Source organism: Triticum urartu, chromosome 4A (assembly GCF_056163025.1).
Source record: "Triticum urartu cultivar PI428250 chromosome 4A, HENAU_Tu73, whole genome shotgun sequence".
NCBI classification, from domain to species: Eukaryota; Viridiplantae; Streptophyta; class Magnoliopsida; order Poales; family Poaceae; genus Triticum; species Triticum urartu.
Window position 1 is genome coordinate 479,376,237 of NC_141876.1, and position 144,179 is coordinate 479,520,415.

The window sequence follows — 144,179 nt, forward strand, 5'->3', positions numbered from 1 at the left end:
CGGCCCGCCCAGGACGAAAAGCCCATTTTCAGTCATGATTTTTGTCATAGAAGTAGGAGCCCACCACATCTATGATGATACCGGGTTTTGTCACAATTATCATCATAGATGTGTCATATGTATGACAGAAAAAAAATTCGTTCGGCCCAAAATGTCACGGATGTGTCTTTTTTTGTAGTGTTGCGAAGTCACCGGGGAACTTGTATCGTTCGTGCAGCTTCGTGAAGAGGAGGTTGCGCAAATTCCCTCGGTCACGATGCCTTAGGTTCTCGGTGTTGATCGAGACGGTGCTCCGGAGAATGCACCCGAGTTGTCCCACGTACCCACTAACTAATTCTTTGGGTGCCGTTGGATGCCCACTGGAGGACACTTTAGTAAATTCCTCCTTGGCGGTGCCGAGCACATTCGAGCACCAGTCCTTCCGTTGCCTCTTTGGTTGGCTGCCATCTGTGCGTGCGCTGCCATCATTAGTGGTGGCATCCTCGACGACACCATCAGTGGTATCATCCCCGACGCCACTAGGGGTTGTGTAGTCGGGATCGATGTCTTTCGCAGTGTCCTCATAGCGGTGAGGTTCTTCCTCCATCTCCTGGGACAGCTCCCAGAATGCCTTGCCTGAGCCGCCGGCCTCATCGTTGTTGGCCATGCTCGCTCTAAATAGGAAAAAAGGCTACTAGAGTTATTTCTTAAATGCAGTCTAGGAAAATAAATCCACAAGTCAATATACCAGGACCCATCACATCTTTATAGACTCGACGGGGCTTCAAATGCCCTTCCTCATCTACAACTAGTTGTCTGCATCAATTGATGGGTTTTCTCACATTTTTCTGATTCAAACTAGATTTCGATGGCTAGCATTGGGAAGTTCCAGTCTACTAGTAGAGGGGAAAACATGAGGAGCAGCTTGTAGGTTTGCTTGCTCCGGTGGGACGGGATGGAGGATATAGCGGTAGCAACTCAAAGCAGTAGTAGTAGCACCCCTATATCGTACATATATTTATTTTTTGCCCTGCCGCTCTTACTAGTTTTAGCTTATCAAAGTGGATGTATGTATCACATGTTTCTGAAACTAGATTTGTATTGCTGGTAGGTTATTTTGTGTATGCGATCTAAAATAAATACAAAAATTATTTTTTGCCCTGCTGCTCTTACTAGTTTTAGCTTATCAAAGTGGATGTATGTATCATATTCTTATGGTGCATGAGAGAGTGAGGGGTAAACCACAAGCTAGACAAGTGAAGGTGGTGGAGTGGTGCTGCATCGCCATCCATCCATCTATCCATCCATCTGCATCATCTCTTTTGACTTGACCACATTGGCTCATAGCTAATTGTCACACCCTCGATGCGACTATATCTCCGACGTGTCGAAGCACGACTTAGAGGCATAACTGCATTGAAAGCAATGTCGCAAGTAAGGTAATCTTCACACAACCCATGTAATACATAAGGGAAAGAGATACATAGTTGGCTTACAATCGCCACTTCACACAATTACATGAATAAAGCATTACATCAACCAGATACAATCAAGGTCCGACTACGGAACCCAAAATAAAGGAAGACTACCCCAAAAGCGACACGGTCCCCGATCGACCCCAACTGGGCTCCACTACTGACCAACTAGAACAAAACAACACGAAGGACAAGATCTTCATCGAGCTCCTCCTTGAGCTTGGTTGCGTCACCTGCACGGTTATCGTCGGGACCCGAAACTGGTTTTGGAAGTATCTGTGAGTCACGGGGACTCAACAATCTCACACCCTCGCGATCAAGACTATTTAAGCTTATAGGTAGGGTAAAAGGTATGAGGTGGAGCTGCGGCAAGCGACTAGCATATATGGTGGCTAACATACACAAATGAGAGCGAGAAGAGAAGGCAAAAGCACGGTCGAACAACTATGATCAAGAAGTGATCCTAGAACAACCTACGTCAAACATAACTCCAACACCGTGTTCACTTCCCGGACCCGCCGAGAAGAGACCATCACGGTTACACACGCGGTTGATGTATTTTAATTAAGGTCAACTTCAGGTTTTCTACAACCCGACATTAACAAATTCCCATCTGCCCATAACCGCGGGCACAACTTTCGAAAGTTCAAATCCCTGCAGGGGTGTCCCAACTTAGCCCATCACAAGCTCTCACGGTCAACGAAGGATATTCCTTCTCCCAAGACAATCCGATCAGGCTCGGCATCCAGGTTACAAGACATCCTCGATAATGGTAAAACAAGTCCAGCAACACCGCCCGAATGTGCCGACAAATCCCGATAGGAGCTGCACATATCTCATTCTCAGGGCACACTCAGATGAGACTAGCTACGAGTAAAACCAACCCTCAAGTTTCCCTGAGGTGGCCCCGCAGGCAGCTCGGTTCGGACCAACACTTAGAGAAGCACTGGCCCGGGGGGGGGGGGGTTAAAATAAGGATGACCCTTGAGTCTGCAGAACCCAAGGGAAGGTGGTAGGTTGTTAGTGCAAATGGTAAAACCAAGGTTGGGCATTGCCGGAGGAGTTTTATTCAAGGCGAACTGTCAAGGGGTTCCCATTATAACCCAACCGCGTAAGGAACGCAAAATCCGGGAACATAACACCGATATGACGGAAACTAGGGCGGCAAGAGTGGAACAAAACACCAGGCATAAGGCCGAGCCTTCCACCCTTTACCAAGTATATAGATGCATTAATTAAATAAGAGATATTGTGATATCCCAACAAAATATCCATGTTCCAACATGGAACAAGCTCCAATCTTCACCTACAACTAACAACGCTATAAGAGGGGTTGAGCAAAGCAGTAACATAGCCAAACAACGGTTTTCTAGGACAAGGTGGGTTAGAGGCTTGGCTTAACAATATGGGAGACATGATAAGAAAGTGGTAGGTATCGCAACATAGGCATAGCAAAAGAGCGAGAAACTAAGCAAACAAAGATAGAAGTGATTTCGAGGGTATGGTCATCTTGCCTGAAATCCCGCAGGGAAGAAGAACGAGTCCATGAAGAAGACAAATGGACGTAGTCGAACGGGTCCTCACAAACGCGATGTAATCAGAACCAACCCGAAGAAGCAACACCGGAAAGAAGCACACAACATAGTAAACAAACCACACATGAACATGGCGTGATATGCGGGATGCGATATGTGATGCATATGCAAGATTTGGGAAGGAATGATTGAACTTGGCCTCAACTTGGAAATCCAAGAGTGCCACTGGAAAGGTGAGGTGATTTAGGTTGAAATCGATATAAAGATCACCGGAATCGGATGCACGGTTTGGAAATGGCAAGCAAAACAAATATGGCACCGGTCTGCGATTAACAGCAAGTAGCCTCCTAAATGCATGAAGAACAACATGCTACAACACTCAAACATAACAACAAAATACATGGTAGGGATCCACTCATGATGCTTAACAAAATATGAACACTGAGCTACGGCTTATTCACTAATTAACAGGTTCAAACAAGCATGGCAAAAGTGCAAATGATAACAAGTTTTAGACTTAGTGAAATTAACACAAGTCTGGAATTTATCATCAACAAGCACAAAGCATGAAAACTACATGCTACAGAAACATATCATGGAAAAGCAAGGCATGTCATGAAGCTACTCAAAGCACTTAACAAAAGTCCCTTAGTGACCTTGAGCCAAAAGGGACCAGAAAATACAATTGCAAGCATGTGAACATGGCAAAAACATAAACAGATTGCAAGCATGTGACCTTGAGCATGTGAAAATACAATTGCAAGCATGTGACCTTGAGCATGTTTACGAGCTCGATGCACCCACTACAGAGCATGGCATGACAAACTAAGCATACACCAATACATGGCATAGAAGCTAGACATGGCAATAACAACATCATAGCATGCACGGATCAATAGCAACATCCTCGGCAAAATCGCTAAACAAGTCAACAATCTGCCAGGATTATCTTATAGCCAAAAGTAGAGCTCGATTGGCTCAAGCTAGGTTGCTCCATAAATGCACATAAAGACATGGGTGGATAGAGCACCACAATGTTAACAAAACATCCTTACTGATCATCCTCAAAAGAGGCACAGATGACTAGGAAACAACATGAACATATGGCATAACGACAAAATCAGGACAAGGACTTAGTGAAATTCTAAGTCCCTGAAAACAGCATTACCGATTACGCTACTTTGCAAGCTTGTGCTAGTCACCACAAGTATCACAAAAATATGTGGCAAGCACCTCTGTAAAGATGGCATGGCATATAACAAAACACATGTAGAGCTCAGGGTCATAGCATGCACACATTAATCATGGCAAAATGACAAAATGCCATTTGCTGAAACAGATCTGACAAATTGCTCACATAGCCCTCTTCCAACAGCATTTCGGGCATCAAGATGAGCTCAAATGAAAATGATGTACTCGTCGAGACGAACATTTTGATATGCTACATGCACGAATCAGAGCAACAGTGATGCAGTTATGATGCGATGAATATGGGCATATGATAAGATGGAAAAAGGACTTAGACAAAAAAATATACCCTCCGGATTCCTAGATCTAGGTGTCTCCGAGGTCAACGACGTTGCCGGTGGCTTCTCCGGTGATGTGGCGCCGAGACGGCGCTGGAGGGTGGCCGGGGAGCTCGGGGACGGCGCTGGAGGCGGCGGTGGCACGCGCTCCGGCGAGCAGAGGCACCAGCGGAGGTCGTCGCCAGCGGCGGCGAGGTGGCGGCGATCGGGCGGCAGCGGCCGGTGGCGAGGAGCGGCGGGGCAGAGCTGCAATGGCGCAGCGGCGGAGGGGCGCGCGGGCGAGAGGCGAGGCGGCAGGGCGGCGGACACGCGTGCGGGCGGCGGCAGCGACGACCGGGCCCGCGCGGTGGTGGTAGGAGAGAGAGGGTGAGGTGGCGCGACCCGATTGGCTGTGGCCGGCGGCGGAGGTGACGTGGCACGCTGCCATTGGTCGGAGTGAGGTGGCCGGGCGGGGTGGACATTGGTCGGAGGAGGAGGTTAGGGTTTCGTCTGCGCAAAAAATCTGAGATGCATACATATTTATAGGTAGAGGGAGCTAGGAGTGTCCAAATGAGGTGCAGTTTTTGGCCACGCGGTCGTGATCGAACGCTCTAGATGATAGAAGGGGTTTAGGTGGGCTTTGGGCCAGTTTGGAAGGGTGTTGGGCTGCAACACACACCAGGCCTTTTCGGTCCCTCGGTTAACCGTTGGAGTATCAACCAAAGTCCAAATGGCACAAAACTTGACAGGCGGTCTACCGGTAGTAAACCAAGGCCACATGACAAGTCTCGGTCCAATCCGAAAATGTTTAACACCCGCACATGAAAATAGGTAGAAAGGGACACCGGAGGACACAGGAGTGCCGGATTGCAAAACGGACAACGAGGAAAATGCTCGGTTGCATGAGACGAACATGTATGCAAATGAAATGCGCATGATGATACGATATGGCATGGATGACACGCAAGCAAAGATAAGGCAACAACAACGAATAACTAGAGGACACCTGGCACATCGGTCTCGGGGCATTACAACACTCCACCACTACGAGAGGATCTCGTCCCGAGATCTAGAATGGCACCGGAGGGAAAAACGGAGGAGAAAGAGAAGAGATAAAACTAAGTTGCTTCTTTGACCAATGAGTGAAACCAAAGAACCTTGAAAAGGTTAAGCCAACTCGAGAAAAGAATACAATGGAGATAAATGAAGTTGAAAACACTCCATTAGAAAATATGAACAAGGGAGAACAAATTCGGACAGCACTCTGGTTGACAAGAAAAGGAATTGAATAAGAACTTGGTAAGATGAGAAGATACTTGATGAAATCACAACATACTGCCTCCGGAACTATTGAATGAATGGAACAAGGGGTAAGAAAGATTTCAGGCGGCACTCCGGTTGAGAAGGGAGGCAAAACTTGATAAGATGAGAGAACTTGATAAGATGGCACGACACTCCGGTTAAATGGATAAGCACGAAAAGAACATGATTTTTGGCAAAACGAGATGATAGGACAAAGAGAGCAACATCACCATGCCTCTGGAACAAATGAATGAAAAACTAGATGGTTGGAAAGAAAAGAAAAACGGAGACGAATGACAACTCTCACAAATAAAATTGAAAGAGCATGCTTACGAAGAAAAGGTTGAACGGAGTTGTTGGATTATCATCAACGAAAGCATAAGCTTGATGTAGGCTAATGGAAGACATCTCAAAACGGAGTTGAAATTCTGCCACTGACGGAAACGATAGATTGGATTGATATCCACAAGGAGACGAGAAACTTATTTCACCGGGAGGAAAGATGAAGAACTTGGGTCATTTATGAGCACCATAAATAGCAACAATCCTTAGAGAAGGCTTTAGGTGAACTATAACCCAAGAAAACTCCAATGACGAGATTGATGGGTTTAAAATATCTCATTCTTAACAACATGTGAATCATGGAACATGAACTCAAATTATCAAGCATGACATAATACCACCTCCGATGATACAGAAGAAAGAATAGCACTCTGGATTACAATATGAAGAAAGCTTGAGCTTCTTAGAAAAGAATCTCGATGAATAAAACTTGGAGAAGGAATTAAATCTTTGATGAACCATTATGTAGAACCTCCATGAAGAACTCCGTTAAACAAAAGAATGATCAAACGAAAGGAAAGGGAAGTTGAAAACACAAGGTGAATCCTCGCAATGATTTAAATGAATCTCCGTGGTGACATAATTGAAAAAGGTTGGAACTCCGGGAAAAGATAAGATGAACAACTGACAACGAGAATTAGTTATTGTGAACAAACTCCGGAGGAACGAATCCATCACTTGGATGAAGCAAGAATAAGAATTATGTTATGCGTATACTTCATCAATTTAGGTTGATGACAAGCAACGGATTGCAAACAACTTATTCCCGTTGGAAGGATTTAGAGAGATATGGCGCAAACTTGAGAAAGTCTTCAACGATCCACCGATAGAATTTGAAAAAGAACGATTAAAACATGAAGAAACACCGGAAGAATTAACAAATGAACGAACATACACGAGAGACTTTAGATGCAAGTAAACGAAGAGATCGTGAATTTATTAGAGAAAACTTGAACGAAGCACCGGTAAGATTTTTGAAGAACGAGAGCTGATAGCTGAAATGGATAATCCCGAAATGATGGCCTTCGGATAAACAAACTAAAAAAACTCTTGAAATGCTCCGGATAGGTGAAAAGAATTCTCACAATCGAAGATGATTATGAGAGGATGGCAAAAGGCTAGAACCATGAATCTTGAGAGAACGGATATGATTTGGAGGGAAAATCTTCTTCTGTCTTCAAAATCTGAGAATTGCGATGGGAAACACCGCCAAGAATTGTTTAGACACTCCGGAATGAAGAATAGCAAAGGTTGATCCAATGATGAAAAGAATTTGAAAGATCTTGAAGAAATACATATGACTGATGACAAATCATACTTACGTCAAACTTTAAGATGCATTTGAGGGTAGCTCCGGGAAATAAGAAGAGTCAGGTAAGATCCTGGAAAAAGACCTGTGGGTTAGGGCCCACTCAAAAGAAACACCGTTGAACGATTTTGAAGAGAGATTGCACCGGTTGATTTAAAAGGCTTGAATGAGATAACATCCTCGAAAGAGTTGGAACAAAAGCAGAGTGGAAACACGAATCTTCGAGATATCTTGAGAACTCCGGAACAAATGGATAGCGAGAGGTGAATAATTAAGAAGTGCACCGGCAAGAGAAAACATTTGGAACAAGGAAAAGATATGATCAACAAAGCTTGACTTGAATCCACCGGAGAAGAAAGAGAACGGAGAATGATGAACTAGAAGCTCTGTTAGTATCTTCATGAGGATCACCGGGTAAGAACATGAAGGAAAAGAATGGAGAGACTTCACATGAATAAAAGGATACTTGATTAAGAAAACTGAGTCCTTGAAGAAGAACGGTGGGTGGGCGGGAAAACAAAAGCAACTTGGAGACGGATTAACAAACATCGTTGAGAAGAACTGATAATTGATCTTCTGGATGTTGAAATGATCGGACCCACTTGAAGAGAAGCACACCGGTGAAAAGGATTGACATGACAATCTCGATTATCATGAAGGATCAGTACTCCCGTAGGAATATGAGAACACCACTTATAAAAGGTATGGAATCAACATTTGACTTCGAAGCAACTCGAATACCACAACTCAAAACAAAACAAAGAATTGGCTTGCAGAATAAGCCGGAACAAACATACGATAGAGATTTCGTCCGAAGTTTTCGTGGTGGGGCCTACACGGGCTCGATCATACAGCACCATCATGTACAAGGCAGTGCACATGACATACGAAGCATCCCCGAGTCGGCATAGCCAAGGACTCTTTAAGACACAACGAGACCACTGTAAAACCGACCGTGAATAGGCGGACCACTAGATGTCGAACCCCAAGTTCATATCATACATCTTTCGGAAAGATATCCTAAGAGCTACTTGAATTCTCACTTATAAACTCCCGAAATTTTCCGGTTATGCAATCAGGTGTTGGGGATACAGGGGAAGCATAATATCTTACCCAAAACTAGCAAATCCTACATCCAGCTGTATCCATCCTTCAACACATAACCAAGAAACCTTCGGAAATCGTTTACCTCAACCTTCAAAAAGCATCCGTTATAAGAGTTATGGCAATACTCCCGAACTCCCGCCCCAGTACTGGGTGGCGTCGAGGTTATCTCACCAACAACTGCATGAAAGAGATTTTCGATGTCGGCAAAACTAAACTCAGGTATTCCAGAACCGCAACGATAAAATTGTGACGACAACACCTCGGAGCTCAACTCCTCGGGACACTGCCACAACCCCTAAATGACAGGAGGCACCAAGAACAATGTTCTCGTCACAAAACCATCGGAACGATTCAAAGATACCCGCGTGATCCTAAATTTTTTTAGTGAAATTTGAGAAGAGAAGAGTCAAAACTCTATGCCAGGATGCCTCACCAGAGCGACGAAGGGACTTGGGAGTAAAAAGAAGTCCTAACTCTCTGATATATATAATTCCTAAATGACTCAAAACATTTTTCTAGACTCAACAACGCCAATGATTTGATCAAGCAGGGGCTCCTAAGGTCGGGGAAGGCTCTGATACCAACTTGTCATGCCCTCGATGCGGCTATATCTCCTACGTGTCGAAGCACGACTTAGAGGCATAACCACATTGAAAGCAATGTCGCAAGTAAGGTAATCTTCACACAACCCATGTAATACATAAGGGAAAGAGATACATAGTTGGCTTACAATCGCCACTTCACATAATTACATGAATAAAGCATTACATCAACCAGATACAATTAAGGTCCGACTACGGAACCCAAAAAAAGAAGACTACCCCAAAAGCGACACGGTCCCCGATCGACCCCAACTGGGCTCCACTACTGACCAACTAGAACGAAACAACACAAAGGACAAGATCTTCATCGAGCTCCTCCTTGAGCTTGGTTGCGTCACCTGCACGGTTATCGTCGGGACCTGAAACTGGTTTTGGAAGTATCTGTGAGTCACGGGGACTCAGCAATCTCATACCCTCGCGATCAAGACTATTTAAGCTTATAGGTAGGGTAAAATGTATGAGGTGGAGATGCGGCAAGCGACTAGCATATATGGTGGCTAACATACGCAAATGAGAGCGAGAAGAGAAGACAAAAGCACGGTCGAACAACTATGATCAAGAAGTGATCCTAGAACAACCTACGTCAAACATAACTCCAACACCGTGTTCACTTCCCGGACCCGCCGAGAAGAGACCATCACGGTTACACACGCAGTTGATGTATTTTAATTAAGGTCAACTTCAGGTTTTCTACAACCGGACATTAACAAATTCCCATCTGCCCATAACCGCGGGCACGACTTTCGAAAGTTCAAATCCCTGCAGGGGTGTCCCAACTTAGCCAATCACAAGCTCTCATGGTCAAAAAGGATATTCCTTCTCCCAAGACAATCCGATCAGGCTCGACATCCAGGTTACAAGACATCCTCGACAATGGTAAAACAAGTCCAGCAACACCGCCCGAATGTGCCGACAAATCCCGATAGGAGCTGCACATATCGCGTTCTCAGGGCACACTCAGATGAGACTAGCTACGAGTAAAACCAACCCTCAAGTTTCCCCGAGGTGGCCCCACCGGCAGCTCGGTTCGGACCAACACTTAGAGAAGCACTGGCCCGGAGGGGGGGGGTTAAAATAAGGATGACCCTTGAGTCTGCAGAACCCAAGGGAAGGTGGTAGGTTGTTAGTGCAAATGGTAAAACCAAGGTTGGGCATTGCTGTAGGAGTTTTATTCAAGGTGAACTATCAAGGGGTTCCCATTATAACCCAACCGCATAAGGAACGCAAAATCCGGGAATATAACACCAATATGACGGAAACTAGGGCGGCAAGAGTGGAACAAAACACCAGGCATAAGGCCAAGCCTTCCACCCTTTACCAAGTATATAGATGCATTAATTAAATAAGAGATATTGTGATATCCCAACAAAATATCCATGTTCCAACATGGAAAAGGCTCCAATCTTCACCTGCAACTAACAACGCTATAAGAGGGCTGAGCAAAGCAGTAACATAGCCAATCAACGGTTTGCTAGGACAAGATGGGTTAGAGGCTTGGCTTAAACATATGGGAGGCATGATAAGCAAGTGGTAGGTATCGCAGCTTAGGCATAGCAAAAGAGCGAGGAACTAAGAAAGCAAAGATAGAAGTGATTTCGAGGGTATGGTCATCTTGCCTGAAATCCCGCAAGGAAGAAGAACGAGTCCATGAAGAAGACAAACGGACGTAGTCGAACGGGTCCTCACAAACGCGACGTAATCGGAACCAACCCGAAGAAGAAACACCGGAAAGAAGCACACAACATAGTAAACAAACCACACATGAACATGGCATGATATGCGGGATGCGATATGTGATGCATATGCAAGATTTGGAAAGGAATGATTCAACCTGGCCTCAACTTCGTAATCCAAGAGTGCCACTAGAAAGGTGAGGTGATTTAGGTTGAAATCGATATAAAGATTACCGGAATCGGATGCACGGTTTGGAAATGGCAAGCAAAACAAATATGGCACCGGTCTGCGATTAACAGCAAGTAGCCTCCTAAATGCATCAAGAACAACATGCTACAGCACTCAAACATAACAACAAAATACATGGTAGGGATCCACTCATGATGCTTAACAAAAGATGAACACTGAGCTACGGCTAATTCACTCATTAACAGGTTCAAACAAGCATGGCAAAAGTTCAAATGATAACATGTTTCAGACTTAGTGAAATTAACACAGTCTGGAATTTATGATCAGGAAGCACACTTTAGAGCATGAAAACTACATGCTATAGGAACATATCATGGCAAAGCAAGGCATGGCATGAAGCTACTCAAAGCACTTAACAAAAGTCCCTTAGTGACCGTGAGCCAAAAGGGATCAGAAAATACAATTGCAAGCATGTGAACATGGCAAAAACATAAACAGATTCGGACTTTGTGAAAAACTGGAGCATGCAAATCAGTTAACGAGTAGGCATGTTTATGAGCTCGATGCACCCACTACAGAGCATGCCATGACACACTAAGCATACACGCATCAAGAATACATGGCATATAAGCTAGAAATGGCAAGAACAGCACCATATCATGCACAGATCAATAGCAACATCCTCGGCAAAATCGCTAAACAAGTCAACAATATGCCAGGATTATCTTATAGCCAAAAGTAGAGCTCGATTGACTCAAGTTAGGTTGCTCCATAAATGCAAAAAAATACATGGATGGATAGATCACCACAATTTTAACAAAACATCCTTACTGATCATCCTCAAAAGAGGCACGGATCACTAGGAAACAACATGAACATATGGCATAACGACAAAATCAGGACAAGGACTTAGTGAAATTCTAAGTCCCTGAAAACAACATTGCCGATTACGCTACTTTGCAAGCTTGTGCTAGTCACCACAAGTATCACAAAAATACATGGCAAGCACCTCTGTAAAGATGGCATGGCATATAACAAAACACATGTAGAGCTCAGGGTCATAGCATGCACACATTAATCATGGCAAAAATGACAAAATGCCATTTGCTGAAACAGATCTGACAAATTCCTCACATAGCCCTCTTCTAACAGCATTTCGGGCATCAAGATGAGCTCAAATGAAAATGATGCAATGAGATCAAATGATTTACTCGTCGATACGAACATTTTGATATGCTACACGCATGAGTCGGAGCAACGGTGATGCAGTTATGATGCGATGAATATGGGCATATGATAAGATGGAAAAAGGACTTGGACGAAAAAAAATATACCCTCCGGATTCCTGGATCTAGGTGTCTCCGAGGTCTTGCCGGTGGCTTCTCCGGTGATGTGGCGGCGGGATGGCGCCGGAGGGTGGCCGGGGAGCTCGGGGACGGCCGGATCCAGTCCGGCAAGGCGGCGGTGGCGCGCGCTCCGGCGAGCAGAGGCGCCAGCGGAGGTCGTCGCCAGCGGCGGCGAGGTGGCGGCGACCGGGCGGCAGCGGCCGGTGGCGAGGAGCGGCGGGGCAGAGCTGCAATGGTGCGGCGGCGGAGGGGCGCGCCGGCGAGAGGCCAGGCGGCAGGGCGGCGGACACGCCTGCGGGCGGCGGCGGTGACGACCGGGCCCGCGCGGGCCGGATCTGGGCCCCGCGGGCCGCACGGTGGTGGGAGGAGAGAGAGGGTGAGGTGGCGCGACCCGATTGGCTGTGGCCGGCGGCGGAGGTGACGTGGCATGCTGCCATTGGTCGGAGTGAGGTGGCCGGGCGGGGTGGACATTGTCCGGCGCGGGACGAAATGTCCGGCGGCGCGCGGAGGAGGTTAGGGTTTCGTCTGCGCGAAAAATCCGAGAGGCATACATATTTATAGGTAGAGGGAGCTAGGAGTGTCCAAATGAGGTGCTGTTTTCGGCCACGCGATCATGATTGAACGCTCTAGATGATAGAAGGGGTTTAGGTGGGCTTTGGGCCAGTTTGGAAGGGTGTTGGGCTGCAACACACACGAGGCCTTTACGGTCCCTCGGTTAACCATTGGAGTATCAAACGAAGTCCAAATGGCACAAAACTTGACAGGCGGTCTACCGGTAGTAAACCAAGGCCGCATGACAAGTCTCGATCCAATCCGAAAACGTTTAACACCCGCACACGAAAAGAGGTAGAAAGGGACACCGGAGGACATAGGAGCGCCGGATTGCAAAACGGACAACGGGGAAAATGCTCGGATGCATGAGACGAACATGTATGCAAATGAAATGCGCATGATGATATGATATGACATGCATGACACGCAAGCAAAGATAAGGCAACAACAGCGAATAACTGGAGGACACCTGGCACATCGGTCTCGGGGCGTTACACTAATCTAGCCAAGGTACCTAGATCTACCTGCTTGCTTGTTGCACATTGTGTGGAGGGAGCATATCTCACCACTGCTTAAGTTTAAAGCTAGATAGTGTGTGTGTGTGAGAGTCCACTTAGCTGAAAATGTTGGGAGACATGATTTATTTGTTCAGTCACCATCACACACACTCATATTAACATTCAACACCTGGCCTTTGGTTGAGGTTGCATTGCTTGGCTAAGAGATCTGAGGTGTGTGATTTGAAGTTTCATGGAGAATTCTGTAGCCCAGATAGGCATATATGTTAATAAGGTAGTACAATAACATAGTACTAGGGACTAGTGTTAGGAAAGTTAGCTAGGAGAGGAGGCAATCATGCTAGATGGATAGATGGAGTACAGCCTTGAGAGTTGCTGCATCTGCACCCACCATTGCCATATCATCACATTTGGTCCACGCCATATCATCATCTGCACCCATCGTTGGGTATTTTGTGTATGTGATCTAGATTTCCAGTTATGTTTGCAATATTAACAGGAGTACACTACTAGAGTTAACAAATTGGGCATCTTCTAGGTCAAACTATAAATGTTGATTAATTTTTGTTTCCGTTGAGAATCGAGCACCTTCTAGGTCAAGAAAATTGGGCATGACCTTTGCTAATTTTCTTGACCTAGGAGTGCCACATTCTCAACCGAAACGGAAATTAATCAACATTTCAGGAGAAAGGGGTCATTTCAGAAGATCACAAGTAGAAGTAGCATCACAAGTTGACAAAATCACAAGTAGCAGCAGCATCACAAGTAGTACAGCAGCAGCATCATCACAAGTAGTACATCAACAACAGTGAATACAGTTTTTATATGAAGTTTCTGAATTTATATGCAAGTTTCTAAAATTTATGGAAGTTTCTGAATTTTATATGAAAGTTTCTGAAATTATATGAAAGTTTATGAAATGAGAGAAAGGAGAGGAAGTACCCTAGCAATTTATGAAAGTGTCCAGTACACTAAACTCCAACTCCAGTACCAGAGGAAATGGGCAGTAGATGGGTAGCACTAGACCACCTACAAAAGATGCAACAAATTACTCCTAGAATATCTTCAGTTAATTAAGTAAATTACTCCTAGAATATATATCTTCAGTTAATTCAGTAAATTAATCCTAAAATATATATCTTCAGTTAATTTAGTAAATTTCTCCAGTTAAGTTAAATTACTCCAACTCCTATTTGCAAGATCACAAGTACAACAAGCAGTACTCTACTTCTATTTGCAACATCACCAGCTGCTCTGGGTACAAGAACAAGCAGTACTAACCAGCCGCTCCTTGGAGTGCAGATGCAGCTCCAGCTCCTTGACGTGCAGATGCAGCTCTAGCTCCCTGGAACCAACAAAAAAAATTGTTCAACCAAGATTTCCAGGCGAGCCAAGAATTACAAAGAGACAAGATACAAGAATTACAAAGACACAAGAGCCAAGAATTGTAGAGGAGTAATCACGCTTCACCTAAATAGCAAATGTTGCTAGTTGCTGTTTGATTTGAGCAAACGGCAACAATGATTTGAGCAAACAACAAATGCCTAATGTTGCTACTTGCTCACCTACCACTACTCTCAGAATTAATCTTTGCAACATACAACCACAATCTCAACATGGAGTATGAGGAAATAAACCTATGAATAGTGTAAACATATGACCACAATATGATGAGCAAACAGTGCCCAAGTAATCAAGAAAGTGAACAATGAACCTTGGATCTGCAAGTAAACAGATCAAGCAAGCATTCGTCTCACTTAAGCAAGCAAGTAAACAGTGAGGCGAGTACTCATCAGGAGATAAAAAACAACTTGATATTTTTCCTTTTCATGTATATCAGCGTCAGTCGTTGCATGTGTTCACTGCTACTAACATGTTGAAACAAAAGCATCTGCGCATCCGAAGAAGATTCAAGCTACATACAATTCGTAAACATTTGCCCCTTGCAAGCATTATCACAAACACCTACCAAGAAAAAAAATCCTTTCACATGTAATGGAATCAAACACACACTGGAAATATCATGCGGCAAGTACTCTTCAGGAGATAACCATCATCGTGTTCTCACAACATATGTCAGATCTATGGCAGGTGCTCATCCAGTGCAGAAATCAGGGGGGGATTTCGAGCGGGCAGAGGATGCAATAGGAAGGAGGGAGGGGGGAGGGAGGAGGAAGGAGGGGTGGTGGCTACCTGCCTATGGACCGGTCGCCGACGTAGCTACGGGCGGCGGCGTTGCTGGGCGGGGGAGGCTGCTCCAGGGACGGGGAGGGAGGCGCTGCGGTGCCGGAGGCGGGGCCGCGGAGGCTGGGCGCGTGTGGCTGCCCGGCTCGTACAGCGCTGGTGTCTCCCGCCGGCCGGCGACCGATGTGCAGAGGTGCTTGTCTAGGACGGGGCGACGGTGGCGAGGCTTTCTGGGCTCTGGGGGAGAGGAGAGGGCGGAGAGGGTGAGGGGAAGCGTGAGGGGGCAAGTGGGAAGGGGGGGGCGAGGAGGCAGGGCGGCGGAGGTGGAGCGGGCGCGGGCGGACGGCAGCGAGCGGGAGCGGGCGCGGGAGGACGGGGGTCGTCGGGTTAGAATCGGTGGATTTGGCGAGGGAGGGAGAGAGGCCAGAATGAGAGGGGAGCAAGTGGAGTGGGGGAGGGTTAGCAATGGCGCACCTTTTAGGGGTGCGCCATAAACATACTTATACCAATGGCGCACCTTCTAGGGGTGCGCCATAAGCACCGTGATAGCAATGGCGCACCTTCCCCTGGTGCTCCATTACTAACTTTTTTTTGGATTTTTAGTTGCATGTAATAATTTTTTAGAAAATGACCATAAATTTTAAAATGTTACGATATAAGTAGTTATTACTAATTTTCAAATACTTGCGTTGAAAAAACATTTGTGAATTGGTAAAACATTTATGAATATGAAAAAATATCATCAAATTTGAAAAAATATTCATGAATTCAAAAAGTGCCCATGAAATTTAAAAATATTCATGAGTTCAAATAATATTAACAAATTCAATACTTTTTGTGAGTTAGAAAAATGTTTGCATTTGCAAAAAATGTTTGCAAATTTAAGCAGGAAAAGGAACACTGAAAAATAAAATACCAGAATAAACATAAATAAAAATTGGTATATCAATGGCGCACCTCCTATTGGTGCGCCATAAATACCTTGATAGCAATGGCGCACCTTCTCCTGGTGCGCCATTACTAATTTTTTTATTTTACCAGAATAAACATAAATAAAAACAATTAAAATACCAGAAGAAAACATTAATCCCCACTGTTTTGAACAAAAGAGGTTACTGGATATAGGACTAGAACATAAGAAATGCCATTTCCATATGTCAAAATACAATCGAGAAATGAACACTACAATTTAAACCATTGTGCAAAGATTTAGAATTAGATCGATGACATGGTTGAAATCAAGTGATACATGTAATAATTTAGTTGCATGTAATAATTGAGCTTGCCACTGACACACACACACACACACACGGTCGACACGTCGTGATTCGATCTTAGCTCTCTTTTCACAATCTTCTTGCCCTTCTTTTTCACAAATGGAGTTCTTCTCTTGAACGGACGTCCTTTAGGTAGGGTGGTCCTGCTTCTTCTTGTGGCGTATGGTACTTCATCGTCGTCATGTTCCATCTTCGGGTCGCCGTACTTGTCGAAGTCTTGCTCATTAGTGACTCCATCCATTATGATGATCTTCCTTTTGCCTCTCCTCACGACAACACGACTGGGCTGTGACGGGTCGGTAATGAAGAAGCATTGGTCCACTTGGGAAGCCAGTACCCATGGCTCATTTTTTGCGTTGATGTTTGCGCCCGCGGTCTTGGATTTGGCTTCGGGTATAACCATGGTGGTGAAATACTGGTCTTCTTTTAGGACTCTCTTGGCCCATCTGACACGGAACATTGGGACCTTCTCTCCAGCGTAGCTCAGCTCCCAGATCTCCTCGATCCTTCCATAGTATTTGTCCTTGTCGTTACCGGTGTAGGATTCCATCGTTACCCCGGAGTTATGATAATCATCGCTCTTCATGTCCTTTTCCTCGGTGTAGAATGTGTAGCCGTTGATATCGTACGCCTCATAGGTCATCAGGTTGTGCTCGGCGCCCTGTGACAAGGCGAATATGAGTTTTTATTCCGCGGAAGAATCCTCATGTAAAGGGTACGACAGAAGCTTCTCCTTGAACCAACATGTGAAACATGAGTTGTTCTCTTTGATTATATCTCCGTCCGTCCTCTGTTGGCCTCGGTCATTGTACGTCTTCTCAATAAAGGTTTTGTGCTCTACCACCCAAGGATCGACCACGTCTATGTGTTGTAGCGCGACTAGGTTTGCTCTTTCAAAGTCGGCGAGTCGACCCTTGAAGTCGACATGCATTTCGCGGCGACCCTCGTGGTGACCCCATCCAGCGAGCCTGCCGAGGTGCCTGTTGACGGGCAGACCAATGGGGTTCTCGATGCCTAGATAATTCGTGCAGTAGGAGATGCACTCTTCGGTCAGAAAGCCCTTGGCTATGCTTCCCTCTGGACGTGACATGTTGCGAACGTATCCTTTGATGACACCATTCATCCTTTCGAACAGCATCATGCTGTGCAGGAACGTCGGCCCGAGTTGGATGATATCCTCCATGATATGGACCAACAGATGCACCATAACGTCGAAGAATGCGGGCGGGAAGTACATCTCAAGCTCGCATAGTATCACCACGATCTCTTCCTGTAGCCTTCTGAGTTGCCTCACGCCAACCAACTTCCGAGAGATGACGTAAAAAAAGTTGCATAGGCTAAATAGCATTTCACGGACGTGCGCGTCCATGATCCCACGGATTGCAACTGGAAGTATCTGCGTCATCAGCACGTGACAGTCGTGAGACTTCATCACGCTGAACTTCTGCTTCGCTAAGTCTAGGTATCTGCTTATCTTCCCCACGTAACCGTAAGGAAGTTTTACTCCTATGAGGCAGGTGAAAAACTGCTCGATCTCCTCCTGACTTAGAGTGAAGCATGCGGGACTGCAGCCATTTCCGATCTTCATGGCCTTTTTGCCTTTGCGAAGACTTTCCGTGTCCTTCGCCTCATCATCATCATCATCATCATCATCATCATCATCATCATTAGCGTGAAGCTCCTCTCTGATGCCCATTGATTTCAAGTCTACCCTTGCTTTTGGCCCATCTTTGGTCCTCTCTGGCATGTTGAGCAGGGTACCAAGCAGACTCTCGCACACGTTCTTCGTGATATGCATGACATCAAGGCTGTGAGGCACACGGAGGATCTTCCAGTACGGCAAGTCCCAGAAAATAGACCTCGTTTTCCATACCTTCAGTAGCGGCTCTGGCGCCTTTCTCTTCTTTCCCGGCGGTGGGCACTCTTTCCAATTTTTCAACAACTCATGTATTTCCTCGCCGCTCCTCGTACGTGGGCGTCTTCGGGGTTCGGTTTCACCATCAAACAGATCCTTGCGTTTTCTCCATGAGTCATCGTCGCGAAGCCACCTTCGATGTCCCATGAACACGGTTTTCAAAGACCCAGGATCTCTATCTAGCTGGCGATAGGTTGTGTCATCCATGCACCTGATGCATGCACAAAATCCGTGGACCACCTGCCCCGCGACATATTCGTAACCGAGATAGTCGTGGACCGTCGTGAGCAGTGCGGCTCTCATAGGGAAATATTCTTTCTCTGTGGCGTCACACGTATTGGCTGGCGTTTTCTACAGCGTGTCTAGCTCCTCTTTCAGCAGCCCTAGATACAGATTGATGTCGTTCCCTAGTTGTTTCGGCCCTTCAATTATCATACTCATGTGAATGTACTTCCTCTTCATGCACAACCAGGGGGGAAGGTTGTACATCCACACAAAGACAGGCCAGGTGCTATGTGTGCTTCTCTGGCTGCCAAACGGATTGACTCCATCGGTGCTCGCGCCCAGCACGATGTTCCTTGGATCATCCCCAAATTCTGGGTGTTCGAAGTTCAACGCTTGCCACTGGCTCGCATCCTTAGGGTGACTCAGCATCTTGTCTTTTTTTATTTATCTCTGGATCATTTTCGTCATCTTCTCGCTTCTTCTCCTCCCGATCCGCGTGCCAACGCAGGAGCTTTGCTACCTTAGGGTCCGCGAAATACCGCTGCAGACGAGGAGTGATCGGAAAGTACCACACCACTTTTCGAGGAGCTTTCTTCCTCTTCTTGTATCGAGTGACGCTGCACACCGGACATATGGTAGACTCCGCGTGCTCGTCCCGATAAATGATGCAATTGTTCATGCACACATGGTATTTCACGTGCGGTAAATCTAGAGGACACACGATTTTCTTCGCCTCCTCGAAACTAGTCAGGCACTTGTTCCCCTTAGGAAGACGTTCATGCCAGAATGACATGTTCTCGTCGAAGCATGCGTCGGTCATTTTGTGTTTTACCTTCATCTCCAGAGTCATGAGCATTACTTTCAGGTGGGTATCCTCGGGCCTGCATCCTTCATACAATGGAGTAACCGCATCTATCTCCAGTTGATCCAGCTTGGCTTTCTTTCGGGCGGCAGCTCTTGCGTTATCCGTCTGCTTGAGAAGCAGGTCTTGAATATGAGGGTCATGCACCTAGCCCATCGATGGTCCATCGTCGTCTGCTCCAGCATCTTCATCTTCATGATCATGCCCTTCGTCTTGATATTCCTCATCATCATGTCCGGCATCTTCTACATGATGACTATGTACTACATCTACTTCGTGATCATGTCCTGGAGATTCTTCGTCTTCTCGCCCGCCCTCGCCGCGGTTGTCTTGCTGGCCTTCCTCATTTCTTGCCCGACCCCCATGGACGACTTCATAATCATCTTCATCACCTTGCCACCGATAGCCATCCATCAAACCACGCAAGAGCAGGTGGTCCCGCACCTGTATGGAATCCGGGTCCATAAGGCTCTTCAGCTTGCATCTTCGACATGGACATCTTATCTCCATCTCGTTCTTTTAAAGCATCTCGGCCTTCGCGGAGCTCAAAAACCTATTCACGATGCCTTCGGTCATCGTGCGGACCATGGTCGCCTGCGGGGTAGAGCAAAACGATATTTTAGAACTAAAAAAATAATTTGGCATGACTTTGCCTAAAAATAGGACCAAAAAGAATGCACAGTGCCAAATTCTGGCCGAAACGGAAATGAATCAACATTCCGGCAAAATATTGGCAACTATTGCATTTCAAATACCGGTACATGCAAACACAAACATATGCCACACCAAAACATATGCAACACCACAAACATACGTAGATACAGGCCATAAAAAGTGTGTACGTTGTTGGAGGGAGAAAAAAGTAGATCTAGAACATAAAGAAAGCTTTCCCCTTGCTTACCTATCAAAAAAAGGAAATTTAACCACTTAATGTGGGTGAATCTATGGTGCAAATGAGGTGAGGAGGAGGAGGCAGCCGAGACCAAGCTTGGTAGAGGTGGAGAGAATGAAGTGGGGAAAGTGAGTGTGGTAGGTGGCTATCCAAAATATCTAGCTGCTCCCAGGTTACCAATGGCGCATCACCTAAGAATGCGCCATTAGTAACCAGGGTTACTAATGGCGCACCTGGTGTGTGGTGCGCCATTACTAGTTTTGAAAAAAATAAATTAAAAAACATGTTAGGAGTGGCACACCAGTGGATAGTGCGCCATTAACTAGCGCACTATCCACTGGTGCGCCACTCCTAACATGTTTTTATATATATTTTTTTCAAAACTAGTAATGGCGCACCACACACCAGGTGCCCCATTAGTAATGTGGCCAATAATGGCGTACCTGTATCTTGTGCGCCACTGCTATATAGCAGTGGCGCACCACATACATGGTGCACCATTAATGTCCATATTAGCTATAGCCATTTTCCTAGTAGTGCCCAGTCGTTGGTGGAGTCCGATTGCGCAAAGTCCTAATGGACGGTGGCAGCGGGCTTAATATCATCTACGCCGACACATTGGAGGCAATGGGCATTCTGATAACCCGACTCAGCAAGAGCAACATGCAGTTCTACGAAGTAATCCCTAGGAAGAAAGCAAAATCACTCGGGCAGATCGCCCTTCACGTCGTATTTAGCAAAGAGAAGAACCTACGAAAGGAATGGCTGACTTTCGAAGTGGTAGACCTCTGAAGTGCCTAGCATGCCATCCTGGGTAGGCCTGCCTGTGCTTGTTTCATGGTCCGTCCATGTTACGTGTATCTTAAGCTTAAGATGCCGGGGCCGAAAGGCATGATCACTATCACGGGCAATCAGAAGTTAGTCGAGGAGTGTCTCAACAAGGGATCTCAAATTGCTGATGAACAGATGGCGATGGTCGAGTTGGACGAATACAAGAAAGCGGTATATTCAAGCGAGTTGTTGAAGTCCAAGAAGCCGACTGTGGAATCCGCTTTTCAGTCAGCAGGGGTGACGAAGACGGCACACATCCATCCTAGAGACCCGGACGCTGCCCCGACCAACATATCCACCACCCTTGACAATAAATAGGAAGTCGAGCTCGTCCAGTTCCTCTGTGAGAACTGGGACATCTTTGCATGGAAGCCATCTGACATGCTGGGTGTTCCCAGGGAGTTGGCCGAGCACGGACTCCATGTCGACTCGACGGTGAAGCCTATCAAGGAGCACCTTCGACGATCTTTCGCTGAGAAGCGTAAGGCGATTGGCGAAGAGATAGCGCGACTCTTGTCTGCTGAGTTCATCCGAGAGGTGTACCACTCGGAGTGGCTCGCTAATGTCGTCTTAGTTCCAAAGAAAAATAACACTCTTAGGATGTGTGTAGATTTTAGGCACATCAATCGGGCCTGCCCGAAGGATCATTTCCCTCTTCATCGCATACATCAGGTAGTAGATCCTACTGCCGGGTGTGAGCGATTGTTGTTTCTGGATGCGTACTCCAGGTACCACCAAATCCGAATGTATGGTCCTGATGAAATAAAAACAGCGTTCATCACCCACTCAGGTGTTTTTGCTATATCACTATGCCATTCAGGTTGAAAAATGCTGGAGCCACGTTTCAGCGTATGATTCAGAAGTGTGTGCGGAAACAGATCAGTCAAAATGTGGAGGCTTACATGGATGACATCATGGTCAAGTCCAGGAATGGATCCGACCTCCTGGCTGACCTCGTCAAGACCTTCGCAAATTTGTGCACATTTGAAATCAAGCTCAACCCAGCTAAATGTACATTTAGCGTACCCATAGGCAAATTACTCGGTTTCCTCATTTCTGAATGTGCGATCGATGCCAACCCTGAGAAAATTGAGGCCATCATCCGAATGAATCAACCGGAGTGCCTCCATGACGTACAACGCCTCAAAGGGTGCCTAGCAGCCCTAAGCAGATTCATCTCAAGACTCGGTGAAAAGGCCCTGCCGCTTTACCGATTGATGAAGAAGTCAGACAGGTTTGAGTGCACTCCCGAAGCGCAGGCTGCATTCCAGGAACTTAAAGCCTTACTTTCCACTCAGACGGTGCTAGCTGCTTCGAGCAGCAAAGAGCCTTTGCTCTTATACATCACGGCCACGATCTAAGTCGTTAGCAGGGTTCTCACTGTTGAATGGGAAGAACAAGGCAAAACCTTCAAGCTCCAACGACCAGTGTTACTACATCTGTGAGGTCCTGACCCCTTCCAAGCAAAGGTATCCGCATTATCAGAGGCTAGTATATAGAATCTACCTAACTGCTAAGAAGGTGGCACACTACTTCCAAGAACACTCAGTCATGGTGATAAGTGACACCCCTTTATCCGAGATCATGAACAACAGGGATGCCACTAGCTGAGTGGCTAAGTGGGCCATCGAGCTCCTTCCGCTGGACATCAAGTTTGAAGCCAAGAAAGCCATCACGTCGCAAGCCCTGGTAGATTTCCTCACCGAATGGATTGAGCAAGAACAACCTGTCCCAAGTGTTCCCGAACACTGATTAATGTTCTTCGATGGCTCCAAGTGCTCCATGGCTTCGGGGCCGGAGTGGTCTTGGTGTCACCTAAAGGCGACTGACTCAGCTAGGTGCTTCAGATCCACTTTGACTCCTCCAACAACGAAGCCGAATACGAAGCTCTCTGTATGGGTTGTGGATGGTAATTTCTCTTGGAATTCACCGACTAATGGTATATGGCGACTCGAATCTAGTGGTCAACCAAGTCCTGAAAGAGTGGGATATCCGTAGCCCGGCAATGACTGGCTACTGTAACACCGTCAGAAAACTAGAGAAGCACTTTGAAGGGTTGGAACTCCATCATGTGCCACGCCTTAAGAACCAAGCACGTGATGATTTGGCCAAGATGGGTTCGACCCGGAAGACAGTGCCCAAAATGTGTTACTGGAACACCTACACTCGCCCATGATCAAGGAAGATCCCTTCAGTCCTTCTGACCCGACTGAAGTAGACATCCCTGCGGTAATTGACTTGGTTCAAGAGATCCTTATTATCACTTCCGAGTGGGCTGAGCCATACCTGGCATACCTGCTCCGGCAGGAACTCCCACAAGATGAGGATGAAGCTTGCCAGATCGTTCGTCGATCCAAGGCTTTCACCGTTATGGGAGACCAACTATACAAGAAAAGCACGACCGGAGTCACTCAGTGATGCATATCACCGGAGGAAGGGCAACAAATTATGCAAGAGATTCACTCGGGAACCTGTGGACACCATGCATCCTCTCAGACCCTGGTCGGCAAAGCATTCAGGGCCGGGTTCTATTGGCCCCGAGCCAATGAGGCTGCTCGGGATATAGTGGATCGATGTGTCGGGTGCCAGTTTTACACGAATTAGTCGCACAAGCCAGTGTTTGCTCTGAAGACTATCCCCCTCACTTGGCCGCTCGCTGTCTGGGGACTCGACAAGGTCGTTCCTCTTAGGATCGGGGCAAGTAGCTTCACACACTGGTTGGTGGCAGTGGACAAGTTCACCAAGTGGATCGAGGCCAAGCCAATAAAGAAGTTAGACTCGGCCACTGCCATTCAGTTCATCAAAGAGATAATCTTCAGATTCGGAGTCCCTCACAACATCATCACCAACAACGGGTCTAACTTCAACTCAGACGAGTTCTGTGATTTTTGGTACACCTAAGGCACTCGGGTTGATTACACCTCTGTGGCGCACCAGTAGTCGAATGCCCAAGCCGAGCGAGTGAATGGGCTCATACTCCAAGGATTGAAACCCCATCTCATGCGCGACCTAACTCACGCGGCAGGGGCCTGGGTGACCAAACTACCATCAGTCCTCTGGGGCCTATGGACAACCCCAAATTGATCCACCAATCATACCCCGTTCTTTGTGGTGTATGGGTCAGAAGCAGTTTTACCGAGTGACTTGCTCCATAATGATCCCCGAGATTGGTACTCGGAGGCTGAAGCTGAAGATGCAAGGCAGGATGGCCTCGGCCTTTTGAAGGAAGAGCGTGAGTTAGCGTTTATAAGATTAACATTGTACCAACAAGATTTGTGTCACTACCAGGACAAGCACGTCAGAGGACGCGCCTTCCAAGAAGGATACCTGGTCCTCTGAGTGAATCAACAGAAACCTCACAAGCTGGCGCCCCCTGGGAGGGGCCATTCGCTATATCGAAGGTCCTGCATAATGGAGCATATGTTGGGTTTTGTAGTAATTTCGAAAAATTTCCTACGCACACGCAAGATCGTGGTGATGCATAGCAACGAGAGGGGAGAGTATGATCTACGTACCCTTGTAGATCGCAACGGAAGCGTTGACACAACGTAGAGGAAGTAGTCGTACGTCTTCTTCCCGATCCGACCGATCCAAGCACCGTTACTCCGACACCTCCGAGTTCTTAGCACACGTACAGCTCGATGACGCTCCCCGGGCTCTGATCCAGCAAAGCTTCGGGCATGAATTCCGTCAGCACAATGGCGTGGTGACGATGATGATGTTCCACCGACGCAGGGCTTCGCCTAAGCACTACAACGATATGACCGAGGTGGAATATGGTGGCAGGGGGCACCGCACACGGCTAAGGAACGATCACGAGGATCAACTTGTGTGTTCTAGGGTGCCCCCTGCCTCCGTATATAAAGGATCCAAGGGGGGGTGCGCCGGCCTAGAGGAGGGCGCAGGAGGAGTCCTACTCCTACCGGGAGTAGGACTCCCCTCCCCGTTCCTTGTCCAACTAGGAGAGGTGGAGGGAGAATAGGAAAGGGGGGGTGCCGCCCCTCCCTCCTTGTCCAATTCAGACTAGGGGGAGAGGGGGCGCGCGGCCTGCCCTGGCAGCCCCTTCCTCTTCTCCACATTAGGCCTGAAAGTGCGTTATATCGACTAGAGGGGGGGTGAATAGGCGATTTTTATGAAAGTCTTCAAAACGTGGAAGTTATGAAGACAAACACCGAAGATTATTCCTATCACTATGCAGCGGAAGTTAGATTACACTAGGTCATCCATAGTCAAGTATTCAATAGAGTGAAAGCACAATGACAAACAGCTGCAGTGTAATAAGGATCAGGTAGGAAGAAGTTATGAAGCCAAACAGATCATACATTCATGTTGTGAAGACAAAAGATAGAGCAAGCATGCAATGGCTTCACAATGAGTAACAGTAAGAAAAGGAAGTGAAGATGAAACCAGTGACTCGTTGAAGACAATGATATGTTGGACCAGTTCCAGTTGCTGTGACAACTGTACGTCTGGTTGGAGCGGCTAGGTATTTAAACCTTAGGACACACAGTCCCGGACACCCAGTCCTGAACACATAGTTCAGGACACCAAGTCCTCACCGTATTCTCCTTGAGCTAAGGTCACTTAGTCCTCGCCCAATCACTATGGTAAGTCTTCAAGGTAGACTCCCAAACCTTCACAAACTTCGTTCACTGGCAATCCACAATGTCTCTTGGATGCTCTGAACGCGACGCCTAACCGTCTGGAGGATTCACAGTCCTCAAGTGTAATAAGTCTTCAGATCACACAGACAAGAAGACCTAGGTGATGCCCAATTTGCTCTGGCTCTGGGTGGTTAGGGCTTTTCTCCTCACTAGGAATTTTCTCTCAAAGGCTTCGAGGTGGGTTGCTCTCAAACGACAAAAGCCGTGCACTGAAATCTGAGCAGCCAACCGTTTATGGTTGTAGGGGTGGGCTATTTATACCCACTTGGCAACCCGACCTGATTTGTCCGAAATGACCCTGGGTCACTAAGGAACTGACACGTGTCTCAACGGTTAGATTTCAAACTCTCATGGCAACTTTGCTTGGGATACAAGCAAAGCTGACTTGTCCGGCTCTGGACAAGATTCGCTCTCATTGTCTTCACTCGAAGACATAGGTTTTGGTTTTGAGCATCACTTCAGTCATTCTGACTGGTTCTCTTGGACCCCACTTAACAGTACGGTGGTTCCTATGACTCAACACAAAAGAAAAAGAACTAGGAAAGATCTAAGTCTTCGAGCTCCATAAGCTTCATAACGTGTCTTCTTTTGTCATAGTCTTCAAAGTGAATATCTTCATATACCACCTTTGACATCAATGTCTTCATACATTTTTGGGGGTCATCTCTGGTAGTAAAACCGAATCAATGAGGGACTTCTACCTGTGTTATCCTGCAATTCTCACGAACACATTAGTCCCTCAACTAGGTTTGTCGTCAATACTCCAAAACCAACTAGGGGTGGCACTAGATGCACTTACAATCTCCCCCTTTTTGGTGATTTATGACAAACTAGTTGAAGTTTTCAACGGGGAATATAGTCTGTGAAATTGTAAAGGACGAGGAATTGTCTTCATAAGTTGCAAGGGCTCCCCCTGAAGATGTGCATATAAGTTAATTTGCTTTTGGAATGCAAATGCACATGGCAGGTTGTACTTTAGGAGATCCACTTCAGCTTATGATGACAATCCACTATGCATGTGAAAGTATATGAAGATAATGACATGCATAATGGAAAATGGACGTCTGCAGAATGAGATAAGTGCGGAATTTATCGTCGCACATGCGGAATTTATCTTCGCAAACAGGGTGGCAAAAACAGTAGCAGACGACCATCGAGTCTTAGTGTTACAACTCAAACAACCAAATGAAGCAAAAACGAGAGTTGTAAGCATGAAGCAAAATATAGCAAAACTTAAAGCACCCGCCCATATGGACCCGCTTGAAGACTATCAACTCATATGCTTCTCCCCCTTTTGTCAGCAAGGACCAAAAGGGTTTGAAGACATAGAGTGTCTACTCGTTTCCAGGAGCTGCCGGGTCATTGGAGGTGTTTGGCGGTGCAGAAGAGCTTGGAGGTGCTGAAGCAGGTGGTGGTGATGTAGCATCATCGTCTTCATCAATGATTCTTGCAGTGACTGTGGCAGCAGAGAAGAAAACTCAAAGTCTTCAAGTGATGGTGTGTTGCGCATCACAGCCCTTCTGGGAGGTGTGGTATCAAACTTGAAGCGCTCTGTGAAGCCATCCTCTTCTAGTTCAGCTTCAGTACAGATCATTGAGAGCCCTTTCTATGTACGACGGCAGGTTTCATGTGTAACGAAGGCATTCTTGGTGGCAAGGTTTCGAAGACGATTGACATCCACCAAGAGGCTTTTCATATGACGCTTTAGCCAGTCGTGATGCCTATCTTGCTTTTGGTGAAGGGCCACAAGAAGCTCTCGGTCATTGAGGACACGAGTGCGCTTCTTGGGTCTCTGAGCATTTGTGCTGTTTGTGGCTTCAGTAGATGCTGGGCGTGGTGCACGTGTAGTGCTAGCCAACGGATACACCCTGGATATGGCTTCAACACCTTCAACGTTCTACGTGAAGCTCTGGTGTTCTGCATTCTGAAGATGTAAAGGTTGCTTGGCAGGTTCAGGGTATATGGCTTCAGCAGAGGTATCCACATCTGGCAAGAAGATCCGATGGTTTCGGGCTGAGGGCTGATACAAGATCGCAGAGTGCAGTTTGATCAGCCCCATCACCCAAGGAGCATAGAGCTTCAAACCAAATAATTCTGAGCCTGACGCTGCAAGTTGGCGTATGAAGAGATCCTGTGCGTTGAAGCATTTGCCATGCAGGATATAGAATATGAGAGTCTTCATTGCACCCTCAATCTTGGCATGTGGAGAGTGTCCCTTAATGGGCCAGAGAGTCCGCCGGATGATGTGATATATGGTCCTGGGCAGGTACTCAAGGTCTTCAACGAAGAACTCAGTTGGATAGGGTGCATCATGAGGCAATGGCTTCATCATTGAGAGCATCTGACTCATATTTGGTTCAGGCCTCTGGAATATGCTCTCAATAGCTTCAGAATGTTGTTGACAGCCTTCCTCGAAGAATTCGCCAGGAGTGGGCAGGCCGGTGAGCTCAATGATATCAAATGCATTGGCTTCATGATGGACATTTCCGGTCATCCACTCCAGGACCCAAGTCTTCGGATCTCTGTTGTATCCTTTTATATGGAGGGTGGCATAGAACTGAAGCAGAAGCTCTTCATTCCAGTGCTCTTCATCAGTCACAAACGGCAGCAGACCCACTTGCTTGAAGCAATCCAAAGCTTCATCAAGACATGGCAGACCAGCAATGGCTTCAACCTCAAGGTGCTTGTGCGGGAAGATGCGACCTTGGTTGTATAGGATGCTTGAGTAGTAGCTGCGCTGAGGAAAGCTCTAGAACCTATCTGATACAATCCTTTCCCTTGAATAGGGGTTCTTGGAGCTGTTGAAGAACGTGTTATCTGCCTTGAAGCTATTTATGTCAAGGGAGCCAGGTGCTGATGCAGGACCTGGGAACCTTGGAAGCCTTGTGACTGGCTTCTGGACATGAGGCCTGTGCTCAATTTGATAATCAAATTGAGGACCTGCAGCAGACTCAGGAACAGAAGTGTCTGGCTCAGTAGCTTCGCTGTCTGCTGAAGCATTTGGTGGGGCAGACTCCACATTGGCTTCAGTGTTTGTGGTGGCAGCCTCAACATTTTATTCCTCCGCTTGTGTAGTTGGAGGGACAAACTCAGGCACGTTCTCCTGGAGAACTGCATCTTGATGTAGCGGGGGAGTGGGTTCTAGTGGTGCTTCTTCATTGTCTTCGGCTCATGCAGCCGGAATTTCTTCAGTATGGACTTGAGGCCTTGGACCTTTGCAAAGCCTACGGAACATAGACGACGCTTGTGGGGTTGGAGTGGGCTGGGCCTCAAAGTCTTCTTCCTCCTGAGGGCGATCCGCCCATGACTCATCTTGTGCCATTGGCGTCAGAGGACGACCAATGCTGATGAGTTCGCTTGTTTCAAGCTGAGGAAGGGCTGCACCATCTTGTACATTGTCCTGGTGACCAATGTCTTCAGCAGCGAAGGGGTCGGCTGTTGGAATGTCTTCAGCTTCAGGAGCCTCTGTGGGAGCAGGCTCATGAACTGTCAGCTGATGTTCTGCGTTGGGGTGAATGACAGAGAGGGGTTCAACCATCAAGGGCTCTGTGGGAGCAGCCTGAGCTTTCTTGATCTTGCGCTTCTTCTTGGTGGGGTCAGAAGGAGAGGCTTCAGAGTGTTTCCTCTTCCTAGCTTCAGCCTCTGCATTCCGTGTCTTCTTAAGCTCTGAAGCGGTTGACCGGCTCTTTGGCTTCGAGCCAGTCGTGGCGGTTGGGAAGACAATCGGAATAGCTTCTTGTCTTGGTGCCTCTGGTTCATTCACAGCAGGCTGCTTCTTCTTTTTCGCGGCCATCTTGGGGTCGATGCCAGGATGCCCAAGTGCCTTGCGCTTCTCGGCCTCATTGTAGGCCTGCACACATCATTCTGCCAGAGACTTCATCCGCTCACGCGAGCCCTGAGCTTCAGCACGCTTCTTCAGGAAATTTTCCTTGAGCTCATACAACATGGTTTTGAAGCTCTTCACTTCCTGCACGCTGAGCCTGGCCATGTGCTTCTTGAACTGAGCCTTTTCATGATCAATTTTCTGCTTCAGCTCAACTATGCGCTGAGCAATGGCAAGTTCTGAAGCAATTGCGCCTTGGAAGGCGACGCTGAGGCCGACAGGCAGCTGCAGATCTTCGAAGCTTATGTCTGGGGAGGCAAACCATTCATCGATGAAGTTGTGGATGATGGCGACATCAAAGAGAGGCAAATTGTTGAAGATTTCAGCTTCTTCTTTGCTTTTGATAAGCTGCTCTAGAGCGTCATCTCCAAAATCTTCATTGCTTGATAGATCAATGGCTTCGCTGCGCAGAATGGCAGCAGCAGTGAGCTCTTTGCCGGTTTGTTGCTGGGGCTCCTTTTCTTTCTGGGGCTTGGAGACGCGGGATACGTCTTCAGACTGCACACTCACTTCAGGAGGTGCAGTTTTCAATGACTTCGCCCTTGAGATTTTTGAGGCAGGGGCTGGCTTTGAAACTTTTGGCTTCTTTGTCTGCTTTGGCTTCGGTTGAGCAGGAGCTTCATCAGATTGAGAATCAGCTGGAGGGTCATTTACGGCAGTCCCTTGGACTCGGATGTAGGTGATGAGGCCCTCAAGGTTGGCAAACGGACCGATGATATTGGGTTCCGCGTAGCATGTGCCATCTGCCCTTGGTGCGGAGGGGCCAGGGTTGAAGTCTAACCCAAATGTCTTCTTGTCCTGCTTCGCTGACTGTTGGGCAAACTGGAAATTGCGCTTGAATAGATTGTCGTCACGACACCAGAGAAGTGACGACGGATGTGCATCATCAGGCTGTGGTCCTCGGACCATGCATGGGTAGAAGCCTTGAGCAATGGCTTCATCTCTGGTCCTGGGTGCAAGGTTCTTGTATAAGATATCCCCCCATGGTCTCTTGATGGCACTCTTTTCAGCATATTCTTGAGTGACGAAGCGGTATTTGAACCATTGTTCTGCCCAATAGCGTCGAATCCATTGGATTCGGGTCTTGCGCTGCCCATAACTCTCTTCTGGATCTGTTTTGTACATTTCTGCCAGGTCTTCAGGCAGATCTTTGGATGTTCCTTCACGTCTCTGTCTGCCCCCCTTCCTTGTTGCTGCTTCTGAAGCCATAAACTTTAACTTGAAAGGCTTCAAAACTTTCAAATGCTTCAAAGGCTTTCCTTTTCCGGACCAACAGGAACTGGCTTCAGGAGAGTTTATGTGATGCTGTGGGAATTCCGCAAATGAATGCAGACTATGAGAACCAAAGGATTCTCCCACGGACATGTACCTGTGATAGCATTAAGGTGCGAGGGAAGGGGAAGAGGTCATATGCATTCTCAGAAGGTTTTGAAGATTAATCAGTTTAGAAGACATTGACCTCATCGTGCGAAGACATTCACTCATAGATAAGAAGTTGGTTCCAGATTTGTACGAACCCACAGATCAGTACAAGTGAGGAATCTAACTACTTTATGAAGCACAAGTGAATATACTAGGCATGTTATGAGATGCAGATAGAGAGAGATCTAACTTGTGTGAAGATAAACTTCTTATGGTAGAAAGTGACAGAACCATGAGATCAAAAGGGGCTGTAAAAAGAAGTTTTAATTACCACACTTGGAACTGCTAGACGGAACGGGAGATGATGCCGAGCAGTTCAGTCCTCCGTTCCCTAACTTGGCGACGGAAGACACCTATGGCGACGGCGGAGAGGACGATGTCCGCGATCGGTGTGAAGACGGCGTCGGAGAAGTTGCGGCAGCGAAGCGCTTCGTCGCCGGCGTCGTCGAGTGCTAGTGGTGGCGCTAGGGTTCGTGCGAGGGTGGAAGAAGGAGATAATGACCGCGGTAAGTGTGAATTTATAGGCTCAGGGGCGGCACTGTGCTATTACTCAGGTGCCCCTGGCGATTCGCATCTGAGGAACGCGTGGCCAGTTTGCGGAAGTTTTGGATTTGTTCCATGTCCCACGCATGCCTAGATTGTCGGGCGGTCGTTTCTGTTTCTCTGGATTTTATGTGGAGGAATGAGCATTGAAAACGGACTTTATGGTTGTCTCTGTATCTTCTGCTGACTAGGAAGCAGTGAAGACATTCGACAGTTTCAATAGAATGCATATGACTTGGAGAGATAGAATTTGAGATAGAGAGCATAGAGAGATTAGGGTCCGATCACATTCACTTAGTTCAAAATATTCAACCAAGAAGACATAGCTATAAGTGAATGCTGTAGAGGACAGAACACTAGTATATATATATATCTATATAATCAATGTAGTGAAGATAATCATGAAGACAAGTTGAGTTCGAAGCCAAACCAAATGTGAAGATATTGCAAGGTAACGCCATGAGTGAAACACTTCAAAATAGAACGTTTGGTGGTGGCGTTACCCACCGTATAGGAAGTATTAGACCCAGACATGGCGCACAATTATCGTGGCGCTCCGAAGTCAAATTCCACATTAATGTATTCACACTTAGAATGTATGTCTTCATTGATTGAAGATATACTTTACTTTGTGTGTTGCACATCTAAGTCATCAATATGCATAAGTGTTAGGATGTGTGCCTGATCACAGGACATTTGAGGATTCCAAGATATTTAGCTCACACCGTAACTTGCAAAATCTCTTCTCATCCAAGGGCTTGGTGAAGATATCTACCAATTGCTCTTCAGTGTTGACGTGTATGATATCAATGTCTTCCTTCACAACATGATCTCTGAGAAAGTGATGACGAATTTCAATGTGCTTTGTCTTCGAGTGCTGAACTGGTTTGTTGGCAATCTTGATGGCGCTTTCGTTGTCACAGTAAAGTGGCACTTGCTTCAGATGAATGCCATAGTCCTTGAGTGTTTGCTTCATCCACAGAAGCTGAGCACAGCAAGATCCAGCAGCAATGTATTCAGATTCAGCAATGGAGAGAGATACACAGTTCTGCTTCTTTGAAGACCAACATACAAGTGATCGTCCCAGAAAGTGACATGTGCCTGATGTAGACTTGCGATCAACTTTGTTACTAGCATAATCAGCATCCGAAAATCCAACCAAATCAAACTCTGAGCCCTTTGGATACCATAATCCTAGAGTTGGTGTGTGAGCCAAATATCGAAGAATTCGCTTCACAGCTAAGTGATGCGACTCCTTTGGTGCCGCTTGAAATTGAGCACACATGCAAACACTAAGCATAATATCTGGCCTAGATGCACATAAATAAAGCAAAGAACCAATCATGGAGCGGTATACCTTTTGATCAAACTCTTTACCATTGTCATCAGGACCTAGATGATGTTTGGCTGGCATTGGTGTTGTGAAGCCTTTGCAGTCTTGCATACCGAACTTCTTCAGGCAATCTTTGAGATACTTCTCTTGAGATATGAAGATGCCATTGCGTTGTTGTCGTATTTGAAGACCAAGGAAGAACTTCAGCTCCCCCATCATGGACATTTGATATTGCTCTTGCATCATATATCCAAACTCTTCACTGTACTTCTGATTGGTGCAGCCGAAGATAATGTCATCCACATATATTTGGCACACAAACAGTTCACCATCATATGTCTTCGTGAAAAGAGTGGGATCCAAGGAACCAGGTATGAAGCCTTTGCTCTTCAGGAAGTATTTGAGTGTGTCATACCAGGCCCTAGGAGCTTGTTTGAGGCCATACAGTGCCTTGTTGAGCTTGTATACCATGTCAGGATGTTTTGGATTTTCAAAGCCAGGCGGTTGTGCAACATACACTTCTTCTTCAATCTTGCCATTGAGAAAGGCACTTTTCACATCCATTTGATATAGAAGTATGTTGTGATGATTTGCATAGGCCAGCAGTATGCGTATGGCTTCAAGCCTAGCCACAGGAGCAAATGTTTCATCGAAGTCAATGCCCTCCACTTGAGTATATCCTTGAGCAACGAGATGGGCTTTGTTTCTGACAACTTGTCCATGCTCATCTTGTTTGTTGCGGTATATCCATTTGGTGCCTATTATGTTGTGCTTCCGTGGATCAGGACGCTTAACCAGTTCCCATACATTATTCAGTTCAAACTGTTGAAGCTCTTCTTGCATAGCTTGAATCCATTCAGGTTCCATGAAGGCTTCTTCAACTTTCTTGGGTTCTGATATTGATACGAATGCAAAGTGCCCACAGAAATTTGTTAGCTGAGTTGCCCTTGAACGAGTGAGTGGACCAGGTGCATTGATGCTGTCAATTATTCTGTCAATCTGCACTTCATTGGCAACACGAGGATGTACAGGGCGAAGACTTTGCTCTTGCTGATCTGTGTTGTTGTTGGGAGGAATGTCTTCAGGCTGAGCATTGTCTTCATGTTGATCAGGTGCTGAGATGATAAGTTCTTCTTCAGGATGAGCTTCAGAAGGTATAATCTCTCCAGTTCCCATAAGCTTGATTGATTCACTAGCTGGAACTTCATATAGCACATTTGGCAGTTGCTCTCCTTGTGAACCATTTGTCTCATCAAACCGCACATCCACTGTTTCAACCACTTTGTAATGGAAGAGATTGAAGACTCTATAGGAGTGCGATTCCTTTCCATATCCAAGCATAAAGCCCTCATGTGCTTTTGGTGCAAACTTTGAGGTGTGGTGTGGGTCCTTGATCCAGCACCTTGCGCCAAATACTCTGAAGTAACTGACATTTGGCTTCTTGCCAGTTAGGAGTTCATAAGATGTCTTGTTCAGAAGCTTGTGAAGATAAACATGATTGATTGTATGGCATGCAGTGTCAATGGCTTCAGTCCAGAATTTTCTTGGAGTCTTGTATTCATCTAGCATTGTTCTGGCCATCTCAATGAGTGTTCTGTTCTTGCGTTCGACGACGCCATTCTGCTGTGGCGTGTACGGAGCTGAGAATTCATGTGTGATGCCCAAGGTATCAAGATATGTATCAAGGCCAGTGTTCTTGAATTCAGTGCCATTGTCACTTCTGATGTGCTTTATCTTGGCGCCAAAATTGTTCATAGCTCGATTGGCGAAGCGTCTGAAGACATCCTGCACTTCAGTCTTGTAAAGGATTATGTGCACCCAAGTATATCTAGAGTAATCATCAACAATAACAAAGCCATAGAGGCAAGTAGAAGTAGTAAAAGTTGAGTAGTGAGTGGGACCTAAAAGATCCATGTGGAGCAGTTCGAAGGGTTGTGTAGTAGTCATGATTGTCTTCGAAGGATGTTTTGCCCTTGTCATCTTCCCTGCTTCACAGGCACCGCATAAGTGATCTTTCTTGAACTTGACGCCCTTGATGCCTATGACATGCTTCTTCTTCGCAAGGGTGTGGAGGTTCCTCATGCCAGCATGCCCAAGCCTCCGATGCCAAAGCCAGCATTCTGAAGCTTTTGCAAGAAGACATACTACCAGTTGTGGCCCTGCTGAGAAATCTACCACGTACAAATCATCTTTCCGATACCCTTCAAACACTAGAGACTTGTCAGATTCCATTAGTACCAGGCAACGATATTTTCCAAACATTACGATCATGTTCAAATCACAAAGCATTGAGACAGACATTAAGTTGAAGCCAAGGGATTCAACAAGCATGACTTTATCCATGTGTTGATCCTTTGAGATTGCAACTCTACCTAGACCCAATACCTTACTTTTACCAGTGTCAGCAAATGTGATGTGTCTCTTGTCGGATGGACGTAAGGTTGAGTCCATAAGAAGGCTTCTTTTGCCAGTCATGTGATTTGTACATCCACTGTCAATAATCCATTCTGAAGACTTTGAAGTTGCTGGTGTCGTACCCTACAGTGCAGTTAGGGGGATAGGCTTCACGAAGAGAATTGTGAAGCATAAACATTTGACGAACCAGTGGGTTATGAAAACTTAGATCCAGATTAGGACTAATAGGGAAAGTAGCATGCGATTCAGGAACGAAGTACATAATGATGCCATTTGGGCATTTTATCTTGCGCCCCACAAGATTTTTAAGGTCCCCAGCAATAGCATCAGAAGATTTTGTTTTTCTGCTGGAGACCTTTCCCTGCAAAAGAGAGTTAAGCTTTCTTAACCACCCACATCTTCAAGGGTGGCTTAGAAGCAATAAGTCTAAGTGCAGCATCTGAGAATTTTGGCTTTGAAGCCTTAGCAAACAGTCTAGCAGGTGGACAATAATACTCATAGGAATAAGCAGAATAATTTTTGGTCATATGAACATGACGGTTCGAAGAACCGCTCTCATATTCATATGCCTGAGTATGGTTTCCCTGCAAAACATTTGCGTTAGTGTGACTCAGGTGAGTCCTCTGTTTGTATGAAGCCTTTGGACGGTGTGAAGCCTTTGGTCTGAGGTTTGTCTTCTTCAAGTGAGGTGTCATGAAGACATTCACAGGAAGATTTTCCAGACATTTTTTCGGAACCCAGATCTTCTTCATAGGCGGTCCATTCCTGCAGTTAGTACCAATGTACCTGGGAAACACTTCACCATTCTGATTCTTAAACAGTTTATAGTTTGCATCAAAGGATTCATCAATGATAATGGGGTTAGCACAAGTGAAGCCAGATAAATTGGATGGATCTGCTGAAGGTTCCTTTGCAGCAACCCATGTGGTTTTGGGGTACTGCTCAGGTTTCCAGTAAGAGCCATCTGCATTTATTTTCCTCACGAACCCAACACCCTCTTTCCTAGGGTTTCGGTTCAGAATTTGCTTCTTGAGGACATCACATAATGTCTGATGTCCTTTAAGACTTTTGTACATCCCTGTCTCAAGCAATGTCTTCAACCTAGCATTCTCATCAGCAATAGCAGTGGTATCCTTAGCATAGGGGTTAGTTACCACATCAACAGTTGAAGATATTGCAACAGCAGTAGCAGTGGAACATTCAGCAACAGAAGTAGCATTATCATGCTCAATGCATTTAAGACATGGTGGTTCAAATCCTTCCTGAGCGGGACTGATCTGTTCGGTGCGAAGTGACTCGTTTTCCTTTTGAAGATCTTCATGCGCCGCTCTCAATTTCTCAAGTTCTTGCTTCCTTTGAAGATAATCATAGGAAAGCTTTTCATGAGTTGTTGAGAGAGTATCAAGACGATCCTCAAGTTCCTGATACTTAACGTGAAGATTTTTTATGTCTTCAATTAAGGATTCAGATCGAGTCATTTCAGCACCCAACAGATCATCGCTTCTGTCTAACAGTTTTTGGATGTGTTCCATAGCTTTCTGTTGTTGATTTGCAATTTTAGCAAGTGTTTTGTAGCTGGGTTTTGAATCACAGTCAGAGTCATCGTCACTAGATGTTTGATAGCGAGTAGTGCGTGTGTTTACCTTGGCACCGCGTGCCATGAAGCAGTAGGTAGGAGCGGAGTCGTTCTTGTCATTTGCGTCGGTGTCGGTGATGCAGTCATTGTCTTCAGTGTTGAAGATGGACTTGGCGATGTATGCTGTAGCCAGACTCGCAATGCCAGAATCAGACTCCTCCTCAGACTCCACCTCTGCCTCCTCAGAAGCGGACTCCTCCTCTGAATCCATTTCCTTGCCAACAAACGCACGTGCCTTGCCAGATGAGCTCTTCTTGTGTGATGAAGACTTTGACGAAGACTTGGAAGACTTGGAAGAAGACTTTGAGTATTTCTTCTTCTTCTTGTCGTCAGAATCATATTCCTTGCTCTTCTTCTTCCTTCTGTTCTCATTGTCCCACTGTGGACACTCAGAGATGAAGTGTCCAGTTTTCTTGCACTTGTGACATGTTTTCTTCTTGTAGTCATGAGCAGAAGCTTCATCATTCCTTGAGCTTGATCGTGAAGATTTTCTGAAGCCTTTCTTCTTGGTGAATTTTTGGAACTTCTTCACTAGCATTGCAAGTTCCCTTCCAATGTCTTCAGGATCATCAGAACTGCTGTCAGATTCTTCTTCAGATGAGGAAACAGCTTTTGCCTTCAAGGCACGAGTTCGCCCATAGTTTGGACCGTAGATATCTCTTTTCTCAGAAAGCTGAAACTCATGTGTGTTGAGCCTCTCAAGTATGTCAGATGGATCGAGTGTCTTGAAATCAGGACGTTCTTGAATCATCAGGGCTAGGATGTCAAATGAACTATCAAGTGATCTCAGCAGCGTCTTGACGATTTCATGTTTGGTGATCTTAGTGGCGCCGAGGGCTTGAAGCTCATTTGTGATGTCAATGAGCCGTTCAAATGTGTGTTGGACATTCTCATTGTCATTTCGCTTGAAGCGGTTGAAGAGGTTGCGAAGAACACTGATTCTTTGATCTCTCTGGGTTGATATGCCTTCATTGACCTTGGAGAGCCAGTCCCAGACCAGCTTGGATGTCTTCAAGGCACTCACACGGCCATACTGTCCTTTTGTCAGATGGCCACAGATGATATTTTTGGCAGTAGAGTCCAGTTGAGTGAACTTCTTGACATCAGCAGCAGTGACACCTTCGCCAGCCTTGGGAACGCTGTTCTCGACGACATACCATAGGTCGACGTCAATGGCTTCAAGATGCATGCGCATCTTATTCTTCCATTAGGGATATTTAGTTCCATCGAAGACGGGGCACGCAGCAGAGACTTTGATTATCCCTGCAGTCGACATAGCTAAAACTCCAGGTGGTTAAACCGAATCTCACAGAACAAGGGAGCACCTTGCTCTGATACCAATTGAAAGTGCGTTATATCGACTAGAGGGGGGGTGAATAGGCGATTTTTATGAAAGTCTTCAAAACGTGGAAGTTATGAAGACAAACACCGAAGATTATGCCTATCACTATGCAGCGGAAGTTAGATTACACTAGGTCAGCCATAGTCAAGTATTCAATAGAGTGAAATCACAATGACAAACAGCTGCAGTGTAATAAGGATCAGGTAGGAAGAAGTTATGAAGCCAAACAGATCATACATTCATGTTGTGAAGAAAAAAGATAGAGCAAGCATGCAATGGCTTCACAATGAGTAACAGTAAGAAAAGGAAGTGAAGATGAAACCAGTGACTCGTTGAAGACAATGATATGTTGGACCAGTTCCAGTTGCTGTGACAACTGTACGTCTGGTTGGAGCGGCTAGGTATTTAAACCTTAGGACACATAGTCCCGGACACCCAGTCCTGAACACACAGTTCAGGACACCAAGTCCTCACCGTATTCTCCTTGAGCTAAGGTCACTTAGTCCTCGCCCAATCACTCTGGTAAGTCTTCAAGGTAGACTCCCAAACCTTCACAAACTTCATTCACTGGCAATCCACAATGTCTCTTGGATGCTCTGAACGCGACGCCTAACCATCTGGAGGATTCATAGTCCTCAAGTGTAATAAGTCTTCAGATCACACAGACAAGAAGACCTAGGTGATGCCCAATTTGCTCTGGCTCTGGGTGGTTAGGGCTTTTCTCCTCACTAGGAATTTTCTCTCAAAGGCTTCAAGGTGGGTTGCTCTCAAACGACAAAAGCCGTGCACTGAAATCTGAGCAGCCAACCGTTTATGGTTGTAGGGGTGGGCTATTTATACCCACTTGGCAACCCGACCTGATTTGTCCAAAATGACCCTGGGTCACTAAGGAACTGACACGTGTCTCAACGGTCAGATTTCAAACTCTCATGGCAACTTTGCTTGGGCTACAAGCAAAGCTGACTTGTCCGGCTCTGGACAAGATTCGCTCTCATTGTCTTCACTCGAAGACATAGGTTTTGGTTTTGAGCATCACTTCAGTCATTCTGACTGGTTCTGTTGGACCCCACTTAATAGTACGGTGGTTCCTATGACTCAACACAAAAGAAAAAGAACTACAAAAGATCTAAGTCTTCGAGCTCCATAAGCTTCATAACGTGTCTTCTTTTGTCATAGTCTTCAAAGTGAATATCTTCATATACCACCTTTGACTTCAATGTCTTCATACTTTTTTGGGGGTCATCTCTAGTAGTAAAACCGAACCAATGAGGGACTTCTACCTGTGTTATCCCGCAATTCTCACGAACACATTAGTCCCTCAACTAGGTTTGTCGTCAATACTCCAAAACCAACTAGGGGTGGCACTAGATGCACTTACAAGGCCCATAAGGCCCATTAACCCCCCGGGGGGTTCCGGTAACCCCTCCGGCACTCCGGTTTTATCCGAAACTTCTCCGGAACCCTTCCGGTGTCCTAATATAGTCATCCAATATATCAATCTTTATGTCTCGATCATTCCGAGACTCCTCGTCATATCCGTGATCACATCCGGGACTCCGAACTATCTTCGGTACATCAAAATGCATAAACTCATAATAACTGTCATCGTAACTTTAAGCGTGCGGACCCTACGGTTCGAGAACAATGTAGACATGGCCGAGACATGTCTCCGGTCAATAACCAATAGCGGGACCTGGATGCCCATATTGGCTCCTACATATTCTACGAAGATCTTTATCGGTCAGACCGCATAACAAAATACGTTGTTCCTTTTGTCATCGGTATGTTACTTGCCCGAGATTCGATCGTCGGTATCCAATACCTAGTTCAATCTCGTTACCGGCAAGTCTCTTTACTCGTTCCGTATACATCATCTCACAACTAACATATTAGTTGTAATGCTTGCAAGGCTTATGTGATGTGCATTACCGAGAGGGCCCAGAGATACCTCTCCGACAATCGGAGTGACAAATCCTAATCTCGAAATATGCCAACCCAACATGTACCTTTGGAGACACCTGTAATGCTCCTTTATAATCACCCAGTTACGTTGTGACATTTGGTAGCACCCAAAGTGTTCCTCCGGCAAACGGGAGTTGCATAATCTCATAGTCATAGGAACATGTTTAAGTCATGAAGAAAGCAATAGCAACATACTAAACGATCGGGTGCTAAGCTAATGGAATGGGTCATGTCAATCAGATCATTCAACTAAATGATGTGACCTCGTTAATCAAATAACAACTCTTTGTTCATGGTTAGGAAACATAACCATCTTTGATTAACGAGCTAGTCAAGTAGAGGCATACTAGTGACACTCTGTTTGTCTATGTATTCACACATGTATTATGTTTCCGGTTAATACAGTTCTAGCATGAATAATAAACATTTATCATGATATAAGGAAATAAATAATAACTTTATTATTGCCTCTAGGGCATATTTCCTTCAGTCTCCCACTTGAACTAGAGTCAATAATCTAGTTCACATCGCCATGTGATTTAACAGCAATAGTTCACATCACCATGTGATTAACACCCATAGTTCACATCGATATGTGATCAACACCCAAAGGGTTTACTAGATTCAGTAATCTAGTTCACATCGCTATGTGATTAAACCCAAGGAGTACTAAGGTGTGATCATGTTTTTCTTGTGAGAGAATCTTAGTCAACGGGTCTGTCACATTCAGATCCGTAAGTATTTTGCAAATATTTATGTCAACAATGCTCTGCACGGAGCTACTCTAGCTAATTGCTCCCACTTTCAATATGTATCTAGATCGAGACTTAGAGTCATCCAGATCTGTGTCAAAACTTGCATCGACGTAACTTTTTACGACGAACCTTTTTGTCACCTCCATAATTGAGAAATATTTCCTTATTCCACTAAGGATAATTTTGACTGATGTCCAGTGATCTACTCTTAGATCACTATTGTACTCCCTTTCTTAACACAGTGTAGGGCATAGAATAGATCTGGTACATAGCATGGCATAATTTATAGAACCTATGGCTGAGGCATAGGGAATGACTTTCATTCTATTTCTATCTTCTGCCGTGGTCGGGCTTTGAGTCTTACTCAATTTCACACCTTGCAACACAGGCAAGAACTCTTTCTTTGACTGTTCCATTTTGAACTACTTAAAAATCTTGTCAAGGTATGTACTCATTGAAAAACTTATCAAGCGTCTTGATCTATCTCTATAGATCTTGATGCTCAATATGTAAGCAGCTTTACCGAGGTCTTCTTTGAAAAACTCCTTTCAAATATTCCTTTATGCTTTCCAGAAAATTATACATTATTTCCGATCAACAATATGTTGTTCACATATACTTATCAGAAATGTTGTAGTGTTCCCACTCACTTTCTTGTAAATACAGGCTTCACCGCAAGTCTGTATAAAACTATATGCTTTGATCAACTTATCAAAGCGTATATTCCAACTCCGAGATTCTTGCACCAGTCCATAGATGGATCGCTGGAGCTTGCATATTTAGTTAACACCTTTAGGATCGACAAAACCTTCTAGTTGCATCATATACAACTCTTCTTTAGTAAATCCATTAAGGAATGCAGTTTTGTTTATCCATTTGCCAGATTTCATAAAATGCGGCAATTGCTAACATGACTCGGACAGACTTAAGCATAGATACGAGTGAGAAAATCTCATCGTAGCCAACACCTTGAACTTGTCGAAAACCTTTTGCGACAATTCTAGCTTTGTAGATAGTAACACTACTATCAGCGTCCGTCTTCCTCTTGAAGATCCATTTATTTTCTATGGCTTGCCGATCATCGGTCAAGTCAACCAAAGTCCATACTTTGTTCTCATACATGGATCATATCTCAGATTTCATGGCCTCAAACCATTTCGTGGAATCTGGGCTCATCATCGCTTCCTCATAGTTCGCAAGTTCGTCATGGTCTAGTAACATGACTTCCAGAACAGGATTACCGTACCACTCTGGTGCGGATCTCACTCTGGTTTACCTACAAGATTTGGTAGTAACTTGATCTGAAGTTACATGATCATCATCATTAGCTTCCTCACTAATTGGTGTAGTAGTCACAGGAACAGATTTCTGTGATGAACTACTTTCCAATAAGGGAGCAGGTACAGTTACCTCATCAAGTTCTACTTTCCTCCCACTCACTTCTTTCGAGAGAAACTCCTTCTCTAGAAAAACTCCGAATTTAGCAACAAAAGTCTTGCCTTCGGATTTGTGATAGAAGGTGTACCCAACAGTCTCCTTTGGGTATCCTATGAAGACATATTTCTCCGATTTGGGTTTGAGCTTATTAGGATGAAACTTTTTCATATAAGCATCACAACCCCAAACTTTAAGAAACGACAACTTTGGTTTCTTGCCAAACCATAGTTCATATTGTTGTCGTCTCAACGGACTTAGATGGTGCCCTATTTAACGTGAATGCAGCTGTCTCTAATGCATAACCCCAAAACGATAGTGGTAGATCAGTAAGAGACATCATAGATCGCACTATATCTAATAAAGTACGGTTATGACGTTCGGACACACCATTACACTATGGTGTTCCAGGTGGCGTGAGTAGTGAAACTATTTCACATTGTTTTAATTGAAGACCAAACTCGTAACTCAAATGTTTTACCTCTGCGATCATATCGTAGAAACTTTTATTTTCTTGTCACGATGATTTTCCACTTCACTCTGAAATTCTTTGAACTTTTCAAATGTTTCAGACTTATGTTTCATCAAGCAGATATACCCATATCTGCTCAAATCATATGTGAAGGTCAGAAAATAACGATACCCGCCGCGAGCTTCAACACTCATCGGATCGCATACATCAGTATGTATTATTTCCAATAAGTTAGTTGCTCGCTCCATTGTTCCGGAGAACGTAGTCTTTAGTCATCTTGCCCATAAGGCATGGTTCGCAAGCACCAAGTGATTCATATTCAAGTGATTTCAAAATCCCATCAGCATGGAGTTTCTTCATGCGCTTTACACCAATATGACCTAAAAGACAGTGCCACAAATAAGTTGCACTATCATTATTAACTTTGCATCTTTTGGTTTCAATATTATGATTATGTGTATCACTACGATCGAGATCCAACGAACTATTTTCATTGGGTGTGTAACCATATAAGGTTTTATTCATGTAAACAGAACAACAATTTATTCTCTTACTTAAATGAATAACCGTATTACAATAAACATGATCAAATCATATTCATGCTCAACGCAAACACCTAATAACACTTATTCAGGTTCAACACTAATCCCGAAAGTATAGGGAGTGTGCGATGATGATCATATCAATCTTGGAACCACTTCCAACACACATTGTCACTTCACCCTTAACTAGTCTCTGTTTATTCTGCAACTCCCGTTTCGAGTTACTAATCTTAGCAACTGAACTAGTATCAAATACTGAGGGGTTGCTATAAACACTAGTAAAGTACACATCAATAACATGTATATAAAATATACTTATGTTCACTTTGCCATCCTTCTTATCCGCCAAATACTTGGGGCAGTTCCGCTTCCAGTGACCAGTCCCTTTGCAGTAGAAGCACTTAGTCTCAGGCTTAGGACCAGACTTGGGCTTCTTCACTTGAGCAGCAACTTGCTTGCCGTTCTTCTTGAAGTTCCCCTTCTTCCCTTTGCCCTTTTCTTGAAACTAGTGATCTTGTCAACCATCAACACTTGATGCTCTTTCTTGATTTCTACCTTCATCGATTTCATCATCATGAAAAGCTCGGGATTCGTTTTCGTCATCCCTTGCATACTATAGTTCATCACGAAGTTCTACTAACTTGGTGATGGTGACTAGAGAATTATGTCAATCACTATCTTATCTGGAAGATTAACTCCCACTTGATTCAAGCGATTGTAGTACCCAGACAATCTGAGCACATGCTCACTAGTTGAGCGATTCTCCTCCATCTTTTAGCTATAGAACTTGTTGGAGACTTCATATCTCTCAACTCGGGTATTTGCTTGAAATATTAACTTCAACTCCTGGAACATCTCATATGGTCCATGACGTTCAAAACGTCTTTGAAGTCCCGATTCTAAGCCGTTAAGCATGGTGCACTAAACTATCAAGTAGTCATCATATTGAGCTAGCCAAACATTCATAATGTCTGCATCTGCTCCTGCAATAGGTCTGTCATCTAGTGGTGCATCAAGGACATAATTCTTCTGTGCAGCAATGAGGATAAACCTCAGATCACGGATCCAATCCGCATCTTTGCTACTAACATATTTCAACACAATTTTCTCTAGGAACATATCAAAATAAACATATGAAAGCAACAACGCGAGCTATTGATCTACAACATAATTTCCAAAATACTACCAGGACTAAGTTCATGATAAATTTAAGTTCAATTAATCATATTACTTAATAACTCCCACTTAGATAGACATCCCTCTAATCCTCTAAGTGATTACGTGATCCAAATCAACTAAACCATGTCCGATCATCACGTGAGATGGAGTAGTTTCATTGGTGAACATCACTATGTTGATCATATCTACTATATGATTCACGCTCGACCTTTCGGTCTCCGTGTTCCGAGGCCATATCTGTATATGCTTGGCTCGTCAAGTATAACCTGAGTATTCCGCGTGTGCAACTGTTTTGCACCCGTTGTATTTGAACGTAGAGCCTATCACACCCGATCATCACGTGGTGTCTCAGCACGAAGAACTTTCGCAACGGTGCATACTCAAGGAGAACACTTCTTGATAATTAGTGAGAGATCATCTTAAAATGCTACCGTCAAACTAAGCAAAATAAGATGTATAAAAGATAAACATCATATGCAATCAAAATATGTGACATGATATGGCCATTATCATCTTGCGCCTTTGATCTCCATCTCCAAAGTACTGTCATGATCTCTATCGTCACCGGCATGACACCATGATCTCCATCATCTTGATCTATATCAATGTGTCATCACACGGTCGTCTCGCCAACTATTGCTCTTGCAACTATTGCTATCGCATGGCGATAAAGTAAAGCAATTATTTGGCGCTTGCATCTTATGCAATAGAGAGACAACCATAAGGGTTTTGCCAGTTGCCGATAACTTCAACAAAACATGATCATCTCATACAACAACTTATATCTCATCACGTCTTGACCATATCACATCACAACATGCCCTGCAAAAACAAGTTAGACGTCCTCTACTTTGTTGTTGCAAGTTTTACGTGGCTGCTACGGGCTTAGCAAGAACCGTTCTTACCTACACATCAAAAACCACAATGATAGTTTGTCAAGTTGGTGCTGTTTTAACCTTCTCAAGGACCGGGCGTAGCCACACTCGGTTCAACTAACCCCCCGGGGGGTTCCGGTAACCCCTCCGGCACTCTAATTTTATCCGAAACTTCTCCGGAACCCTTCCGGTGTCCGAATATAGTCATCCAATATATCAATCTTTATGTCTCGATCATTCCGAGACTCCTCATCATGTCCGTGATCACATCCGGGACTCCGAACTATCTTCGGTACATCAAAATGCATAAACTCATAATAACTGTCATCGTAACTTTAAGCGTGCGGACCCTACGGTTCGAGAACAATGTAGACATGGCCGAGACATGTCTCCGGTCAATAACCAATAGCGGGACCTGGATGCCCATATTGGCTCCTACATATTCTACGAAGATCTTTATCGGTCAGACCGCATAACAACATACATTGTTCCTTTTGTCATCGGTATGTTACTTGCCCGAGATTCGATCGTCGGTATCCAATACCTAGTTCAATCTCGTTACCGGCAAGTCTCTTTACTCATTCCGTAATACATCATCTCACAACTAACATATTAGTTGTAATGCTTGCAAGGCTTATGTGATGCGCATTACCGAGAGGGCCCAGAGATACCTCTCCGACAATCGGAGTGACAAATCCTAATCTCAAAATACGCCAACCCAACATGTACCTTTGGAGACACCTGTAATGCTCCTTTATAATCACCCAGTTACGTTGTGACGTTTGGTAGCACCCAAAGTGTTCCTCCGGCAAACGGGAGTTGCATAATCTCATAGTCATAGGAACATGTATAAGTCATGAAGAAAGCAATAGCAACATACTAAAAGATCGGGTGCTAAGCTAATGGAATGGGTCATGTCAATCAGATCATTCAACTAAATGATGTGACCTCGTTAATGAAATAACAACTCTTTGTTCATGGTTAGGAAACATAACCATCTTTGATTAACGAGCTAGTCAAGTAGAGGCATACTAGTGACACTCTGTTTGTCTATGTATTCACACATGTATTATGTTTCCGGTTAATACAATTCTAGCATGAATAATAAACATTTATCATGATATAAGGAAATAAATAATAACTTTATTATTGCCTCTAGGGCATATTTCCTTCAGTCTCCCACTTGCACTAGAGTCAATAATCTAGTTCACATCGCCATGTGATTTAACAGCAATAGTTCACATCACCATGTGATTAACACCCATAGTTCACATCGATATGTGATCAACACCCAAAGGGTTTACTAGATTCAGTAATTTTTGATGTGGAATGCTACCTAACATATTTATCCATGTAATACTTATTTGTTGTGGCATGAATGTTTAGATCTGTATGATCCAAAACAAAAGTTTAATATTGACATAAAAACAATAATACTTCAAGCATACTAACAAAATAATTATGTCTTCTCAAAATAACATGGCCAAAGAAAGCTTATCCCTAAAAAATCATATAGTGTGGCTATGCTCCATCTTCATCACACAAAATATTTAAATCATGCACAACCCCGATGACAAGCTAAGCAATTGTTTCATACTTTTGATGTTCTCAAACCTTTTCAACTTTCACGCAATACATGAGCGTGAGCCATGGGCATAGCACTATAGGTGGAATAGACGATGGTTGTGGAGAAGAAAAAAAAGAAGGAGATAGTCTCACATCAACCAGGCATATCAACGAGCTATGGAGATGCCCATTAATAAATATAAATGTGAGTGAGTAGGGATTGCCATGCAACGGATGCACTAGAGCTATAAGTTTATGAAAGCTCAAAAAGAAACCTAAGTGGGTGTGCATCCAATTTGCTTGCTCACGAAGACCTAGGGCAATTTGAGGAAGCCCATCATTGGAATATACAAGCCAAGTTCTATAATGAAAAATTCCCACTAGTATATGAAAGTGATATCATAGGAGACTCTCTATCATGAAAATCATGGTGCTACTTTGAAGCACACGTGTGGTAAAAAGGATAGTAACATTGTCCCTTCTCTCTTTCTCTCTCCTTTTTTATTTGGGCCTTCTCTCATTTTTTTGGCCTCTTATTTTTCGTCCGGAGTATCATCCCGACATGGGGGAATCATAGTCTCCATCATCCTTTCCTCACTTGGGACAATGCTCTAATAATGAAGATCATCACACTTTTATTTACTTACAACTCAAGAATTACTACTCGATACTTAGCACAAAATATGACTCTATATGAATGCCTCCGGCGGTGTACCGGGATGTGCAATGAATCAAGAGCGACATGTATTAAAAATGACGAACGGTGGCTTTGCCACAAATACGATGTCAACTAGATGAGCATGCAAAGCAATATGACAATGATGGAGCGTGTCATAATAAACGGAACCGTGGAAAGTTGCATGGCAATATATCTCGGAATGGCTATGGTAATGCCATAATAGGTAGGTATGGTGGCTGTTTTGAGGAAGGATGTGTGGTGGGTTTATGGTACCGGGGAAAGTTGCGCGGTACTAGAGAGGCTAGCGATGACGGAAAGGTGAGAGTGCGTATAATCCATGGACTCAACATTAGTCATAAAGAACTGACATACTTATTGCAAAAATCTATTAGTCATCAAAACAAAGTACTACGCGCATGCTCCTAGGGGGATAGATTGGTAGGAAAATACCATCGCTCGTTCCCGACTGCCACTCATAAGGAAGACAATCAAAAATTAAATATGCTCCGACTTCATCACATAACGGTTCACCATACGTGCATGCTACGGGACTCACAAACTTTAACACAAGTATTTATCAAATTCACAACTACTTACTAGCTTGACTCTAATGTCACCATCATCATATCTCGAAACAATCACCAGGAATCAAATTTCTCATAGTATTCAATGCACTTTATATGAAAGTTTTTATTATATCCCTCTTGGATGCCTATCATATTAGGACTAACTTTATAATCAAAGCAAATTACCATGCTGTTTAGAGACTCTCCAAATAGTATAAGTGAAGTACGAGAGTTGATCAATTTTATAAAATAAAACCACCATCATGCTCTAAAAAGATATAAGTGAAGCACTAGAGCAAATTTTGCCTAGCTCAAAAGATATAAGTGAAGCACATAGAGTATTCTAATAAATCATGATTCATGCATGTCTCTCTCAAAAGGTGTTTACAGCAAGGATGATTGTGGCAAAATAAAAAGCAAAGACTCAAATCATACAAGACGCTCCAAGCAAAACACATATCATGTGGTGAATACAAAATATAGCCTCAAGTAAAGTTACCGATGGACGAAGACGAAAGAGGGGATGCCTTCCCGACGCATCCCCAAGCTTAGGCTTTTTGACATCCTTGAATATTACCTTGGGATGCCTTGGGAATCCCCAAGCTTAGGCTCTAGCCACTCTTTATTCCATAGTCCATCAAATCCTTACCCAAAACTTGAAAATTTCACAACACAAAACTCCAACAGAAAATCTCGTATGCTCCATTAGTATAAGAAAATAAATCACCACTTTTGGTACTGTTGTGAACTCATTGTTTATTTATATTGGTGTAATATCTACTGTATTCCAACTTTTCCATGGTTCATACCCCTCGATACTAGCCATAGGTGCATCAAAATAAGCAAACAACACACGAAAAATAGAATCTGTCAAAAACAGAATAGTCTGTAGCAATCTGGGTATTTTGAATACTTCTGTAAGTCCAAAATTTCTGAGAAATTAGTAAGTCCTAGATAATTAGTTTTATTAATCCTATGCAAAAAGAATCAGTATTTATCGTGCTTCTGTTAAAAATTAAAACCAATCTCCTGGGCAAAAAAGTTTTTGTTTTTTAGCAGGATCAAATCAAATATTACCATAAGCTATCCCAAAGTTCTTACTTGGCACAAACACTAATTAAAACACATCCAATCATAGGCTATATGATTTATTCAAAGCAAAATAGGACCTAAAAAGGAAGAACAAAAATAAAATTGGGTTACCTCCCAACAAGCGCTATTGTTTAACGCCCCTTGATACGTCCATTTTTCATGATGCTTTTATATCAATATTTATTGCATTATGGGATGTTATTACACATAATGTCACAATACTTATGCCTATTCTCTCTTATTTTACAAGGTTTACATGAAGAGGGAGAATGCTGGCAGCTGGAATTCTAGGCTGGAAAAGGAGCAAATATTAGAGACCTATTCTGCACAACTCCAAAAGTCCTGAAACTTCACGGGAGCATGTTTTGGAATATATAAAAAATACTGGCAAAAGAATTAACCAGAGGGGACCCACACCCTGGCCATGAGGGTGGGGGCGCGCCATACCCCCTGGGCACGCCCCCTTGTCTCGTGGGCCCCCTCGCAGGCCTCTGGTGCCCATCTTCTGCTATATGAAATCTTTCGTCTGAGAAAAAATCGTAAGCAAGCTCTCGGGACAAAAATCCGCGGCCACGAGGCGGAACCTTGGCGGAACCAATCTAGGGCTCAGGCAGAGCTGTTCTGCCGGGGAAACATCCCTCTGGGAGGGGGAAATCATCACCATCATCATCACCATCAATCCTCTCATTGGGAGGGGGTCAATCTCCATCAACATATTCACCAGCACCATCTCATCTCAAACCCTAGTTTATCTCTTGTATCCAATCTTTGTCTCAAAACCTCAGATTGGTACCTATGGGTTACTAGTAGTGTTGATTACTCCTTGTAGTTGATGCTAGTTGGTTTATTCGGTGGAAGATCATATGTTCAGATCCTTTATGCATATTAATACCCCTCTAATTATGAACATGAATATGATTTGTGAGTAGTTACGTTTGTTCTTGAGGACATGGGAGAAGTCTTGCTATAAGTAGTCATGTGAAGTTGTCTCTCCTCTAGTGGTGTCATGTGAACGTCGACTACATGACACTTCACCATTGTTTGGGCCTAGGGGAAGGCATTGGGAAGTAATAAATAGATGATGGGTTGCTAGAGTGACAGAAGCTTAAACCCTAGTTTATGAGTTGCTTCCTAAGGGGCTGATTTGGATCCATATGTTTCATGATATGGTTAGGTTTACCTTAATACTTATTTTGTAGTTGCGGATGCTTGCAAGAGGGGTTAATCATAAGTGGGATGCTTGTCCAAGGAAGGGCAGTACCCAAGCACTGGTCCACCCACATATCAAATTATCAAAGTACCGAACGCGAATCATATGAACGTGATGAAAACTAGTTTGACGATAATTCTCATGTGTCCTCGGGAGCACTTTCCTTTATATAAGAGTTTTTCTAGGCTTGTCCTTTGCTACAAAAAGTATTGGGCCATCTTGCTGCACCTTATTTAATTTTATTACTTATTACCCGTTACAAATTACCTTACCACAAAACTATCTGTTACCGATAATTTCAGTGCTTGCAGAGAATACCTTACTGAAAACTGCTTATCATTTCCTTCTGATCCTCATTGGGTTCGACACTCTTACTTATCGAAAGGACTATGATAGATCCCCTATACTGTTGGGTCATCAAGACTCTTTATGGCGCCGTTGCCGGGGAGTGAAGCGCCTTTGGTAGGTGGAATTTGGTAAGGACAAAAATTATATAGCGTGCTGAAATTTACTGTCACTTGTTACTATGGAACATAATCCTTTGAGAGGATTGTTCGGGGTATCTTCACCCCGACCAGTAGAGCAAAGAGTTGCTCCTCAACCTACTGAACCTACTAAAAATGTTTACTTTGAAATTCCTTCGGGTATGATAGAGAAACTGCTAGCTAATCCTTTCACAGGTGATGGAACATTACATCCCGATTTGCACCTAATCTATGTGGATGAAGTTTGTGGATTATTTAAGCTTGTAGGTATGCCTGAGGATGTTATCAAGAAGAAGGTCTTCCCTTTATCTTTGAAGGGAAAGGCATTGACATGGTTTAGGCTATGTGATGATACGGGAGCATGGAACTACAACCGATTGATATTGGTATTTCATTAGAAGTTTTATCCTATGCATCTGGTTCATCGTGATCGTACTTATATATAATTTTTGGCCTCGCGAAGGAGATAACATCGCTCAAGCTTTGGGGAGGCTTAAGTCAATGTTATATTCATGCCCCAATCATGAGCTCTCAAGAGAAATTATTATTCAAAAAATTTATGCTCGGCTTTCTCTCAATAATCGCTGCATGCTCGATACTTCTTGTACTGGTTCTTTTATGATGAAGACTATTGAATCCAAATGGGATTTATTGGAAAGAATTAAGTGCAACTCTGAATATTGGGATCTCGACGAAGGTAAGGAGTCAGGTATAACACCTAAGTTTGATTGTGTTAAATCTTTTATGGACACCGATGTTTTCCGTGAATTTAGCACTCAATATGGACTTGATTCTGAGATAGTAGCTTCTTTCTGTGAATCCTTTGCTACTCATGTTGATCTCCCTAAGGAGAAGTGGTTTAAATATAATCCTCCCATTGAAGTAAAAGTAGTTACACCTATTAAAGTTGAAGAAAAGACTATTACTTATAATGTTGATCCTGCTGTTCCTATTGCTTATATTGAGAAACCACCTTGTTAGAATAAAGGATCATGCTAAAGCTTCAACTGTGGTCCGTAAGAGTAATACTAGAACACCTACACCCCCTGAGCAAATTAAAGTTGAACCTAGTATAGCTATGGTTAAGGATACCTTGGTCGATAATATCGATGGGCATGTTATTTACTTCTATGATGAAGCTGCTAGAATTGCTAGACCTGACACTAAAAATAAACATAGACCTGTTGTAGGCATGCCTGTTATTTCTGTGAAAATAGGAGATCATTGCTATCATGGCTTATGTGATATGGGTGCTAGTGCAAGTGCAATACCTCATTCCTTAAACAAAGAAATTATGCATGATATTGCACCTGTTGAGATAGAGGAAATTGATGTTACAATTAAGCTTGCCAATAGAGACACTATTTCACCAGTTGGGATTGTTAGAGATGTTGAAGTCTTGTGTGGCAAAGTTAAATATCCTGCTGATTTTCTTGTTCTTGGTTCCCCACAAGATAACTTTTGTCCCATTATATTTGGTAGACCCTTCTTGAATACTGTTAATGCTAGGATAGATTGCAAAAATGATGTTGTTACTATTGGTTTGGGGGATATGTCTCATGAGTTTAATTTTGCTAAATTTCGTAGACAACCCCATGATAAAGAATTGCCTAGTAAAGATGAAATTATTTTTCTTGCTTCTATTGTCGTGCCTCCTAATGGTCCTTTAGAACAATATTTGCTTGACCATGAAAAGATATGTTTATGAATGAAAGAAGGGAAATAGATGATGTCTTCTTTAAACAGGGACCTATTTTGAAACACAACTTGCCTGTTGAAATCCTTGGGGATCCTCCTCCACCCAAGGGTGATCCCGTGTTTGAGCTTAAACCATTACCTGATACTCTTAAATATGCTTATCTTGATGAAAAGAAGATATATCCTGTTACTATTAGTGCTAACCTTTCAGAGCATGAAGAAAGAAGTTATTGAAAACTCTGAAGAAGCACCGTGCTGCTATCAGATATACTCTTGATGATCTTAAGGGCATTAGTCCCACTCTATGCCAGCACAAAATAAAATTGGAGAAAGACGCGAAACCAGTTGTTGATCACCAACGACGGTTAAATCCTTAGATGAAAGAAGTGGTAAGAAAAGAAATACTAAAGCTTATGGAGGCAGGTATAATTTATCCCGTTGCTGATAGTCAGTGGGTAAGTCCTATCCATTGTGTCCCTAAGAAGGGAGGTATTACTTTTGTTCCTAATGATAAAGATGAATTGATTCCACAAAGAATTGTTACAGGTTATAGAATGGTAATTGATTTCCGCAAATTAAATAAAGCTACTAAAAAGGATCATTACCCTTTACCTTTTATTGATCAAATGTTATAAAGATTATCCAAACATACACATTTTTGCTTTCTAGATGGTTATTCTGCTTTTTCTCAAATACCTGTGTCAAAAGAGGATCAAGAAAAGCAACTTTTACTTGCCCTTTCGGTACCTTTGCTTATAGATGTATGCCTTTTGGTTTATGTAATGCACCTGCTACCTTTCGAAGATGTATGACTGCTATATTCTCTGACTTTTGTCAAAAGATTGTTGAGGTTTTCATGGATGATTTCTCCATATATGGAACTTCTTTTGATGATTGCTTAAGCAACATTGATAGAGTTTTGCAGAGATGTGAAGAAACTAATCTTATCTTGAATTGGGATAAGTGCCACTTTATGGTTAATGAAGGTATTGTCTTGGGGCATAAAATTTCTAAAAGAGGTATTGAAGTTGATAAAGCTAAAGTTGATGCTATTGAAAAGAAAGCTGTGTCCTAAGGACATTAAAGGTATAAGAAGTTTCCTTGGTCATGCCATTTTTATAGGAGGTTCATTAAAGACTTCTAAAAAAATTCCAGGCCTCTGACTAATCTCTTACAAAAATATGTTCATTTTGTCTTTGATGATGATTGTGTAGAAGCATTTGAAATACTTAAGAAAGCCTTGATTTCTACACCCATTGTTCAGCCTCCTGATTGGAATTTGCCCTTTGAATTTATGTGTGATGCTAGTGATTATGCTGTAGGGGCTGTTCTAGGACAAAGAGTTGATAAGAAATTAAATGTTATCCAATATGCTAGTAAAACTCTAGACAGTGCCCAAAGAAATTATGCTACTACTGAAAAAGAATTTTTAGCAGTTGTATTTGCTTGTGATAAGTTCAGACCTTATATTGTTCATTCTAAAGTAACTATTCACACTGATCATGCTGCTATTAAATATCTTATGGAAAAGAAAGATGCTAAACCTAGACTTACTAGATGGATTCTCTTGCTACAAGAATTTGATTTGCATATTATTGCTAGAAAGGGAGCTGAGAACCCCGTTGCAGACAACTTGTCTAGGTTAGAGAATGTTCTTGATGACCCACTACCTATTGATGATAGCTTTCCTGATGAATAATTAGCTGTCATAAATGCTTCTCGTACTGCTCCATGGTATGTTGATTATGCTAATTACATTGTTGCTAAATTTATACCACCTAGCTAGTTTCACATACTAGTAAAAGAAAAAGTTTTTCTATGATTTAATACATTACTTCTGGGATGACCCACACCTTTATAAAGGAGTAGATGGTGTTATTATATGTTGTGTACCTGAGCATGAACAGGAACAGATCCTACGCAAGTGTCACTCTGAGGCTTATGGAGGACACCATGCTAGAGATAGAACTACACATAAGGTATTGCAATCCGGTTTTTACTGGCCTACTCTCTTCAAGGATGCCCGTAAGTTTGTCTTGTCTTGTAATGAATGTCAAAGAATTGGTAATATTAGTAAATGTCAAGAAATGGCTATGAATTATTCACTAGTTATTGAACCATTTGATGTTTGGGGCTTTGATTATATGGGACCGTTTCCTTCCTCTAATGGGTATACACATATTTTAGTTGTTGTGGATTACGTTACTAAGTGGGTAGAAGCTATTCCAGCTAGTAGTGCTGATCATAACACCTCTATTAAGATGCTTAAAGAATTTGTTTGTCCGAGGTTTGGAGTCCCTAGATACTTAATGACTGATGGTGGTTCACATTTTATTCATGGTGCTTTTCGTAAGATGCTTGCTAAGTATGATGTTAATCATAGAATTGCATCTCCGTATCACCCGCAGTCTAGTGGTCAAGTAGAATTGAGTATTAGAGAGCTTAAATTAATTTTGCAAAATACTGTTAATAGATCTAGAAAGAATTGGTCAAAGAAACTTGATGATGCATTATGGGCCTATAGAACTGCATATAAAAATCCTATGGGTATGTCTCCATATAAAATGGTTTATGGAAAAGTTTGTCACTTACCTCTCGAACTAGAACATATGGCATATTGGGCCATTAGAGAGCTCAACTATGACTTCAAACTTGCCGGTGAGAATAGGCTTTTGGACATTAGCTCACTTGATGAATGGAGTACCCAGGCCTATGAGAATGCCAAACTGTTTGAAGAAAAAGTTAAAAATGGCATGACAAAAGGATACAAAAATGTGAGTTTAATGTAGGTGATTATGTATTGTTATACAACTCTCATTTAAGATTTTTTGTAGGAAAACTCCTCTCTAAATGGGAAGGTCCTTACTTCATCGAGGAGGTCTATCGTTCCGGTGCCATAAAAATCAACAACTTCAAAGGCACAAATCCGAGTGTGGTGAACGGTCAAAGAATCAAACATTATATCTCAGGTAATCCAATCAATGTTGAAACTAATGTTATTGAAACCGTAACCCCCGGGGAATACATAAGGGACACTTTTCAGAACATTTCAGACTCCGAAAAGGAAGAGGTATGTGGTATGGTAAGTAAACCGACTCCAAAAAAGTCCTAATAGCATTTTTTCTCTGTTTTGGAATATTTAAAAAATAGGAAAATAAGAAGCAGTTCGGGAAGGACACGAGGCTTCCACGAGGGTGGAGGGCGCGCCCTACCCCCCTCGCCCCTGCCTGGTGGGCACCTCGTGTGCTCTCCAGACTCTGTTTTCTTGTGCAATACTTCTTTTGGTCGGTAAAAATTCATTATATAATCTCCCGAAGGTTTTGACCACCGTACCATGCAAATATCCTTTGTTTTTGTTTCGAGCTGTTTTTTCTGACAGATCTAGATCACCATGACGTCTCCAAGTGCCCCCAAGGACAAGTTCTTCGAGAAGGTCATCAACCCCTACCTCGTGGAAGTACTGCAACATCCTCAAACCATTGAGATGCGTGAGGGGTTGCTACACATCCGCGATGTTGAGGGACCAAGGAGGACCGGAAGCATGGAGACAAGGCTCGAGGAAATGGAGCAACAAGTTTTCAAGTGCCAGGAGATGGTGGAACATGGACTTGACGCTAATCATATAATGATCACGAAGTTCACCAATAACCACAAGCTAGATGCCAAGAACATTGGGGAGGCCATCTTCAAGCTTCACGAGAAAATTGAGCGCCTCCAAGCCCAGATCTATGACCTGCAAAACCCAAACTGTGAGTATGAATATAGATTCAAGAGGATGAGTTTGGATGCATATTTGAGGATCCCGGAGACTTGATCATCCTTTTACGATGGTGAGCCTATGCCTTGGAAGGTGTACGACAAGCTTACATCATCAACAACTCCACCATCTTCTTCACCAGCAAAGAAGAACTAAGTATCTGGTATGGGAACTCCCCTTGGCAACTGCCAAGCTTGGGGGAGTGCCCCGGTATCGTATCACCATCACACTTTCATCTTTACCGTTTTCTTAGTTCGATCCTTTTGGTTATATCTTGATCTAGTAGAATAAATTTTTAGTATGATCTTGTTTTGAGTTTTGCTTTATGATCCTTCTATGTAATTAAGTCCGTGAGCTATATATAATAAAGATTAGTTATGAGTCAAGGTCCTGATTATCTTGCCATGATCTGGAGGGAATAAAAATAAAAGAGAAGAGAAAGAATAAAAAGAAATAAAGAGATCATATGGATCTTATGGAGAGTAATGACTTCACATATAAAGAGTATGATGAATAAAAGTTGTTGAGAGTTGACAAACATAGTTTTGGTCATTGTTGCAATTAATAGGAAGTAATAAAGAAATAGGTTTTCACATATAAATATAATATCTTGGACATCTTTTATGATTGTGAGCACTCATTAAAATATGACATGCTAAAAGGTTGATGTTGGACAATGAAGACAACATAATGGGTTATGTTTCCTTACATCCGAAATAAATTATATTGTCTTGGATCATCCAACATGTTGAGCTTGCCTTTCCCCCTCATGCTAGACAAATTCTTTGCACCAAGTAGAGATACTACTTGTGCTTCCAAATATCCTTAAACCTAGTTTTGCCATGAGAGTCCACCATATCTACCTATGGATTGAGTAAGATCCTTCAAGTAAGTTGTCATTGTTGCAAGCAATAAAAATTGCTCTCTAAATATGTATGATTTATTAGTGTGGAGAAAATAAGCTGCATACGATCTTGTGATGTGGAAGAAATAAAAGTGATGGACTGCATAATAAAGGTCCATATCACAAGTGGCAATATAAAGTGACGTTATTTTGCATTAAGATTTTGTGCATCCAACCATAAAAGCACATGACAACCTCTGCTTCCCTCTGTGAAGGGCCTATCTTTTATCCTTGTCTTATACTTTATACAAGAGTCATGGTAATCTTCACCTTTCCTTTTTACATTTTATCCTTTGGCTAGCACGGTGTGTTGGAAAGATCCTGATATATATATAGCTAATTGGATGTGAGTTTTCATGAGCTATTATTGTTGACATTGCCCTTGAGGTAAAAGGCCGGGAGGCAAAACTATAAGCCCCTATCTTTCTCTATGTCCGATTAAAACTTCATACCCATAAATATTGCGTGAGTCTTAGCAATTGTGAAAGACTAAATGATAGTTGAGTATGTGGACTTGCTGAAAAGCACTTATATTGACTCTTTCCGATGTTATGATAAATTGCAATTGCTTCAATGAGTGAGATTATAGTTTGTTATTTTTCAATGAAGTTTCTGATTCATACTTGAAATTGTGAATGAATTTTTACTTTAGCATAAGAAACCATATGACAATATATATATATGTATATATATAGGACAACACTATTCTGATCCTGGGATCAGAATAGGTATTATGATCACAACGGCGCTATATAGGGGCGACGTGGTGTTGCCGGACTGCCCAAACTGCAAAAAAGCCTACTGACCCACCCCTCCCGCGCGACCTTTTGCCCGATCCACCCGACCACCTCCCGCAGGTGGACAAAGCCCCTGGCGCATCACCCGCCGCTGCCCCTCCTCCCCCCGGCCGGACACGCCACCGTATCCCAGCACCGCCGCGCGTCGCTGGATCACCGGAATCTCGCGCGCTGCCGCTGCCCACGGGTCTGCCCCGGGACCAATTCCGCCGGATCCCCTAGACACTGCTGCTACTCATCACCGCCCTGCCAACCTCGTCCTCATCCGGCAGCCCTGCCGGCCATCTTCTCCCACGGCCGCGCGCCGTCCTCCTCCCATGGCCCCCGATCCACCACAAGCCTTCTCCCACAGCCCCACCCAATCTACTGCCGTGCGTGGCACCGAGGCTGGCAGCTACCCCATGCATCTGCAAGCTACTGCAGTTGGCCGTCGCTACCTCATCTACTCGTTGGCTTCCGTACGTGAGCACAACCGGAGAGCCCCTATAACTTCTACATCCGTCCACGCATCCTCATGCTCTGCCTCCTCTCTCTCCGATTAGTTGACCTTCTCACAAGCGCCACCTCGACCTTCCCTGGACCAACTAATTTTTAACTTCATGGTACGCATGTGTTCTTGTTTTGATCTGTATCCACTTGTAGGAACTAAAAATGTACGCATGTGTTCTCCTTTTGATCTGTATCTACTGCTATCTAAATCTTGTCATCTAGGTGTCAAAAAAATGTGCGCCGAGACGCCGCCCCCGTGGCCGAACTCCTGCCTCCGCTTGGCTCCGTCCGCAATAGCACACCACCTCCCTCGCCATCCACCTGCCTGTGTTCATATTCTACAGATGACCTTCTCTCCTCACGCATACTGACCTTCCTCCTCTTCCTGCTTCCTCCTCCCCTTTAGGATGATTGAACTCTGTCGCATGGAGTAGTAGAACCGCCGGTGTGTCCTGCTCCCATTCCTTATTTGCGCGCCTTGGCTTCTGGCGGTGCCACAAGGAGAAACCAACTCATCCAATTTTTCAGCGGGGGATCACACAGTGGGTTTTGAGGGGTACTGAAGTTCAGAGTGAACATGGATTAAGGTTCAGAGATGTGTTTTTTAGTACATTCAGAGAGGGTTTCCCCCTGTTTTTCATTTCTTAGCCTCTTCATAGTTTATCAGATAATTTCCAAGACTAACATTCCATTGTAGCTTATAGTCTCATGTGTGTACGATTTTTTTGATACAGTATACTCTACCACCTTGAAAATACTTGAACCTGATCATAACTTGGTTAAGTCTTTTATATACCAGAAAATTTTATAGCCAAACATATTGATATTTGAAAATTATTATCTTTGTGTGAATAAGTTTTAACCCTATGCGGGAAAAAATCTGCGCAAAGCTCCACACACGCAATTCTTGATCCCTAGACCAGTTCGATCAGTTAGATGTGTGTAGAAAAAATTACATGTAGTTCTTTGTGTGTAGAAATATTACATGTAGTTCTTTGGGTTCCCTGCTTTCATTTTGGTAAAACTATTGATGAAAAAATGTACCTATACAGAAATGATGGTTCAGTTCAAGAAAAATGGATGTTTACTAATTTTGCGGTCTAAAGTTTCTTTGTGTTTTTTACAGCAGTTTGGAGTGTATTTATATAGAAGAAGAAAAAACAACGGCACCTGCACCGGAGCAGCAGGACGATGCACACTCCCAGTGATGGCGCAGCAGCGCATTCGCCGTCTATGCACATGTGTGTGCAGTGCAATTGAGGGAGCACTCCCCTGTTGCTATTATGCTCCTACGCCTCCCCATGGATCATGTTCTCTTCTCTTCTTTTTGTTGTGATTTTGTAAATTGAAGATCATTCATAACAGGGGAAGAAAAAGTTTTATAGAGTTTTTTTTATAAAAAGCCATAGATTTTATTCAGATTGTGATGGACTTTTCTCACATGTTTATGCCAGTTCATGCTCGTTTTGTACTCTTTTTTGTTCTTACTCTGTTTCAGATTTTGGTTTGAAAACATATGAGCATGTTGACAGAGACAATCTATACAAAGAAGTTCAAATATTATTGCCCTGCAGGTTCATGTCTTCACAAGGTGTACCACTATTTTTCTTCTCTCTCAAAAAGTGTGTGTTTTCAGCACTACAAACAGATCCAATACCCCGAAGAAAGTTATGGGAAAAAATATAGAAATTCTAGAGAGGTTGGGGACAAAATGGTTTCTGTCGCGAACAATTTTTTATTCCTATGGGAAGTCTAGAGAGGTTGGTGAAGAGCATTTTATTCCCGTATACTCCATGTTTTTAAAGAAATGAAATTCAAAAACAGGTAAATGCGAAGTTCAGATTGTTTAACTTCTACAAAAAGACTAAGATAGTTTTCCTTTTACTATAAGAACAAAACAAAGAAGTTCAAATTTAAAATAAATAGAGTACCTCAAAATTTATTGAGAAAATATATTTTCCCCGTTTCTACAAAAAAAGTTAGAGGTTCAAATTCTTTCTGAGAGAGGTTGAACAAAAATACGTGACAGAAGTTCAAGGTGAAAACAACGAGAAGTTCAACTACTGCAAGGAACGAATTTCAGGTGAGAATAAAAGTATAGAAAAATAAAAGCTTAAAATGTTTGTTGAAAGAAGTTCAAGTGCTCTGTTCGGGGAGGTTCAAAAATCCTTGCGAGAGAGGTTCACCTTGTATTTCCATGTTCAAAAACACAAAAAAGATTTGTTTTGTTGCATTTTAAAATAATTCTCTCAATCCATGAAGAAGGTCAGCTTTTATTTAGGAGCAATTTGATTTAAAAAACAAAATAAGAAGTCCAAATTGTAAAAATAGAGAAGTTCTATATTTATAAAAAAACACAGGTTTTCTTCTGTTACTAAAGAATAAAAGTAAAGAAGTTCAAATTAAAATAAAAGGAGTAGTTTTATGTTTATGGAAAACTCAAATTCTTTCCATTTCTATGAAAACTAAAATATGAGGTTCAATTTTTTTAAAAATGTTTGATGCTTATTTGAAAACATTTTTTTCTAAGAATAAGACTAATAAGTTCAATTTAAATTAACATAGAAGTTCGAATTATATAAAAAACTCAGATTTGTTGCAAAAAGGTCATGTGCACCTCCGTGCATGGTTTAGAATTTATATTGCGGGACATCCGGCATCCAATTACATGTTTTAAAATGGCAAAAAATGACGTCCAACCTTCAATTGCATGTAATTCAACGTATACACAAAAATGCGACAGAAGTTCATAGTGAAAACAACGAGAAGTTCAAGTACTGTAAGGAATGCATTTTAGGTGAGAATAAAAGTATAGAAAAATAAATGCTGAAAATGTTTGTTGAAAGAAGTTCAAGTGCTCTGGCCGGGGAGGTTCAAAAATCCTTGCGAGAGAGGTTCACCTTGTATTTCCATGCTCGATTTTTTTCGTATAAAAATCGAATACAATTCTTTAATCAAAATATAAAAAGGTGAAGTTCAAATTGAAATAACACAGAAGTTCGGAGTTTATTAAAACCTAGGATTTACCTGTTCAAAAAATAAAAAACACAACACCATTTTTTGCACTTTTAAAAACAACTCATAAACCGAAAAATGGTTGCTAGAAGTTCACGTGCTCGGCGAGGAAAAATTCAAAAAATTCTTGTGAGAGAGGTTCATCATGTATTTAGATGTCCAAAAATACATAAAAATGTAGTTTTTTGTATTTTAAAATAATTCTCTCAAACAGAGAGAAGTTCAAACTGATAACAACCGGAAGTTCACGTACTACACGGTGTGTATTTCACATAAGAAAAATACAATAAAGTGAAACAGAGTGAAGTTCAAACAGACATGCCCCATAAGTTCAACTACTTCACGCAGTGCAAAAAACAACACGTCAAAAAATAGCACGTCAAAAACAGAGTGAAGTTCAAATAGACATGCCCCAGAAGTTCAACTATTTCACGCAGTGCATTTCCGTTCGCGGTGAACGCAGAAATCATGATCTCGCCATTTTCTAATTTACCTCAAAACGACAAGAATAACATTTGTGTAAGTTCAAGTCCTTGGTCGGAGAAAGTTAAAAAATATATTGTGAGAGACGTTTGTACAAAAGGAATATTATTTGTGTAACACTGATGAATGGATGAGAAAATTATAAACAAAAATACGTCACAGAAGTTCAACGTGAAAACAGCAGGAAGTTCAACTACTATGCTGAATGAATTTTAGATGAATTTTTTTAAAACAATCGCGAGTATGAGAAAATAATCAACACGGGAAAGTTGCGTGTTTACAGCAGCTTTCCATCGGTATATCACTCATTGAATTCTGGGAGTGGATGGAGAACTACGAGTAGTGGATGGAGATCTGCGAGAGAAAAAAGCACGTTGAAAACAGAGTGAAGTTCAGGTAGATATGCTGAGAAGTTCAGGTTCTTCACGCGGTGTATTTTCGAAGAATCTGTTTCGTGATAGAGGCAGAACGAATGATCCTGCCATTTTCGAAATCACTTGAAAATGGCTAAGAATCAGAGAAAACCATCAATCATGAAAAAGTTTCGCATTTTCCATAGCTTTTCAACGGTATATTATTTGCCCAATTCCGATAAACTTTGTAGAAATTACGGCAAAAACGTTTTTCACCATTTTCGAAACTGACTTAAAACCGTAAAGAATTCGGAGAAACAATACATACCAAAAAGTTTCGCATTTGTTCAAGCTTTCCAACGCCATATCATTTGCTGCATTCGGACGCACGGTTAAAAAATTAGCTCAAAAATACAAACTCGGTAGGACTTGGACCATTTTCTAAATTACTCTTAAACCATTCAAAATTAGAAAAAAAACTTTCAAGATCAAAACTTAGCGCATTTTGATAAGGTTTCCAACGCCATATCATATGCCTCCATTGGATTAGCCGTTTAGAAATGACATCGAAAAACGAACTCAGCTATTCGGTTTACGAAATTTTACGTTTTTTTTCAAATTACTCTTTAACCATAGGGAATTAGAGAAAACTTTCAACATGTGGAAGGAGCAGTTTTGCAGCAGCTTTCCAACGCCATATTATACGCCTCATTTCGATAAATGGTTTATAAATGCCATCGAAAATACGATTCACATTTTTTGTGCGAAGAAAAAACGGTTTTCAAAACTGCTCTTAAACCGCTTATATTTTGCCAAAAATTTAAGTTGGGTCATGATATTGGTGTCCATAGCTTTCCAACGGTATATCGCAAGCCCCATTTCGGCAATGTTGGCGGAAGTTCAACCTAGTTCACAGGGAAGTTCAACGTACTACTATATATATATATATATATATATATATATCACTATTCTGATCACGAGATCAGAATAATATTCTGATCACAACCTGACCTGGCCCGCTAATAGTACGTTGAACTTCCCTGTGAACTAGGTTGAACTTCCGCCAACATTGCCCAAATGGGGCTTGTCATATATCGTTTGAAAGCTATGGACATCAATATCATGACCCAACTTAAATTTTTGGCAAAATATAAGCAGTTTAAGAGCAGTTTTGAAAACCGTTTTTTCTTCGCACAAAAAACGTGAATCGTATTTTCGATCGCATTTCTAAACCGTTTATCGGAATGAGGCATATAATATGGCGTTGGAAAGCTGCTGCAAAACCGCTCCTTCCACATGTTGAAAGTTTTCTCTAATTCCCTATGGTTAAAGAGTAATTTGAAAAAACATAAAATTTCGTGAACCGAACAGCTGAGTTCGTTTTTTCGTTGTCATTTCTAAACGGCTAATCCAATGGAGGCATATGATACAGCGTTGGAAAGCTTATGTAAATGCGCTACTTTTTCATCTTGAAAGTTCTTTTTCTAATTTTGAATAGTTTAAGAGTAATTTAGAAAATGGTCCAAGTCCTAACGAGTTCGTATTTTCGAGCTAATTTTTTAACCGTGCGTCCGAATGCAGCAAATGATATGGCGTTGGAAAGCTTGAACAAATGCGAAACTTTTTGGTATGTATTGTTTCTCCCAATTCTTTATGGTTTTAAGGCAGTTTCAAAAATGGCGAAACATGTATTTTCGCCGTAATTTCTACAAACTTTATCGGAATGGGGCAAATAATATGCTGCTGAAAAGCTACGGAAAATGCGAAACTTTTTCGTGTTGATGGTTTTCTCTGATTCGTAGCCGTTTTCAAGTAATTTCAAAAACGGCGGGATCATGCATTCTGCCTTTATTGCGAAACAGATTCTTCAAAATTGCACCGCGTGAAGAACCTGAACTTCTTGGCGCGTGTACGTGAACTTCACTCTGTTTTTCACGTGATTTTTTTGCTCATAGGTCTCCATCCACTGCTCGTAACTCTCCATCCACTCACCGTAATTAAGCAAATGATATACCAGTGAAGAGCTGTTGTAATCACATAACTTTCCCGTGTTGATCATTTTTTCATGCTCGTGATGATTTTCAAAGTTTTTCATCTGAAATTCATTCAGCGTAGTAGTCGAACTTGATGCTGTTTTCACGTTGAACTTTTGTGACGTATTTTCGTTTGTAATTTTCTCATCCATTCGTTAGTGTTACATAAATGATATTCTTGTTGTACAAACTTCTCTCACAATAATTTTTTTAACTTTCTCCGACGGAGTACTTGAACTTATAACGACAACAAATTTAGCCTTTGCATTTTTATTCCTTTTTAATACAAAATGCACACCGTGTAGAACGTGAACTTCTGGTAGTTTATCAACCTGAACTTCTCTCGGTTACGTGAACATATCTTAGTTTTTTATAAATATTAATCTGAATTTCTTAATCCTTTTTTTGTGAATTTTGAAGCGCTCCATTTTTAAAAGTTGAACTTCTTGTTATTTTATTTGTGAACTTCTTGCTTCCATTGTTTAATAACGAGGGAAATTTGACTTTTCTATAATCATCGAACCTCTCCATCTTTTTAATATGGACTTCCTGGTTTTTTTCTTAATCTTTTTTATGAATAAAAATATTTTAAGACACCAAAACAACATTTTTGTGTGTGTCTTTGCATTGGTTTGCACGTCAAAGCACGTCATCTTTAGAAATGGAACTTCTCCTTTTCTTTTTGTTTTCTTTCAACATTGTTTAGCACGTCGAACCACGTCATCTTTAGAAATTGAACTTCTCCTTTCTTTTTGTTTTCTTTCAACATTGGTTTGCACGTCGAACCACTTCATATTTAGAAATTGAACTTCTCCTTTCTTTTTGTTTTCTTTCAACATTGGTTTACACGTTGAACTGTGTCATCTTTACAAATTGAACTTCTCCCTTTACAAATTTATTTTTAAATTGAACTTCTTGATTTAATCTTTAGCATCGGGGAAAACTCCGAATATTTTAAAAAACGGGGAAAATATTTTTTAAAACTTTTTTTGTTGTTCCCTTATTTTAATTTGAACTTATTAGTTATTCTTTAGAACGAGAATCTGAGGTTTTTATAAACTTTGAACTTTTTTTGTTTTTTACTTTGAACTTCTTAGATTTATTCTTTAGTAACAGGGAAAATCGAGTTTTTTGAACTTCTTTATTTTAAAATTTTGAACTTCTTGGTTTTATTTTTTAATAATGTGAAAAATCCTAATTTTTCATAGACGTCAAAATTCACCATTTTTTTAAATTTGAACTTATTAGTTATATTGGTTAGTAACGGAGAAATGCTTTTTTATATAAACAGTGATACCACATCATCATTTTTATTTGAACTTATAGTTTTTATAGAATGTGGAAAATCAGTTTTTATACAATCTTTTGAAATGCTCCTCTTTTAATTTGAACTTCTCTGATTTTTTTACAAATGGGAAAAATCCATTATAAAGATTTTTGAACTACTTTTTTTTAACTTCTTGCTCTAAATTTTTGAACTTCCAAATTTGTCTTATACATATTAACAACTTCATTTTTTTAACATTGACCTGCTCCGGTTTTTAAATTTGAACTTCTTATAGACTTTTGTCGCGACATTTTATGCATTTTTTGCTTTTTCGTGAAATGGCCTAGGCGGTCCCTTTTTTCATTTGATGAATTTTCTTTTGTACATGGTACACGTGAACTTCGGAATATCTGAAACATGAACTTCACATGCTACTAATTTTTGTCATGAAACTCCATAGTTTTTATTCTTTGAATTCCATGATTTTTTTGTTTATATTTTTTTGGTTTGAACTTCGATGTTCGTTACACCTGAACTTTTGAAGCCACATGCCGAAGGAAGTGGTGCACATGGGCAAAGGTGGTCGACCATGGCTGCACACGCTCAAAATGGTGCGGCCACAGGAGCCTGGCAGAGGAGGTTGTGTGCCAACTTTTCTTATAAACATGGAACTTCGGTAGTTTTTAAATTTGAACTTCATTATTTTATTTTCTTCAAACGGGTAAATTTGATCTTTATAAACATTGAACTTGGTTGTTTTTTTCTATTTGAACTTCTCTACATGCCATCGAGTGAAATCAGCAAACAGATTTTCACACAAGTGTACTGGACCACATATTCAGTCATTCATCCATGAACGAATAAATGGTCTCATCTCATCTTTATCTGAAGTACTGAACCCAAACCAAAACACAAGTTACTACAACTACCCTCTGTTTGCTTGTTTTCTCAGACTACTTATACAAAAGAAAAAACAAGGAGAAGAAAAGCCAACAATATTCAGTATTCATCAAGGATGGGACACTAGGCATTTAGTTATTCTAAAAAGTGCACTAGTCACACATTAAAAATGATTATAAAGGGTAAACCTAGTAATCACGATTGCAATTCACTCGAATAGACAGTAAGATGATGAAGTATAACCGACGACCAAACAAGAAATGTCTTCTTTTGTCACTATAGAGATCAGTTTGACAATATATACAACGAACACCCAGGAATAAAGAGAGAGAATGCTAAAAGCAAAAGCACCATAACATCCGGGTTCTAAACCTTTCACAAATGAAACGACTTAAAGCCTATGTTATACATGACAATGAACAAACTAACCGTGAATAAAAATTGGTGAGCATCCATATGTTAGTTTTGAGCCCACTATGAAAGTTCAAATGACCCCTGGCCCTCGTTGACAGCATAAGCAACTTCTTGTGCATAACTTCTTGCAAACATTTCGACGGCCATAGCATAAGTCAATTTCCAGGCGAGACGATACGGAAAGGTGCAACAAAGATTCATCAAGCAAAAAACCAAAGCCTTTGAAGAGTACCTTGGAAGTTTAAGATAGTTGACACAAGTCATGACACTAGGCAGATCATCATCTACAAACTCTGCTGCTCGGCAACGCCGTATTTACGCAAAGTTGGTAAGTGATCCACTGCCAGCGGCCATGGAAACAACAACTTGGAGAAGATACAAGCATGAAGGTCACAACTTAGCCTAGGGCAGGTCATCGCTCAGGCCTGGGCAGGTCACCGAGTTTGCTGTGGGAGACCCACGGCCAGCAGCTGGACGGACTGCTCAAGCGTGAGGTGCTGGACTGCCACTCGAGAAGGATTGTTGGGCCGCCAGCGCGGGCATGGCCAGAGGCGAAACAGGGAGGAGGCATGGGCGGGGCGGAGCCGAGAGGCCGCGCCCATAGCGGTTGGTGGCCTTCCTCATACACGGCGAGCACCTAGATGACCCCAATCCAGATCATCGTTGGGGAAGAAGCAGGGGAGGAGCTGTGCAGCATGGGGATGGTGGAGCAGCGTCGGCCGGCAGTGGTCGGGAGGCTTGGCGGGGCAGCGATGCGCCACGGGGCAGGGTGGCGGCGCGCTGGGAGGAGGGGAGGCGGTGCACGGCGGGGCAGCGCTGTTGGATAGGGCAGGGCGGCGGCGCGCTGAGCGGAGGAGGAAGATGGGGCGGCGCTGTATGCGGCCGACGGATCTGGCAGCTAAGACAGCCGGGGGGTGGGCTCCGGTGGTCGCTGGCGTCGCCAGATGCAAGGACGCCGTCGATGGAGGAGAAGCACCGGGAGGAGCAGGATGTGGCAGGACCCGGCGGAGGCGCGTGCGGGGCCGCCATCGAGGGCGGCGATTTTGGGCGGGGTGCGGGTGCCAGCGCCGCCTGGGGCGGCGTGCGGGTGGCGGCGCCGGCTGGGGCGGGGTGCGGGCGGCATGGGGGTGGCGGGCACGTCGCCGGTTGGGCGCGAGAGGTGTGGGAGGTGGATCAGGGAGGTGGGGTTGATCGGGGTGGATAAGGGGAATGTGGTGGATCGGGACAGGGGAGGTGGGTGGGCTTTTTACTTTCTTTTCTGTCACTGCCCGGTTCGAGAGTTCGGGAAGAGACCCATCGGGCCCTATATAGGCTGACCGTGATCCAAATAACTATTCTAATCCTGGGATTAGAATAGTGCCACCCTATATATATGTATGTATATATATATACACACACACTATTCTGATCACGGGATCAGAATAATATTCTGATCACAACCTGAACTGCCTGAGTAACGCGCCAGGACTTCCCTCTGTACGAACCCGACCTTCGGGCTATCTTCGCAACCGTGACTTCCCCCGTGAATTATTCTATTTAGTCGTGTTCTATATGATGTTAGTGTAATCTAGAAACGTTTTTTACCAACTAAATACCGGTTTTAAATAGGAATCTCGCTCGTTGGCAGATTTTGCTCTCAGGTCGTGATGAAATTGTGTTTTTTTTTGCAATTTTACTGCCTGAGTTGTTCGACCTGAACTTCTCCCAGTGCTAGGTTGAACTTCCGCCAACATTGCCCAAATGGGGCTTGCGATATACCGTTGAAAAGCTGTGGACACCAGTATCATGACCCAAGTTACATTTTTGGCAAAATGTAAACGGATTAAGAGCAGTTTTGAAAATCGTTTTTTTCTTCATACAAAAAACGTGAATCGTATTTTCGATCGCATTTGTAAACCGTTTATCAAAATGAGGCAAATAATATGGCGTTGGAAAGATGCTACAAAACCACTCCTTCCACATGTTGAAAGTTTTCTCTAATTCCCTATGGATAAAGAGTAATTTGGAAAATCGTAGAATTTCACAAACGAAACACCTGAGTTCGTATTTTCGATGCTATTTCTAAACGGCTAATCCAATTGAGGCAAATAATATGGCGTTGGAAAGCTTGTGAAATTGCACTACTTTTTCATGTTAAATTTGTTTTCTAATTTTGAACGGTTTTAAAGTAATTTAGAAAACGATACAAGTTTCACCGAATTTGTATTTTCGAGCTAATTTTTTAATCGTACATCCGAATGCAGCAAATGATATGGCGTTGGAAAGCTTGAACAAATGCGAAACTTTTTTGTATATATTGTTTCTCCCAATTCCTTATGGTTTTAAGTGAATTTTGAAAATGGATAAAACGTATTTTCCCCGTAATTTCTACAAACTTTATCGGAATGAGGCAAATAATATACAGCTGAAAAGCTACGGAAAATGCGAAAAATTTCCATGTTGATGGTTTTCTCTGATTCCTAGCCGTTTTCATGTAATTTCGAAAACGACGAGATCATTCGTTCTGCCTTTATCGCGAAATAGACTCTTCGAAAATGCACCGCGTGACGAACCTGAACTTCTCGGCGCGTTTACCTGAACTTCACTCTGTTTTTCACGTGCTTTTTTTGCTCGTAATTCTCCATCCAGTCACCGGAACACTCACCGGAATTGAGTAAGTGATATACCGATGGAAAGCTGTTGTAAACACGCAATTTTTCTGTGTTCATCATTTTTTTATACTCGCGATGTTTTTTAAAAAAATTCATCTATAATTCATTCAGTGCAGTAGTTGAACTTCCTGCTGTTTCCACGTTGAACTTCTGTCACGTATTCTCGTTGGTAATTTCTCATCCACTCATCGGTGTTACACAAATGATATTCCTTGTGTACAAACTTCTCTCATAATTATTTTTTAAACTTTCTTCGACCGAGGACTTGAACTTACACAAATGATATTCCTGCCGTTTTGAAGTAAATTAGAAAATGACGAGATCATGATTTCTCCCTTCATCGCGAATGGGAAATGCACTGGGTGAAGTAGTTAAACCTCTCGAGCATGTCTGTTTGAACTTCACTATGTTTTTGACGTGCTGTTTTTTGCACTGTGTGAAGTAGTTGAACTTCTGGGGCATATTTGTTTGAACTTCACTCTGTTTCACTTTATTTGTGTTTTTTTCTTATATGAAATACACAACATGTAGTACGTGAACTTCCGGTTGTTATCACTTTGAACTTCTCTCTGGTTTGTGAGAATTATTTTAAAACACAAAAAACAACATATTTTTTTTATGTATTTTGGACATCTAAATACACTCTGGACCTCTCTCACAAGAGTTTTTTGAACTTTTCCTCGCCGAGCAATTGAACTTCTAGCAACCATTTTCTCGTTTATGAGTTGTTTTTAAAAATGCAAAAAATTGCGTTGTGTTTTTTATTTTTTGAACATGTAAATCCTAGGTTTTAATAAACTCTGAAACTTCTCTGTTATTTCAATTTGAACTTCACCTTTTTATATTTTGAGTAACGAATTGTATTCGATTTTTATACGGAAAAAATCTTAGTTTTGTAATAAACATGATACAACTTCTTCGTTATTTCAAACTGAACTTCTTGGTTTATTCGTTAGCAACGGGAAAGTTTTGTGTTTTTGTGATAAGTATTGAACTGCTCCATTTTTTGAAATTAAACTTCTTGGTTTATTATTTAGTATCGAGAAAAATCTGAATTTTTCATATACATTGAAATATTGTATTTTTCAAAATTGAACTTCTTGGTTTTTTCAATTTGGACTTCTTGGTGTTATTCATTTGTAATGGAAAATAATGAACATTGAACTACTCTGCTTTTTTAGTTTGAACTTCTTGCTTTTTTTTAATATCTGATTTTCGAAAAGATGCAACTTCTTTATCCGATCATTCCCTTTTTTGTTTAAACTTCTAGGTTTTATTATTTTTAACGAGAAAGATATGTTTTTATAAATATGAAACTTCTCTACTATTTCAATTTGAACAGGTTGGATTTTTAATTTTAGAAAAGGTGAAAAAATAGATTTTTATTGTGACCATTGAACTACTCTATTATTTTTATTTAAACTTCTTAGCTTTTTAAAAATTAGAAATGGGAAAATCCGATTTTTTGTATAAACATCAAACTGTTCTATTATTTCAATTTTCACTTTTTTAGTTTCACTTATTTTTTATCTGTAAGGTGGTGTTGCATGATTAAGGATAGGTAAAGTGACTTTCATTTTTTATAAAAGCATCGAACTACCCATTTATTTACTTTTGAAGTTCTACATTTATATTAGTAGAAATGGGGAATATATAAACCATTTTTTGTAATCATATTTGAACTATTTTATGATTATTTTCTGAACCGATGGTGGAATACATATAAACTAGTTTTAGTTTGTGTGTTGTACACAAATTTATGCAAAGAGTGGACACCATCGAGTTAATTAATCTACATCAAAGAGGCACGTCATGAAGACTTCTTATATCACAACAAGAGAGAGATAGTAATTCGTGGACATCCAACCTTTATGTTTGTTAGTACGTGTATTGCTCTAGCCTCTAGGAGCTAGCACGCATGTTGGTTCTTCCCTTCTGGATGTGTTTTTGCTTTTATGCATTGGTGTGCGAGGATCAGACGAGCAATGACAACAAGACAACCTGACGCAAACTGATTGCAGCAGCCACCTCGCACGCACTGGTGAAGAAAGAGACATGCCAACACCTATTGGCACACAAAAACAAACACCTTACGGACATATCATCGCTGAAGGCCCCCAAAACGAATGGTTGAACTTACAAAACCAGCAAGTAGTTTTACCTGAAAATATATTTTTACACAAACGGCTGCAACCCAATCCGCTATAGGTCCCACACACATCATGAGTGGAGAGAAGTAGAATCTTGCCGAGGAAAAGAGACGCGACCATGGCCAGTTGCTACTGTTGTAGCTACGTACTATGTACTCGGCCTTTGTCTAGCGGCTCCAGTGACAGCAGCGGTTGCCCGCGGGAGGAGGGTGTGGATGTGGGAGCCTGCCCGCTCCTCTGTATCGTGGAGATAGTAGGTGCAGTAGGCGGTGCCACTGACTATGCCCCGAGCAACTGGTAGAAGGAAAAAACCGACAACGAACTTCTCGCACGCGAGGCATTGGACTGCTTGCTCGAGATGAACTAGGACAAACGCTCATCCACGATGGAGTAGCTAGCGTCATAGAACAGTACAGCGTGTGGAGGGATCTATTATCCACACCGACCTCGACGGCGGCGTCAAGCGGGGAAGAGAAAGAGAGAAATCAGAGGAGAGCAGCGGCGTGAGCAGATTGGAGGATAGCCTGGTGGTGTGGGGAACTTAGGAGAGGCACAAGATTTGCCGTAGTGGTGCGCAGGGGCGCCGGGCGGGTGGATCAGGGAGCAGCCCGCAGCGGCTTGCGTCATTGGGAGCATTGCGCCATTATGGGAAGGAGGAGATGGTGGGTTCTTCTCTGGCAGGTGGAGGTGCTTCACCCGAGTAAGGTGCGTCATCGGGAGTTGAGGATGGGGAGCTTCGCCGGGAGGTCAGGGCGAGGCATGGGGTGCTTTGCCAGAGCGGGGAGCATTGCCAGGAGATGGGGGCGGGGCGTGGGGCGCTTCACCGGAGCAGGGAACGTCGCCACGAGTTGGGGGGCGGGGCCCGTGGTGCTTTGCCAGAGCGAGGAGCATCGCCCGGAGGTGGGGGCGGGGCGCATCGCCGGGTGGTGGAGGCGAGGTAGATTGGGGAAGAAGGGGTCGGGGTGGGGATCGGGTTGTTTCCCCCCTGCGCTGTAGCAGTTCGGGAACACCTCCGCGACTCCTATATAGGGGCTGTTGTGATCCAAATAACTATTCTAATCCTGGGATTAGAATAGTGCTGTCCTATATATATATGTGTGTGTGTGTGTGTGTGTGTCTGTGTGTGTTGATGTTCTAAGAATGATCATGACGCCCTCATGTCCGTATTTTGTTTTATCGACATCTCTTCTCTAAACATGTGGTCATATTTTTCGTTATCGGCTTTCGCTAGAGGACAGGCGAGGTCTAAGCTTGGGGAGTTGATACGTCCATTTTGCATCATGCTTTTATATCAATATTTATTGCATTATGGGCTGTTATTACACATAATGTCACAATACTTATGCCTATTCTCTCTTATTTTACAAAGTTTACATGAAGAGGGAGAATGCCGGCAGCTGGAATTCTGGGTTGGAAAAGGAGTAAATATTAGAGACCTATTCTGCACAACTCCAAAAGTCCTGAAACTTCACGGGAGCATGTTTTGGAATATATAAAAAATATTGGCGAAAGAATTAACCAGAGGGGGCCCACACCCTGGCCATGAGGGTGGGGGCGCGCCTAGGGCGCGCCCTCCTGTCTCGTGGCCCACTGGCAGGCCTCCGGTGCCCATCTTCTGCTAATGAAGTCTTTCGTCCGAGAAAAAATCATAAGCAAGCTCACCGGACGATACTCCGCCGCCACGAGGCGGAACCTTGGCGGAACCAATCTAGGGCTCCGGCGGAGCTATTCTGCCGGGGAAACATCCCTCCAGGAGGGGGAAATCATCACCATCGTCATCACCATCAATCCTCTCATCGGGAGGGGGTCAATCTCCATCAACATCTTCACCAGCACCATCTCATCTCAAACCCTAGTTTATCTCTTGTATCCAATCTTTGACTCAAAACCTCAGATTGGTACCTATGGGTTGCTAGTAGTCTTGATTACTCCTTGTAGTTGATGCTAGTTGGTTTATTTGGTGGAAGATCATATGTTCAGATCCTATATGCATATTAATACCCCTCTGATTATGAACATGAATATGATTTGTGAGTAGTTACGTTTGTTCCTGAGGACATGGGAGAAGTCTTGATATAAGTAGTCATGTGAATTTGGTATTCGTTTGATATTTTGATGAGATGTATGTTGTCACTCCTCTAGTGGTGTCATGTGAACGTCGACTACATGACACTTCACCATTGTTTGGGCCTAGGGGAAGGCATTGGGAAGTAATAAGTAGATGATGGGTTGCTAGAGTGACAGAAGGTTAAACCCTAGTTTATGAGGTCCTTCGTAAGGGGCTGATGTGGATCCATATGTTTCATGCTATGGTTAGGTTTACCTTAATACTTCTTTTGTATTTGCGGATGCTTGCAAGAGGGGTTAATCATAAGTGGGATGCTTGTCCAAGGAAGGGAAGTACCCAAGAACCGGTCCACCCACATATCAAATTATCAAAGTATCGAACGCGAATCATATGAACGTGATGAAAACTAGCTTGACCAATATTCCCATGTTTCCTCGGGAGCGCTTTCCTTTATATAAGAGTTTTTCCAGGCTTGTCCTTTGCTACAAAAATGATTGGGCCATCTTGCTGCACCTGATTTAATTTTATTACTTATTACCTGTTACAAATTACCTTACCACAAAACTATCTATTACCGATAATTTTAGTGCTTGCAGAGAATACCTTACGGAAAACTGCTTATCATTTCCTTCTGCTCCTCGTTGGTTTCGACACTCTTACTTACCGAAAGGACTACGATAGATCCCCTATACTTGTGGGTCATCACCCCTAGCTAGGCATAAAAACACGAATAGATCTAGGTATTATCATCTTTGGCATGCACTCCATAAGTGGCTCTCATAATAGATTCATAAGGCAATTTAATCTTGTTTCTTGGAAAGTGTTCCATTCCTTTCCTTAACGGGAATTGAAATCTAATGTTTACTTCTTTCATATCAATAATTACACCAATCGTTCTAAGGAAAGGTCTACCCAGAATAATAGGACCTGTAGGATTGTAATCTATATCAAGAACAATGTAATCTATGGGCACATAATTCCTTTTTGCAACAATAAGAACATCATTAATTCTTCCCATAGGTTTCTTAATAGTGGAATCCGCAAGATGCAAATTTAAGGAACAATCATCAAATTCACGGAAACCTAACACATCACATAAAGTTTTCGGAATCGTGGAAACACTAGCACCCAAATCATACAAAACATAGCATTCATAATCTTTAATTTTAATATTAATAGTAGGTTCCCACTCATCATTAAGTTTTCTAGGGATAGAAACTTCCAATTCTAGCTTTTCTTCAAAAGATTTCATCATAGCATCAACGATATGTTTAGTAAAAGCGTTGTTTTGATTATTAGCATGCGGAGGATTCAACATGGATTGCAACAAGGAAATACAATCTATTAAAGAGCAATTATCATAATTAAATTCATTGAAATGCAAAATAGTGGGCTCATTGCTATCTAAAGTTTTGACCTCTCCAACCCCACATTTATCAATTTTTGCATCAAGATCTAAAAACTCCGAATCATTGGGACGCCTTATAACTAGAGTTGACTCATCTCCAGTCCCATCTTTATCAATATTTACATTGGAAAACAAAGATTCAATAGGAGTCACATCAATTAAATTTAGATCTTCATCATTATTTTCACACAAACTAGAAGAACACGTTTTTTATAAACCAATCTTTCTTAGCACGCATCTTAGCGGTTCTTTCTTTGCACTCATCAATGGAAATTCTCATGGCTTTGAGAGACTCATTGATATCATGCTTAGGTGGAATAGATCTAAGTTTCAAAGAATCAACATCAAGAGAAATTCTATCCACGTTCCTGGCCAAATCATCAATCTTAAGCAATGCTTCTTCAATCAAAGTATTGAAATTCTTTTGCGAACTAATAAATTCTTTAACACTATTCTCTAATTCGGAGAGCATCTTATTATAATTTCCATAAGAATTGTTGTAGGAATTACCATAATTATTAGAGGAATTACTAGGAAACGGCCTAGGATTAAAATTACCTCTATACGCTTTATTACCAAAATTATTCCTACCAACCAAATTCACATCCATAGATTCATTATTGTTTTCAATCAAAGTAGACAAAGGCATATCATTAGGATCAATAGGAGCGCTCTTACTAGCAAACAATTTCATAAGCTCATCCATCTTTCCACTCAAAACATTTATTTCTTCAATTGCAAGCACCTTTTTACTAGTGGAAGATCTTTCAGTATGCCATTGAGAATAGTTAACCATAATATTATCTAGGAGTTTAGTAGCTTATCCGAAAGTAATTTCCGTAAAAGTGCCTCCCGCGGCCGAATCTTAAAGATTTCTAGAAGCAAAATTCAATCCCACATAATTTTTTTGTATAATCATCCATAAATTCAAACCATCAGTAGGGCAATTTCTAATCATCAATTTCATCCTCTCCCAAGATTGTGCAACATATTCATGATCAAGTTGCTTAAAATTCATAATATCATTCCAAAGGGAGATGATCTTAGCAGGAGGAAAATACTTGGAAATAAAAGCATCTTTACACTTATTCCATGAATCAATACTATTTTTAGGCAAAGATGAAAACCAAGTTTTAGCGCGATCCCTAAGAGAGAACGGAAATAACTTCAACTTAACAATATCATTATCCACATATTTTTTCTTTTGCATATTGCACAAATCAACGAAATTATTAAGATGGGATGTGACATCTTCACTGAGAAGGACGGAAAATTGATCTTTCATAACAAGATTCAGCGAAGCAGTATTAATCTCACAAGATTCCGCATTAGCATCGGGAGCAATTGGAGTACTAATAAAATCACTGTTGTTGGTATTGGTAAAGTCACACAATTTGGTATTATCTTGAGCCACCGTGACAAAGCAAGCAATCCAACACACGAGCACACAAAAAGCAAATGAAGAAGACGAACGGAAGAGGGGCGAAGAAAAGGCGAATCTTTTCGAAAATCATTTTAGAAGTGGGGGAGAGGAAAATGAGAGGCGAATGTTTGAAGAGACGTGCAACAATACAATACGTGTCGGTTCCCCTTCTGTCACTAGGATCGAGCACCGCAAGATTGAACCCAAAGCTAAGCACTTCTCACATTGCAAGAAAAACCAATCTAATTGGCCAAACCAAACCGATAGTTTGAAGAGACTTGCAAAGATATCATATCATGCATATAAGAATTCAGAGAAGATTCAAATAATATTCATAGATAAGCTGACATAAATCCACAATTCATCGGTTCTCGGCAAACACACCGCAAAAGAGTATTACATCGAAGATCTCCAAGAACATCGAGGAGAACTTTGTATTGAGAATCAAAGAGAGAGAGAGAGAAGAAGCCATCTAGCTACTAGCCATGGACCCGTAGGTCTGAAGTAAACTACTCATGCTTCATTGAAGAGGCAATGGTGTTGATGTAGAAGCCCTCCGTGATCGATTCCCCCTCCGGCAGGATGCCGGAAAAGGCCCCAAGATAGGATCTCATGGGTACAGAAGGTTGCGGCAGTGGAAAAGTGGTTTTGTGGCTCCCCTAGATGTTTTTGGGGTATAAGAGTATATATAGGAGGAAGAATAATGTCAGGAGAGCTACAAGGGGCCCACAAGGTCGAGGGGCGAGCCCCACCCCCTGGGCGTGCCCTCCACCATTGTGGCTGCCTCGAGGCTCCTCTGACATGCACTCCAAGTCCCCCGGGGGTCTTTTGGTCCAAGAAAAATCATTGCGAAAGTTTTATTCCGTTTGGACTCCGTTTGGTATTCCTTTTCTGTGAAATTCTAAAACAAGGATAAAACAGAAACTAGCACTGGCACTGGCACTGGGCTCTAGGTTAATGGTTAGTCCCAAAAATCATATAAAATAGCATATTAATGCATATAAAACATCCAAAATAGATAATATAATAGCATGGAACAATAAAAAATTATAGATACATTGGAGACGTATCACGAACCAACTTTCACCTAAGTTAAAAAACAATATGAGTGAGGATCTGCTCCACACTCGGGGGCTTAGCTGCGAACCAGCTTTCACCTAAGTTAAAAGAACAGTCTGAGTGAGGATCTGCTCCAGACTCGGGGGCTTAGCTACGAACTAGCTTTAGCCTAAGTTAAGAAAATAGTTCGAGTGAGGATCTGCTCCAAAATTGGGGGCTTAGCTACGAACCAGCTTTCTCCTAAGTTAAAAAACGGTCCAAGTGAGGATCTGCTCCACACTCGGGGGCTTAGCTGTGAACCAGCTTTTGCCAAAGTTAAATAAACAGTCTGAGTGAGGACCTGCTCCACACTCGGGGGCTTAGCTGCGAACCAGCTTTCTCCTAAGTTAAAAAACAATCCAAGTGAGGATCTGCTCCACACTCGGGGGCTTAGCTGTGAACCAGCTTTCGCCTAAGTTAAATAAACAGTCCGAGTGAGGACCTGCTCCACACTCGGGGGCTTAGCTGCGAACCAGCATTCGCCTAAGTTAAAAACAGTCCGAGTGAGGATCTGCTCCACACTCGGGGGCTTAGCTGTGAACCAGCTTTAGCCTAAGTTAAAAAACAGACTGAGTGAGGATCTGCTCCACACTCGGGGGCTTAGCTACGAACCAACTTTCGCCTAAGTTAAAAACAGTCCGAGTGAGGATCTGCTCCACACTCGGGGGCTTAGCTAGGAACTAGCTTTGGCCTAGGTTACAAAACAATCCGAGTGAGGATCTGCTCCACACTCGGAGCTTAGCTGCGAACCAGCTTTCACCAAAGTTGAAAAACAGTCCGAGTGAGGATCTGTTCCACACTCAGGGGCTCAGCTATGAACCAACTTTCGCTTAAGCCAAATGAAACACAAGAAGCAAATAGAGAATTAAAAGTTCTCAAACCAAAGATTCGATCCATCTGAATGTTTTAAAAGTAAAAACGACCCCTCGGGCTCTATGAAGTATTTCATTACATCAACCACCCGACATTTCGGGGCAAGTTGAACCAAGTATTTTAAGCCTCGGGCGGAGGGCTAGCTGGGTCGACGAAGGTCTCCAGGTCGATTCCGTCAGCGATGCAAGTGGCGGCTTCAGCAAAGGTCTCCATGAAATTCTCAAACTTGAGGTTCTTCTTGTTCATCACTTGGAGGCCCGTCAGCTTCTCCTCATCTATGATCTTGCAATGAACGCGAATGAGTGACAGCGCCACGTCAGCACCACTCCGAGCGGCGAACTTCTTCCAAGATTTCACCCGAGTGGGGACTTTGTTCAGCCTCGTAATAATAGACTCCAGGTCCATCTGGGTCTCCTCGCCTGGTTGCAATTCCTTGTCGATCTGACCGAAGGCACCTCGGGTCCGAGTGATATAGCCGAGCGCGTTCTCCAAACGGTCTTCCAACCGGAGGATAGCGAGGGCCGCTTTGTCAGCGATGAGTGACCTGGTAGGATTCAGATCCCTCTCAAGTCGCTCCAGTTCCAACTCCTTGTTGTAGCAGTGCTCTGGTTGAAGGAAGACAGTTTGTGAGCAAACGATTAAGGAAGATTTGGTGGCATATGGATTTACTTGGTCGAGGAAGAACTTACATGAAGCTTCTCGCTAAACTCCTTGCAAACCTCCTCAATATGCACTCCCAAAGCATCCTTCTTTTCAGTCAGCTTTACGACCATCTCCTCCAGTGCCTTCTTCTCCCGAGTGAAGCCACTAACGATAGCCTTGAGTTCCTTGATCTCCTCCTCCAAATTGCTGACTGAAGCCAGCCTCTCGTCGGCAAGTTTGGTCTTGTTCTTAGCTTCCTTCTGGGCCAACTCCAGGTCCTTATCTTTGTTCTCCAGAGCATGCTTCATGGTTTCTAAAGAAATAGAAGCCCCGAGCCTCGTTACGAGTTGGGTGTTCTTGCTATGAACATCTGTCGGAGCGGAATGACTTGGATCAAAGGGGAAAAACGTCATGCAACTAGTAGATGCACTACAAAAAAAAGACACATCCGTGACATTTTGGGCCGAACGAAAAAAATTTCTGTCATACATATGACACTTCTATGACGATAATTGTGACAAAACCCGGTATCATCATAGATGTGGTTGGCTCCTACTTCTATGACAAAAAATCATGACAGAAAATGGGCTTTTCGTCCTGGGCGGGCCGGAGACGCAGCTGCATGACATTCTTTGGGCCGTCCATGACGGAAAAAACCGTGGTAGAAGCGAGGGGGAGGAAAATTTCGGGGAGTTCCCGGTTACGGTGGGAGGTCGGGGCCGAGCGATGCGCGTTTCTCTCGTACACGTACGCGCGTGTGTGCGAGGCGTTGGCTCTAACTGAACCCGAGCGAGGCGTTGGGCTCTAACTGAACCCGAGCGATTGCACTACAGGCTACGCGTTACTGAACCCGAGCGATTGATCGATGGCTGTTAACTGAACCCGATCGAGCAATTCCTTCACTACTGCTGCTAACTGAAACCGATCGAGCGATTCCTTCGCTACTGCTGCTAACTGAAACCGATCGATGGGATGAACAGTGAGCGTTGCGGGGGGGTTTGGATGAACAGTGAGCGGTGGCGTTGCCTCTGGATGAACATGACCCCGTGGTGTGGTGGAGGGCTGGATGAACAGTAGACGGTGGAGGGGTGCCCGTGGAGGGGTGGATGAATAGGACCCCGTGGTGTGGAGGGCTGGATGAACAATAGACGATGGAGGGGTGGTTGAACAGGACCCCGTGGTGTGGAGGGCTGGATGAATAGTAGACGATGGAGGGGTGCCCGTGGAGGGGTGGTTGAACAGGACCCCGTGGTGTGGAGGGCTGGATGAACAGTAGACGGTGGAGGGGTGGTTGAACAGTAGCCGGTGGAGTAGCGCACGGTGGAGGCTGGATGAACAGGAGCTCGTGGAGGCTGGATGAACAGGAGCCCGTGGAGGCTGGAGGAGGTCGATGGTGGAGATGAACAGTATCCCGTGGAGTCCCGTTTTGCGGTACGCCACACCCCTCCCGATGAACAAGACCCCCGTTTCGACCGTAGCGCTCCAACACAAGTCCGTTTCCTCCGTTTTGCGGTACGCCAGACCCCTCCCGATGAACAGGATCCCATTTCGAACGTGGCCGGTCGAACACAAGGCCGTTTGCTCCGTTCTATGGTACACCAGGCCTCGTTTCCATCGCCTGTTCCGTCCAAGCCCTCCAGAAGAACACGACGCATTCCGTTGCCTCCCCATGAACACAACGACGACGCTGTTTCTCCGTTCCGACCCAGCCATGTACATGAGCCCTGGCCGTACGTATGCGCGAGTAGGCGTTCGAGACCCGCCCGTATGTACACATACGTGGCCGTATTTTCTTTCTTGCACCCTGGCCGCTGTACGTACGTGTAAATGCTACGTGCGCGCCTCTACTACGACACGTGTGCGCCTCTACTACGAGACGTGTGCGCCTCTACATTGACCAGTATGTATGTACACGTTCGCGACCAGAATGAAAACGCTACGTACGCTTCGACCAGGTGGGTCCCGACTGTCAGGCACTTCCTTGCCTGCAAAGATGTAGCTGGTCGGTCCCAGCAGTCAGGGGGCGAATCGATTTTTTGCCCGGACGCACTTCCTTGCATGCGAAGATGTAGCTGGTGGGTCCTAGCAGTCAGGGGGAAACGTTTTTTTCGTGAAATACGGTGGCCCGTCTGGGGGGTCCCGCTGTCAGGTGGAGGAATAATTATTTTGCACGTAACAAGGAGGCACTTCCTCGCTGCGACCGTGGACCCAGCTGTCAGCCTCTCCATGTACAGTCCACGTCCGATGGAAGCCGTTCCTTGACCATGTTGATCACGCCGCGCCGAGAGCACCAAGGCGGTGGACGACGGCGAGGCCTAGGAAGGGGACGACGCGGAGCTGGGGAAGACGCGGTAGTGGATGCCCACGCGTAGAGGAGTACGAGGGTTCACTGGTTCGCTGCGGTGTGTGGCTGCTGTCGCCGCAGAATAATAGGGGGTGTGGGTGAGTAGATGGATGGCCTGGCCAGCGGTGGGAGTAGTAGGGGGCGGTGAGGCCTCCGCGGCATCACAGCCGGCCACGGGAGGCAGGAGCATGAGGCACGACCGGCGCTGGTTTGGCGGCTGGAGCAAGAAGACCAGAGGTTGAAGAAGCACTACGGCCGTTGGATGGACATCGTACGGTCACTAGAGCTAGAATCATGCATATTGACTAAGTTGGCAAAGCCCTCCGTCCCCGTCAACTTAGTAGGCCCACAAGTCAGCCTCCCACCAAGGTGGGTCCCAGCTAGCAGGGGGTATTCATTTTTTTGAGCATAATAAGGAGGCACTTCCTTGCGTGCGAAGATATAGCTGATGGGTCCGAGCTGTCAGCGGCGGTAACGTTTTTTTCGTGAAATATAGAGGCCCTTTCGGTGGGTCCCTGATGTCAGGTGGAGGAATCATTATTTTGCGTGTAATAAGGAGGCATTTCCTTGCGTGCGGCCATGGACCCAGCTGTCGGCCTCTCCACGTACGGTCCACTTCAGATGCATGTCGGTCGTTGACCACGTTGACCAGGCCGCGCCGAGAGCACCAGGGCGGTGGACGACGGGGAGGCCTAGGAAGGGAATGACACGGAGGCAGGGAAGACTCGGCAGTTGTTTCCCACGCAGAGGGGAGTACGACTGTACGAGGGTTTACTTGTTCATCTGCCGTCGCTGGAGAATAATAGCAGGTGTGGGTGAGTAGAGGGATGGCTAGGCCAGCGATGGAAGTACGGTGGGGCGGTGAGGCCTGCGCGACAGCAGAGCCGGCCGCGGGGAGGAGGGAGCAGGCAGTCCCGCCGGCTCCTGTTTGAGCGGCTGGAGCAGGAAGAGCAGAGATTGAAGAAGCACGACGGCCGTTGGATGGCCATCCAATAGTCACTGCTTGTGCATCAACCTTTTTTTGGAAAGCCTCAAATCTGTGGAAAATAGCATACAACCCATCTGCCATTATTTCTAATAATTTACATCTCATTTGCTAATTATTAAGGTTTTTTTGGAGCCCATATTCTTTTTGTTATCATTACAGCCCATATTGTGGCCACGGTTAAAAAATTATACGAAATTTTGCATATTTCGGTGCGGTCCAAACTGTTTTTAATCCCGAAATTTCGACTCACATTCAAACTGATTTTAAAAATAAATGTGTATCAATATAAAATCCAACAAATTCTCCACGCATAAAAATTAATGTAATTTCAAATCTCGAAATGAAGAAAAGATATTTGAAACTGATTGCCGGTTTGATGTGTTTTAAAAATGTACAGCCCATTTCTCATTACTGATGGGCCATTTTCTCGGCTAGCTGAATGAAAGCTCTCCTCGTCTTGAAAGATTTGCAGCCCAACAGGCCTGACAAAGCGACTTACTTGGCAAATCACAAAAAACTGGGCTGTGGCCGTGGACCCAGCTGTCAGCCTCTCCATGTATAGTACTCTTCCGATGGAATGTCGTTGACCACGTTGACCACGCTGCGCCGAGAGCACCAAGGCGGTGGACGACGGCGAGGCCTAGGAAGGGGACGACGCGGAGCCGGGGAAGACGCGGCAGTGGATGCCCATGCGGAGAGGAGTACGAGGGTTCACTAGTTCGGCTGCGGTGTGAGGCTGCCGTCGCCGCAGGGCCTGGCTAGCGGTGGGAGTAGTAGGGGGCGATGAGGCCTCATCGGCAGCACAGCCGGCCACTGGAGGCAGGAGCAAGCGGTCTCCCCGGCGCTGGTTTGGGCGGTTGGTGCAAGAAGAGCAGCGATTGAAGAAGTAGCAGTACCGTTCGATTCAAATCCAACGGTTACTGCTGCTAGAATCGTTTGTTGACTAAGTTGACAAGCCATGCGTACGCGTCAACTTAGTAGGCCCACAGGTCAGCCTCCCAACCGATGCGCCCCAGATGTCAGTGGGAGGAATCATTTTTTTCGTGTAATAAGGAGGCAGTTGATTGCGTGCGGCCAGGCCAGCGGAGGGAGTAGGGTGGGCCGGGGAAGCCTACTTGGCATCACAGCGGGCCACAAGAGGTGGGAGCAGGCAGTCCCGTCGGCGCTAGTTTAGGCGGCTGGAGCAGGAAGATCAGAGATTGAAGAAGCACGTCGGCCGTTGGATGGACATCCAACACTAACTGCTGCTCGGATCGTGTGTTCATTGACAAAGCCTTGCATATACAAGTCAGCCACGAAATCTGTGGCGTGTACAGCCCATTTGCTATTATTTTTATAATTTTTACTCATTTTCTAATTCATATGGAATTTATTGCAGCCCGTTTTCCATTTTTAGAATTTCTGGCCATTTTCTGGTCAGTACCAGGGTCAAAAAATTAACTAAATATGTGGGAAATTTTGAAAATTCGCAAATTTTTGCTGGGGAATGAAATATTCTTAATCCAAAAATTAATAGCCATACTAAAACAAATTTAAAAATAAATTAGTAGTATGTCATGTTAAATCCAATGAAATACGTATAAGATATCAGTGAAGAACACAAACAAAAAAGAAACTTGTATCCCATTTGCTATAATTTTTTTCGAATTTTCAACCCCTTGTGATATTACTTTTAACAAACATTGACCATACTCTTAAGCCAGGCCGGAATGCATCCCTCCTCGTGTTGAAAGATTTGCAGCCCAGTAATTCGGAGAAAACAAATAGGCCTAGCTTGGGTATTCTTCAGAAAGAAATACTGGGCTACCTATTTTCCCAAAGAACTGGTGCATGAGCATTTAGCTTTATTTATTTATTTACTTATTTATGTTTAGGGGACCATGAGCATGTACCTGGGCCGGATTTATGTGAGAGCCTCCCTTCCAGTTAATTATGGGCTTCTATTTGGCCTTCATCAGTGGGCTGCATGTTATCAACAAGTGGAAAATGTGTTCCGAGTTTCAAAAAAAATGTGTTCCGTACGATAAATAGTATGCGCTACGTACGGTACGGGGCACTAAAGGATCGAACCATGCAACGACTTCCAAAACATTGTGTTTGTCGTTCTAACAACACATTTATTCAACCAATAGACGAAATATACTACTGATTGTACATTGAAAACAGCAGCAGCAGCAACCAGGGCTGGGGGTCCAACAGAAGCAGTAAGCAGGCCAGAAGAGTGAAGACACAGCTCTCTCTTCCAAACCAAACATCAGCCGTCATTACAAAAGGGCTACCAAAAAAGAACAAGTGTATGCATCAAACTAAATAAAGATCCTACTACACCAAGTGTACGCATCTAACTAACTGGCTCAGTTAGACGTTACTAAATTATTTCGAAACGGAGGCAAAAGAATTGCCTCGTCGATTAATTAAGAAGAGAATTGCCTGGTTAATCTACAGAAAACTGGGCTAAAACCGAAGACATTACTATTTATTAAGCTACAGTGGAGTCGCAGATGGAGAGGAGTGGGAAACTTCACTGGTTCGGGTGCGCGGCAGCACAGCCGCGGTGCCGCCCACGGGAGACAGGAGCAAGAACAGAGGTTGAAGAAGGAGCACGGCTGTTGGGCAGATTGGACACATTATTACTTTTATAAGAGACATGCGTTTTATACCCCATAGTAGGCATACTAACAAGTTCACACACAAATACAACAGAAAAGGTAAACATTCATATCAAACTCAGGTTCACAGGAAACGTTCATATCCATAGCCAACATTCACAATCAACAACTCAAAAGATTCATATATACACAAGCTCAGCATATGTATGCATCCAAATGATTGATAGATCACACGACAATATTCATACATAATTTACAAAAAGATTCAGATATACGCATGTTCAGTATGTTTATGCATCTAAATGATTGAGATCACAACCAATATGATCCATGGACGAACTTTAATTACCTAGGGTACAGACTGGTAAATAGTGTTCAATCAGAGGTACTTCTTGCTAAAATTATTTCTTGTACGAGTAAACTTTCGAGTACATAAGAGGCAGCACAGACAATCTGAACTTTGCTTGTAGGTTTATCCTCAAATAGTGGCCTCGTGCCCAGGGAGGTTTGAGCAACTTGGCCACTACTTTCATCCAACCAGTTTACTGATTCATCTTGGTCCTGTATCTCGCCAAAATTCTACATTGAAGACGAGAAAGGAGGCGGTTGAGAAAATGAACCACCCAATTTTTTTGTGCAGTTCAACTGAAATGGAGCATCCTTGGCGTGCAGACTGATTAAGTGCCAGATGAATATACGCATCAACCAACTTGTCTGGAATCTTTAGACTCCATGCCATATAGTTCGCTACCATATGTGTCGATAACCAAAAGGCACAAGTTGGGACCAAAGACTGGACTACGTTTTTCTGGGCTATGCACCAAGCAATATTTTTGGCATTCACTCTCCTAACACTTGGAGTGTGACAATTGGTTGGTGCCGGTTGATACTCGAATGAATATAAGCACTTCTTGTCAACATCGATGCTTGTCTGAGTGAACTTTGGAGTACATAGCAGTAGCATAAGTACCTGTCCATCTGATCATTTTGTGCAATTCTACTGAAATCACCCGATGTAATGATTTGCCTGCGAGTTCAGGCTCCAAATTAGTCCTTTATGAAATTGGCAAACAGTAGCACAATACCAAATTACCAATACATATGACAGGCACAATAATCAGGATAAAGACCAGTACCAGCATGTGTGAGGTAGCATATCAATTACTATTTCCTTTGACTGGAAGCCGAGATAAGCCAAGCGACTGACAACAAAGGAAGAAAGCATGCAGAGTTTAGCAACTAACAGGAAAGGACGGAAGCTGTCGAGGCAATGAAGCACCCAAAGTTTTTGTGCAGTTCCACCAAAATCGAGCATCCCTGTTGGCACATATATTGAGAGAGTGAGATTACTGTAATAGTGGGACTAGTTTATGAAACATACACTAATAAATAGAAGCACCCTCATTATCTTAATGGGTACAGTTAGCAACATAGTAGTCTTGCTTAAAGAGAGGTATTAGTTCATTTAATCAGTGCCAATTAGCTCAACTCAACACTCAAAGCATTGCCATTTATCATAGGTTGCAAAACTTTAACGTGCAAAGATAAAGGAGTTTCTCATGACAGTAGCACGATACAAATAGAGATGACAACAAACTAATATGGATGAAGGCCTTAGGCCCGTACCAACCTGAGAAAAAAAATCTTATTCATGTAGTCCCATAAGAGATGATAAAGCACTCACTAGAATCACACAATAGTATATATTTTTGTGCACTTCAAATGTATGGTTGAAATCACTCTTGTTTACCAGTGCTGAGATTATATAGAAAGATTATCAAGAACTTCTAGCAGAGTTAAAGCACTGGCTGGGATACAGTTCATTGTATTGTCTTGTGTAGTTCCATTTAATGTATGACTGGCACAACATGATCCCTGTTTGCACAAGTAGGAACAAGGTGAAACCTTAATTAGCTTAGTGAGAAAGGATAGGAAGACATTAGCATATTACTCAACCAGTAGCATCAAATTCATGATGGACAATACGCAAAACATTGCCTCATTGAACCAATGGTAATAAATTGACATGCAAAACAATAGCACTATTATGTCATGAGACTAATAATATTCCCTCCCTGCTCCACCACATGATTCACCTCCATACACAAACATACACACGTACATGATTCAGCATAGGGTCCTACAAAAGATTTGTTTAACTCCAACAGGAAAATTAGGCAATAATAAATTAGTGGTACTTAAGTACTCCTAATTAATTAAGTGAGACAGCAGAAGTGGAAGGGCTCCCTGGAGGATCGTCTCACAAGTAAGGTAGTCATTGCCGGAGCCCTTGAATGGCCTCGATTGAGGCCTCTGGCTTCAGCAAGATCGCATTGGCACTGTTTATTCTTATTATTCTTCCTCTTCATGCTCTGTTTCTCTTTCTCCTCACCAGTCGATGAAACCAAGTACATGATTGGCCTTCTAATTCAGAATTGGTTTTTGTCAGTGAGGGAGTACAAGTGTACTAGTAAAAAACAACATTATTTTCTCATGGCAGTCAGAAAATAGAGATGAACACATGCATTAAATATCATTCTTACCTAAAGGAAGGTTATGGCGCCAATATGGATGATGAGGATTCGAACACAGATCTCCCTTTGTGCAGTTCCACCAAAATGAACCAACTGTTCCATTCTGACATTCCAGTTAAACAGCACAAAAGTCACATCTTTTAAGAAGAGTTTTGTGCAGTGCACCAAAAGGTCACAACAGCAACCAGGTGAATTGGATATCCCTGTTTGAATAAAAAGGCACAAAGGAAACAGTCAGAGTCTCTGTCGGTGATGAACGACACCTATGGGATCACAAGAATCCCTACTACGGTTGCGGGGCGCGGGGTCGTGAGAAGAGCAGATCAAACAGATAGCACACGATTCGTTTATCCAGGTTCAGGCCGCGAGGATGCGTAAAACCCTACTCCTGCTTTGGTGGATTGTATATCTTTGTTCTTGAGCTAGCTATGGGGCGTGAGGAGCTCCAAAAAGCCGAATCCTCCTCCTGGTCGCCTCGGGCCTCCTTTTATAGGAAAAGGGGTTGCCACAGTAGCATCAGGAGGTGGAAAGGGAGCAGTGATGTGAGGTTATCCCTCGCATTACATGACAAGGCGCATTTAATGCATCTTGCCCAGGCATCCTTGCTTTATCAGGAACGGGGGAGAGCCTTGTCTCGTCCGTCGCCGCTCCCTCTCGTGTTGACACGCGCCCTGGCCAATGGCGCCCGCGGTGCCATGTAGGCAGGCAGGCAGCTGAGGTGGCGCAGTGGTAGGTCTCCACGAAGATTTGCATGCCGCCACGCAGGTGCCTGCCTAGCTGGTTGGGTCGGCAGCTGCATGCGAACGGCGGTGGAGGTTTGACTGGCGTGGGCCTGATGGTGGCCCTACGGGTGTTCTTGGCAAGGGCCTTGCCATGGCCCTAGCAAGGGTTTTGCCGTGGCCCTGGCAAGGGTTTTGCCGTGGCGCCTGCTGTCATCCCCGGCAAGGCTCTTGCCGGGGGCCTTGTGGTCCTCCTTGGCTGGGATCCCGCCAAGGATCATCATCTTCTAAACGGTGTATCTGATCTTGAATGTCTTCACAAAGATCTGCATGCCACCACGGGGATGTCTCCCGAATCCTTGCCCCATGGGGGCAGTGGACTCAAGGGTGACTCACTCCGTAGGTGTGGGGCAAGCTGCCACGGCAAGGGTCTTGCCGGGTTTGCCAAAACCGCCTCCCGGCAAGGATCTTGCCGGGGGGTCCACTTCGTCCCCTTTGCTCTTTGTGGTCTTGGTCTTGGCGTCGTTCTGCTTCTCCTGAGCTTCGGCCTTACCTTGGCTCACCTCCCTTGCCTTACTCAGTGTGGTGGTGCCCGTGTGTAGGATCTAGAAGTAGATGTGTCTAGAGGGGGGGTGATTAGACACTTAGTGCTAAAGTTGCAATTTTTTAAGCTTTTTCGGTTTGAGTGGAGTTTTAGGCACAATTTCAACATACACAATACATATCAAGCAAGCATGCAAAGAGTATATGAGCAGCGGAATGTAAAGCATGCAACTTGCAAGAATGTAAGGGGAAGGGTTTGGAGAATTCAAACGCAATTGGAGACACGGATGTTTTTCCCGTGGTTTGGATAGGTGGTGCTATCCTACATCCACGTTGATGGAGACTTCAACCCACGAAGGGTAACGGTTGCGCGAGTCCACGGAGGGCTCCACCCACAAAGGGTAATGGTTGCACGAGTCCACGGAGGGCTCCACCCACGAAGGGTCCATGAAGAAGCAACCACCCACGAAGGGTCCACGAAGAAGCAACCTTGTCTATCCCACCATGGCCATCGCCCACGAAGGACTTGCCTCACTAGCGGTAGATCTTCACGAAGTAGGCGATCTCCTTGCCCTTACAAACTCCTTGGTTCAACTCCACAATCTTGTCGGAGGCTCCCAAGTAACACCTAGCCAATCTAGGAGACACCACTCTCCAAGAAGTAACAAATGGTGTGTAGGTAATGAACTCGTGTGAAATCCCTTCTTCGTCAAGAAAGGTGTCCACATTTGCGTTCTTGAACTCCGTTCCGTTGTCACTCCGAACCTTCTTGATCTTCACGTCAAAGTGATTTTGGGCCTTCCTAGCGAAGTTTTTGAAGATCTTCTGGACCTGCGACTTTTCATTAAGAAAGAACACCCACGTAAATCTTGAAAAATCATCAACTATAACTAGACCAAAAGAATTTCCACCGAGACTCTTGTAGGCGTTGGGACCAAAAAGATCCATGTGAAGTAGCTCGAGTGGCCTCCTTGTGGTCATGATGTTGTTCACGGGATGCCTTCCTCCAACCTGTTTACCTGCTTGACAAGCACTGCAAAGTCTATCCTTATCAAATATGACATCGTTAACTCCAAGGATATGATTTCCTTTAATAAGCTTGTCAAGGTTTCTCATGCCAACGTGACCTAGTCGTCTATGCCACAACCAACCTTTTGAGGATTGAGCAACAAAGCAAGTTTTAGGTTGTGCCTTTTTAGAGAAATCGACGATGTAAAGATCACCTCTACGCATACCGGTAAAGACCATTTTATGATTGTCTCGACGAAATACTTGGCAATCTACCTCAGTAAATAGGACATTCAAACCGAAATCAGCAAGTCTAGATACTGAAAGTAAGTTGTAGCCAAGAGATTCAACGAGCATGACATTTTGAATGGAACTATCATGTGAGATGGCCACCTTACCAAGGCCAACCACTTTACCCTTTGAATTATCACCAAAGGTGACATATTTCCGAGGGCCGTCATTTTCAGCAAGTTCACGGAACATCTCTTCATCTCCGGTCATATGATCGGTACATCCACTATCAAGAACCCATTCCTTTCCTCCTGATTCATATCCCCGAAGATTTTCCATAAGACCAAAATGTCTCATTGCATCATCAAGATCGAAGTCACTATCATCATCATCATCATAGTATCCATGTTCATCATGATCTTGTGACTCATCATTTCCTAGAGAGGGTAATTCATTAGATAAATGATCATCAAAGTGGTCACTTTTATGAATTCTTATAGCTTCGAATATGATATCACTAATGATTCCAACATCTCCTTTAGCATGCTTAAGATTGGTAAGTTCAAATAGACAATTACCAAAACTAGGATCACTAGAGTTCATCTTACTCAAGGCAATAGATTTATGGCGAATTTCATCCAAAATTTTCAAGGAATGATCGGGAAATCATTCCTCAAGAAATTTCCATATAGTATAGGCACAATTAAGAGTAGGCAAACTAGCAATCAAATTTTTGGGCAATCCTCTAATGATGAGCTCAATAGTTCTAAGATTGTGAATCATGTCAATATCTTCATCTAGGGTAGGATGCAAAGGATCAATATGAGGTGCACAAGGGCTAGCAATATACTTGTTCAAATGATATTGATTGAAAATTACAAGCATCTCATTTTTCCACTCATGAAAATACTCTCCATCAAGAATAGGCACTCTATGTCTAAGACTCCCTAAGGTAGACACATCCATCTTCCTCCAATGGTGATTAAACCAAGGCAATGGAGACCAAAGCTCTGATACCACTTGTAGGATCTAGAAGTAGATGTGTCTAGAGGGAGGTGGTGATTAGACACTTAGTGCTAAAGTTGCAATTTTTTAAGCTTTTTCAGTTTGAGTGGAGTTTTAGGCACAATTTCAACATACACAATACATATCAAGCAAGCATGCAAAGAGTATATGAGCAGCGGAATGTAAAGCATGCAACTTGCAAGAATGTAAGGGGAAGGGTTTGGAGAATTCAAACGCAATTGGAGACACGGATGTTTTTCCCGTGGTTCGGATAGGTGGTGCTATCCTACATCCACGTTGATGGAGACTTCAACCCACGAAGGGTAATGGTTGCGCGAGTCCACGGAGGGCTCCACCCACAAAGGGTAATGGTTGCGCGAGTCCACGGAGGGCTCCACCCACGAAGGGTCCACGAAGAAGCAACCACCCACGAAGGGTCCACGAAGAAGCAACCTTGTCTATCCCACCATGGCCATCGCCCACAAAGGACTTGCCTCACTAGCGGTAGATCTTCACGAAGTAGGCAATCTCCTTGCCCTTACAAACTCCTTGGTTCAACTCCACAATCTTGTCGGAGGCTCCCAAGTAACACCTAGCCAATCTACGAGACACCACTCTCCATGAAGTAACAAATGGTGTGTAGGTAATGAACTCCTTGCTCTTGTGCTTCAAATGATAGTCTCCCCAACACTCAACTCTCTCTCATAGGATTTGGATCTGGTGGAAAGAAGGTTTGAGTGGAAAGCAACTTGGGGAAAGCTAGAGATCAAGATTCATATGGTAGGAATGGAATATCTTGGTCTCAACACATGAGTAGGTGGTTCTCTCTCAGAACATATGAGTTGGAATTGTGTATGTGTTCTGATGGCTCTCTCCACGAATGAAGAGGAGGTGGAGGGGTATATATAGCCTCCACACAAAATCCAACCGTTACACACAGTTTTCCAATCTCGGTGGGACCGAATCAACAAACTCGGTCGGACCGAAAAGGTAAACCTAGTGACCGTTAGAGATTTTTGGTGGGACTGACATGCAACTCGGTAGGACCGATATGGTTAGGGTTTGGGCATAACGTAGTCTCAGTGAGACCGATTACACAAACTCGGTGAGACCGATTTTGGTAATTAGCTAACCAGAGAGTTGGTCAGGCAAACTCGGTGGGACCGATTTGCTCTTTCGGTGAGACCGAAAAGTTACAAAAAGGAAACACTGAATTTACATTGCAATCTCGGTGGGACCGATTGCATATCTCGGTGGGACCAAAAATATTGCAATAGGTAACAGAGAGTTTGCAAGCCCATCTCGGTAAGACCGAGATCCCAATCGGTAGAACCGAATTGCTAGGGTTTGGCAGTGGCTTATGACAAGTGAAACTCGGTGGCGCCGGATAGAAAGAATCGGTAGGTCCGACTTTGGCTTAGGGTTTAGGTCATTTTTGGAAGTGGGAAAGTAGCTGAGGATTTTGGAGCATATCATTAAGCACATGAAGCAAGAGGCTCATTAAGCAACACCTCATCCCTCCTTGATAGTATTGGCTTTTCCTATGGACTCAATGTGATCTTGGATCACTAAAATGTAAAATGAAGAGTCTTGAGCTTGAAGCTTTAGTCAATCCTTTGTCCTTAGCATCTTGAAGGAGTTCCCACAACCTTTAGTCCATGCCACTCCATTGTTGAACTTATCTGAAACATGCTAGATAGAAATGTTAGTCCAACAAGAGATATGTTGTCATCAATTATCAAAACCACCTAGGGAGCACTTGTGCTTTCAATCTCCCCCTTTTTGGTAATTGATGGCAACATACATCAAAGCTTTAGATAAAGATATAAAGAACAACAAGTAAAGCTTTGGAAGGACATGTAACAAGCATAGGCTCCCCCTACATGTATGCACTTATGTAAATATGAAATATAGAGGCATGTGAGAGCATAACCATGACAGAGTAGGCAATGTGTTACATGTATCTTGGCCATATGCATCAGAGCAAAAGATTATAAAGGAAAATACCTTCATGCTCATGAGTCCTTCTTGCAAACATTATGTACATAAGCAAGAACTCCTCATACTCATGATTTTGATGCATATACTTACCTTGTGGTCTTGAGTTGGCTTAGGATGGAATGAACCTGCACAAACAAAGTTAGATAACACAGGTACATCCACTAGCCAGAGCAAACAAAAGAAACCACAAGAATACCAAGACTGGGATGACATGTAGAGAGTGAGTACAAGGTACCACATTGGATTCAACATGTCCCCAAGAATAAAGATATGCAATGAATTTGACTGATTTCTTTCCCTTAGGTGTCTTGCTCCCCCTGAATCTTACATGGGATATTGGGAGAAGATAAGGAACAGAAAATCAGAGCTGAAAGATACAAATGAACATGTCTTTCCCCCTAAAAAGACATGTGACATCTCTCCTCTTGAACATCAAGCATCAAGCATCTGGGATCCTTGAGTATTCTCTCCCCCTGGAAGTCTCTCTCTCCCCCTTAACACTTTCTCTCTTGTAGGTTTGGTCCTTGAGACTTTTTCTCTCCCTTGATGTGATCTCTCTCTCCTACAAGCTTTGATGTGATCCCTCTCTCCCCCTTTGACATCAATTTCCAAGAAGGGCTTTCTGGAATCCGTCGTATAGGTTTGGTCCTTGAGACTCAGCACAAAGCAATGGATAAAACTGTGATGCTTGTAGAGGACAAGATTCATTGAGTAGAGCTGGATCAGAAGAAATATAGAACAAGTGGCAAACTGTTTTTCCAGTTGTGAAGTCGGTGGCACCGAGTGGTATGTTTCGGTGGCACCGAGTGGTATGTTTCGGTGGCACCGAAAAGATTCGGTTGGACCGAAAATTACAAGTCGGTGAAACCGAGTTCACACAGAGAAAAACACTTGTCACCTCAGCTCACTAGACATGTAGGATCTCACAAAGATTTGCAATGAATTACCTGAAGGATTTGCAAGGAATTGAATGCAGAAAATGCAGAACAAAAACAAAGAGAAAAGAGAAGAAACTGAAAGATCTAGATGAAGTTTTTTTTTTGAAAAAGAGAAAGAAGATAAACATGCATGAGACAAATGCAATAACACAGAAAAGAACACAAGAGAACTTCATCTAGAGTTGGGCGGTGACATAGTCACCTATGTTAGAGTATATTGACTTAGGAGTCAAGTGAGAACACTTGATCATAGGTCATACTCATCGTTTAAGCTCAAAATGGGGTTACTATTTTTCGTTTAAGCATCTTGATGTATTCACATCTTGTTGAGTTGCTTTGACTCATGTCTTGGAGTAAAGCTTCTCTAAGATGGAATAACATACCTTGGGTGGTGGTGTGGTTCTTGCTCATGTAGTTGAACTTGTGTGGATGCTCAAGGTTGATGTAGCTCATCAAGAGTTGGGAGCACCACTTGGAGTTTGAGTTCATCTACCTACATGGGTTAGTTCTTGCAAGGAAGAGCACTTGTGTATCCAAAAATGACAATCATGAAGCTCAACATAGAATTTGTCAAAGGATATGTTTGAATGTTTTTGTGCTTCCTTGTCTTCAACCACCATTGTGTAGAGTCTTGGTGATGTAGAGATTGCTCAAGATGTGAGTAAGTCGCAATCTCATGGAATTAGATTCAACCAAGCACCTACATGGGTTAGACAACATGCAAGGTACAAATATATCCAAGACATAAGATAGTCATCATAAGAGATATATCATAGATTAGTCATAAGCTCATGTCTTGCATGTATCCAATGGAGTTTCTACTCCAAGTTCGAAGCATCAATGATGTTCAATTCTCCTCTCAACCTGCAAAACACTTTCTCATCAAGAGGTTTAGTAAATATATCCGCTAATTGCTTATCGGTGTGAACATGCTTAAGATCAATGTCACCCTTAGCAACATGATCTCGAATGAAATGATGACGAACTTCAATATGCTTAGTTCGAGAATGTTGTACAGGATTATGACCAATTTTGATAGCACTTTCATTGTCACAAAGTAGTGGAACATGTTTCACATAAATCCCATAATCTTTAAGAGTTTGGGTCATCCAAAGTAATTGAGCACAACATGAACCAGCGGCAATGTATTCCGCTTCGGCGGTGGATAAGGATACCGAGTTTTGTTTCTTGGAAGACCAAGACACAAGAGATCTACCAAGAAATTGACAAGTACCCGAAGTGGACTTTCTATCAACCTTGTCTCCGGCATAATCCGAGTCGGAATAGCCAACAAGATCAAAATAAGACCTCTTAGGATACCAAATGCCAAAATTTGGTGTATGGATTAAATATCTCACTATCCTTTTCACAGCCTTAAGATGACATTCTTTAGGAGCAGCTTGATATCGTGCACACATGCACACACTTAGCATAATATCGGGACGTGAAGCACATAGGTATAACAATGAACCAATCATAGTGTGATAAACCTTTTGATCAACCGGTTCACCATCTTTGGTCAAATCATTATGTCCACTAGTAGGCATGGGTGTAGACATACCTTTGCATTCTTGCATATTGAACTTCTTGAATAAGTCCTTGGTGTACTTTGTTTGAGAGACAAATGTACCTTCCTTAGTTTGCTTGATTTGCAAACCGAGAAAGAATTTGAGTTCACTCATCATAGACATCTCAAACTGCTTTCACATTAGCTTTCCAAACTTTTCACTAAAGAGAGGGTTAGTTGAACCAAATATGATATCATCAACATAAATTTGGCATACAAATAGTTCTCCATTAACCCTTTTAGTAAAAAGAGTAGAATCAATTTTACCAATTTCAAAACCACTTGTAGTAAGGAACTTGGTCAAGCATTTATACCATGCTCTAGGAGCTTGTTTAAGACCATAAAGAGCTTTGTGAAGTTTGTAAACATGATTTGGTTTCTTAGGATAGATAAAGCCGGGAGGTTGTTTGACATAAACTTCCTCCTCTATTTCACCATTTAGAAAAGCACTTTTAATGTCCATTTGGTACAAGGTGATATTATAGTGATTAGCATAGGCAAGTAAGATGCGAATGGACTCAAGTCTAGCAACGGGAGCATATGTCTCACCATAGTCCATACCTTTGACTTGTGTGTACCCTTGGGCGACGAGACGTGCTTTGTTGCGAACCACTTGTCCATCTTCATCTTGCTTGTTGCGAAACACCCATTTGGTACCAATGATGTTGTAGTTGTTGTCGGGCTTCTCAACCAATGTCCAAACTTGGTTTCTCTCAAAATTGTGTAGCTCTTCATGCATAGCGTTTATCCAATCCGGATCTTCCAATGCTTCTTCAACCTTCATAGGTTCAATGCTAGAGATGAATGAATAGTTTTCACAAAAGTTTGCTAAACGAGTTTTTGAGCGAGTGATTCTCCCGGTTTGTATATCATTGAGGATTTGCTCGACGCGATGATCTTTGGCAATTCTTGCTTGAACTCGTGAGAGCTTTTGCTTGGGTCTTCGTTGAACATCTTCTTCATCTTGTTCTTCTTCTTGTCCTTCTTCATTGTTGATGTCGTCGTTCTCTTGTCGTGGTGGAGAAGGAGGTTGTTGATGTTCGTCTTGATGCATTTCCTTGTCTTCTTCATCTTGGTGTGTCCCACTTGTGGATGCTTCCGTGTCGATTCTTGGTTCACCTTGTCATGAAGTAGAACCTTCCACTTGGACGGATGAAGTACTCTCCTTCACCTCTGTTGGACGAACTTTGCCAATGGACAAGTCTTGGATTGCTTCTGAAGGGTCTTTGTATCCTACATCAATTGGCAATTGCTCTACATGCGAGCCATTAGATTCATCAAACTTCACATCTACCGTCTCTTCAACCTTTCGGGTGAAATTGTTGTAGACACGGTAAGTGTGAGAGTTTGAGCCATAACCAAGTAGAAAACCTTCATGAGATTTAGGAGCAAACTTTGAACGACGATGCTTATCAAGAATGTAGCACTTTGAGCTGAATACTCAAAAGTATCCAACTTGGGGTTTGTTACCGGTGAGAAGCTCGTATGCCGTCTTGCCGAGTAGCTTGTGAAGATATAAGCGATTTGTTGCGTGACAAGCTATCTCAACTGCTTCTGCCCAAAAGTGCTTTGGCGTCTTGTATTCATCAAGCATCGTTCTTGCCATTTCGATGAGCGTCCGGTTCTTCCTCTCAACAACTCCATTTTGTTGAGGTGTGTACGTAGCCGAGAACTCGTGTGAAATCCCTTCTTCGTCAAGAAAGGTGTCCACATTTGCGTTCTTGAACTCCGTTCCGTTGTCACTCCGAACCTTCTTGATCTTCACGTCAAACTGATTTTGGGCCTTCCTAGCGAAGTTTTTGAAGATCTTCTGGACCTGCGACTTTTCATTAAGAAAGAACACCCACGTAAATCTTGAAAAATCATCAACTATAACTAGACCAAAAGAATTTCCACCAAGACTCTTGTAGGAGTTGGGACCAAAAAGATCCATGTGAAGTAGCTTGAGTGGCCTCCTTGTGGTCATGGTGTTCTTCACGGGATGCCTTCCTCCAACATGTTTACCTGCTTGACAAGCACTGCAAAGTCTATCCTTATCAAATATGACATCGTTAACTCCAAGGATATGATTTCCTTTAATAAGCTTGTCAAGGTTTCTCATGCCAACGTGACCTAGTCGTCTATGCCACAACCAACCTTTTGAGGATTTAGCAACAAAGCAAGTTTTAGGTTGTGCCTTTTTAGAGAAATCGATGATGTAAAGATCACCTCTACGCATACCGGTAAAGACCATTTTATGATTGTCTCGACGAAATACTTGGCAATCTACCTCAGTAAATAGGACATTCAAACCGAAATCAGCAAGTCTAGATACGGAAAGTAAGTTGTAGCCAAGAGATTCAACGAGCATGACATTTTGAATGGAACTATCATGTGAGATGGCCACCTTACCAAGGCCAACCACTTTACCCTTTGAATTATCACCAAAGGTGACATATTTCCGAGGGCCGTCATTTTCAGCAAGTTCACGGAACATCTCCTCATCTCCGGTCATATGATCGGTACATCCACTATCAAGAACCCATTCCTTTCCTCCTGATTCATATCCCCGAAGATTTGCCATAAGACCAAAATGTCTCATTGCATCATCAAGATCGAAGTCACTATCATCATCATCATCATAGTATCCATGTTCATCATGATCTTGTGACTCATCATTTCCTAGAGAGGGTAATTCATTAGATAAATGATCATCAAAGTGTCACTTTTATGAATTCTTATAGCTTCGAATATGATATCACTAATGATTCCAACATCTCCTTTAGCATGCTTAAGATTGGTAAGTTCAAATAGACAATTACCAAAACTAGGATCACTAGAGTTCATCTTACTCAAGGCAATAGATTTATGGCGAATTTCATCCAAAATTTTCAAGGAATGATCGGGAAATCATTCCTCAAGAAATTTCCATATAGTATAGGCACAATTAAGAGTAGGCAAACTAGCAATCAAATTTTTGGGCAATCCTCTAATGATGAGCTCAATAGTTCTAAGATTGTGAATCATGTCAATATCTTCATCTAGGGTAGGATGCAAAGGATCAATATGAGGTGCACAAGGGCTAGCAATATACTTGTTCAAATGATATTGATTGAAAATTACAAGCATCTCATTTTTCCACTCATGAAAATACTCTCCATCAAGAATAGGCACTCTATGTCTAAGACTCCCTAAGGTAGACACATCCATCTTCCTCCAATGGTGATTAAACCAAGGCAATGGAGACCAAAGCTCTGATACCACTTGTAGGATCTAGAAGTAGATGTGTCTAGAGGGGGGTGGTGATTAGACACTTAGTGCTAAAGTTGCAATTTTTTAAGCTTTTTCAGTTTGAGTGGAGTTTTAGGCACAATTTCAACATACACAATACATATCAAGCAAGCATGCAAAGAGTATATGAGCAGCGGAATGTAAAGCATGCAACTTGCAAGAATGTAAGGGGAAGGGTTTGGAGAATTCAAACGCAACTGGAGACACGGATGTTTTTCCCGTGGTTCGGATAGGTGGTGCTATCCTACATCCACGTTGATGGAGACTTCAACCCACGAAGGGTAACGGTTGCGCAAGTCCACGGAGGGCTCCACCCACAAAGGGTAATGGTTGCGCGAGTCCACGGAGGGCTCCACCCACGAAGGGTCCACGAAGAAGCAACCACCCACGAAGGGTCCACGAAGAAGCAACCTTGTCTATCCCACCATGGCCATCGCCCACAAAGGACTTGCCTCACTAGCGGTAGATCTTCACGAAGTAGGCGATCTCCTTGCCCTTACAAACTCCTTGGTTCAACTCCACAATCTTGTCGGAGGCTCCCAAGTAACACCTAGCCAATCTAGGAGACACCACTCTCCAAGAAGTAATAAATGGTGTGTAGGTAATGAACTCCTTGCTCTTGTGCTTCAAATGATAGTCTCCCCAACACTCAACTCTCTCTCATAGGATTTGGATCTGGTGGAAAGAAGGTTTGAGTGGAAAGCAACTTGGGGAAAGCTAGAGATCAAGATTCATATGGTAGGAATGGAATATCTTGGTCTCAACACATGAGTAGGTGGTTCTCTCTCAGAACATATGAGTTGGAATTGTGTATGTGTTCTGATGGCTCTCTCCACGAATGAAGAGGAGGTGGAGGGGTATATATAGCCTCCACACAAAATCCAACCGTTACACACAGTTTTCCAATCTCGGTGGGACCGAATCAACAAACTCGGTCGGACCGAAAAGGTAAACCTAGTGACCGTTAGAGATTTTCGGTGGGACTGACATGCAACTCGGTAGGACCGATATGGTTAGGGTTTGGGCATAACGTAATCTCGGTGAGACCGATTACACAAACTCGGTGAGACCGATTTTGGTAATTAGCTAACCAGAGAGTTGGTCAGGCAAACTCGGTGGGACCTATTTGCTCTTTCGGTGAGACCGAAAAGTTACAAAAAGGAAACACTGAATTTACATTGCAATCTCGGTGGGACCGATTGCATATCTCGGTGGGACCGAAAATATTGCAATAGGTAATAGAGAGTTTCCAAGCCCATCTTGGTGAGACCGAGATCCCAATCGGTAGAACCGAATTGCTAGGGTTTGGCAGTGGCTTATGACAAGTGAAACTCGGTGGCGCCGGATAGAAAGAATCGGTAGGTCCGAGTTTGGCTTAGGGTTTAGGTCATTTGTGGAAGTGGGAAAGTAGCTGAGGATTTTGGAGCATATCATTAAGCACATGAAGCAAGAGGCTCATTAAGCAACACCTCATCCCTCCTTGATAGTATTGGCTTTTCCTATGGACTCAATGTGATCTTGGATCACTAAAATGTAAAATGAAGAGTCTTGAGCTTGAAGCTTTAGCCAATCCTTTGTCCTTAGCATCTTGAAGGAGTTCCCACAACCTTTAGTCCATGCCACTCCATTGTTGAACTTATCTGAAACATGCTAGATAGAAATGTTAGTCCAACAAGAGATATGTTGTCATTAATTATCAAAACCACCTAGGGAGCACTTGTGCTTTCACCGTGGCTCAGACTTCCCGTGCATAGTTATAGGGGTACAAAAAGCGTACCCCTCTTTTTGTACACCGACAGGAGCCCCCGGGCCTGAGCCACATGTAAGCGCAATCGCGTCATTGGGCTAGGCCCAAAAACGGTGCGCGGGCAGGCGGGCGGTTTTTACCGCGGTAAGTTTCTTCGTGCGCTGCGCTTCCCATGCTTCCCACGCGTGGCGCGGCGTGGGGAGGCGTGTGTGACGTGGGCGGCATGCGTGGGGCTGAGCTCTGCATGCATGCGTCACGTTGTAGTAAAGGGGCGGTTCGCGCCTTCCCCATAAACGGAGGGAGGCGTGGAGGCGCGGCCCATTTACTGAACGGGGCCGAGGCGTGGTCTTCAAGGCATCCACTCCCCACGATCACGGGGTGGGGAGAGGTTGCCTCACCCGTCGCCTCGGTCCTACACGCCCGCCACGTGGCTCTCATGCGCATGGGGTGGCGAACGGTGGAGGCGGGAAACCGGGCCGCCGCGGGCTGGGGCGGCGGGTCAGTTCCAGTTCCCTGCGCCTTCCGCGTCTTGATTGGCTGGGCGGGGCGGCCGAGCCCCCACCCTGTTCCTTTATAAAGAATGGGGGGATGGCGTCCACATTCCTTCATCTCCTCCTTCCTTCAGCTTCTGCTCCCTCCCTTCCATCCGACATGGAGAGAGGGAATCCTGGTCCTTCAACGGTGGCGGCGAGGGTCGCCGCGCGACAACGCATCCCTCCTTCCCCTGCACTCGCGGCGGCAGAGCCAGCCGCGAGGGGAAGGGGGAGGGGCGAGGCCGTGGGTGAGGCCGAGGCGCTCGGGGAAGAGGAGGACGGGGCGGCGCGCCGGCCTTGCCTCTGCCGGTAGTTCCTCCTCCCATGGAGGGCCTCGTTGGGGATGACCCTTGCGAGTTCTTTGTCAGGCTGCGCCGGCCGCTTCATCGTCGCCTTCGTCTCCCGACTCCATTCGCGCGGGAGATGGAGCTAGATCCGCCGGAGTCGTTGTGGCTGCGCATGAGGGGCTGCGGGATCAGTGGCACGCTGGCCCGCGTCGACTTCGCCGCCCCTCACGTGATGTATCTTCATCGGGGATGGAAGACGTTCGCCCATATCCACCGCTTGACGGAGGGGCTTACTCTCCATTTTAAGCTGATGGACGGTGGCCTTCTCTCCGTCAAGGTCTTCGGGTGCTTTGGGACCCGTCCAATGTGCTACGTGGAGAGCTCTTCTGATAGTGAAGACTCCTCCTCGGGCGGGAGTGACAAGGAGGATAGCGGCAGCGACGACGAGGGTAGTAGGCGGCAGGATGACGGGTCCGATTAGGCGTCGAGTGCCGCTCCACGCGGCACCGGCGACCCCATCATCCGCGTCGCCCGCTCCCTGAACTTCTCGGGGTCGTCTCCTTGGGCGGCTGGCGTTGGGAGGCTGCGGAAGAGGAAGAGGGCGGGCGGCAAGGCCGTCAAGTCGGAGTACGCGGGAACCGATGCCTTCGACGCGTGCTGACGTCCTGCCGCCTCGTCTCTGAGCTCTGCTTCCGGCGCCGCCATCACCATCCAGCCCTCGGACGGCCACTGAGATGTTCTCTTGGTGTCTTCTGCCACCTGTAGCTCGCCTAGGCGCCCCTTTTTCCCTTTTCGTCTCCTTGACCTGCCTCCTGAGGAGAGGGACAAGAAAGGGGTTACGGGCACCTTATCTCTTTTTAGTTTGTAAGCCTTCGGGCCTTAGCTGAATTTAAAACTTGTAATCCCATTATTCATGTTTTTCATTCCCTATGGACTGTACCTGAGTGGAATGTTTTTAATGAAAAAGGGATGTTTGCCGGGTCATTTGTTTGTGGGTAGAACCCACGACAAGGAGTAAATCCTTGATATCTTTAAGACAAACATTTCCTTGCCCGGCAACAGGCCCTGCCGTCTCCCCACTCCGCTCGACCTTTCTCACACATTTGGCGAAGGCAGGGATGAGGTGGGTTTAGGCTCCTTGTTTCATCCTCTCGCTGCCGCGACTACGACCAAACCTGGCCCCAGGAACGAGCCCTAGGGCCTAGAGTTAGGGGAGCATGGTAGCTTTAGGAAAAACGAGGTTTCACATACCTCAGTCCATAAGGGAATGCATGATAAGGGATGAAGAACTTATCTGAAGCTGCAGCCCTCGGCAACTCTAGTTTGCCATGGGTGAATCTTTGCTCTTGCAGCCCCCGGAAATACTGGCTTGCCGTGGTCTAGATGCTGGTCTGTCCCTCTTCTCTTTTCCTCCCCAAGTGGTTCGGCACGGATATCCGTGTGTCCTGTGAACCAAAGAAGACAAAAGAAAGACAAAGAGACGCACACTCGACCTCTAAGCTAGGGGTTAGTCGCCGCTAAGCACTATCAACCCTAACCAAGGACGAGACTCGACCTAGCATGCATGCTATAACTTAGGGCGCCAGCGCTTCATTTATTTGTGCTCAGGGTCTGCGCCTGGCTTTGTACAAAGGGTTACATGCATCATCGGCAATGCTTGTACAAAAGGTGGCTTGACGGGGGGCCTGGCAAGTCGCGCCTCACGGGTAAAACTTGCGAAGATGCTCAATGTTCCAGGAGTTACTCACCGGAACGGCATCTTCGGTCTCCAGGCGGACTGCACCGGGCCTGGTGACTCGTATTACTCGATAAGGGCCTTCCCACTTTGGCGTCAACTTGTTGGAATTCTTGGCCGATTGAACGCGCCGAAGAACAAGGTCGCCTTCCTCAAGGCTTCGGGCATGAACCTTGCGGCTATGGCAGCGGCGCAAGGCTTGCTGGTAGCGTGCTGCTCTCACAGCCGCCCGAAGAAGATCTTCCTCAAGGAGCATTGCGTCATCTTGCCACAGTTGCTCTTGCTCAAGCTCATCATAAGCGAGCACTCGAGGTGACCCGTATATGAGTTCAGTGGGGAGAACTGCTTCTGCCCCGTATACCAGGGCAAAGGGTGTCTGGCCGGTGGCTCGATTTGGCGTCGTCCTGATCGACCAAAGAACCATCGACAACTCATCAATCCAGCGCCTTCCACTCTTGTGCAGCCTGTCAAAGGTCTTGGTCCTTAATCCTCGTAGTACTTCAGCGTTTGCCCTCTCAGCTTGACCATTGCTCCGTGGGTGAGCAACGGAAGCGAAACAGACTTTGCTGCCGAGGTCTTGGATATATTGCATGAAGGTGCGGCTTGTGAACTGTGTACCGTTGTCGGTGATGACCCTGTTGGGTACACCAAAACGGCACACTAGTCCCTTGAAGAACTTGACGGCTGACTAAGCTGTGACCTTCCTCACTGCCTCCACCTCCGGCCACTTTGTGAACTTGTCGATTGCAACGTACAAGTACTCAAAGCCCCCGACAGCGCGGGGGAAAGGGCCCAGTATGTCGAGCCCCCAGACCGAGAAGGGCCAGGAGAGAGGAATGGTTTGAAAGGCTTGAGCTGGTTGATGAAGCTTCTTTGAATGGAACTGACACGCTTCACACCTGGTGACTAGTGTCATCGCATCCTGGAGGGCGGTGGGCCAGAAGAAGCCTTGCCGGAATGCCTTGCCGGCAAGGGCCCTTGACCCGATGTGGGATCCACATACGCCTCCGTGTATCTCCGCCAACAGCTCCAGTCCTTCCTCCCGAGGGATACACTTCAATTTCACACCATTCGGCCTCTTTCTGTACATGACGTCATCGAAGAACTGGTACATGGTAGAGCGACGGGCTACTTTTTTCGCTTCTTCCTGCTCTTCAGGAAGTTCCCTTGTTTGGAGGAATTGGACGGTATGTTGTGCCCATGCTGGAGCCTGGGGCTCGACGGTGAGGACTAAAGGCATTTCCTCCGCTATAGGAACTGCTGTCTCGACGGCAAGAGCTTGACGCTCCGCCGGAGCTAGCCATACCGTGGAGGCCTCAGTGTCCCTGGCAACATCCTTGCCGGCGGCTCCGGGGAGCTCAGCGGGAAAGTACTTGCCGGGTCCTGATTTCCTCCTCTTGTTCTGCTCTGTTGATGGATCAACGGATGGCTAAGTTAGCTGGAGCACAAAGGTACCTAGTTCCATAGGTAGCTTGAGGGCAGCGCATTTTGACAGGTAATCGGCGATATCATTCTCTGCTCGGGGAATGTATTCAGCCTATATACCGTTGAAACGCTCTTCCATCTTTCTCACTTCATCGACGTAGGTCTTCATCAATGGGCTCTGGTAGTCCTTGTTGACTTGCTTGACAACGAGCTACGAGTCGCCCCTGACGATGAGCTTCTTGATTCCGAGGTTCGCCGCGATCCTAAGACCGGCAAGCAGCCCTTCGTACTCTGCCATATTGTTTGTTGACACCTCCCAGGGGAAGTGCATTTGGATGACGTACTTGAGGTGCTCTCCAGTGGGCGCGACAAGCAGTACGCCAGCGCCGGCGCCGTGTAAGGCGAATGCTCCATCAAAATACATGATCCAACTGCAACTTGCCTCCTTGCTGGGGAGAGCAGTCTCTTGGGCTTCTTCGTCAGGTGTTGCGGTCCATTCTGCAATGAACTCCGCCAGGACTCGGCTCTGAATCGTCGAAGTACTTTCAAACTTGAGGCCAAAGATGGACAGCTCCAGTGTCCATTCCACAACTCTTTTCGTTGCATCTGGATTGTGCAATATCCGTTGCAGAGGGAGGCGAGTGACGACAGTGATCTCGTGTGCCTGGAAGTAGTGACGCAGCTTCCTCGAGGCCATAAGAAGGCCAAAGAGCAGTTTCTGCACGCCGGAGTACCTTGATCTAGCTCCCTGCAGGAGGGAACTGACAAAGTAGACCGGGTGCTGCATCATCTTCTTCTTCGGCGGCACTTCAACTGGCCGTGTCGTCTCTGCATTGGTGGTGTTGGGCTCTGTCGCTGCCATTACCTCGTCGCCAACCTCTCTCTGCGCCACTAGTGCAGCGCTGACCACCTGGTTCGTCGCCGCCAGGTATAGCAGCAACGGCTCCTGTGGCCTAGGCGCAACCAGTATCGGCACGGAGGAGAGGTACTTCTTCAAATCTTGCAATGCTGCTTCGGCTTCTGGCGTCCACTCCATCGGGCCCGCCTTTTTTAGGATCTTGAAAAAGGGAAGGGCGCACTCGGCAGACTTGGAAATGAATCTGCCCATGGCGGCGACGCAACCAGCAAGCCGACGCACATCCTTGATTCTCTTGGGTGCTTCAATCTGCTCTATAGCCTTGATCTTGTCCGGATTGGCCTCTATCCCACGCTGTGACACAAAGAACCCGAGAAGCTTGCCAGACGGGACGCCAAAGACGCACTTCTCAGGGTTCAGCTTGAGATTGATCTTGCACAGGTTTGCAAATGTTTCTTGCAAGTCCGGTATGAGGGTTTCCCTGTCCTTGGTTTTGACCACAATGTCATCCATATAAGCTTCCATATTTCTATGGAGCTGGGGTTCAAAACCAATCGGGACAGCCCTCGCAAATGTCGAACCAGCACTCTTCAGCCCGAAAGGCATCCGTATGAAACAATACGTACCACATGGGGTGATGAATGCTGTCTTCTCTTTGTCTTCTGTTGTCATGAAGATCTGGTGGTAGCCGGAGTAGGCATCGAGGAATGACAACAGATCACACCCAACTGTGGAGTCAACAATCTGGTTGATGCGCGGCAACGGGAAGGGGTCCTTAGGACAAGCCTTATTGATATCTGTGTAATCAATACACAGTCTCCACTTCCCATTAGCCTTGCGCACTACGACCGGATTGGGCAACCACGTTGGATGGAGCACTCCTCTTACCAAACCCGCTACTTCCAGTTTCCGGATCTCCTCTGTGATGAACTCTTGTCGTTCCAAAGCTTGCTTTCTGACCTTCTTCTTGACGGGTCGCGCATGAGGACAGACAGCAAGGTGGTGCTCAATCACCTCCCTGGGAACGCCGGGGATGTCAGAAGCTTGCCATGCAAACACATCGACATTCGCCCGCAGGAAGGTGACGAGCGCGTCTTCCTATTTGTCGTCAAGGGTGGAGCTTATGGTGAAAGCTCCTCCCGTCCCGTCCTCATTGACAGAAACCTTCTTGGTTCCCGGCGGTATGGCCCTGGGCTTCTTGTTTCCGCCAGTGGAGCTCTCTGGCACGTCCTCGACGGGAGCGCTACACTCCGAAGAGGTGCGCTTGCCAGAGTGGGTGTCCGAGGTCTCATCGGTCTTCTTCTTCTTCCCTCCCGGGGTCCCAGCGGCAGGAGCAAGTGCCCTAGTGGCGGCAGCTGCTGCAACTGCTTGCTGGTATAGTTGGTCAGCGCAAATCAGCGCATCTTTCTTATCGGAGGGGATGGTGATGATCGTCACAGGTCCTGGCATCTTCAGGATGTTGTAGGCATAGTGTGACGCCGCCATGAACTTGGCCAGTGCTGGGCGGCCAAGGATACCGTTGTAGGGCAAGGGGATCTTGGCAACATCAAACACGATCCTCTCCGTCCTGTAGTTCAGATCGCTTCCAAAAGTCACGGGCAGCGTGACCTTTCCCTTAGGTTGGCTTCTTCCCGAGTTGACCCCCTGAAACGTGCCCGTCTCTTCGAGGTCTCCATCAGGAATCTTCAGTTTCTCGATCACGGCAGGCGAGATCAAGTTCAGACCGGCCCCGCCATCGACTAACATCTTTGTCACCTTGAGGTTGCGTATTGTTGGTGAAACCAACAATGGCAAGCACCCGACCGCAGTAGTGCGATCAGGGCGATCCTCAGTGTCAAAATTGATAGGTGTGCTGGACCACTTCAGCGGCCTTTGGGCATCAAACGATGGCTCTGCCGCTGTAATCTCTCGCGCCCACTGTTTAAGCTAGCGGTGAGAAGTATGCAGCGAGGCGCCGCCGTCGACGCACATGGCCTCTGTAGCTTTCTGAAACTCTTGGTCGCCGGATTCATCGTCCTCTTCGTGATCGTCGTCTTCTGGCTTTTTGTCATGGCCCCGGGCGGGCCTCTCCTGTTGTTTATCCTTGCCGCAACGGCCCGCCTGGCCTTCACGCTTCTTGCCGGACCCCTCAGCACCGTCTTGGCCCTTCTCCTTGTCCCGCCTCTCATATTCAGCCCTCTGCTTCTCAGCGAGGAGCTCAACCTATCGACAGTCTTGGAGAGCGTGGCCTTTGGTGCGATGGATCTTGCAGTATCGCTTGTCGGAGTTTCCTGGCTTCTCGGCAACCGCCAAGGCCCGGCAGGCAACACATCCGGCAATTTCCTTGCCGGGGTCATCTGCCTTGGTTTTCTTGGTGGAGCCGGTGTCATCAGATCCCTCGACGGCAAGCACAGCTTTACCTTTGCGCTTCCTGTTGCGGCGCCGGCCCTTCTTCGCCGGGGCGGCAGTATCTTCATCTGAGGAGTCGGTTTCCACGCCGGCGTCTTCGCCGGGGTACTTCCTTCCCTCTTCATCCCGGGCACATCTGTCAGCAAGAACATAGAGTTCTGCTACATCTTTCACCTTGTTCATTGTCAGCTCTTCGTGCATCTTGCGGTTATGCACGTTCTGATGGAACGCGCTGATGATGGCGGCAGGGTGAACATCAGGGATATTGTACTGTATCCAGCTGAACCTCTGTATATACTTGCGGAGACTCTCGCCTCCCTTCTGGGGAATGACATGCAGGTCGCTCGCTTGGCCATGGGCTTGGTGGCCTCCAGTAAAGGCGCCCACAAACTCGTGGCACAAATCCTACCAGGAGGAAATAGAGTCTACCGGCAAGTGCATCAACCATGACATGGAGTTGGGTTTAAGAGCCAACGGAATGTAATTCGCAAGCACCTTATCGTCGCGGGCTCCGGCAGCTTGCATCGCAATGGTGTAAATGATGAGGAACTCGGACAGGTGGGTCTTGCCGCCGTACTTTTCGCCCATGTCAGGTTTGAAGGTGCGGTGAGTGGACCACTGGAACTGCCGCAGCTCACGGGTAAAAGCCGGACAACCTACCTCGTAAGGTAGGCCTCCAGGGCTCTCCGGTGCCGGGTGGTTCACAGCGGGCCCTGCTCGCCTGTCTGACTAGTGGCGCACTCCGCGCCGGCGCTCGATAGTGGTTCGAGCGTCTTCATGTTCTCGTTCCCGAAGGACTTGGCGCTGGTCACAGTGGGTCCGCGGGTCGGACGACGCTATGGAGATTTCGTCGCTCGCAACATCGCGACGGGCTGGCGTCCGCGGTACCGGGCGAGGAGGAGGCGAGTGCACCGTGGCGCGGCGCCGCCGGCTTTCCTACCACTCGTGCGTGGGACTCCGTCGGAGCGTCGACCCGGGGGCTCCACCAGACTTGGTTCGTCTTTGTTGGACACCGCAACAAGGCTTCAGATAGTGGCTCTCCATTCGTCGAGTTTCCCCGTAGTGGGAGGAAAATCAAGGAGCAACTACGCACGCGCCAGGGCTTCTGCTGGCGTTGGTGGTAGCGAAACCTGCACGGATCGCGACGCGCTTCGACTTCTGACCATCTCAAAAGGAGCTCTATCACGACCCCGCGGTCGCATGCCATCTTGACCAGCGCCTCAGCGAGCGGGCAGGTCTTCTACCTCCCGGGAGTGGCGCTCAGGGCTCTTCCCGCGGCGACGCCCGGGGTCTTCGGCGTGATTGCGCCGTTTGTCGCACGCCGTTTGAGAGGAGCGCGCCGTCGGCGCCGGCGTGGGAGTCTTGGAGGCCCTCGCATCGCCTTCGGGCGGGGCGGTAGCGATCTTAGAAGGCCCCGTGCCACCCGCGGAGGGCCTGGCTCCGTCTTTGGATTTGGCGGCGTGCGGCCCGTTACCAGGCGCATGAACATCGCCGCCTCCCAAACTCCGGCTGCTGGGACAGTGTTGGTGTTCGCGAACGGCGCCCTGGGTCCTTTCTGTGACCGGTCCGCTGCTCGCCCGCGCCGGGACAGGATGTCCGGCTTCCGACGGGCCAACCGCCACCGTCGTCTTCTTCTTGGGCGCCATGACGATGAAGAAGCGTCGAGCTAACTGCTAAAGACGATTCACACAACTGTGCCCCCTACCTGGCGCGCCAAAGATGTCGATGATGAACGACACCTATGGGATCACAAGAATCCCTACTACGGTTGCGGGGCGCGGGGTCGTGAGAAGAGCGGATCAAACAGATAGCACACGGTTCGTTTATCCAGGTTCGGGCCGCGAGGATGCGTAAAACCCTACTCCTACTTTGGTGGATTGTATATCTGTGTTCTTGAGCTAGCTATGGGGCGTGAGGAGCTCCTAAAAGCCGAATCCTCCTCCTGGTCGCCTCGGGCCTCCTTTTATAGGAAAAGGGGTTGCCACAGTAGCATCAGGAGGTGGAAATGGAGCAGTGATGTGAGGTTATCCCTCGCATTACATGACAAGGCTCATTTAATGCGTCTTGCCCAGGTGTCGTTGCTTTATCGGGGACGGGGGAGAGCCCTGTCTCATCGGTCGCCGCTCCCTCTCATGTTGACACGCGCCCTGGCCAGTGGCGCCCGCGGTGCCATGTAGGCAGGCAGACAGCTGAGGTGGCGCAGTGGTAGGTCTCCACGAAGATCTGCATGCCGCCACGCAGGTGCCTGCCCAGCTGGTTGGGTTGGCAGCTGCATGCGAACGGCGGTGGAGGTTTGATTGGCGTGGTCCTGATGGTGGCCCTACAGGTGTTCTTGGCAAGGGCCTTGCCGTAGCACCTGATGTCATCCCCGACAAGGCTCTTGCCGGGGGCCTTGTGGTCCTCCTTGGCTGGGATCCCGCCAAGGATCATCATCTTCTAAAGGGTGTATGTGATCTTGAATGTCTTCACAAAGATCTGCATGCCACCACGGGGATGTCTCCTGAATCCTTGCCCCATGGGGGCAGTGGACTCAAGGGTGACTCACTCCGTAGGTGTGGGGCGAGCTGCCACGGCAAGGGTCTTGCCGGGTTTGCCAAAACTGCCTCCCGGCAAGGATCTTGCCGAGGGGTCCGCTTCGTCCCCTTTGCTCTTTGTGGTCTTGGTCTTGGCGTCGTTCTGCTTCTCCTGAGCTTTGGCCTTACCTTGGCTCACCTCCCTTGCCTTACTCAGTGTGGTGGTGCCCATGGCTCAGACTGCCCGTGCACAGTTATAGGGGTACAAAAAGCATACCCCTCTTTTTGTACACCGACAGTCTCAAACAATTACAGGCAAAAACATTTGGCTAAACTTGTCATGGCTTATAACAGTGGGTGCACCAGCAGTCCAGCACCATGTACGTAAACAGGGGCATAAAGTGGTGATTCTTAGTTTGTTGCCCCGAGAAACAAACATCCAAGAAACATATCTGGGTTGGTCCCATTTTTGTTCACTCTAGCCACCTACTCCTATGTGTGGATAGCAAATCTATTCCTGGTCATACCACTGTGTACAGCGTTACCCCTATATTTCCCTTTTCGACCAAGAGACCGGTTGGATGACCAGTCTGTACTACTTTCACCCCATTTCCTTCCTGTTTGTACCAAGTCCGATGTACACACAGGCGAAGCTATGTGTATGGCTGAGGGGGTTGTGGCCCCCCAAACCTGGTAGCTTTTGTGAAGAATTTTTTTTAAGATGGCATAGATTGAGCAAAATAGGGACTTTTACCCCTTCATAAAGCCATATTTTGCCATTGCCCCTCCCAATGATCCTGTGCTAGCTCCGCCACTGGATGTACATACTAAATTCCCCCACCCCCACTTTATTTCTTGTTTGAACCAAGTACTCCCTCCGTACGGAATTACTTGTCATCAAAATGGATGTGTCTAGAACTAAAATACATATAGATACTTCCATTTCAATGACAAGTATTTTCGGACGGAGGGAGTACAAGATTGGACTCCATGAAGTAGCTTTACCTCTAACAATAGAAGAAAAAAATATGTGACATTGGACCATCCGATCGAGAGGGGTTGAGAGGTAGAAAATGATGCACATGCAGCGACATAGCAAGCTGGGGAAGTAGAGCTAAGGCAGTTTCGAACGAAGATATACCTGAAGGTCATTGGGATGTGGATAGGTGGGCGGCGGGAGGCCGGATCCGCCCACAGGCAACGACGAAGGGATCGGAGGACCTCCCGCACTGGCGCTCGGCCATAGATAACGGTGCGGCCGGCAGTGGGTCTCCTCCCTCGCTGTCGACGACGGCCTAAACGCTGCCCCTCCTCCCCTTCACCGGCTGAGGGGGATACGTCCGGATCTGTAACCAGCGGTGAGGATAGAAAGCCAATGTTTTTTGAAGGGAGAAAGACGGTGTTACTACCCCTATCTTGTTTAAATCTGGAGAGGATGAGAGTGTGTGAATAGAGCAACCCTAGCAAGCAAGCGCGGAGGCTCCGGTCTATATATACGTAGTGAGCAACCCTAGCAAGCAAGCAACCCCTATCTTCGTCAACTCGTACATGACCGAGATATTTCATTACTACAACGCCCTCTCCCTCGCGGACTAAGCTCTGGTGCCTTAACTGCACTTGCCTTTGGCTGCATGACAGGAGGGCCAACCACCTGTTGGGCCCACCTGTCATGGACGTAAAGGCAGGAGCAGTAAGTTGAAGCTTTCGTTATCCCTCCCACACGAGGTGGACGGACATGCAGAAGTGCATTCGATACTGTAGAAGTAGGAGTAATCATTATTGTTCGTCTTCTCAAAGAGGCGAAGAGCCAAGCGCAACCCGAACGTGGCAGTTGCGAACGCTCGCGTGGTGCGGTTCCTTGGAGTACTAGCCAGGCTCTTGCATGAGACAAAATTACTATTGTTTAACAATTAAACTCCATTATCCATTGGTTGATACTCATTCTGCATAGGTCCACGCGCTTAGGACCGTTTCCTCCTGGGGTCACCAATGTTTATTTGCTAATTAATAGCATTGCATGCAATGAACTAGCCATTGCAAGTCATTAAAAGCATGCACACCTCTCATCTCTTATTGGTTGATATGTCAAGAAACAAGAAACAAGGTAGAAGTTAATGCACCGCGCCTAAGTGTTTTGGGACTATTTGGTTTTTGTAAGGCTGGTCATAGTGGGGAGTAACTTAGACTAGTGTCATGCATATGACAGTAGCCTAAATTACTACCTTCATAATGCAAAGTAACATAATAGTAGTATTTTAGGTGGCTTCATTTATTAGCTTGTAGACTTATCTAATCTTGAAAAGCGCTATGTTACAGTAACATATTATGTTACCACCTCTCACTAATTACTTGCCACATAAGCAAAAAATTCTTGGAGTGCGCTATGTTACTAGCTAAGTTACTCCCACTATGGCTAGCCTAAGATGACTTAAACACTTAGACGGAGGGAGTAGTATAGCCCTGTAAACCGGAAAGGAGTATTTGCCTTTCTAGAGATTTCAACAAGTGACTAGACTACACCGTGTGCAGTACTCCCTCCCTTCCGGTTTATAGGGCTCAAATCTCAAATCTCATGAACCAAGGCATTTTGCGATTGGAGGAATGTATCTCGTACTTTACAAAACTACCCTAATTAAACTCATGCATTAATTACGTAGTTCTCTCGTTTTCCTCTCCGCCTTGGTCGCGGTGCACAATATTGAGCACTCCTATATGACTAGCCGCTCTATCTACATGCGGGACATTACAAAGCATCCGGGCCCACGTGCCATCCACCAAATCACAGTGAGGTGCTACAGTCGAGACTCACCTGTAACCCCGGTGTGGCCGTCATGACCCGTCATATCACAAAACCCACACCTTTACCAGCAGTGGTAAGGTGGCCTCCAAGTTGGACTGGACGAAGCAACCATCATTTCACTGGAACGCTCGTTCAAGCCCTTTCTTCCCTTTCTTGAAGAAAACCTCACTCCAGGCTACTCACTTCTGCCATTTTTCTTCTGTACCGACGAAGGAAAGGTGGGCGAACCAGTTATGCTGCTATATTTTCATTCCAAGAATCTTCTTTTTGCGAAGCACCGACCGATTCTCACATCCTATTCTTTTCCCGTTTTCATTGCGATTGTGGTTTCCTTTCGATTGCTTTTTGTTTGTCAGTTCATTGATGGATCCTGGAGCACTAGGCAAAGAGTTTCTGGCGGACAACCCACTGGAGACAGCGATCTCCAGGAAGCGAGAACCGACCAACGAGTTGACCATTTTGGCGGGCCAACCCATGGAGACGAAGAACTCCAAGAAACAAGCATTGGCCAAAGAGTTGAGGACGTTGGCGGACGAACTCCTCAAAGGAAGTTGGAAGAACGGCAAGGGAACCACCGTGCCTACCCCAGGAACTCTGATTGCCACCTATGTGAGGCTCAAGACCGAGTTTGAGGAGATAGTCGCCGTTGAGAAGCAGTATTCCCCTGGCAAGGTGATGGCCCCCTTCGAGGACGAGGAGATGGCCCCTGGAGGGATGAGGTCCCCCGATGAGCTGCACAAGGTAAAAAATAATGGCTTATTGCCATAGTTGTGGTTTTTGATTATTTGCAATGTGCTTGATAATATGTTAGGGTTGTGCAGGTGCCGGTGGACATCCTTGATGATTCCGATGTCGTGGTCCGTCCTGTTGGCATCGCCCCGGAGATCGATTACGATGCCGCTGTCCATCCTGTGGACATCGCCCCAGAGATTGATTCCGATGTCGCGGTCAGTCCTGTGGACATCGCCCCAGAAATCGATTCCCATGCCGTTGTCCATGCTGTGGTCATTGCCCGAGAGATCGATGACAAGAAATAGTTGGTCGGGCTAATCCTTTAGGGTAGTTTGCATTGCCCTATGTTTAATTACCAGAACGATGCGTGTTATCAAACCATCTTAGGGCTAGTGCACTGTCTTGTGTGGGCGGATCTTGCTACTTTTGTTTGATAGTGAATCATGCGATGAATCATGCGAACCCTCTCCGAGTTATGGAAACAGATGTATCCTCACCAGCTTTTGATGTAATATATGGCATGATTAGATGTAAGTTTGAACTGTTTATCATATCAGCAGGGCTTGTTTGATGATTCTTGGTGTTAGTAGGCTAGCTACTGTGCGTGCTATAGTACTTGCAAAACACTCACCGAACAGAAACATTGGGGCTGATGAGCTCGTGGTACGCTTATACTTATCCCTCATCGATCGACCAATAGCCCTAGCTCCTAAAATTGTAGGCTTAGCGATCGATGACCTAGGCGGGCTAGTTTGGCCTAGTGGGTTTCAGTGATATGACGTGCAACACAAAATCATAGCAGTGTAGAGACGTACTCCCTCCGTTCCAAAATAGATGACCTAGGCGGGCTAGTTTGCCCTAGTGGGTTTCAGTGATATGACGTGGTACAGTGCCATCCAGTCTTCGCGTGTGGTATCAGTATTGCGGGTACAGTAAGTTTTCTTGAAGAGGCGGAATTCAACGAAGTCATGATGGTTCCTTCGTCCGAACAACTTACAGTGGGAAAGGTTGGGCCTGTAATACGACCGGGGTAGACCAGGATAATTTTGTGCATGGCAGGTGGACCAGGATGGTCGACGTCCCACATGTCGGCGAATGAAAGTATTCTTTCTGATATAGAGGACGAGCAACGAGTATTCATTGTTTATTTTTGATGAAAGCTATTGTCCCCACTGTTACGACGGAGAAGTGTGAAACACGGCAGCCCAGTGAACTTGGCATGTGCACCACTCCCTCCTTCCTCATGTAATGCCCAGGTTACAGCTTTTTCTCACTTTGTCTCTATTATTTCCTCTGAAATGTTTTTTACCTTTCTTTTTTAAGACACAATTGTTTTATGCCTTTTTTAGAATTATTTTTTTATACCTAGGAGGACGTGTAGAGACGGGCTCTTGTAGAGCCCACTCCTTGGCTTTGTCAATGCCTCTCTCTCCTCCACATAAGGAGTACTACTTGCTATGCATGCATGCGGCGGGCAGCTGGTGTCTTGAGGGGCCAGGGCGGTGAGAGCGGGCTCCGGAAGCGGTCCGGACTCTAGCATAATTTTGGTTTTTACAGTATCTCTTTCTCCATTGACAGGTAGGCCCGCGTAGATAGATAAAGAAGATGAGTTGATGAGGCGCGTGCGGACTGTTTGACTGGTCAACCAGACAAATACAGAGCTATACGCTGAGCTAGTGACCGTATAATCACCATATCTCATATACAATGATCAAAGTGAGCTATCAAGACAAGTTCGATGACCACCAATGCATTTTACTCGGTAATAAATGACCAGGATTGAAGGGAATCCAAATTTGCTTCGTCTTCTGTCCTTGAGCTCTTGACAAACCAATGCACTATACGGTTGTCCGGCCACTCCACCCCAGAGCTCTCACCAAGCGTCGTTCATGCCACCGCGCCGCACACTAACCGGTAAGGCAGCGATGGCATCCCGCCGCGCTGAGTTCCTCGCCGCCCACGACCGCAGACAAAATGGTAGGGAAGCGATGGCACCCCGCCGTGCCGAGTTCATCGCCGCTCGCGACCTCACAACTATGTGGGAGGAATTTGAAGATGCCAAGGCCGAATGGGCGGTTGAGCAAGAGGCAGCCAAAGCCGCACAGAGGGAGCGGAAAATTCAGAAAGCACTCAAGAAAAGAGAGGCCCGCCACCGCAAGAAAGAAAAGGACGCATGCGCTGCTGCGGAGAGGTCGGCGGAGATCCAAGCATGGTGGGGTGTCGCCGACAAAGCCGAGAAGGAGAACGACGGCGTCTGGCCAGCATGTGAGAAGTAGTAGTACTAGTAGTTAGTGTGTGTGTGTGTGTCTGAGTACGAGCATGTACCAGTACTACTAGTTACCATTGTAGTTTTTAGAGCAAATTACCAGTACATTAGCCTAGACTAAATGGAAAAATTCCTATCCTAAGCATCAAATGGCATGTCTTTCTCTATAGGAATTGAGATGCATGTCATCTCACTTCCTATGATTTTCATATTCCTATCCTATGAACGAAAGGAGGCCTCTGTTGGAGTAACTACTGTAGCTAGCAGTACTGCTGGTATAGTAGTTTTCTTCAAGAAGCGGAATTCAACGAAGTCATGATGGTTCCTTCGTCCAAGCAACTTCAAAGTGGGAAGTGGGCCTGTGATTTGACGGCTCATTAGTCATTGTTACTACTGCGCGGCAACCTGGGTGACTCCCTTGGAGTTCTGCGTGCATGGTAAGTGGACCAAGATGGTCGACGTCCCACATGTTGGCGAACGGAAGTATTCTTTCCGATATCGAGGAGCAAGGAAACCGCATGGTATAGTATCACTGCTGATTGGTTCGCAAAAAAATAGTATCACTGCCGATTTATAATTATTTTTATTTCTGATGAATGCTAGCGTTTCAACTCTTACGATGAAGGGTGCCAAACACGGCACATGCTAGATGTCCCACACGTCAGCGAAAGGAGTGGGACATGAAAAGCATGGTAGAGCCCAGCGTAAAAAACCAGCGTGGTAGAGCGTCTCCACTTCTTCCACTTCTGGGTCAGAGACCACATGTAGTAGTACTTAGTGGTATGAACGATACAAAGTGCGACCTGGAGACAAAGACACGTCTAGTTGGAAGGTCTCGGGGCATACATGTAAAAAAATATAAAAGTTAATATGTGCCTCCAACTAATATAGTAGTAGTAGAGTACTTAGGCATGTACTCCATAACATCACCGTGCATTGCACGTACAACATTCAGTGGTAGTACGTAGTAAGAGACAAATGCCGCCAAAGATTTCCCTTCTCGACCTACTTTTGGGTGTTTGGTAGAGTGTATGGAGGGTGCATGAGTCCACACTAGTTTAGCACAAATACACTAGAAGCATGCATGAAGAGGGGTGTTGAGTTGAGCATGCATGAAGAGGGAACAACTATGCTGAGACGAGAACGCAACCAAACACACCCTATATGCCACGCATGTTCATACCATTTGTGCCTTTCTACTTCACTTACTGCGCTACATTACTCAGGTTCGTACGTCCACTCTTGGGTACATGTTCGTCTCGTAGTTCCAGTCCCACGTGTTCTTCATATAGATGGAACTATCCTTGCATAACACGTGCACCTTGATGCTAGATGTCTCGCGTGTTGGCAAAAGGATGAACAAAGCTCACGTAAAAAAAATAGAGTGGAAGAACATAGATTCCGGACGACCGAGAAGGAGCAAGGAACCTCATGGTGGAGCGTCTGCACTCATAATATTTAATATTATTCAGCGATATAAAATTAACCAATCATCTCCACAGTGGACTGGAAGAGTACGAAACACGGCAGCCAAGTGTAGTATCATACTAGTACATGGCTAACCCACGCTATCACCATATTTCTTGGCTTCCGTGCGACACCTATCTCTAGTAATCCAGCAGCCTGTATCGCTTCTCCCTCCTCGTCTCTATCAAAGTGCGGCGGGCTGGCGTTTCTGCCGTTTATTGAGGTCGGTTAACTATCACATGTTAGCGACATGCCAAGAGCATTCTAAAAAAATTCCTTTCACATTCCGTTTTCAAAAAGAAAAAAAATCCTTTCACGTATGAATTTGCCTGTATGCTTTGAGCAACTTTGATGTCCTATACTGCTCCTGTTTGATACTCTAACTTAGCTAGAGGTTAGACTAACTCATGACTATCCCTAAACTAACTGTAGCCAAAGAGGTGTTTGGGTGACAGGGTTAGATTGACAATAAATGCACTTCATGGAGAGAGAAAAGTGATTTTTCAGTGGTCCCAGTGAGAACTATCTCCAGTTAGCACCTCTTGGGTGGGATAGTTTTTTTTGGTGGGTTCGGTGCAACTTGCTCCAATTTAAACCCTCATGCTTGGATAGTTTAGGGCTATTTGAGCCCCAACTAGCTCAAACTAACTCTAACCCATGGACCCAAACAGGGCCTATGGCCAGTCTCGACGCGGAGAAGTCGCGTGCACCGGGAAGCGGCGCTCTCTCGGCCGTCGCGCCACTTCAAAGCCGGCGCCAGTGAGAGGTCGCCTCCGCTCTAGCTGGGCATTAATGTGGCACTGACGCTCCAGGGGGACGCTGACCATTTCACGCGGGAAGCGCACGCTGGCAAGGGAGTATAGGTTTTGAACCGTTTCAGGTGTAGTACTGGTAGTTTGCAAAACTACTCAATTATTGCACTCAGTTTCCTAAGAAATTGTGGTAAAAAACGTTACTCCACAGCCTGCTTCCCTTCTCCTTCCTCTTCCACCACCCGCGCACGTCCATGGGAAGCGACCGGTCAACCCTTATATAGGAGTGCTAGCACAAAAAGATGCATGCATGACCACTCAAATTTCCATATTAAAGCGCCGCTCCGGTGGGAGTATGGCGTATGTTGTTACCTTCGGCCGTCCCATGGCTACCGGGCGACAGCGACCAGAGAAGAGGCGGTGGGAGGGGAATGAATGCAGCTACTGTTTGGGTTCGCCTTCCGGCTTAAATAAATGCGCAGCATCACGTGTACCCACGGGTGCACAAATTGTAACATACGTGTCTGCTTAAGTGGGCGTCACATAACTAGTGTGTGTGTGTGAGAGAGATTCTGAGAGACAGAGTGCGTGTGTGCGACTCTACTCTTCGGACATGTACTCAACCTTTTGCATCGGGATATAAGTATAATGGTATTTACTTTAGCTAGTGATTTACGTGGCCATGTTAACGTGGTTGTGTCAAAAAAATGTCACTTCCTACTCGTGATTTGTGTTATATAATTACAAGAAAGATTCTCGTGCATTACACGGAACATCAATATGCATTTTTTTACAGAACACCTGTTGTGATTGACCCATGCAGGAGTAATCCCATGTGTAAAAACTAGTGATATCTCAAGAATTCTATCGGAAAACTGGTATCTCGAGAATGTCATCGAAAAAATGAAAGATGAGAGATAAGGCGAGGAGGAGTGGAGCGTGGTGGTGACTGGTGGTCGGAATGGGTGGAAGCATGGGGATGGACGGCGCCGGCAGGCGGCAGCGGCCACCATGCATGCTAGATTGTTCCAGAGACTTATTCCTTTTTTAATTTCTGAGCAATGTGGTTGCGAGAGATAATGATGTGGAGAGAGGTGCCGGTATCTTTTGTAAAATTATCATAGTTTGCTTTCTATCCTCGGATATAGATCATACGGTCTGTATTACAAGATGGCAGGCACACCATCACCACCAACTCGTTTTTTATAAGGGTACAGATGGTAAGTTTGCTGACTACTAAAGTAAAGTGGAATTTGTCCATGTTATGCAAGTAAATAAAGGTGATTGTTTATCATACGGGTAAGGTTGGATGAAGGGTGGTAGGAACAAATGCTCCGCCTAGAGCATGTGTGTGTGAGATGGAGTCTTAGTGTGTGTGTGTGTGTGTGAGCAGAGAGAGAGAGATGGAGTCTTAGTTTGTGTGTGTGAGAGAGAGGGAGAGAGATGGAGTCTTAGTGTGTGTGTGTGTGTGAGCAGAGAGAGAGAGAGATGGAGTCTTAGTTTGTGTGTGTGAGAGAGAGGGAGAGAGATGGAGTCTTAGTGTGTGTGGGGGTGGGGGCGTGCGTGCTTGCGCGCGTGTGTGTGTGTGTGTTTGTGTGTGTGTGAGAGAGAGAGAGATGGAGTCTTAGTGTGTGTGTGTGTGTGTGTGTCGTGGGGTCCTCTGTGGCGGATATAATTTAAGTGTGCATGGCTTTCATCATAGAGAGGTGATGTGTATGGCAGAGGCCACAAACGATGGGGTGCGAGAGAGAAAATGCCCGTAGAGAGGGGAGAGAAGGTGTGTGCACGTGAGAGGAGTCGACTTCGAGAGAACGTGCTTGTTCGAGAGACACCGAGGAAGACTACTATATATCGATGGTGCATGTAGGCGGGAATTAAACTAAGGGATGGTCTTATTGGTTTCTGGGATATAGGGGAAGAGTGAGAGGCGGGGGTAGCTAGAAGGAGATTGTTAAGTGTGAGTGTGTGTTTTACCCATCCAGGCAGAAGTTATGTGCACAAAAGAGGAGAACGATTCGATGTGGCATTAGGATTGAGGGTAATTAACTACGTATGGAGATATATAGTGTGGGTGATAGGAAGCAAGACTCTGTGCGAGAAAGAAATGTTGACGGAGAAACTACAAATAGATACAGAGATGGAGATGCTAGCTAGAGGGACATCCGCTAGTTTGGGTGTTGGAGATGACCGTCGGGTGGTTCAAAGGGTGAAGTTATATATGTGTGTGAGAGGGCACTTGACTGCATGTAGGGAGAAACATATGTAGTGTGCGTGATAGGAATCAAGAGTGAGGGCGAGAAAGAAGGTTGATGGAGAAACAAATAAATAGAAAGATAAAGATGCTAGCTAGTGTGCGTTAGAGATAGGAGTCGAGTGGATCAGAAGGCTGGGTTATGTGTGTGGATGTGAGAGAGATAGAGAGAGGGTGCGTGTGAGTCACATACAAACAGATATCAGAGAGAAATGAGATCCAGAGAGACGGAATTTTGTGTCTGCGAGAGAGAAAGATATTTCACAATGAGAGTGATAGCTAGAGAGACATACGAGGGAACGCAAGATATCTCTAGGGAGAGAGGGTGTGTGTGAGCGACGTACAACAGAACAATGGAGAAATATGAGACCCTGGGAGACAGACTTTGTGTTTGTGTGTGAGAAAGAGATATTGATGAGGAAGAGTCGTAGGTTCTCATATCTAAGTAGCGAAAGACATCTCTGTATGAGGGGTGTGCGAGTTGCACACATGGGAATAGTAGAGAAAAATGAGATCCCGGGAGACAAAGTTTTGTGTTTGTGTGAGAGAAAGAGATTCCACATGGAGAATCATAGTTAGAGACACATAGCAGGGAGTGAGATATACTTAGAGAGAGATAGAGTGATGAACGTCGAGGGAGAGAGTACCGTCAGTGTGTTACGAAGATAAAAGATCATTATGGACATACAGGTAGCACGAGAGATACCTGAGAGATGATGAACGCGTATAGGTCTAGAGAGATAGTCCTATATAAGCATGAGTGATAGCTATATGAGACGAATATATGGATTGAAGGGGATTCAAATATTTAAACTGGAGATCACGACATCGATAATATCATAACGCAAATTGGTGTATCAAACATGGATATTTATTTGAATTTGGGCACACGTGTAATGTTATATAGTTTATCAATATTGGTGATCCATAGATTCTTCAATTACAAACAATGCATGGTTTATATGCAATTAATGTCTAAACGGGATTACACTATATGTTGCGTGTGTGAAACACATTATACATGTTTGAGAAGTAAAAAAACCCGCATGAAACACACATTAATTGGAGACAGTTAGCAGGAATGCATACATTTGATTTCAACATAAAGTGGTTTCAAATATTTGAAAAATCCAAATTGATGGATACAACCTTATGAATCTGAGATCATGCCATTTGTAAACCATATTTATGTATAAATGGTGTTGTGCTTTTGAAAGTATATATAAAAAATGATGTATATAGAATGTAATTCCAATAGAAAATGGACCCCGCCTGAAAAAAATAGAATACAAACGGGATTCGAATTGAGTTGGCACGGTAAACGTGCAGTCTGCAAAATTTGAACGAAGCAGGGAAAGTCGCAGGAACCGCCCGGAACCAAAATCTGCGAGATGGAAATCACTGCTGCCTATCCCTGCCATGCAAAGCCTATATGCTGGATTTCTATAGGTTTTGATAGGGGTAGGTTTGTAATTTCACCCAAACGTGACGTAACCGCCTCTCACCCGGATTCATACACGGTGGGCACCAAAACACAGTGTGTCCTCGGCCGAAATCGACTCCCTCCCCGATTCATATTCATACACGGTGGGCGCCAAAAATAAACTCTCGTCGGCAAATATTCGGTGTATGCGAGATTACAGTCCTATCCCCGACCGACTAGTGTTGCTGTGATGTAGTAGAAATTTGAAACGGGGGCTAAGTTTGTAAATTTCCTCACATTTGAGACAAGCGTGTCCTGAATACATGGTTCCCCCCTTCCTCTCTACCTCCCTTTTCCCCATTCGTACTCCGTGGGCACCAAAACACCCTCTCCACCCCACCCTCCTCCGTCCGCCGTCGTCCGCCACCCCATCCATCGCCGTCCTCCTCCACCATGCCGGAGCTGATACCCCGCCGCCGCTGTCCATTACAAGAGATCGACCTCTCTCATCCATGGCTTTGGACGGGGATCCTTGCATCCCGTCCTCTCGCTTCATCCCCGCCGTCGTCCACCTTGCCGGCGCTGCTCCTACGACCGTCTCATCCACCATGCCCCGCCGCCACCGTCTACCCTCCTAGATCTGCTTCCACGCCGCCGACAGCCATCGCTACCGCAGCACCATCAGATTCTCAGCAGATGCCTACACGACGCAGCACCAGAGGTGGTACTCTTTCGTATCTGCTCAACTTATTTATCGCAGCAAGAAAATAGATCACCACTGCTTTACTCTGATTTCTTGTCTTGGTTGCAAAGTTGCCTTTGTCCGGTTTGCACCTTCAGATCCGCCATGGCACGCTCAACACCATACTCGCAATGCTTATGGTTTTCCCCTTTTATATTCCACACTAGTTAAATCACAGTAGACTAAATTTCAAAATTGGGTCAGTCGATTTTTCAGAGCTCGCCGGAGTTCACCGGTGCGATCGAAGGGGCTCGGGTGGTTGTGGGGCCTCGCCGAATGAAGAAAACTTGACGCGGGTGGGGGCTGGGGTGGGGGTGTGGGGTGGGGGTGGCAGAGGAACACAGGCGGTGGGGGCCGGTGGCCCGTGCGGTGTTCTGTATGGCAAGAATCAGAGACGAGGAAGAAGAAGGGTTAGGAGACGTAGGATCTTCATCCAACCTCCTGAAATGGTCGAGAGACAGCTAGGAGTTGCATTCTTAATGCGCTCTGGTTCATCATGTGTGGGCACTGCGCAACCGACATTTCATTATCCAAAATCTGCTTGCTCTTCTTTACTATGTTCCTCTTCCGTTCTTCTTTAATATGTACTCTCTCCGTTCCTAAATACAAGTCTTTGTATAGATTCCACCATGGACTACATATGGAGCAAAATGAGTGAATCTACACTCTAAAATGTACCTGGATACATCTGTATGTGATCCATAGTGGAAATCTCTACCAAGACTTATATTTTGGAACGGAGGGAGTATGATAGTAGTACAGTATGTTCCTTGTACTGAAGATGAGCAGGGACATTTGCAGTGTAGAGGTCTATACGGTCGGTTGTGATGGACACTTTGAGCCTCTTTGATTCGTAGGATCTTGTAAACATAGGAATAGGATTTGTAGTGGCATGCCCACTTGAATCCTATAAGAATAGCAAGGAAATGCGGGGAGTTGTGTCGCCTTTGAGAGTTATATTGATATTAACAGTACCGCACCTTCACTTGAAGAGAGCTGGTATCCGAAGCCTTTCTAGCTGTACCGGCAATACTAGCACATATATTCCAGCAAGTTCCACTTTGCTGATTTTACTCTGATGCTTAAGGTTTTCCCGTTATATCTACACTATGATCTGTGTAGCTACTTTGTGTCGCACTAGCAGCAATCCACTCTTGAAGCTAAACACTGCAATTACTTACAAAATTGGCACCAAGGCATTGAGTGCAATTCTGGATGCAATGAAACTCATACGCTCCCCACCTGTTGATTCTTGTTCAGAATATTATCCTAATGACTATTCTAACCTCGAGGAGTCAAAGGCAGATGGCCTGTCCTGTTCACCCATCAAGGTGCATGTTCTAATTTGGCAATGTTTTATTGATTGCGGGTATCTTGCATATGTTGTCTTGCATTTCTTCTACTTTGTTGCACCGCCATCTACTTAGTTTACTCATCATATATGTCGAGATGCCATGCCCATCCATTATCAATACATATTCCATCTGTCATCATACCATGTTTTCCACTCAAATGTTGTTCTTGTGCATCAGACATCAAAAAGGAAGAGGGTGATTGCCGAACCTGAAGGAGCACCAGCAAAGTCCTTGAAAAACGTGGTGGTGCCGGCGAAATCAGACAGCACCCCACTTATATTGGTTGTACAACCAGTGACACAAAACGTAGGACCGACTCCAGCAGACTGTACCCATACTTCACTGGCCACACCACTAGCCCCACCACATAGGACCTGCACTCTAGCAAAAAGGTATACTAATTTCATTTGCCATAGCACCAGCTGTACCACAGAAAAATCCCACTCCAGCAAAAAGTACAGCAAGTCCACCGGCCGAAGACCTATCCCAACTGCAGAGACGACCAATTCCTGCAGATTGGAACCCCATTCCATTTATTCCCAGTTTAAAATACAATGCTTTCAATGTTGTTAGGGACTACGTGCATACATTTCCATCGTGGGAAGATTATTGTGAAGACAAGCACCATTTTCACATCTTCCTGTCCAACTTACATGTAAGTGCTATTATTCATGGCTATTATTTTCCTGTTTTCTGCTGATTGAACACATCAATGATTTACATTACATTGTTGTAACTAGGCGAGGGTCAATATGGATAGTCATGACGAGCAAAGCTTGCTTGTGCTTTTCAAGGAAGCATTGCAGCAGTATCGGTGTTACCTGAGGAAATCACACTTTGATGGCAAGTCTATAAATGAATTTCTGGTGAAGTCTCCTGTGCTAAATTTAGAAGACTTTGAATGGAAAAACCTTGTTATGCACTGGTCTCGTTCCCAGGATGAGGTACTGTCTATGAAATCACATGACAATTTGAACTTCTACTTTTCCGCATGTGCCTTACGGATCTTTTTTGCAGGAAATCTGCTCGAAGAAGAATTCCGGTTTGACAAGAACGACGGGATATCTCAAATATGCTGCCCGCTGCTTTGCTCTTGTTAGTACCTATTGTCCTGTATCACTGTACTTGCATACATACCTAGTTCATTATGTGACAGCAGTATGCATGATAGCTTGCTTATCAATTGTTCGCTCCAAATTATCTGATCTGTATGAATGGTTACATTAGTGTACAATATATCCAATGGCAATGTTTTTTTAGCTCTGGATTGTTCTTGTAAGTACATGATGTCCTTTATCAGTGTACTTATAATGACTGGTAGTTGTTCATGTACTATCACTCTGCAGCTTATTTTCCTTTGCCCTCTATTTTCTACACATCAGATCTATATTTACTCTTACCATAAGGTTGGTACTGAAGAAGTTTAGCTGTGCATTGCTCTTGGCTGCACCTTTTGCCTGTATCGCTGCACTTACATTTATAGCTACTTGGTTATGTAGCATCACTCTTCATCTTATCTTAAATATTCTCCATTTTTCGTATATTATCACATCTATATTTACTCTTAACAAAATGTAGAATAAAGGCAATGCTTTTGAAGAAGATTCTGTGGTAAACTTCTTGAATTGCCCCCCCATCAGCATGGACAAGGCCTTTATAGAGCCTGTCTTCACCAATAATGTAAGTTTGTCCATCTCAAGCCTTCAAACTTTGTTGTATATATTTGGTTAGGCATGACTGCAACAGCTGTTTATTTTTGGTGTTTGCATCAAATTGCTTGTTTAAAGTTTATTATATGTAGTTCACAAACAAAAGTTTGTCCTTTCTCAATTTAAGTTTTCAGTTGTACAACCAAGTTCCTTCTTCATACCATGTAAATTAAACTATACAGAGCAAGTGATCTTATTTTGCACTGCATGTATGCTTCTGTTCTTCATCTGTAATCCAGTGGTGTGGTGAACCTACCCACTATAGCACAATGTCATATTCTGCAATGTCTTAACTATGAAAAATGTCATATCATTCTACTATTATTTAAACCGTCTCTTTATTTGCCAATCTGAAATGGTATAAATTGACAGCACCCTAACCATTGATACTTATGAGTTCTTGATCTGTAATCCAGTGGTGTCGTGAAGCTGCCAACTCCTTCACAATGTCATTTCCTGCCATGTCTTGACCTGAACAATACCATATTGTGTTAATGCAAATTTAAACTGTGTCACTTTATTCGTCAGTAAGAAATGTGATGAATTGTCAGCACTGATACTTTTATGTGCAAAACCTGTCATCTGTCTACTTGTTTATCTTTCAGAGTGAGGAAGATATAAGTGTTGAACAAGCGCGGTCTCATCATCTTGCTCAGCTGCTTGCGCTGCAGGTCCCCAGCAGGGCTAACCTTTCTTGAACTCTATTGAAGTGGTGTCGGTTTTGTATATTATTTTGTCGGCCTGTTTATTTGCACTGGTGGCGATCTTTGATGCCCAGTGTATGTAATCTGTTGTCTGCTTGTGCTTTATTATCATAGTGGCGAACTTTGATGCCTAGTGGATGTAATATGCCGTAATTTCTTTATTGTATAGTATAGGTTTTTTCTTATTCACGATGTTGCAGTTATTTTACTGTATATATATCCTGTCTTCGCAGTAAACCGGCCAAACCGTAAAATTACGGTACATAATAGGGTCGTCATGCAATCACGATGTAGGTTGGGCCTGAAACGTGCCGATCAGCTCACGGGCCGGCAGCAGCCCAAAATGAACCCCGGCCCCTGATTGTGCAAATCAAATCATGGGCTTTTAACAGGCCAAATTTGTCTGGGTCCTTGTTTGGCCCAATCAGATATCGGCTGCGAGCAGGCCGGATACAAACCGGGCCGTAGTTAGGCCCAACTATATGACGGGCTTTTAACAGGCCGAAATTATATAGGGCCGAAATGTTAAACGGGCCCTTAACAGGCCAAAGCTAATATCAGGCCAAATTACTAAGTGGGCCTTTAGCAAGTGGGCCCAAAAGCATAGTGTCCAGTTGACGGGCCGAATTTGATATGGACCATAATTGAGCCCAAAGCCTCTTAAAGGGTCGGACCTGATCTGGGCCATAATTTGGCCCAGAATGTGGTAGGCTTTTAACGAGACGGATCTCATATGGGCCACTATTAGGCCCGGAGCGTGGCAGGCCATTAATGGACCGGATCAAATATGGGCCGGCATTTGGCCCAGAACATGGCAGCTAGTTAATGGGCCGGCCTACTAGGGTCCTCAAAATCTTGTGGGCCTACAGCTGGGCCGGCCCATTAATGTCGGCAAAATCTCGTGGGCCTTTAGCTGGGCTAGCCCATTATGACCCGCAAGAATCTTGTGGGCCTTTACCTAGGCCGGGCCATTATGGCACAAAAAAATCTTGTGGGCCTTTACCTGGGCCGGCCCATTATGGCCCGCAAAATCTTGTGGGCCTTTAGTTGGGCCAGCCCGTTATGGTCCGCAAAATTTCATGGGCCTTTAGCTGGGCCGGCCCATTATGGTCCACAAAATCTTGTGGGCCTCTAGTTGGGCCGGCCCATTTAAACTTGTTGGGTCGTGCGACGTGTCGACGTATCATAGGCGCCTTCTGTCCAGTGAGTGGATGACATCTGTCCCGATGATGAGCCGACACGTGTTTCCTCTAGCCAATGATGATTTTACACGTGGAAAATCCCCATTGGTCGGGGCTGTTAACGGGTTATCAGATCCAAAACCCGACCCGATAGCTTAACGGCGTTCCGTTACGGTCGATGCCACGTGTCGGTCACCCTTGACGAAAGCACTTCTGTGACGCGTGATTTATCGTCATGGAAGTGGACACTTCCGTGATGATAATTTTGGTAATGTCATGGAACACTTCTACGATAGCACAGGTATGACTATCTTGGTTCTGTCATAAATTTGTCATGGATGTACATGCATGACAAAAAAAGCGACCTACTGTGACAAACACGTATCATCACGGAAGTGTATTTTTTTGTAGTGATGGAGGAAATAGCTTACCTCCCAAAGCCTTCTTCTCTTTCTCCAGTCGGGTGCTCTTGAGATTCTCAGCCTCCAGATCAAGTCAAAGAGACGCCACCTCCTTCTCCATCGTAGCGTAGTGGGATCCCATCTCACAAGTCTTTGCAACAGGCAAGAAACAATTAGTCGGAAGACCCAAAAGAGAAACCAAAACATTGACTAACAAACATCTGGGCAAGCACCACTGGAATGAACAAGTTAGAGCAGTACCAGATCCTGAAGTACCCTCTGACTACCTACCGAGTGGATCGAGCTGGGCCAGTACCAGATCCTGAAGTACCCTCTGACTACTGAGTGGATCAGGCTGGACTAGTACCAGATCCTGAAGTACCCTTGGGCTACACACTCGGTCATGCCCCCCTAAGAGGAACAGCTTGACCAATACCAATTTCTCAAGTACACCCAGGTTACTGGGTTAGACGAGCACCCCTAGGAGGAGCAAGCTCGATCAGTACCAGATCTTGACGTACCCTTCGATCTACCCTCACTCAGTTAGCCATTGAGTCAACAATGAAGAAGATAGAGGGCAACAACGCCAGACGATCTGCTTTATTCAGCTGACTTTCGAGTGAGCAATGAAGAAGATCCTACCTATTATCTCACCAACACATGAGTGTCGCGAGCATCCTAAACACCTAGCGACAGTTCTAAAGACTACCACCGATTGCCCGCAATCGATGGCAGTCCCGGGGACTACACCTAGTGCACTCAGCGTGCCCCCACTGGAAAGTGACTCATTGATGAGCTAAAAAAATACAAAACAACCTCAGGGCAAAATGACCACAAGTTCTAAGACTACCGCCGACTACTCCAGTCAATAGTAGCCTCGGGGACTACACATAGTGGGTGAACTTAGTGTGCCCCCACTGGATCATGTCCACTCGGCTACGCTCTGGCTAGGTTCTGAGTGTACACAAAAAAGTTCAAAGACTCCTGCCGACTGAGCCAATCGACACGAGCCTCGGGGACTACACCTAGTGGGTGCACTCAGCATGCCCCCACTGGATCATGAACACCCAGTGGATGTGCCCTACACAAACCCACTGACGGGAATCCTACCAAGAGAAGAAGAAAAAAGAAAAACTTCAACTGGAAATCATACTCACAATGGTACTTACCTGGATGTTGGTCTGCAGCGCTGTGCTGGCACCGTAAGCCTCCTTCAGCCGGTCGACCATCAGCCCCACCTGGAGCAGAGCCTCCTTGCTCGCCCCCACCTGATCCTCAGGGACATGGTACAGGGGAAGGAGGTAACTTGGGTCAATGGAGTCGCAGGCATTGACCTCGGGGCCGGAATCACCGCTGCTTCACCCGGAGGGGCCTGCGTAGACCCTGTAGGTGGCACCACTGCCGACGAATACGCCAAGCCACCTTGAGCCAGAGGACTCGGCCTTGCAGCCTTTGCAACAACCTTCAATGGAGAGGTGCGGGTCACTCGGCGAGGGGAGGCGTCCAGCATGGGCGTGTCGGCACTCGGTGCTCCCTCCCTAATGGCATGTGGATTGGGTGGATCGGCCCTGTCTTCTTCATCTAGTTGGATGATCTCGAGTGGAGCTACACGAATTGGCGAACCAAGGAGAACATTAAAGCTCAATCGGAGAAAGCCTAATCATCCAAGTTATTAGCACAATGTACCTTTGGAGGTGGCGGCATCTGCCGCATCACTATCACTCGGACCCGGCTTGCAAGCGTGTGGGTCCTTCGAGGTTGTCGAGGTGTTGTTGCTACAAGGTTCAAATAACACTCGGTCATTCACCAAAACAACACAGAAGCAAGTAAAGGATTATAGAAGACGCTTACGTCGAAGCCAGAGGCACCGCCACCTTGATTTGAGGCACTGCGGCCTTTTGAGGCTTCACAGAGACCTGCTTGGGCAGCTTGGACTGCTTCTTGGATGAACTCTCAGCCTCAGCGTGCGCACGCTTGGAGCTGCAAGTCGTCTGACCTGAGGCAGTCGGCTGTGATGCACCTCCTGCCTTGCCACTCGGATCATGCCGGGCCTTCGTGCGGGGTTCCTTGGGAGCTTCATAAGAGGGGCAGGACTCGGCCTCCTCCCCATCCTATGAGCTCTCGTCCTCATCACTCTCCTCCTCGTCGTCATCATCGTCAGACTCTTCTGAGTAGCCGCACTTGGAGTCGCTCACTGCATCCTTGGGCGATCTGTCAACCGCTGGGATACTGGAGATCGTGTTCTGGAACTCCTGAAGAGCAAACACATCAAGACATCAAAATCGGATGCCAGAATACAACACATCAACAGACCGAATAAATGGGAACACCTTACCTCAATAGTCGACGGAAGCTCTTTGGAGTAAGCCGGCACCATCCTGGCTCCCCGCGGATTGTCCCGAGAGGAGGTTATGGCCCGAATCTTGGCTCCCATGTCCTTCTCGGAGAGCTCCTCCGGGTGCACTCGGGTGGGGTCATTCGGACCCTCATATTTCCACATGGGGTGGGCCATGGCTTGTAGCGGCTGGATCCGTGATACATCTCCAACGTATCTATAATTTATGAAGTATTCATGTCGTTATATTAATATTATTGGGTGTTTTACAATCATTTTATAGCAACTTTATATCATTTTTTGGGACTAACCTATTGACCCAGTGCCTAGTGCCAGTTGTTGTTTTTTGCTTGTTTTTTACATCGCAGGAAATCAATATCAACTAGAGTCCAAACACCGCGAAACTTTTTGTGGATTTTTATGGACCGGAAGACTCCCAATGGGCCAGAGCAGCACCTGGGGAGTGCCCCGAGGGGGGCACAACCCACCAGGGCACGCCTGGGTGCCCAGGCGCGCCCAGGTAGGTTGTGCCCACCTCGGTGGCCTCTCGCAACCCCTCTTGGCCTTATAAATTCCCAAATATTCCAAAAATCTTGGGGGTAACCCTAGATGATAAGTTATGCCGCCGCAAGCCTCTATAGCCACCAAAAACCAATCTAGACCCCGTTCCGGCACTCCACCAGAGGGGGAAATCATCACCGGTGGCCATCTTCATCATCCTGGCGGCCACCACGCTGAGGAGGGAGTAGTCCACCCTTGGGGCTAAGGGTTTGTACTAGTAGCTATGTGTTTAATCTCTCTCTCTCTATCGTGTTCTTGAGATGTCACTATCTTGATGTATCGCGGGCTTTGTTAATATAGTCGGATCATATGGTGTTTTCCCCTCTCTATCTGGTGATGAATTGAGTTTTCCCTTTGAGATTTCGTTTTGTCGGATTGAATAATTTTATGGATTTGAGAGCACTTGATATATGTCTTGCAAATGAATACTCGTGGTGACAATGGGGTATTATTTTGATTCACTCGATATATTGTATCGGCACTCAACTCGCGGATTCCCGAGGTGACATTAGGGTAATCTACAGATAGGGGTTGATGCACGTTCTTGTCTTTGTTTCTCCGGTAGAAATCTTGGGGCACTCTTTGAAGTTCTTTGTGTTGGATTGAGTATTATGAATCTAAAATTATTTGGTGTTATTTTAGTATGAACTCTTGGATAGATCGATCGGAAAGAATAGCTTTGAGGTGGTTTCGTACCCTACAAATGATTTCTTCTTATGTTCTCCGCTAGATAGGAACTTTGGAGTGATTCTTCATCGCACTTCGAGGGGTGGTTATATGATCCAATTATATGAGCACTGTTGAGAGATTGCACAAGCGAAAGTACAGACCCTAGGCCTCATTTTCAAGCATTGCAATACCGTTTTTGTGCCCATTTACTATTTGCTACCTTGCTGTTTTTATTTATTCAGATTATAAAAATATATTTATACCATCAATATTACACTTTTATCACCATCTCTTCGCCGAACTAGTGCACCTAAACAAATTACCATTGTATTTGGTGTGTTTGGGACACAAGAGAATTTTTATAATTAAGTTGCAGGGTTGTTTGAGAGAGACCATCTTCATCTACACCTCCCACGGATTGATAAACCATAGGTCATCTACTTGAGGGAAAATTGCTACTGTCCTACAAAACTTTGCGCTTGGAGGCCCAACATGTGTCTACAAGAATAAAGTTGCATAGTAGACATCAAGCTCTTTTTTGGCGTCGTTGCCGGGGAGGTGAGTGCATGAAGGTATATCTTTAGATCTTGCAACCGAATCTTTTAGTTTCTTGTTTATCACTAGTTTGGTTTATAAAAGAAAACTACAAAAAATGGGATTGAGGTTGCATCATATTATTCATCTTTATAATGTATTTCATAAAAATGATGGAAAGGAAAATTGTGCTCAATTGATAGAAGAAGAATTCAATAGAATGCTTGGTATAAATAATGAGCATGATTGCAATATTGTTAGTATGAATTCTTTGAATATCCATGATGCTAATGATATGCGAAGCCATAAGCTTGGCGATGCTATGTTTAATGAAGATGATATTTTTAGCCCCCCAAGATTTGATGTGGAAATTTGTTATAATGATTGTGTGCCTCCTATTTATGATGATCATAACGATGAAAGTGGATTTGGAGAGGTCATGACTTTATTTAATGATGATTCCACCATTTTGGATGAGGCTTCAATTGACTATGATAACAAAGTTGCTATCTATGATAATTATGGTGATGACATGTATGCTATAAAGAATAATGATAACCATGAAACTTGTCATCATTATTTTAATTTTCACTCTCATGATAGTTATTTTGTTGAGTTTGCTCCCACTACTATTGATGACAAGAAATTTGCTTATGTGGAGAGTAATAAGTTTTCTATGCTTTTGTGTCAGGAAAGGAATTCTTTATGTGATAGCTTTATTGTTTAATTCATTCATGATGCTACTGAAAATTATTATGAGAGAGGAACATTTGCTTGTAGGTATTGCAATAATATAAAGTTTCCTCTCTTTATGTTGAAAGTTTCGATGTCATGCTTGTTTTGCCTTCCTATGCTAGTTGATTCTTGCTCCCAAAATTTATTTGCTCACAAAATCCCAATGCATAGGAAGTGGGTTAGACTTAAATGTGCTAGTCATATGCTTCATGATGCTCTCTTCATGTTTCAATTCTTATCTTTTATGCGAGCATCATTGAAATCATCGTGCCTAGCTTAAAAAGGTATTAAAGAAAAGCGCTTGTTGGGAGACAACCCAACACTTTTACCTGCTGTTTTTGTGTGTTCACATGATTAGGCTACTGTAGTAATCATGTTTTATTGCTTTCCTTTCAATAAAGTGCCAAGTAAGACCTTTGTGATGGTCTATGGTGATAGTTGATTTGATCTTGCTGAAAAACAGAAACTTCTGCATGCAGGAAAATAATTCTCATTTTTAACAGAAGGGTGATAAAATACTGATTCTTTCTGAAGAATATTAATAGACAAATTTCCATGGTTTCCCTAATTTTTCAGAATTTTTGGAGTATCATAATTATGGTTGGAGTACAGATTACTACAAACTGTTCTGTTTTTGACAGATTTTGTTTTCAATGCATAGTTTGCTTGTTTTCCAGTTTCCATGGCTTATATTGCTCAATATAAATTGTGGAAATGATATGATACAGTAGGATTTGTGTGATAACAATTATGAATCTTTTCTTTGACAGTACCAAAAGTGAAATGGTTTGCTCTTTATCATACTAACCTATCTCACAAAGTTCCGTTAAGTTTTCTGTGATTGAAGTTTTCATGTTTTTGGTGAGATGTCGATATGAGGAGAATAAGGAGCGACAATACCCTAAGATTGGGGATTCCCAAGGCACCCCAAGGTAATATTCAAGGAAGATCCAAGCAACTAAGCCTGGGGATGCCCCGGAAGGCATCCCCTCTTTTGTCTCCAACATTATCGGTAACCTGACTTGGAGCTATGTTTTCATTCGTCACATGATATGTGTTTTTCTTGGAGAATCATTTTATTTTGTTTTGATTTGCTTGATTTTATTTATAATAATTTTTTGCATATTTTATTTCAATAAATGTGGCAATGATAGCCTTTACCATGCTATTTTGCAAGTATACATGTTGCTGTTTCAAAACAGAAGGTTTATCGCTGTTGCAAAAATTCCCTAGAAAAGTCAGAACGTGATAAAATGTTGAAACTTTTTCCAAAATAAGCTCTGACAAATTTTCTACGGTGTGATAAATATTGATAATCTTTGGATTTTAATAAGTATTGATACTCTTGCATTCTTTACAGACTGTACTATTTTGGCAGATTGCTGTTATGTTTGCATATGTTTGCTTGTTTAATGATTCTATTTGAGGATAGGAGTATTAAATATGCAGAGGCATTTAGTATGCAATGTTGAATAATAATTTTAGTGATTTTCTACAGTAGAGAATGATAAAGTTTTTGCATTGGTTTATACTAACTTATCTCACGAGTTCTTGTTGAGTTTTGTGTCGATGAAGTTTTTAAGATTTAGGGAAAGCGTGATATAAAAGGAATTAAGGAGAAACAAAAGCTCAAGCTTGGGGATGCCCAGGGCACCCCAAGATAATATTTCAAGAAGTCTCAAGCATCTAAGCTTGGGGATGCCCCGGTAGGCATCCCATCTTTCTTCATCAACAATTATTGGTTAGTATCGGTTGAGCCTAAGTTTTGCTTCTTCACATGAGTTGTGCTATTCTTGGAATGCCATTTTATTTTTGCTTTGCTTGGTGTTTTAATAAAATACTTAGTCCTGAAAGTTTTTAAATAATAGAGAGTCCTCAAATATCTACCCATTTACATAACTACTCGCTTGATCTTCATTTAAATATTTTTGGAGTAGCTTGGCATTTACTCTTGTGCTTCACTTATATCCTATGAGTAAATTGTTGAATGAATTGAATATAATGAAGCTAAAATTATATGTTCATATCATGCCTAGTAGTAGCTTCACATTGTGTTTATAAAGTGAAATCTTTTGAAGCTTGACAATCACAATATTGGTCATACAAGCAATTCCTAAATGATTACTATAAGGAAGAGAACTTTCACATGCAAATACACTATCTTGGAAATCTTTTGTGATTGTGAGGCCCCATCAAAATATTATATGCCAAAATTGTTGACGTTGGACACAGAAGACAATGTAATGGTTTATGTTTGTTCATATTCACATAGAAGTTATATTGTCATAGATCCTTCAACATGTGGTGCTTGCCCCCCATCTTTGCTAGCCAAAAATTCGGCACCAAGTAGAGATACTACTTGTGCATCCAAAAAACCTTCAACCCAAATCTTATTTTCAAGAGTCCACCATACCTACCTAAGGATTGATCAAGATCCTTCAAGTAAGTTGTCATCGGTGCAATAAGGCAATAAAAATTGCTTCTAAAAGTGTTAGATCATTTAGTGTAAGAGAAAATTGAGCATTGTACGAACTTGTGATGGCAAATAATAAAAGTGACAGACTCCATAATAAAGGTTGCTATCATAAGGGGCAATATAATGTGACGTTCTTTTGCACTAAGGGGTTGAACAATAAATAAGTGCATGGCAACCTCTGCTTCCCTCTGCGAAGGGCCTATCTTTTACATTTCAGTATTTACTTTTATGCAAAGAGTCAAAGTTTTTCTCTCTATTCCTTTTTATTTTTCTCTTTTGCCAAGCATCATGTGGTGAGGAAAGATCTAGGCACATATATCCATTTGGATATGGGTAGCATGAGTTATTATTGTTGACATCACCCTTGAGGTGAATATGTTGGGAGGCAAAACAATAAGCCCCTATCTTTCTATGTGTCCGGTTGAAACGTTTTGCTCATGTGTATGTAGTGAGTGTTAGCAATCATAGAAGACTATATGATGGTTGAGTATGTGGAGCTCTTACTTAAATTCTGTTGAATAAGTTGAATTGCAATTTCTTGGTGACTGAGAACATAGGTTGTTGAGTTTCAAGAGAATTCATTGTTTCAACCTTAACATGTGAATTGGTTGCAACTTTAACATGAGAAAGAATTGTTGTTATGATGCTAGGAAAAGTGATTGAAATTGTCATTGATCAAATTTGCGCACTTTGCTAGCATTCACACTTCATAAATTATTTCTTTTATCATTTACCTACTCGAGGACGAGTAGGAATTAAGCTTGGGCATGCTGATACGTCTCCGACGTATTAATAATTTATGAAGTATTCCTGTCATTATATTATCATTCTTGGATGTTTTACAATCATTTTATAGCAACTTTATATCATTTTTGGGACTAACCTATTGACCCAATGCCCAGTGCCAATTGCTGTTTTTTGCTTGTTTTTTACATTGCAGGAAATCAATATCAAACAGAGTCCAAACACCACGAAACTTTTTGTGGATTTTTTATGGACCAGAAGACTCCCGATGGGCCAGAGCAGCACCTGGGGGGTGCCCCGAGGGGGGCACAACCCACCAGGGCGCGCCTGGGGGCCCAGGCATGCCCAGGTGGGTTGTGCCCACCTCGGTGGCCTCCCGCACCCCCTCTTCGCCCTATAAATTCCCAGATATTCCAAAAACCCTGGGGGTAACCCTAGATGAGAAGTTATGCCGCCGCAAGCCTCTGTAGCCACCGAAAACCAATCTAGACCCCGTTATGGCACCCCATCGGAGGGGGAAATCATCACCGGTGGCCATGTTCCTCATCCTGGCGGCCACCGCAATGAGGAGGGAGTAGTCCACCCTCGGGGCTGTGGGTTTGTACTAGTAGCTATGTGTTTAATCTCTCTCTCATGTTCTTGAGATGTCATGATCTTGATATCATAGGCTTTGTTAATATAGTCAGATCATATGGTGTTTTCCCCTCTCTATCTTGTGATGAATTGAGTTTTCCCTTTGAGATTTTGTTTTATCGGATTGAATACTTTTATGGATTTGAGAGCACTTGATATATGTCTTGCAAATGAATAGTCATGGGGACAATGGGGTATTATTTTGATTCACTTGATATATGTTTTGGCACTCAACTCGCGGATTGCCGAGGTGCCATTAGGGTAATCTACGAACAGGAGTTGATGCACGTTCTTGTCTTTGTTTCTCCGGTAGAAATATTGGGGCACTCTTTGAAGTTCTTTGTGTTGGATTGAGCATTATGAATCTGAAATTATTTGGTGTTATTTTGGTAAAATCTCTTGGATAGATCAATCGGAAAAAATAGCTTCGAGGTGATTTCTTACCCTACAAACAATTTCTTCTTATGTTCTCCGCTAGAGAGGAACTTTCAAGTGATTTTTCATCGCACTTTGAGGGGTGGTTATGTGATCCAATTATATTATCACTATTGAGATATTGCACTAGCGAAAGTACGGACCCTAGGCCTCGTTTTCAAGCATTGCAATACCATTTTTGTGCCCGTTTACTATTTTCTACCTTGCTATTTTTATTTATTCAGATAATAAAAATATATTTCTACCATCAATATTACACTTTTATCACCATCTCTTTGCTGAACTAGTGCACCTATACAAATTACCATTGTATTTGGTGTGTTGGGGACACAAGAGACTTTTTATTATTTGGTTGCAGGGTTGTTTGAGAGAGACCATCTTCATCCTACACCTCCCACGGATTGATAAACCTTAGGTCATCCACTTGAGGGAAAATTGCTACTGTCCTACAAAATGTTGCGCTTGGAGGCCCAAGACGTGTCTACAAGAATAAAGTTGCATAGTAGACATCAATCCGCCGAGTGAGAAAAGTCTCCAACAGATCCATTCCGTTAATGCCCGCGCTCACGATCTCAACCAATACAGTGGCCAAGATGCCGACCTCCGTTTTCTCCTCCTTTGCCACCACCAGGGACTCGGGAGCCCTCACCCTGTCCGTCGAGTATGGGGGAGACCCGACTGGTTTGAGACACTTGGGACATCCGTACAGTAGAACCAAGTCCCCTGCCATCCCTTGACAGACTTAGGAAAGCTCATCTTTGCAAAGCACTCCCCCACTGACTTGGATGTCGAGGCCTCCATATAGTTGGGTAACGTGGGTCTTCGCACCGGCCGATGGATCCTTCTTGATGGTCATCGACCGACAAGTAAAGATATGCTTGAAGAGCCCCCAATGGGGTCGGCAGCTGAGGAAATTCTCACAGAGAGAGACGAAGGCTGCAAGGTAGATGATGGCATTAGGAGGAAAGTGATGAAGCTGCGCACCGAAGTAGTCGAGGAAAGCTTGAAAGAATGGATGGGGAGGCTTGGAGAAGCCCCTCACAATGTGAGTGATTAGCAAAACTCGCTCGTCCTCATGCGACGCCGGCTCGACCTTGCTCGCACCCGGGCAGCGCCACCTATCGCGCGGGATGAGTCCCTCCTCTGCAAGCTCCTCCAGCCGGTGAGACGTGACTCGCAACGGGATCTAGTCCCCCGACGCGCCTCCAGCCGCCGCACCAGAGCCGGAGGAGGAAGCCTTCCCTTGGCCGTGGAATCCCTCGCCATCGCCGCACACTCGAGAAGAGGAAGAAGCAGAGGAGTCGGAGCGAGGGAAAGGGGATCTGAGAGCTGGACCTCTGCCCCCAAATCTTTTATATCACCAGACAAAATCTCCAGCCGGATCTCCCACCACAGATCTCTGGATTGACGTCCCACGCAAAGGGGCTTTGCGCAGAGCAGACGTGGCACATGGCGGAATTCGTGCGCGAAAATCGAGGGGCCAAACCCCCACTTTCCCACTAACGCACGATGTTACCGCTTCCGTGCGCGAACATGCGAATTCGAATCCTGAGATTTCTAGGACGAGTCAATCAATTGATCACCCCTAATTCCTTTCCTAAAGGATGCATGTCAGTCCGACTAACCACCCTCCGTGGGGACTCGTGCACTCGGCCACGTTGAACACCCGACCGAAGTCTCCTTCAGGACCATTATGTGACGAGCTTGACGCCCCTCTGCGGGTTCACTTGGCCATCTCGGTAGGCTCCAAGGCGCATGACTCATAAACCTGGACTCGTAGAAGGCTTGTGCTGGCATTCCCCTGGGATAAGGAGTGGCATCTCTTCGGAGAGTCAGACCACGCGCTGGCGTCGTTACTCGAGTTGTAATGGCATGCTCTCACTCGCCCCCCTAGTCTATCTCCTCCGAGAGACAATACAAATGCCACTGGGTTTTTTCTCGATGATCGACAAAACCCGGTCATCTGGGTAAACCTAAAGTCCAGAATCCATTGTGTTTTCGTTCAAGGAACAACGAACCACGATTCAGAAGTGTATTCTGAGTGCCCCCGCAGCACTTGGAGTCAACCGAAGGATCGGTTTGTCTGTCCTATGAAACCTCAACCGATTCGGGGGCTAATAATGTGGTCACCTTTTCTAGGTAGGATCAAGGACCAATCATTTGGGACCCACATGGGGTCCATCACCAGCATAGGTAGGTCCCTGGACCATGCTAACACTCAGATGCACACATCAAGAAGTTCACTCAGACAACTCAACAGCACTCGCATGATCACATGTCACCTGACTGATGGATCACCACTCGGACATAAGAGGACAAGAGGACGTCGTAGGAGCTGCAATGGTTGAGGAATCCTAAGTCATCCACTAAGTAGAGGCTCATTACACTAGTAACTGACTCATTCAATGTCATTAACTGCCTCGGCAGCATGGGAGACATGGGGCTGCGGCGCACTCTATATAAATTGCACCCCTCTCCATAGCCAGGCAGCGAGTAATCTTTGTAACCATACCCATCAAATCAAAGCAACACTACAAAAAAAGACACATCCATGACATTTTGGGCCGGACGAATTTTTTTTCTGTCATGCTTATGACACTTCTATGAAGATAACTGTGACAAAACCCGGTATCATCATAGATGTGGTGGGCTCCTACTATGACAAAAAATGGACTTTTCATGCTGGGCGGGCCGGAGACGCAGCTGCATGACATTCTTTGGGACGTCCATGACGGAAGAAACGATGGTAGAAGCGAGGGCGAGGAAAATATCGGGGAGTTCCCGGTTACGGTGGGTGGTCGGGACTCAGCGATGCGTGTTTCTCTCGTACACATATGCGCGTGGGTGCGAGGCATTGGGCTCTAACTGAACCCGAGCGAGGCGTTCGCCTACTGAACCCAAGCGATTGCACTGCAGGCTACGCGTTACTGAACCCGAGCGACCAATCGATCCCCGACTGTTAACTAAACTCGATCGAGCGATTCCTTCGCTACTGCTGCTAACTGAAGCCGATCAAACCTGCTACCTCTTGATGAACAATGAGCGTTGTTGGGGGGGTGGGGTCGATGAACAGTTCCCGGTGGAGGCTAGATGAACAGGACCCCGTGGTAGTAGAGGCCGTTGCCGCTGGATGAACAGGACCCCGTGCAGGGCTGGTTGAACAAGACCCTATGGAGAGGGATGGTTAAATAGTAGCCTATGGAGGGCTGGTTGAACAATAGCATGTGGAGGGCTGGATGAACAGTATCCCGTGGAGGGGTGGTTGAACAGGACCCCGTGGAGAGGGCTGGTTGAACAATAGCCGGTGGAGGAGCGGTGGAGGCTGGATGAACAGGAGCTCATGGATGAACTGTAGCTGGTGGAGGCAGGAGGGAGACGCCGTGGATGAACAGTCGTAGGTGGAGGCTGGAGGAGGTCGACGGTGGATGAACAGTAGCCCGTGGAGGCAGTAGACGGTGGATGAATAGTAGCTCCTGGAGGCAGGAGACGGTGGATGAACAGTAGCCCGTGGAGTCTTGTTTTGCGGTACGCCACACCCCTCCCGATAAACATGACCCCCATTTCGACCATAGGAGGTCGAAGAGAAGTCTGTTTCCTCCGTTTTGCGGTACGCGACACCCCTCCCGATCAATAGGACCCCGTATCGCCTGTAGGAGGTCCAAGAGAAGTTTGTTTCCTAAGTTTTGCAGAACGCAAAACCCCTCTCGGTGAACAAGATCCCGTTTCAACCGTAGGCGGTCGAACACAAGGCCGTTTCCTCCGTTCTGCGGTACGCCAGGCCTCGTTTCGGCTGTTCCGCCAAGTCGGTTGGCTTCCGATGAACACGACGCATTTCGTTGCCTCCCGATGAACACGACGACGCAGTTTCTCCATTCTGACCTAGCTGGTTGGCTGCCGATGAACAGGACACCGTCGCTGCCTCTCCATGTACACGAGCCCTAGCCATACGTATGCGCGAGTAGGTGTTCGAGACCCCGCCCGTATGTGTGTACGTGGCCGTATTTACTTTCTTGCACCCTGGATATACATACGTGTACATGCTACGTGCGCGCCTCTACTACAACACGTGCCCTTCCTTACCCAGCCACGCTTCATCACTTCACCCTGCAAACAGACCAATCGACCAGTATGTACATACACGTTCGTGACCAGAATGACAACGCTACGTACGCTTCGACCAGGTGGGTCCGACTGTCAGGGAGGATAAGGAGGCACTTCCTTGCGTGCGAAGATGTAGCTGGTGGGTCCCAACAGTCAGGGGAGAAACATTTTTTTTGCAAAATACGGTGGCCCATCTGGTGGGTCCTTGCTGCCAGGTGGAGAAATCATTATTTTGCATGTAATAAGGAGGCAATTCCTTGCCGCAGTCGTGGACCCAGCTGTCAGCCTCTCCATGTACAGTACTCTTCCGATGGAAGTCGTTCCTTGACCACATTGACCACGCTGCGCCGAGAGCACCAAGGCGGTGGAAGACAGCGAGGCCAACGAAGACGATGACGCGGAGCCGGGGAAGGTGCGGAAGTGGAGGCCCACGCAGAGAGGAGTACGAGGGTTCACTGGTTCGGCTGTGGTGTGAGGCTGCCATCACCGTCGAATAATTGGGGTGTGGGTGAGTAGAGGGATGACCTGGCCAGCGGTGGGAGCAATAGGGGGTGGTGAGACCTCCGTGGTAGCATAGCCGGCCACGGGAGGCAGGAGCAGGCAGCACGACCGACGCTGGTTTGGGCGGCTGGAGCAAGAAGACCAGAGGTTGAAGAAGCACTACGACCATTGGATGGACATCATACGACCACTGAACTAGAATCGTTCATATTGACTAAGTTGACAAAGCCATCCGTCCGCGTCAACTTAGTAGGCCCACAAGTCAACCTCCCACCATGGTGGGTCCCAGCTAGCAGGGGGAGTATTCATTTTTTTGTGCGTAATAAGGAGGCACTTCCTTGCGTGTGAAGATATAGCTGGTAGGTCTGAGCTGTCAGCGGGGGGGGGGGCGATTTTTTTGCGAAATACAAAGGTCCTTCCGGTGGGTCCATTCTGTCAGGTGGAGGAATCATTATTTTGTGCGTAACAAGGAGGCATTTCCTTATGTGCGGCCGTGGACCCAGCTGTCAGCCTCTACACGTACAGTCCACTTCTGATGGATGTCGTTCGTTGACCATGTTGACCACGCCGTGCCGAGAGCACCAGGGCGGTGGACGGCGGTCAGGCCTAGGAAGGGAACGACATAGAGCCGGCGAAGCCACAACATCGGATGCCCACGCTAAGGGGAGTACGAGCGCTGACTGGTCGGCTGCGGGGTGAGGCTGACGTCGTTGGCAAATAACAGGACGTGCAGGTGGGTAGAGGGATGGCCTGGCGGCAGCACAGCCGGCCATGGGAGGAGGGAGCAGGTAGTCTTGTCGGTGCTGGTATGGGCGGCTGGAGCAGGAAGATCAGAAATTGAAGAAGCACGGGGGCCGTTGGATGGACATCTAACAATCACTGCTCTATGTTGACTAAGTTGACAAAGCCTTGCTTACGCCTCAATTTTTTTAGGACAGCGTCATCATCAACCTAGTAGGCCCAGAAGTCTGCCTCCAAATCCGTGGAAAACAACATACAACCCATTATCCATTATTTTCAATAATTTACAGCCCATTTCCTAATTCTTAAGGATATTTTGAAGCCCATATTCTTTTTATTAGCATTACAAACCATATATTCTGGGCACTACTAAAAAATTCAATGAAATTTTGCATATTTCGGTGGGGTCCAAACACTTTTAATCACGAAATTTCGAGTCATGTTAAAAATATATTTTTAAAAATTATATAAAAATAAAATTCAAAAAAAATCGCCGCAAAAAATGAATGAAATTTAAAATCTTTACTAGCAAGATGCCCGTGCGTTGCACGGACATGAAGATGCATTTGTATGAGTAGTTTATCTTGTGGG